Source organism: Atractosteus spatula, chromosome 1, assembly GCF_055471065.1.
Source record: "Atractosteus spatula isolate fAtrSpa1 chromosome 1, fAtrSpa1.hap1, whole genome shotgun sequence".
Classification (NCBI taxonomy): domain Eukaryota; kingdom Metazoa; phylum Chordata; class Actinopteri; order Semionotiformes; family Lepisosteidae; genus Atractosteus; species Atractosteus spatula.
Genome location: NC_142706.1, coordinates 5,487,034 through 5,605,350, shown reverse-complemented (window position 1 = coordinate 5,605,350; position 118,317 = coordinate 5,487,034). Strand labels below are relative to the sequence as shown.

Here is a 118,317-nt window from a genome sequence, read left to right as displayed (position 1 = left end):
ATTGAGCACTCAGTCTTGTCTGGGGTTGCAAAGTGTCGGGCGCGTCTGCCCTCTAGTGGACCGAATGTATAATAGCAAAATGTTTTCTTCGTTTACACTTTCACCCCTCACCCCCTAGTAAGATTACTGGTTTTTACCATCATCAGTGCAGCGAAAAGCCCTTCAGATTCTGATGCCTATGGAGGCTGGGAAGAGTTTACTGTGTCAAAGGTTACCGTTTTCTTCATTAAGCTACAAAGTGCGCTTTATCTGGCTTCTGGTGAAGACATGACCTTAATTTGGATTGTATTACTGATAGTAAAGCAGAGGGCCGCTGCTGATACAAGCTTTGTAAGGTGTCAGGTTGTGAAGCCCACAGTGTTTTCTAAATCATAGACATGGAACTGCGTTAATAAAGTGAACTTTAATAAATTGTGACCGATTCCCAAGCAAGTTGCACCTCGTATTTCATTTTGTATGCACCAAAGGTGGTGGCATCCTGTTGGACCTTTTCAATGTGAAGATGTCAATAAGCTGCTTATATTTCTAGCTTATCTACACAGTTCGTATATTTTGCTAGGAATCAAGTTTTTGCTAATCCTGTTCTGGTTTTTGTTCAGTTGTGCATGGCTTGTCCCCTATTTTAAATTCAGCTTTTTAGAGTATATGGTTTGGACTGAGAAATATGAGGAAAATCAAGAATATAGGTCGGTCTATTATTTGTACTTTCACAGTAGACTGATTAATGACGCATGCTAATTGACAAATGAATTTCTGTCACATCTGTGCAGATACGGTTGTTTTCCTGATAATAGCGTTGTGACTTTGATACTCATGTTTCACTATATTATTAGGCTTATAATGTAATGAAGTTCTGCCTTGACCGTTTTCTGAAGACATCATAAATCATACTTCAAATTGCCTGAACATGAGGAAGCATTTCTGAGGACTGACTCATGTTTATGTGCTCAGCTGAAGCAAACATTTTGATGAAAAATTAGTAATTATCCACTGCATACGTTCTGACCATTTGATAAACCGTAATATAACCGACAATTTCTTATTTAGCTCTTATTTAAAATGTAAGCTTGATAACATTTTAAAAGTCTAAGACTAAAGGATCTTTTTATTTTATTTTAATGCTTTGATATCAAGGCAGGACGTAGAACAGGACTGACCAACCCATGCCCTTCACATTTGTATGTTGTGAGTCTACTGCTCTGCTTAGTCTAATTCATTCATTCTTCATGGGATGAGTCAGTCATTCAGATATAAAGATTCATTTTTCTATATCTAAGTCAATTGGATATTATGTCTATTTTCAGTTCTTTCAGTGTTTAAAGTGTGCATTATAACGTTAATAACCATATTATGTTTTTATCCATATGATATTTGGTAATTCCAGTAACTATTAAATTAATGATCCATGAATCCTAATAACGCTTTTCTTAATGAATCCTACACAGCCAGCCTCAACAACATGATCAGAGAATTTGGTTTCAGTCACTCAGACTTTCTTCAGAAAGGCTTTATTTAAATGGATGTCTTTCTGCTCCTAGCATCTTTTACATCATTTCTAATCCCTTGTGTTTCCTTGTACTATTTTATCTTTGTTACTGTTTTTTTACTTTTCCGCTAAAACACTTTGAAAAGATACTTTTCAAGGCACTTTATAAAATAACGTCTTTGATTATTATAAACTTCTCTGTATGAAAAAGCATCTCCTGTTTTCGCTCCTAAGTGCTGGTAGATGTCCTCTGAATTTGTTTAGTCAATAAAGTTTAGCATTTTGAATGCACAATCAAATTCCCATATAATCTTTCTTGTTCCAGCGTTCACTGATTCACTTTCCATAATCTTTTAGAAAAGGAATTAAATCTTTTGTTTCCATTATCGCTACCTTTATGGACCAAACCCGGTAGAGATTAGTTTGATTAAATTGAAGTTGAGGTGTGTCTGGGCAGTAAAACCTGCTGCTTTCGTGTGTGCAAACTGCTCAACTCCACCCCATGTGTAAATATCACCATGACCATTAGCTTATCTCTGGTGTGGCTGATTTGTCCTGTCGTTATCATGCTTTTAACCTATGACAGAAGGCATGCTACATAGACTCAGATTGTATTTGAAAACCTGTGTACTGTATGTATATGGACGCATATTTCTAAAGAATTCTGTATTATTCTGCTTGGATTAATACACCTTTTACACAAAACCCCAATGCTCACAAACCACGGCATTCATTTTTAAAGTTGTATCAACAGATCTGTTGTTTTCTTCATTTTTAACTTTGATGTAGTAAAGGTTTGTGACATATTTCATCAGTGAGGTTTTAACTGGATATTAGGTCTATTTGACGTGTTAAATTAAAGCGCAGGATATAAAAACATGCTTGATTTGTTTGAGGTGCATTTCATTATGTGGGAGGAAAACATGAATGTAAAAATACTAAAATCCAAATTTAAACCTTATGCGAGGGCTTTGGGGCTATCTACATTGGATACGCATTGCCCCATCTGTAGCATAAATTATGTAATCCACTAGAGACTTCAAATTGTTTATGGGAGCAGTGCGATTGTGTTAAATCTTATCCAACACATGAGCCTGGTTGAGAAAACGTGAGAGCAACTTGACATTTTCTTTTATGTTCAGAAGTGTGGCAATGACATTTAATTGGGGAAATAATATGAAAAACAAGGTACACCAGACCTATTGCATTAAAGAGATGAATGCAAACATAATTCATTGTGTGCATTCACATTTTTCTTGCTCTCTCAACATAGTTATTGAAATGGAACAAGTAATAGGTTTAGTCCATGCTGGAAAAAAAGAAGAAAGAAGACACAACGTTGAGTCTGAAGAAGCCTCCACGGCTGAAACGTTGTGTTTTCTTTCTTCTTTTTTTCAGCATGGAATAAATCTATTACTTGTTCCTTTGCAGCCTACGCATGCTGACGCAGCTACCCACCTGAACTAGTTATTGAAATGATTTGAATGCTTGATCTTTCTTTTTTATTTTTGCACACACTGAATATACTATATCACAGATTATTACTATGCATATTATGTGAAGTATTTGCAGCTTTCTCTAAAGTTTTCTTTTTATTTAGAAGTTGTGGAACCTAAGAGTAAAATTTAGGAATTTGCTTTCAAGGCGTTACCTACTGTATACTCTGTTAGAGAATCTCAGGAAAGTGCTCTAAAATGAAATGATGCATGAGAATAGTAAAATGTATCTTTGTCTGAGAACCTACCACAAAGTGGTTAAGGCTACTCATTTAAATTGTCTGAACGTTTTAGGAGGCTTTAACAAATACTGAAACTCATACACTTATTGCCACATTACTAGATCAGTCTTGCCTTGAGACATAATCCTTATTGACATTGTTATCCAAGAACAAAATCAAATGGAAGTAAATAGATATATTTAGTGCCATATTTCCAAAAGAGGTGGCAATGTAACACATTTTTTGCCATCTGTTACCGAGAAACTTATGTAAATAAAGCTATTTGCCAGTCTCCAATCCAATCTTCATTAAATAATTGGCCAAATTATGATTTATGTTATACTTAGAATATATTGCAAAAGAGTGTTCTGGCTACAAGACATTAGCTGTGAAATTGTGTTACAAAGAGCGAGTATAATGTTCTGTAGTCAGGATTCAGTAAATGTGTCATTAGTTCCTCTTGATTTGGATTGAAATACACCGCGCTTACTATTCCTTTTCATCCGATCGAGATTTTTAGCAAAAATCTAAATATCCATTTAAAAGGCCTCATTAATCATGACTGCTTCAGGTCTCGCAGAAAAAATAGACAAAGGAAGAAAAGCTCTAAGCTTTGCAAGGATTGCCACTGCTCTCCCCATTCCCTACACTCAGCTCAATGCATACTCACTCAGCTATGTTCCAAAGGCATTAAAGATAATTTTCACCCTAATTAGCTGGACCTGAAGCATGTCATTGAACTCTTTACCTTCCTGGGATGCCGAGCTTCAGCATAGCAGGAATTTCTATTCCACTTGCTTGCCTGCTAATTGATGCAATCTGTCAAGATAATGAAAGGAGGGTTTTCAGCGGATAACAAAAATGCATGGAACCTCATACAGAGGATGGAAGCTTAGAAGAGGTGGGAACCTCATTTCATAGCACATTCCATTTGGAAGACTTTGATTTCCTCTCCCATATTTGTTGAAACAACTTCAGAATTAATGCTTGTTTTTAGACAGCTCTTAACTCCTTACCAAAATGAGAGGTTGCTGTAAAACTCTGGGAAGTCTTAAAAGACGAAACAGAAGATAAAATAGATAAAATAAATTATATAATCATTAACAGACGTGGCTTAGACTTCTTATTCCCTTTTTTAGTACCATATTCTTACATTTTTCTGAGGGGACAAAAGGTAAGGATTTTAAAATGCAAGTCTAGAGAGAGGATGTGTGAATTGGGATGGTACTGAATATATGTATTTAATTTTAAAACTACTTAAATGGTGGATGCTGCACATTGGTGGTGGTGGAGGGGAGTCCCCATTACCTGTAAAGCACTTTGAGTGGAGTGTCCAGAAAAGCGCTATATAAGTGTAAGCAATTATTAATTATAATTAATAATTATTATTATTAAATCAATTTTACAATTCCAAAGGAGCAAATTTGATATTGTAGTGGCAGTTAATGTCTTTTCTACACTTTCTTGACTAACTAAATACTAGTTTAAAGACGGATTTTCTTTGTACTATATGCAGTTCCCATATTAAGTAGGGGGGTGTTTGAATTCCATAATTGGGAATAAAACTGTATTTTCTTATCCTTCTGTAAAGCCACACTCAGTAGGAGATAAAGCCTCTGTGAGTCACAGAAAAGAAAGTGGGCTATAGAGAAAATTAGTGATACAACTTCATATTCTATAAATTACTTATTTTGCTGTATTTAAATTCATTAGTTTTTGTTTGAGCGTGCCAACGTATTTTCAGTCATATCCATTATACAAAGGCATTTTCCTCATACTGAATTCTTGCTCCAGTGTAACTTCATCTGTTAGACTTCCAGTAAAATGGTTCCATGATTTTGTTTAAAATCCATCAAAAACAAAGGACCCTATTCAAGTTTGAAAAATCAGGATGATGTTTTCTTTCTTCATTCACTGAAACCAACATGAAAGTAATTAGAAAAATTAATTACATAAAATTAAGTCCAAAACTTCAATAATATATGCAGTAAATTGTACATAAACATTGCTAAAACTGAATGTAAATGCATTTAATAAACAGATTTTTAGAGAGAGGTCTGCTGTCTGTCTACCTTATAAATTAAAGTCCAGTGGAAAAGTTCACCTTTAAAGATGGGAAACATTGTAGCTAACAGCATATTAGCTGTTTGCTATTTTTCTAAACACTGCCTTTGGAAAGAAAAAGAATTTCCGTGCCAGATTCGTGTTTTTGTTTAAAGGAAATGTTTGACTGCACATTTGTTATGACATTTTTTTCCTCATTTTCCAAGAGGAGCCAAGTTGTTAATTTTGGCCAGACCCCAAGAACGTAGCTCTTGCCAGTTACAACAGTTTTCGCAGGCCAATAGGAAGTCGTACAATAACATGTTATCAGTGGAAATAACTGCGCTCAGGAATATTGGACCATTTAAGAATGTTAAAAAAATGCACATTTTCACTTTCTTTCACCAGAAGAAGGCTGCTCTTTTGGCAGGAATTGAATTGGGCTGGGCAGTAGATACTGTGCCTTTTTTCCTGTCGTCATTATAATTATTGTTAAATTTGCTATCATTATGAAATTTGCAGTTATTTAATTAAATAATAATTCAGGCTTCCTCCAGAGCAGTTTTTGGTATTATGTTTTCCTTTTTAAACAAGAAAAACAAAATTTAAAATTACACTGAAAGCTAAAACTGTTGAAGACTATTTAAGTGAGTATGAATAAGCTTCCGTACCATTCTCTTGACCCCTAATCTAATTCAAGGTTGCGAAATGTTCTTGACATGTTCTTAATAAAATATACTAACAAAAATGGGTGACATGGTGGCGCAGTGTTCAGCATTGCTGCATCACAGCGCTGGGACCCCGGGTTCATTTCTGTGCGTAGAACACATTATCCCTGAGTTCATGTGGGTTTCCTCTGGATGCTCCGGTTTCCTCCCACAGTCTGAAAATGTACTCTAGGGTTAATTAATTGGGAAAATTCACCCTAGGTGTGTCTGGCTGGCTGTCTGGCTGTCTGGCTGTCTGGCTGTCTGGCTGGCTGGCTGGCTGTGCTCGGTGTTGGAGCGGTGCCCTGTCCAGGGTGTACCCTGCCTTGTGCAAGTTGCTTGCGGGGAAAGGCTCCAGTTCACCTGTGACCCTGAACTGGAGGAAGCCGTTCGGAAATGGATGGATGCAATCTTAATTAATGAATGACTGGCATGCGAAAAGTCTAGCCCTAGCTTATTGGCTTTAGTGGACTGCTGTCCTGTTAAACCTAGACGTGTCTCTTGGTATTTCAACTGTGAACCTGTGTGCAAAGAAGAATTGTTAGCACTTTAATAATAATTAATTAATTTAGTTTATATTTCAATTGCACCAGAGTGCTTTATACAGTACATACTGTGGGGGGGGGACCCCACTTCATTGTCGTCAGACTGCACCAGCAGATCAGGTGGAGAAGTTCCTTCACCAGCTGATGTAAAGGGGAAAATTTAGGAAGAGTAGATTATACAAGACTGGAGTGGAATTTAGGCAGTACACTATGATTATTTCATATCGGAGTGTAATTCCGTTTATAAATTCTATACAACTTAACACTATTGATAATTAACATACTAAGAAATTAGTAGTAATTGACTTTTATTAACGAGTGTTTAGAATGGAATTAAATGAGGAAAGTTTTCATGTGTAAATATTTTATTAATTAAAAATATTTGTGGTAATAGATGTAGAACATGTATTACAAATGTTATGCATTTACACAGTGTAAATCGCAGTCCCCAAATTAAAATTTTATTGAGGATTCTTTAACTTCTTTATTAAGAGAATCAAATCATCAAGCAAACAACAAAAAAAACACATTTCTCCCATGGTTGCACAATTTTACAATAGAATGTTAACATTTGGCTTGTTGTTCCAAAATTGTGTGAAAAACAATACCACAGTCCAAAGTTCATAGGCTGTTGAACTCAGTTCCCTTTCAGTCTTGGCCCTGCATTTTTATTTACATTGAAGATATCCCAAGCATGACAAAGTCCTTATTTCTACTAAATGGAACATTGTGTGCTTCTCCACCCTCATTAGTGAAAATATATGAACAAAACCTTCCTTATCTTTATTTTAACTGCCTTTTAAACAATGACTGACTGCTTGGGAACTTCCCCTGGATGCCTGACTGCTAAAAGAAAACAGCATTTAGAATGAAGTTGCGTAGGTCATTTTTTTGTAATATTACATCACAGAGATTAATTGGAGAGACTGGGTGAGGGGAAGACTCTATGGCTGTTTGTGTTAACTGCATGCTACATGTTAAAGGGAAACTACAGTCCCAGTTTCTCAGGCAGGTAATTAAATCGCTGTAACAAAATAAATTAATTGACGGTATAGAAAGAAATGACAAATTTCAAACTAAGCACAAAATCGTGAATTTTGTTGAAGTACTGTAAGTCGCCATGCTGTTGCAAACCCCTGGTTTCGCCAAGGGCCAGCGCGAGCGTTCCCACGAACTGCAACATCGTGTTGTCTTCCTGCTCACTAGTCACTGTAATGTCTAATGTAATGTGATGCATGAAGTACAGGTTGTGCAGCAGATAATTCACCACAGAAAGCTTCCAACGTGACCTGCATGCAGAGTTAACAAATAAATTCCATTTATCGGCAAAACTGTCTGGAATTTGAAAGTATTTCCGTTGGAATAAAATTGATGTATTTGCAAGCCTGCTTATTTACAGTATAATAGGGCCGCAACACATCATTGCGAGTTTTGTTGCCTCATTCTGAATCGCAGAACATGGCGCTGCTCATACTTGGAGTTTTGTCTATTCTGTGATGTAAATTTGAGGTTTTACAAGTTACTGTGTACATTTTACTGTTATTGTGGTTTGAAATGCACTCATCAGTGTTGACTCTTTCTAACCCCGAAATATAAAAATAGCATCGGAGTTCGGCTTTAATGTGCAACATGTTCAACTACAGTACACGATAGTACTGTAGTTCAGGTGACCCAGTCAAGAAAAAGAAAAAAAAGCTCATGAAAAAGGTTACAAGATGGCAGCTATGTGGAGTGAGGGCTTTTGGGACAAAAACAATTCCTGCTGCTTTGTGTGAATAATCCACTTCTACTTCAGGCAGGTATGACACTGTGCTGTAAAATGCCTCGGAATAAGTGTGGACACAATGTTTTACTGAACGTAGGCCAGTTTCATTAAAACCTTAATTAAACTTAATTTAAAATGATCTGCTTTGCCTTCCTTTTTTGTTCAGACCTTGGCAGTAGCTAAACCATACGTTTCAGGTTTAATAAGAGATAAAGGGGTAAATACCACTTTGGGTCAAGACAGTAACAGAAAGTTTCAAAAACATAATACATTTCCTTTTGTTTTATTGCTGTATTCCGCAAATGTATACCAAATTTATTACACAGCAGCCTTGACCATAAACAGAGTAACATGGAGTAAACATTTGGTTTAAAGTATTAAGTAGTCTCAGACATACAAAATTGCATGATTTGATTAACATAGATTCCCTCACAAATGTACTGAGGCTGTGTGCGTAGCCTGAAAAATGAAAGCTCAGCAATTTCAGTTTTAGTGAAAGTTTATTTAGTTTCATTTTGTGCTTCCAAAACCAACCAAGTTAGCTGTAAATAGAAAAGAGTTTCTTTAGAGGTGAGAGGATGAAACACTGAAATTCAGTAAAGACATGCAGTTAACCTTGCAAGTGAGCACAAAGTTGTTCTAACGGTTCATCTGAGGGTAGTTTGTGCATGCTTGAATAGTTTGGAGGTGATAGATGACCTGTTTAAGGTTTTTGCACTTGTCAAAAATGCATGAAACAAGTGTCATCTTGTCACCTCCAACACCTTTGAACTTGCATACTGTAGCTACGTATCAGTAATATCAGAGTCATATGGCCATTATTACTGTAAGACCGATGAATAGTTTCTGTCAGCAAAAAGTTCTGTGATTTTTTCACTTAAAAAAGATACGAGATGAGTCTTACCCTAATTGCTATCACAGATCACAGATAATGTTCTTCTGGAAAAAAGTAAAAGCTTTGCTTATTTACTGTTTCTACAACAAACCTGTTTTGCTTAGTCAAAGACAAGTGTACACGTATTGGTCCAAAGCTTAATTTTACAGTCTCGGGTTCAAACATATGCTATCACCCTGTCTGATACAGTATCGTTAAGACTATTTTCCCAAATTTGCATAGTTGCAACATAAATTCCCATGTGAAAACCGATTGAGATCATTCTAATTTTTTTTAGTTGTTATGCACGACTGACGTTATACGTACAGTAGGAGCTTGAACAATCTTCTGTCCAGTTTTTTCTTTCATTTGAGAAACAAATGTATTCCTATGTGCAAACATCATGAGATTTGGGATTAATTGTGAAAACAGTAAATACACCAGTTAATGCTCTAAAGTTCTTTGGGACATTTTATTAATCACTAGATGGCTCTGTCTTTCTGCTTTTCATCTGTAGATCTTGGCTAACTGCATTGAGAGCAGGTACGTTTTAATTTATTATTTTTTCAGGAGAGTTTAAATGCAGGCTCTTTAAGTAGGCAGCTACAGTAACTTCACAAATGCATATATATATATAGTATCTAAGAAGAGGGATATTTTACATAATCAAATATGAGCCAAATCATACCAGGGTGGGGTCTCCTGCTAATTGCTGACACATTGCATATTCGTGTGAAATAACATAAGGTAAACATCAGTAAATGATAAGTTCTGAAATCCATAGGATTTAGTTGGCAATTTCATAAAGTGTACACCAGTAATCAGAGGCAGTTATCTCATGAGTATGTTCCATGAAAATGAAAAACTCTCTATTTTTCTGGATGTGATAGGTAAGTACTAGATCACAGCAATAGAATAAAAAGCAAATCCAACTAAATTTAAATCTAAAAATCATGAATGTTTTTTGAAAGCAAGTAGTGTATGTCAAACTGCCAGTACAAATAAACGATTTCACATTTATTCTTTCATTTACTATTAATAAACTAATAGAACACATTACTATGTTCTATTGTCAAGTGCCAATGTGTTATACAGGGTGTTTTCTGACAATATTAATCATACTGTCCTACTGGCACTTGGATTGGAAATGTGGGTCTTCTCAGAAACCTAAACGCGCTTGTGACCTGAGGGAGATTTGTACATCGGGCACCAGACGCAAGATGTTACACATGACCTACTGTACAAGTCATCAGTAGATCTTGTGGGAGGATAACTGGATCTCAATTTTAGAAGACTGCTGTAGCTAATGTTTTTGAGGATTTGTCTCCACTTTTTGACCAAGTTTTATAGTGTTCTGCAGAGGACATTCCCCTCCAATGCCATAGGAAGCTGTTATCTCTGAAGCATGACAGCTGCCAGCTGCCCACAGTCATCTCAGAACACTGAGCCGGAGGGGAACTCAGCTGTAAGTAATACATTCTAGCAGAGAAAAGCATAACTTTCATTATGCACACAAGCAAATAACATTACGATTGCACCCGCAAAGCAGTAAGTATCAAAACTACCATTTCCTCTGACTTACAGTACAGCATATAGAGTACTCCGAGTGCTATGAAGAAGCATAAATACTAGAAAACGTGACTTGGCTGCAAACAATTTTGATGTCGAAACAGCATCTATACAGTAAAAGAAAATATTAATTAAGGTTATCATCTATTAGAGATGTAGAAAACGTGTTCTGAAAATAAGCACGCTTGCGATAACGCTCCTATTGAAAATAGTTTTCTTCAGAAACATCATCAATATATTGTAGAACACTAGCTGCATGGATTTGTTACAAAAAGAACTACGGTAAGTGATATCAATATTCCAATGAAGCCTAAGAAACTTGCTTCAGTCAAAAAGCATTTATAAATTAATCCATTATAATTTTCTGTCATCAATCCGTCTGAACTGGAAATGAACGCTTATGTTTGTACAGAACAGCTTCTTATAGAAATTGTTTAAATGTGGAAAATAACCCTTCCTGCTACTTAAATACAGAAAACATCTGCCATTTCCAGCACCTGTTAAGAGGAAGCATGTGTTTTTAAAGTACATAAAGCATAATGTAAACACCATGAGTTTAAAGGGTTTCAAGGGGTCAGGGTAGGACCAACACCCAGCACCAAGCCTCACTGGGAATACAGTTATTTACATGCATATACATTTCATTCCTAAACATGAGATTAAAAACAATAGTCCTCGGAGGATGTGACAAAATGAAAGCCTTGTTGAACCAGTTGCCACCAGGAACAAACAAATCACATGTGGCAATCGTTAGCTTTTCTGCCAGCATAATCTAAAATTCGTCTTGTAATTCACAACTTGAATAGGTCTTTAAAATAATTCATTTCCCTTCTAGCTTCAGGACAGAAAAAGAAATCAGTCTAAAACGTTAATTCAGAAAACAAATCTTTTTAATTTCCACAATCCTGTGCAAAGACAATGCTTTAAATATAAAATGTAAAACAAGCTCCACTATCATTTGCTTGAATGCAATTATTTTAATACAATATTACCATGTTAGTGTCTCCAGCTCAAAAGACAAACATCTCCAGTCCTCAATATCTAATAATCTGTGACACTGATTTACAATCAGTTTGTAAAAACGATCAGTTTCAAAATGGCCTCTCCAATACTGGAGAAAAAATGGAGCTTGTGGTGGAACTGGTACTGATGGTTGAAATGGTGATATGCTGTTCAGGGCTCAACATCACAGCCAACATAACAGTGACAACTTCCTCTTGTTGTTTCAAATTAAAATGGAACAGTAAATCATGGATTAACAATGAAATAAGTTTTTGTTTTACAGCAGCAACATGATCTTAACAGTCCACAGTTGCATTCTCCATTCGTACCATTAGACAAAATGTGACTCGAATGAGTGATTTACCTTTTCTTAACAGTATGCACTTGAAACCCGCCCATAGTCCTTGTGCACATCCAGCAATGGGACACCTTCACATACAGTTCTTTCCCCTCCACCCCTGACATCATTAGATCCTGTCCTTTACTTACATTATTTGTATGGAGATCGCTACCACAGTTTGTACACCCCATGTTATTTCATTTATTTTACAAAAGTATAGAACGTGACCCCAGTATTTCTGCTCATCTCTCATCTTCTCTGTTCAAGACTACCAAGATTCGGTCTCCCTGATTCCAAGCACAGGTCATTAAAGTGCCCCTTTCAGGAGTGCTTATTCTTAATTTTAAAATATAAAAATAAACAAAATAGTTCTGTTTTAGCTCCTAACTCAATATCATCCACAGTTACTTTTGACTAATAACCAGGCAACTAAGCTGGGTAATAGCTCTAAAACATAAAACTGACTCTGAGACCATTCCAAAACTCAGATGTCCAGCCTCAGCTTTTTATGGTGTTAAAACTGTCGCCTCAGTGGTTATAGCTCATCAATTGGTTCTGTGACTAAGGGTGGCAGGTCATCCGCTACAGCCTTCTGGGGAATGTAGTTCGGACAAAAGCTGTCATCTTGTCTGAATCCACCTCCTTCTTACGAGAGGTGTGGGTTTCTTTTAAAAAATCTGGGCATTGACTAAAATCCCGATGTGTCAGTTTCCTTTTACGGTTTATATCTACTGTGCATCTCAGTGGCAGTCTATTTATAAAACATCTCCTTTTAATAGATGGTACATTCACCACTGAACTCTGCTCTGACTCATCTACTGCACTCAACAACAGCCCTCAACTGTAATGAAGTCTCAACTGGCTAAAACTCAATCCTCCAGAGTGGGGCAGTATTTAGCATCACAGCCTGACCAAACTGCTGGTTGACTGTCTATGGTCAGGAGTTCCCCTTGACTAAGAGCCAAGGTGAATAAATACAGTATCACATAATCATACAGGATTTGTACAGGCGAAGATTTGTTGGGAGTTTATTTTGCCATTCATTGTTACTGAATTTGTGCCCTAGAGTTAAAAAAAAACAGTTGGTGATCCAATGGAAGCTCATTATTATAACTTGGCTTTTAAAGATTAAAGAAAGAACAGAAAAGCACTGCTGACTCTAATTGTACTGTCACTACGTTTTCAACGCACAAAGATATCCAGAAAACGATTCATGTCTCAACAGGCTGTGACTATTAATCAATCAAAATAAAAACGAGGGAGATTTTCTGGAGTACTTCGTGGATTTAAACGATGACAGAAAAAAATAATGAAAAGCTGACAGTTGCATTGATGAATCCCTTGTTTTAAGAGTTTTGTCTTTTTCACAGAAATGTAAGAATATAATTCTGCATAGCTGCCAAATTGGTTGGGATAAGAAGCCAAAAATCAATTCACCACTATTAAAAGAGCCCTGTACAGTACATGGCTAAGGCTCATTCTACAATGGAAAGAAATCATTGACAATATACTGTAGAATCATACAAATTGTCATTTAAAACGATGTAAACCGTGTTAAGAAAAAAATTGCAATTGGCAACAAGATACACATTTCCTGACATTTATTCTGAATATAAAAGTATTATTTTTTAGTTGGATGTCACAGAATTCTTTTAAAGGTGTACCTGCTTTAGAAATAAACATTTGAAAGATGAACTATGAACTATTTGCAAATGGCTTCTGCTTTAGAAGAATGCAGAGTATAGAAGCAGTTTTTAAAGTCTGTCCCGCTGTACAAGAAACTAGAAAAGGTATATCTCTGGTATTTTTTGTTCCTTTTATTATAGTACTGAGTGAAGAAAACCTGCACGAGGATTATATTTTACCTATACTGTATATAAATTGCATATATTAACCTCAAGCAGCAATCCTATCAGCTACTGTGTGTTTATCAAATCATCTTTGACTAAATCTTCTGAAACCAGTGAAATACAGAATGATTTAATATTTAAACCTTTTCACATGGTTATAATACTTTCATTTAGATACAAATGTGTGCAAATTTGTCTAAAAACAACACTATTAAAAATGTGATTTAAAACTACTTAATAATAGAGCATTTCAGTAGTTAACAATAGGCTGTCCAATAAGTTCTAACATGATCAAAGAGCATATGGAGATTAATTCTACAGTACACAATTAAATGTGTCAGATCGAATGGATTAAACTCCCTTTGATTTGGTGCTCACTAGTGCACAGGTTAGTCTGCAAAAAGTCATTCAGGAATCCCCACAAGTAAAATCACATGGATTTACATAAAAGCATAGTCAAGATAGTCTTTTGCCATTGGAATGCAAATTTTAAAGTTCCTTAGTACAGTATTAAAAGATTCTCACATGCTCTGGGCAAATTTCTTTGTACAATCACAACAGAATTCCCACTTTTTTATCACAGTGAGCTTCTTTATTCACAATTTATGAATGGTTTTCTTCCGTGTAAAATTGCTGACATCCATTCCCATCTCTCCTAACCTGATGCGGAAATGCTACTGCGAGGTTTTTACTTTTCCAGGCTGGATATTTGCAGTGCAGTGCTTGCCAGTTTCCTTGTCCGTACATGTTTCTTCACAAGCTGCAGCATGTTCAGCCTCCAGCTGCTCAGATCTTTTAATACTAAAATGCATTAGCATATCTACGGGACCTGTTTTAGCTTCCTTTGTGTCTCAAAGTGAGAATTTTAGAATGAAACTCAAAATACTACTTCTCACCTTTAAGGGCTCGAATAGGTTGGCTCCTGACAACATCACTGAACTGCTGAATTCCTTTCACACCTACACATCCTTTGCACTCATCAGACTCTAGTCTGGTTTAACAGATTTCCATGCAAGGATCAAAACACATGCTTTCTGTACTTTAATTCACTTTTATTCCACAATGTAGACATTATGCATTAGTCAAAGGTTATTTCTGTCATCTCACTGGATAAGCAATTGTATGCTGACATCTAGCATCCTCTAGGGTGAAATGTGACACTATTGTTTGTGGTAAATCACTCATCAGGCCACAGACTGTGAACTGATGAATTACAAAACTTGCTATACCCAGTATATTTCAGGTGTCTGCATGCACCGCATGTTAAAAAATATGAACACTTTGTTTGAAAACTGAATGTAATCACACAAATAACCTGTTTGACTGTATCTGCACACAAAGCTGCTTGAGAAAGATGTAGACATTTAAAAAAATACTGGTTTTCCCACTAACAGCATTGACATATAGTAGACATAAAAAGTCCTTGGATGGAATACAGTGTATTCTGGAAGTTATCATAAATAGAAGAGGTAAGAAATGTTTCTCAAAAAATGAAATAAAGAAATAAATATACACCTCATTGTTCACTTCAAGTTTATTTCTGAGTAAAAAAATAAGACAAACCAAAAGACTAAAAAACCCTTATACACCTTTAACCTGATGAACATCAGCAACATTTCAATCTACTGTTCTGATACAAAATAAAATAATTTATTAAAACCAAATGAAATGCTTTGAAAACCTCTTTTAGAAACTAAAGAAAATCTTAATTAGTTGAAGTTATCTATGTAAATGTACTTAAGGCTATAATATAAAATAATGTTTCTACATCTTTTTAAACAAGCAATTTTCAAACACTCGTAAAATCATTTTAAATACTGCAGTATCTTAGAACCTTTTACCTACTTGAATAGTTTTTTAAAATGTCTAACAAGTCCTTAGTCCGGTAAATTCTAAAAGTGAAACATGAAACGAGTTTCCTCTGAACAGATTTTAGATAAAGCAATTTAAGGGTATTTCTTTCCGTTTTCCTTTGACTAAATATTTTTCTACTTGTCTGCTCTAGCCATTTTGATGCTCTTTAAAGGCAAGGTAAATTTATTTCTGTAGCACATTTTTGTACACAGGGGTAATTCAAAGTACTCTACACAAATATAAAACATAAAAAACGGAAAATAAAATAAAAATTAATTAAAAGAATATCACAAGAGAAATAATTAAAAACACAATAAAACTAAGAAAAAGCAGAGGAAAATAAAACAGTTTTTAACTTAGCTTTACAAATGGCTAAGTTTGGGGCACATCTAAGATCCTCCGGGTGTTGGTTTCAGCTGTGAGCAGCGTTATGGCTAAATGCCATTTCACCATGTTCAGTTTCAACTCTAGGCACCACTAGCTGACCAGTCCCTAAAGATCTAAGAGACCTACCAGGTTTATATTCCTCAAACAGATCGGAAATATATTTTGGGCCTAAGCCACTGAGTGATTTATACACAAGGAGCAATATTTTGAAGTCAATTCTATAACTATTTCGAAGCCAGTGTAAGGATCTAAGAGTTAGAGTAATTTGTTCAGTTTGCTTGGTCCTTGTGTTTAGTTGCAACTGTCTAATGATCTTTTTGGGAAGGCCAATCAAAAGAGCATTACAATAGTTCACTCTACTGGAGATAAAAGCATGAATGAGTTTCTCAAAGTTTCTCATTTTAGCTATATTTTTAAGATGATAACAGGCCGATTTAGTTATTACTTTAATATGGCTACTGAAACTAAGTTCTTCATCCATTAATACACCAAGATTTCTGACCTGGGTCTTAGTCTTTAGAACCCTAGAGTCAAGGTAAGCACTAAGCCTTCCCTTTTTGTTCCCAAAGAGAATTATCTCAGACTTGTCTTTGTTCAAATGGAGATAATTTCATTGCATCCAGTTATTTATTTTCTCTAGGCATTGACAGAGTAAATCTATAGGACCGTAGTCATTAGGTGAAAGAGCTAAATAGATCCGAGTGTCATCTGCATACATATGATAAGCAACCTTATTATCTTGTAAAATTTGACCTAGTATAAGCATGTAAAGATTGAATATGAGAGGGCCAAGAATTGAACCTTGGGGAACTCCGCACGTCATGGTGGTCCGTTTAGATTTATAATTGCCAATAGTGACATAATAACCCCTACCTTCTAAATACGTCCTGAACCACCTAAGAACCGCTCCAAACAGTCCAACCCAACTTTTCAATCTATGCAGAAGTACTTTATGGTCGACAGTATTAAAAGCCGCGCTAGGATCCAGTAACGCCAGGACTGATATTTTACCTGAATGATATCAGGCAAATATCATTTAGTACCTTTATAAGAGCAGTCTCAGTGCTGTGATATAGTCGAAAGCCGAAAGCCAGATTGAAAGTTATCAAAATAGTCATTTATATTTAAAAAGTTGGTAAGTTGATTGAAAACAACTTTCTCAGTAATCTTGCCTATGAAGGGAAGATTTGAAATGGGTTTATAATTAAGAATAGAAGGATCCAGATTTCTCCTTTTCAGGAAGGGCTTAATAACTGCAGTTTTCAATGATGTTGGAAAAATGCCTGATAAAAGTGAACCATTCACTATTGGTAATAAGTCCATTGATAAACAACTAAAAACATTTTTTAAAAAGCTGGTGGGCAGAACATCAAGACAACAATTAGACAGTTTAAGGTGCTGCACTAATTCCTCAAGGATTTTAAATTCAGACACGATAACCACATTTTTTCTATGTGGTGATACATCCATCAGATTGTCATTGTTTGACAAGGTGGTACTAATGACTAATCTAATATTTTGGATTTTATTACAGAAAAAAGATTCAAACTCATTACTCTTAACTCAGGGTTAACTGAGTCGGGGAATTAGCGTATAAACAATGGTAAATAAAACATGCGGACTGTTGATGTTGCCATGAATGATATTCAGATTTTCTAGCCTTGCATAATTCAGCATTGTAAATGCAAAGCCTCTCTTTATAAATATCATAATGGATCTGAAGTCTAGATTTTCTCCATTTACGCCCAGCCTTCCTCCATTCTCTAATTCGCTTATAAACAATTTTAAGCTTTTTGAATCTTGGATCTTAAAAAACAACAAAAATATCGGACTGCATATTCAAATACTTTAATCACTTTGCATTCTATGGGGATTTAAGATCCTAAGGTCTTTCATTATAATTATTTTATATCTAAAGTAATCTAATAATACAACCCCTTTTGTTTAAAATATTTTGTTAATGGCATGTGGAATTAATTTGATATATCAGTAAAATTTAGCATAATATTCCTCTTTGTTTAGGATATTAAAGAAATGTAAGAGTAACACATATATGTTAATGCTTATAACAAAGAGGAAGCAATTACCAGAATTATATGTTAAATTATTTAAAAAAATACATATCATGTATATATAAAATCACCTGATGAAGAAAATAATTTAAAAACTTCACATTCATGCGTCACCAAGATTATACTTCAGACAAAAATGTTAACCATTTCATTTTGAACCAAGTTCTCTGTCATCACATTTTTGTGTTGTCATTCACATTTCTCTTATGCGGATAGTGGCTCATAATTCTGGAAGTGAATTCCCTTAGAAGAGGTAATTTTCATGACTGCTCCATTCAGGCTGTTATCTGTTATGATCTTCAACACCCCTTCAGCAATTAAAGATGGCCTACAAAGCAGAAAATACCATAAGAGAAATACTGTATTTTACAGGGAATACCTTTCACGGTTATGGTGTGTTTTAAGAGCTATCAGTTACTATGGCTTATGGGAATGTGAATATAAATTAGATCTGACCATTTCACAATGCTCGAAAGCAGAACTGCTTCAGCAGGATCAGACCTCTGATTAATATACACATAGTCTAAGTTGGACAAAGATATTGGCACGTGTGCATAGACACCAAATACATCACGCTGATGAGCCCTAATAACACCAAAACTGCTATCTCTTGTGATTAACTTGGACTTTAAAGAAGAATTAGGATTCTTTTGAGATGGTTATGCTTTCTAGCAATATGAAATGGTCTGAGTTAATTAATATTCATATAACCCACGACAGGTAGTAAATAAAGGAAACAACACCTTTGAATTCTAGAATTGAACAACTCCAGCAAACGAGTGGAATGAATACTCTTTACTCCCTGTCAGGCAGCCATGGACTTGCACAATGTTCAATAATAATTCAAAATGACAATCTCAGAGTATTTTATATATAGAAGGGCACCCATTTCACCCACAACTAAAGTGCAATATCCACCTGGGAACTGCCCCATCACTTGAACTGTGGAGGAACTTTAGGAAGGGCAGATTATTAATGTCAAAAAGTAGATTTTATTTCAGGACAGGAGGGTTAACAACACTACTCTCACTCTACTGTTTTCAAAAGTGCCAAGGAATTTTTAATGATCAAGCAGTCAGGTCCTGCATCATTTTTACTATAGTATGGTGTCCCCAGTCACTGTCCTAATTCACTGGTTTGGAAATTCTGGTCCAGAGGGAAGAGCATCTTTTACCTGCATATGAACCTTACCCCTAGATAACTGTAGCTGTAGAACAATTTCAGGACCATGGAACAGGAATTAAAGTAATGAAAACTGAAATTTAATGGAATATTGTCACCCTGTATTTTGTTCCTGTCAGTAAGGGAAAATTAAATGTACACATGGGTACAACATCCCAGTTTCCAAAGCAAATCATGACCCTACAATAACATAGTTCACATATGATGTAATGTACAATGCTGGATCCCACAAATAATTGAACCGGAACATGAACTGACTTTGTCGTGACTGTCATGTTTCCTCTACGGCTTTGACTAAGGCTGCTGACGTACAGCAGCTAAATCAAAACCCAAACTGTACTCAAAAGCTAAGCTGTACTAAAAAAAGTACAGTCACCAATATTGTGTGAGGGTCTTTGTTGTTGTGAGCTGCAAAAATATTCCCATAACAACGGCATAACATCATTCTGCACTTAAGCAAAGATGTACAGTAGCACTAGCTAAGAGGATCACTGTTTGGGACAAGTCAATATTTAGAGCGGCAGGGAAAAATGCTTTATCCCCTTCGTGGCTAGATAATATTAAAAATGAATTAGCACTGCATACCCGATTTTTTAGTGTAAAGAGGAAGACCAAAAAAGATTTTACAGAACTGATACATTTTTATGAACATATAAAGCCTTATATAGTCGGCTGTGCCTTGTTAAAGCATTGTTGACTAAGACTAATCTGTACATCAGCTGATATTTGTTTACTTACGGCAGTATTCCAAATGTATCCATCCTCTTCTTAAAATCGTCCTTATACTTGACAAATTTCCCCATTTTCTCTTCCTCTTGGACAGACTGGAGGAGTGCAGTATCAACAAATGCAGGACAGAGCACATTTATTCTCACACCGTAATTTCCTATTTCTGCAGCATCCTGGAAATACACACAGATCACTAGGAATTAGTCAGTGATCACCTGAATAAACCAAATGGTGAAAATAATTATATAGTTAAAAGAAAGTAACTCATTGTGGATTTTAGATCAACCTCTAACTTTGACAGAATCTTGCCAAAACATGACATTGTACAAAGAGCATTAATTTCCAAAGCTGTCAAGATGAATATAAATCTGTTGAATACAGCATGATTCCACAAATTATAACATTGTTTTTGCTCTAAAATTCAAAATAGACTCTATACCTTTATACCCTAATTTTTCTCTCAAAGTTTATTTTAATAAAGTATAAAGAAAGGGTATACTCTACATCATGGTGCCTTAAGTGTACTATAAAGCTACTAGACTTACTTGCAAATAGTATACTCTGTACTTTCAAGTACAGATATTTTTTAAATAGCCACACCACAGATTTTGATCAGGAGCAACATGTATAAAATAACAGGAATGGGAGCATATTTATTCCATTGCTAACAGGCACACACACTATATAGACCTTACACATCTTTTACATAGGCAGGAAGAATCTCTCACAAATGCACTGGCAAATAAATGTTCCATGTAATCATGACTGCTTCTTTATTTTTTTCTGAAACAAGAAACACAATTGATGCAAAAAGCAATGGAGCAAAAATAGCATCTTTGTACTGCTAAGTCTACTTTAGTAGTAAAAGAATGTATTTACTCATGTATATAATATACTTACTGCTATGGCTCTAGAAAATCCAAGAACCCCATACTTCGTTGCTGTGTACACAGGCTGATGTGGGGAATGAAGGAATGCTAAAAAATAGAAATAATAAAAACATAAAACAAATAAAAAAGTGTTTGCCACAGTTACTCATGTTTTTTTTTTAGAGTCTGATTTATTTATTATCATTTGGAAAGAACAGTTATGATAACCATTAGACCTGTGTAACAAGTTCTCTTTAAACTGAAAGAATTTAAGATTAACATTTGTCTTAAGTACCCATGTGTAGCACATTTAACTTTAATAAAACCCAAAACAATAGATTCATGTAAACTATGTATATTGTATATGAATCTATTCATATTCATATCGCAATTCATCTAAAATATTAGTATTCATCTAAAATATTCTTTTCTAGCTGATGAAAATGATCTCCTGTTAACTTTGGATAAACATGACACCTTACCAAATTCATACTGTTCTGTTAGTAAAGTACCATACCCAACAAGTAATTCCTGGCACAAATTAACAGCTGATCAGTATGATCTAGGAACATTACTACAGAACAATTTTGTCAAGACCAATAACCTAAATTAGATACCAGGTTACGGAAATCAGTCCAATAGGCTGCTAACTCTTAATTGAATTTATTACGCAGCAAATGATGCTTATTCATGTTACAACAACTGAGATGTTCAATTCAATTTCAATACTGGGGGTTGAGGCCCAGAAATCTGTAAAGCGCTATACAAATAAAACTGAATTGAAATGGAAAAAAGTTGGCATGTTCTCCCCAAGTTTGTGTGGGTGTCTGTGGTGATCTGGTTTCCTCCTATAGTTCAAAAACGTACTGTAAGAGGTTCCTTGACTCCGGGAAAATGGGCCCTGGTGTGAGTTTGTGTGCCTGTGTTTTGACTGGCCCCTGTCTTGTGACCTCTGACCATGGGTTGGAAGAAGAAGTTACAAAGTGGATAGATGGACGTCTTCACTGGGTGCTACTTTATGCAGGTAATAATTAATTCACAGCTACAATGAATTTATTATTTATTAAATATTCCACCAAAATATGATTTTATAGATAACACCCTCAATATTACTTAATGGATTTCCTTTTTTTCCATAAGCGGATCCAAGATTTTTTAAAATACGTTTCCTTTGAATCAATTAAAGCTACATTCTTCTCTACAAAATATTATACTACACATCTGCAAAACAAAAAGCTGTTAAATGTCGCATTCAAAGAAGAACTGTAACCCTTTCCAGATACATACAGTATGGTAAGTATAAAGGGAAGTTATTTTATAAAAATGAATTGCGAAATACACTGAAGATCAAAACGGTTAGCATGTATATTTCTCTACAAGTGGTATTCTTTATGTGAAAGGTCATTGTTGTGGAACCTGACTGTGCTCCAAATGTTAAGCAAAAATTTTCTGTGATTAATATTTATGTCTAGACTACATGTAATCTTCAAAAAGTACAAAGCTACCCTTTTTAACTTTTAAGAGAACAGTTAAGCAAAATAAAGCAACACAAAGCATAAATTCATTTAGATAAATTCTGTTTATGGATTACTATACTGAATTATATTTAAGAATATTATATAATCTACATGCTAAAGCTCTTAACAATACAGCTAGTTACTTAATTTTAGTTGCGTGTTAAGAATTCATCGGCGAACTATACTGAGACATTGAAGTACAACAAATGAGTACTGGAATGAATACCACTTCTTGTGTTTTTAATGCCTCTTGATATATAACGCTTAGTTTGGTAGTATCAATTTTATATCTAAAGTACTCAGGCAAGCAGTAAACTAATTCATAACTGCAGCAATTCACTCAAGGGCCTGGTATGTTGATACTTAATATCTGGAATTGCAAGGACTTTATACCCAAGCCACCTAGGGTCCATTGTCTGTTTTTAGCAGAACTGCAGAGAGCCTTCTGAAAGTAATAATTTGCTGGGGTTATTTAGTCTGCTTTAATTATTTAACCATTTTAGTCAGTACAAGATGAAAAGCAGATCTTATGGTTTCCATGGTTACAAAACCAATAGTTCTTTCAAGTTCTGTTTTCCATAGGCAACTCAATCATTACTTCATTCATTTCATTTTAACTGATTTTTTTATTCCCATGTGTGACTGAAGGAAAAATCTGGTTTTGTTTTGCATAATTTCACCAGAGCCAATCCTACTGTGTGCAGAGACAGCAAGAATGGATTATATCTAAGATTTTGAAGATAACTCTCTGACTCTGAAGCCATGCAGTCTGCAAGTTGGGTAACCTTGGTGTATTAGTACATTATATACCATTACTTTACAATAATCCATGAAAGAAGTGAAAAAAAAAAGTCAAAAATGAAAAAGCGAAAAAGGAAAAATTAAACCAGCAACAATCTGAACCACACTTTCAGCAGTGAATTCACACTAAAACTAAAAATTTATTTCAGTTCAGTTTCCTAGCTAAAGGAAGTTATGTGAAAGGCGCTAAAGTGCTACCATACGGGTACTGATGAAAGAAGGAAGTTCAAATTCAAAACTCAGAACACTGGGAAAATTAAAAAGCTTTAAGGCAAGGGAGATAGAATCCCCATTTATTGTCAGGCAGCCCAGATAGGCTCATTGAAATAAGCGTTAAACTAATCATAACAAAGGTCTTTCTAAGAGCTGCCCCCTAGTCACCTGCTGCAATCAGCACTGTGCAATTTTACAACGTCAAGCAGCTGGCCAGGTGAGTACTGGGGCATTCTGGCACTGCAGGCAGTGCATGGGTGTCCACTAACCCCATCAGTGAACACACTGGCCAAATGGAAGACCTACAGCATTCAATCTGAATGCGTTGTGAACAAGGGACTTCTTTGCTTCCTTACTGTTCTCTTTCAGGGTGTGGGTTTTCGACAAGTGCCCAGGCTTCCTTCCACCTTCCAAAGGCAAGCTGGATAGGTTAACAGAGGCCTCTAAAATGTCCCTGTGCATCTACAGTATGTGCCCTGCAATAGGCTGGCACCTAGGCCAGGGTGCACTCCCACCTTGAACCCTGTGCTTCTAAAATAGGCTCCAGGTTACTGCAGTTTACTGGGAACAAGCGGTTTTGATAAGCCTTTTAAGAAAAAGAACAAGTAGAAAGACTGAGTGCTTTCTAAGTATTTTTGGTAATACACAGCAGTATTTTTGTATTTGTAGAACTCTATACAGTATCTATATACTGTTCTTCAATGGGTTTTAATACTCTTAATTTTATTTTCAGCTAGTATGGTAGCAACAACCTGTGGAACCTCCCTCAGTTCACACTCGGATTGGTGGCAAGTATCAGCATTAGCATCCTTGCACTGACAACTGTTAATTCCAGAAAGAGGAAACTATTTTTCCCAAGAGGAAATTCAAGTGTCAGTTTTTCACATTGACAGAGAATTTGAAGGAGACACGTCGGTCTACCAGTTACTGTCCCCTTCTAAACACTTACAACACTGACTCTTCATCAATCCCTCAGCACAGCAAACCTTCTCGTCATGTACAAGGCATAGCATGCTCAGTCTGAAATACACCCACACGGAGACATCCTTCAAAAACGTCTAAATGTTTTTCACAAATCCACAAACAGAATCCTTCAAAAAAGGTCCAGGAACTACAGCTTTTGTGTATCAACACCACAACACATCTGCCAAACTGCAGTAGAGTTACCTATTATAAAGGCAAGATCTTGCCTTCCCACATCTATATAGCATTAACACTCATTTAGCCTACTGGTTGAATTCCCAGTGTCCATGCAGGTCAAAAGCATTACTGAATCAGGTGTTTTGCGGTTACAGTTACAAAGCTGACATACCATGGCCTCTAGTGACCATTCAGGATAAGTGCACCCAGGGTTTTGGCTATTTTCGGGAGCCAGTCTATTTTCAGTTTATGTTTGATACTGTATAGGTTGTCTTTGTTATGTTGGCAGTGGATTCCTACCACTGCACCATCTTTCATGCAATAATGCAAATTCTGCAGCATTCGCTTGTGTGTAATGTTTAGGAAGTTTAGAGTATGGGAAAGAAAAGCTGAGGTTTTACAAAAAGATGTTCTATGTCAATTATAGCTAATAATAATGTGAATAGTGCCCAATGCACTGTTCTCATCAAGCTAGGATAGAAAAGCTAAAGAGACGTTGTCATCCCAATCTTTCAAGCAACCATGAGAACACAATGCACTGTGCAATACATTTGTCTTCGCCTGGTAGGAAACAAGCAACTCAGCCACATTGTTGAAGTCAAACACTCGGAGAGCACAAGCTACTTCAAAGGCAATTCCCTCCCCCAATGACACAGACCACTTTAAATGAAGAACCCTCTTTAAAACTTGATGAGGCTCCTTTCGTTTTCCTTGATTTTTACTCTAGGACGTGTTTTCCATGCCTGTCATTGCTATAAGGGATGCGTCTTCCGTTAGTCAGAATCATACACTCATCAGAGGAACGCCTGAGGCTCTAATTTCACCATTTCCCCACAGTGTAAGTTGACAAATTAGATGGAATTAGACATAGTAAGACATAGAAAAAGTAAACAGCTACATCTCTAATGGGTACTGTAGCTGAGCAGACGAGTCGGGACTGTGGAAACGGGGTTGAAATGTCAGAGGGTGGCGTTGCGACGCGACACCCCCACATTCTCACGAGGAAATTATAGAGACCAGGCTGCACCTGGGGACGCCAGCACTCAGTTTGCAGCCAGAGCTTATCTGCCAAGACCCCCACAGTCACTCAGGACGGCGAGCGCGAGAGATCTCAGGCCGAGATCCTTGGGAGGCATTTATCTTAAAAGGCTACCAAATATTCAGGTGGAGCGAAGTCCGGTAAAGTCAGTTCCTGTCAAGCAGCAGCCTAGGCTGTTTCCATGTCGGCTCACCAGTAAGGGAGAAGGTGGGTGGGAGAGAGACCGGCCAAACAGAATCGACCGGGTGGGGAACCTCCGCTGCTACGGGGTCCGTGACTGGGAGTTAAACAGGCAGTAGAAGAACGACCACAGGGGAGGCCATGACAGTGACATCGGGGCGGGTCCCTGGGCTGGGCTAATGTATAAAGGTACATCAAGGCATTTCACAGGGGCTACAACCAATGACAAATTGTTAGTGTTTAGAAGAAAATTATTTCCCCTAAACACTTACTTCACCTAACCAGTGAATCATGCCTAAAAACAACTAGTGAACGAGCAGAGGTTGATTCCACACTGAAAGGTTTAACGTAACGACACAATGTTTTAGGCTTTAGGTCTGAGTGCGAGATCAAGGTGACAGAGGCAAAAGGCGGATCTAGGGAGGTCGAAGAAAAGAAAGACTGAGAAAGGGCAGGTGAAAGGGGGGCTAGGGGGTTGAAAATCTGGGTGATTTATTCCAGGGAAAGTCTTAAAAAGACCCCTCAGACTCAATGTGGAAGCATATACTTGAAGAATATAGGAAAAAGTTTAATCCAAAATTTAAGATTTTTCTTTTTCACAGGGAAGTAAGTATTTCCAGACCAAGCAATGTAATATTCATGGCTCACATATACTGTAGGTCAATGAAGGTCTGCCTTAGAGGTGTAACCACTCTTGTGACGGGCCACTGCTGCGATTTCAGGATACTATGAAGCATCAATACACTTTTTTTTGCTTGCCCTTAAACTTTTCTTTTCTCCTACTATTTGTCTTCTGATTTGAGATGTTTATGATCCTGTCTTTCAAAATAACTCCAGCTACATTGATTTCATAATACAAATGTGTGTGCTAATCTATCAACAATGACAAATGAGCCAAGATACAGTAAGACTGCTGGTAAACTGAATACATTGGTCAGATAATTACAAAGCATGAGTCACTGAAAGAATAGATAACAGCGAGCAAATTCCAAAAATCCGGATTGCACTGTGTGCGCACATATTTTGACAACTTGCATGTGCTATCAATTTGTTCATTTAAACAACACATGACTGCCCGAGTTTCTCCAGGTCAGACATTGTGCATCGATGCTGTTTGGTGGAAAATGAAGAACAACATCTCCTCCCCTGCTCAGTGTTATCCAACAATGGAAGAATGTAGCAGGTTTCCAATACATGCAGCTGCAACCGCAACACTCAACAATACTACTGGCAACTAAACTGAGCGACACTATTTAGATAAGGAGCTAGGGCATTATAAATAAAACCTTGTCCTTATACTCGTGAAGCACACGCCACAATTCTGTTTTAAAGCAGAACATTTTAACTACAATGTCAATATTAAAACCGAAATTAAAGATTTTGAAGCAAGACTAAAAATCACATTATTGTCAGGTGTGTGAAGATGAACACAGAGATGTAACTTTGGACATTACTTCAACTGCAAAAAATAATAATTAATTGCACGTAGTGTACATAGTGCATATCACGTGAAAGGATATCAGAGCACTTAACATACAGTACAAGAGGGGACCCAATTCACCCAGCCCTATTGTGCTGTACCCAGCTGGGTGAAACATGGCAAACATTATGCACCAGAATCCCCAATTCACAACAAATCCGGATTGAGGATCTACTCATTTTGTATAATTGAAAAATGCATTTTGGCCAGGGCACCAGGGTTAACGCACCTATCCCCCAGGGGAAATGGTTTGGAAACTCTGATCTAGAGGGAAAAGCCATAATGACCAGACCTTGGCTTCTGAGATCCGATACATCTGATCTACAAGGTGGTGATGCTGCTGACAGCATTCTTTATGAAAGTGTAAAGGCTCAGCAGCCTGTGCTTATTTCTTGCATGTCACCTTGTAACAAACTACAAGCATCCTACACTGCTTACGGGCTAATGTGTTCTTTATTGCTTTCATGCCTAACAAGCATTATTGGAGTATTTTGTTAATGACACACCTGCTACAAAACACAATGGTGATGCTTTCACAGAGACAGAAATTTAAAGTTAAAAAGCTTTCGAAGCCATTCCTCAAAAGATGCAGGGCTTTCACGATTCCCCAGGAGCCACATTAACACACGCAGGTGTCTGACAACTGATAAGGATATCCTCTTGAATTTCACTACACTTAATTTATAGCAGCAACATTCTTCGATGTAATTATAATAAATGTTGCAACATGACATGTGGGAAAAAAAGCTTTTTAAAGGCTTTTTCTTTTTCACAGTTTTTTCTATTTGAAGAATTTTATGAGTCAGTGAGGAGAATACTACATACTACTTCAAGCAAAAATGATCATTGAAGATTTTGATAAAGGGTATGCACAATTGCTTTAGGAATTAACATAAAAATACTACATTTTGTATGCCAGTTTAACATTCCTGAAATGAACTAAGTGTCCCGGAAATAAGAATCCAGGAAACTTTGAAGGAAACCTGCAGGCTTAAGGGGCAAATGATGAAGAGAAGAATGTCTGGCCATGGGAGAACCTAGTACAGCGACCGATGTTTTTAACTGTTGTGCACCTTTGTGACATGTCTGTGTATAACACAAGGGCACCTACTTGGCCTCACATGGCTCTGACTGAGGAAGCACTAGCACTAGTGGTTCAGAATTGATACATTAGTGAACAAAATGCGCTGTGATTAAATTAGGCAGTGAACACATACTCCCAATCACGCACTTTATACACCATCCTAATATTCCCAATGGATGCATGAGGGTGGTTGTCCTGATCTTTATTCCCACTACACAGTACATCCCTGGCAATGAATATCTGGATATGTTCCGAAATGCAGTCATTTTCTCATTCAGACCTACAGTACGGTATGTGAAATATTAAATGAACAAGCTGTTTTACTTTTGCAATAAAAGCCCAAACAGGTACAGTGTATAATATAGCGGTCACTGGTACTCATTTTCTTCTGCCTGGACACTCTATACTAATATTTACTTTCTGTTTAAGGGTTAATGCTAAGAATCGCTGCATACACAGATGCACAGGTCTTAATAACTTTTTTTCTGAAAACATGTTCATTGACTAATGTGCAATGGTGAGGCTACAGAACTGTCATAGACAAAACGCAAAAAAAAAGCTTAAAAACCGTACTGCAAAATAACATGTTGCATAAATATACCAAAAGCAGTGTTACTGTAACTGCATCTGCAGCAAGTCCTTGTCAGCTCTCCATTCCTCAATGGTGTCTTTCATCATTTCCACCCAATTCCCTTGACCTCTACAAGCTCTTAGCTTTCAACTGACACTATATCTCGTTATGGATCATCACAAATAATAGCTTGCCTGTAATGGCATTTGCACAAATAGTTGTAAACAATTAGTCATGTTGTTACATTGTGCTGTTTGGCGTTTATGAAGATTTTGAATGTCATTCAAATACAGCAATATCTTTGTAATTAATCTGAATGCGTGGTTTTGCAGCAATTTAATACATTTCTGAGAAGCTGGGGTATTTTTTTCTTGTGTGGTTAGAGAAGTTAAAATTCAAATTAAGTATGTACAGTACATGGAAACACACAGATTTAAAAAATCAACTATTTTAATAACTCAGTTTTCACAAAGGACCCTAAAAATGTAATGTCATTTTTTATTTTAATTTGGAATTGCACAGGGAGAATGTATTCTCCATTTGTATTTTGACATGCTGCAGGCTCCGCAGTTAGTGCCAACAGGAGCAACTTTTGTCAGTACTGATGTTGCAACAAATGTCTAGGGTTCCTTCAGGTTTCAGGTTCCTTATTCAGTCAAAAGCTGACAGGACCCTGTAGTATAACCTTCCCAGCCCTAGTGGAATTCAACCAATTGTGTGTGTCCATTTGAGGAATCCTGGTCACAGTCAGTGCGTGACATGCCCCAGGTTCAAACTGGTAACTTCTGGACCACAGAGCTCAGCCTGTGCTCTAGTTGTGTGCCTTCGCTAGTTCAGCACCCAGTGATCCCATTCCTAATCCACATAATGAATCCACTTAAGCCGTTATGGTCAGACATGGAATGAGAGCCCTCAAGGACTGGAGCTGCTCATCCCTAATGTAGACCTTCTGTACAGGTTATAAAACATTACCCATCTGAAGCCCTACTAAATCATCGCTTCAGCCAACCCAGCACCTGCAAAATACAAACCTAGTGCTTCTTGGGGGCTAATAGGATTTTTGCTCCCCACCATGAAGTACAGGGTTTCAATGTTGCCGTGTCAGGGCTGGAATTTAGAAAAGTGTGTCACGTGTAATGACTGTTTCATCACAGGCAGAAAAAAAAATCCTCTTCAGACAAAAAAAGCTCTTCCTTGTGAGACGCAGATATGACCAAGGAATTTACTTTTCTGCTCAGCATTTTAGCCTGTCCTGTATGTTGTTCAAAGGGAAGAGGCGATTCAATGTTTTAATAAATATTTCAAATTTGGGAAACACGGGTTAAAAGGAGGGGCTGAAAGCTCGCACTAGTTCTACTCCTGGATGCTACTCCAGACCATCACAGAGTAAAGAGAAAGGGACAAATCAGAATATGCTACCACACCTAGCAAACGTGTTTTTCCGAAGGTGAAAGAACCAGAGCACCTAAGTAGGGGCCTGCAGCTGAGAAGCAGTAGCAGCTGACATGTCAACCAGGAGAAAAGCCATTTTACATAAGCAAGTTACTTTCAACACTATGTAATCCACCCTGTGCATTTTCCCAGTGCTTGCAAGGGTTTTCCAAAGGCGATCTGTTTCTTCCCACCTTCCACACATGGTGGCTGGGTCAAGTGCTTCCTCTTATTCATCCCTGTGTTTGTCCTATGATGGACTGTTGTGCCTTATGTCCTGTTGCTGGGTTAGGTTTTCGGATATGTCAACCCTCCTTAAGACAGAGTGAGTGACTTACCTGCCATGGATGAAATATTTATGATCACACCTCCATCCTTCCCATACTCTTTGCTCATGTGATCTAGGGCCAAGTAAGTACCTTTGATGACTGATGTCTAAGGAGGAGACAAATATAAGCAGGACAGCTGAGTTATTCATCATGATCTGTCAGCTTTTAATACTGATCATTGCTATCAACTAAACTAAGAACAGAAAGTTACAGGGTCTGAAATAAAAATTCTGTGATACTTTAATACATATGATAAACATTAATCAAAGACAATCCAAATAACAGATCTAACTATAGTGAAGTACAATTTTCTAGATATAATTCACACAGGGGAATTATATTTCAGAACTATATTTAGAATATGTCAACTCGAGTTTTAGCCCAAAGATCAAGCAAGCGCATTTACAGTGCCTGTGAAGGTAAGAGGTATACAGTACATGTTGAACTCATCTGACTAATAAAGGTGGGGTGAACAACATCATATAAAAACCTTTTCGCTTGTTGTTACTAAATTCTACAAGACAACAAAACAAAAACAACCACACAGACACGACAGCTGGTCCAAACCATTGCCCAATTCATGATGCTTATTTCTTAACATTCAAATTAAAAAAATAACCTTCACTCCACACATCGATTTTGCAACTCCTTTACCTGATTTATGGTGGGAGCAGAGGGGGACCCGGCCGCTGTCACCCAAGGCAGGATACACCCTGGACAAGAAGCCTGTCCGCCGCAGGGCAGATGCAGACACAAACATGCACACACTCACACATGGGCCATTTTTCCAGAAGCCAATTAACCTACCAGTATGTAATTTTACAGGAACACAAAAAGCCTCCTAGCACGTTTAGGAATATATATTTACCAAATTAACTTCGATTGTCTTTTCCCAGTTTTTCTCATTATTGATCCCAGCGTTGTTGATAACGATGTCCAAACGTCCAAAGCGGTCCACTATTTTCTTGAAAGCTTCTGCACACACAGAAGAAAAAAAAAACCTTCACAGCACAAAAAAACGGGAATTTGCAAGTATGGTGTATAGTTTTGTCCTGACGTATTGAAACTCACTTCAAGATGAAGGACGAGGATGAAACACTTTTAACAACTTATAGAGCAACATTCCCAACCACATAGCTTTAGGCAGTTATGCAACTTCATACCAATAGTAACTAATTCATGTTAAACAATGGAATCCTGTTCTTGGCACTCTGTTCTTAAATGACAAATGTTAACAAAGCAGTGCAAAAGAAGGATCCCCAGGCATTCTTTAATCCCGAACTTCTCTGGGATTCTAATGTTCTTGTTATTAATATTGTTTTCACTCGCTGCAGAAGTGAAAGGTAGCGTTTTAGGAAAGAATGGTTAGATTAATCATTCTCAACAGAAAACATCTGATTACCTTGCAGTTTCCCTCTGTCAGTTACGTCACACTGTATGAAAGTTAGGTTTTCAGCTCCAAACTCTTGTGAAAGCTGTGCTCTGCACGCTTCCCCCAGTTCCTCGTTTAAATCGACAGCAGCGACCTAAGTGTGAGACAACAACAAACCAAACAAAAAACGCAATCATACCAGAGCTGCAGAAGTCGTATTTTGAGGAAAATCGCGTCACGATGCCGAAACGAGCAAGCTGAACAGTGAAGCAAGACATAACCCCCTCAAATGAAAACATTATAGGAACTGGGACGCAGATATTAGTTACAAGGTTTATAAAGACGCTCAGTACGCGATTTAATTTAAGAAGTGCAAACCCGCGCTTAATGTACCTTTGATTCGTTTTTGAGAAGGATCTCCACAATTGCTCTGCCGATTCCTTGCGCTCCTCCAGTCACCAAAGCTACTTTTCCACGCAGAGCCATACTTGTAATAGGAGTAACGCGGCTTGAGCTCTGAGAATCGCTTTGTTACTTCAGCTGAGCGAGAGGGCGGTCGTCGCTTCAGTAAAGCAAAGGTAACCTGCCTTGTTTTTCGCCCAAGGCACTGGTATTTAAATAGAGATAGTTGTCAGTCACTGCTGAGTCGTCACTTGGGGTGGTGGCGTTTCATTTGTTGGTAGAAGTGCAGTCACGGGCAACTCTCGCAGTTGTTTAAATTTAGATTTTGATTTTTCTAAGCTTGATATCTGTGCGAATTTTACTTTTGTAATAAACTTCGCGTTTATTTTTCTTTTGCCTTTTATGTGCTTGAAACACCTTCCACAAATAGTACACAAGGTACCAATTAAAAACTAAAATCTATACTAATTAATTTTATGGTGGGTGATTGAATTTATGTATGCTTTTGAGTACGGTTATTAAACAGTATCAACAACAATATAATATATATAAGTACCGACATTTTTTTGCCATTCGCTGTGTTGGTGTGGAAATACTGAAAATAAGTTTGAATTTGCGTGAACTGGTAAATATGATAGCTCTTTATGCCTTTCCCCCCCCCGCAACAGAGTAACACCTGGATTCGTTTTTCGTTGCTTTAAAAATACATAGTAAGGATTTGTAAGTTATGTTCTTTCCTAGTATTGCAGAATTTTCTATTATCTTTTTAAAACTCACGCTTAGTCTTTCAACGAGGAAGTTCTTTGATACCTCGTTCAAATTACGTAATTAAGTACGTAATGTAAAAAAGTCCGTTTTTACCTAGTCTAATTTGAGCTTTGAGTTTTCCGTGTTTAATTATCTGAGCTTTTTTAAATAACATTTAATACAATTTACATGTCTGTTCGTGTCGTTTTATTTGCATTCAGAAACACACTGCATTGATGTGACCTTAGGTCTGTAAATCCCTTATGTAGTGTAAATTACTACAACAAAGTCCATGTGACTTATAGACTGGATAATTGCCAGTCTGCTCGGATGAGCCTATATTAGGAATCAGCTCAATGAGATGTAAGTGCAGGTCCAGAGACGCACTTCTTGAGTTTAACAGGAAGATAAGCCTTCACTCCAAATGCAGGTCAAGTGTTTGAGTTCAGTAGTTTTATGGACAATAGAAAGCAGATGTTCAGCAAAGTTGTTACTGAGATGATTGGATACTACGGTTCAGTGAAGAGCAAGAGCCAATAGCATTAGGGCGGTGGAGTCAGAGAGGGACCCAGGTGGCTGGAGAGACTGCCACACCACTTTCAACACTAGCAATGCAAGAATTCTGACTTAAATTCTTGGTAAAAAACATGCAAAAAACCTTACCAACAGAAGATTCAAAGGAGGCATACAGTGTAGACTACCAGCCTGAGAAAGCTTTGGTATTTTTTTTAATGGAATAGCAGAATTAGCACATAACGATTGCAGACACCTGCAATTACCCAACAACTGCTTGCGAATAGGCAACCACTGCACAACTGTAACTTTGCACTCTCAGGACACATACAAACAGCGCTAAATACCTCCTATCCTTGTGTTACATTCGTACAATCTGTAACTGTATTGTAAATAGCAATGGTATAATTTATTGTATCATAATCCTAATCTAATCCCTATAAATTCCTTTCCTTCTACTCTTCTATCCCTCTTAACGAGTTCGCGGACAAAGCATTTCATTGCTGACAACACCACTGTATGCTGTACTGTTCTTGCATTGATAAATAAACTTTGATTGATTGATTGAGTTTTTAATTATGTTTGTAGCACATCTAACATGTTTACTGATAAGTAGGACCACACATATGTGCAGCAGTTGTGGGAATTTTATTTGAACTATTTTTCATCTACTGTACATAAGGTACTGTGTTAGGAGTCATATTGAATGATGAATTTATATGTACTGTACATACAGTACTGTGCAGTAAAAAAAACTTATAATTCTAATTATTAAGCATCTATGTTTTTAATAAGATATATTCATTTTGGATCAAATATTTTTGGTACAGTTGCATGATTTTGTCTGTTGCATACAGTAAACATAAAATGACCTCATTATTAAAACTGTTGACTTCTGAATATGAAGATAAATCAATACAGAAAAACAAAGAACGCAACCAATATGCCAACCAGTACTGAAGAAAACAACATCTTTGGAGATCAGCACAGTTTTGCTTGCTTCACAGCCAGCAGAGTCAAACCAGGCAAGACGTTACAGTCAAACAGTCTGTCAATGATAGGCCAAGATCGTGGAATCCACGTGCCATGGCACCTCACCAAGATCAATGGTGAGGTCAATGTTTTACGCTCTGAGCAAGAGTGAGCAGTACAGAATTCCACTTGCAGTGACAGCCTGACTGCACACACTAAATTGATGACGTCCAAGAACCTTTCCTGAAACTTTTTGTCATTGTGACAGATTTCCTGCAGGACAACATACATCTTCATACTCCTCGTGTAACCAGGGCTTTCTTGCAAGGTGTCAATATAACAACTAGGCTGTGGACGCACTTCCTGCAAGACCTGAGCCTCATTGGACATTTGTGAAATGAGTTAGGACGACCTGTGGGATCAAATTATCAGGGGGCAATGAACATGCTTGGAAACACGTGATATCAAAACACGTGTCAAGGATAACAACTTAAATCTTGAGATTGTTAGTGATGAATAATGAATTATACTCATCCCATAACCAGCTGGTTTATGGGTTCTTCACTCCCGCGCAAGAAGAGAGAGAAACCTCTGACTGGATATGTCGGAGCAGTGCCCAATCCTCTTCTGCTGGCCTGGCACTGCCAGTCAGGGGAAAAGTGAGTGACTTCTCCGAAAGCTTTGCAGCTTTGCGCTGGCAGACAGTTCTCCAGGAAGGACCTCCTTATTAACACTGAGCTGAACTAGGCTTGGTGAAATTCACGCACAAAGTCGAACTCTGGTCCAGGCAAGCGAAAGGGGGTGGGGAGAAACTTGGTCTGCTCCCGGGTATAGCTGATACTTCTGAATGAAAGTGTATATTTGGGTCAGTTGATGAAAACCCAAATGTAGTAACGCAGGCGATCACATGGAACAGTGGCTGGGTAGCTAGTCACAAGGACTCGCTGTGTAGAGAGCACCTTGGGCAGAATTCTTTCTATGGGCTTGCTCTTAACCTTCACCTGTTTGCCTTGGACAAACGTTTAAGTCCTGAGGCAGTCTCCTGGTTTTGTTGTCAGCCTGCCAAGCTGTGATTGAGAGCAGAACAAGCCGTGCTGTATCTTTTAAACCAGGAAATCGTGGTTAATTGGTGATTGGTTGTCATATCGTGGTGTGTAGGCTTTCTGTGCACCCTACAGGTTCCACCTTAGTTGGTCATTCTTCGTGGTATTGACTGTGTCCTCTGACCCGTGGTTTTACTAAAGAGAATCTCCCTTCATGGGTACCAGACTGAGAGGATCCATGTTGGATGTTCATCATTCAGGGAGATTAAGAATGGTCCAGTTGACAATATCCTGATTTGTATCACTTGGATATGCTGCTCATTAGAAAAGGTCCATCTCCTCTGAATTCTTGCAAACTTCAGTCCACGAGGCTGCTCTGTAGTCAAAGCCACAGAGAGGCCTTTTAAAAACAATATTTAATTTTTAGTTTATTGATAAGCATTGCTACTACAGTACTCTACAAAATAAAGAATATCATCACAATTGAATGTAAATTGTACATTAAAACAGGGGAAATATTTATGAATGAATGCATTTTTCTGTTGATCTGTTTGGGAAACAATAAAAACAAGTGAAAGAATGCCAGATACATCTCATGAAGCTATAGGAATGTCACATGCATTAGTGCACTTTTAAGTAGGTCACAAACTTTTCAGTGGAGTATAAGAAGATAGAAAAAGGTTAAAATCACGGTACACTTCTGGTTAGAATTGCAGCGTAGACTTTAACTGAAATGTGCTGACAAAACTCTTTCTTATCTCTACTTTTCCTTATCTTTCATTCTGTCCCATGTACGTTGCATTTAGCCATTTGTTTTATCTGTTGCTTTGGTTGACACATCTCGGTTATTTTTGTACATACTATATTTGCATGTTTAACTAGCACAAACATAATATCGGTGCAAATTACATGTGCAGTTATAGGAACAAGTAAAGGTTTGCTCCATGCTGAAAAGAGAAGAAAAGAAACATAATGTTTCGGCTGTGGAGCCTTCTTCAGGTGTCGGTGTCTTTTTCAGGTGACACCCGAAGAAGGCTCCACATCCGAAACATTGTCTTTCTTTTCTCTTTTCTGCATAGAATAAACCTTTACTTGTTCCTTTGCAGCCTATGCATGCTGACTCAGCTCCCTACTTGACCTGTGCAGTCATATTTGCATTTTGCAATCCACCTTGTGATTTCTTTAGTAGACAGCATATACTGTACAGTACATAGCTTGGCTTCTGGTTTGTTCAAACTAATTTTATTTTGACACATACATATACAAATATAAAATGTATGATTATCTAATTTTACTGCAGAAGCAGATAACTAGACAGTGAATATCCTGAAGAGAAAATCCTGAGAGGAGATGTTACAATTCTAAAGCTGCTTTTAGTTAAACAATTAGGTATACAGTAGCACTATTTTAGTCACCAGTTTTTACCAGTGAATTCAGTTCTGCTTCTTGGTTTCAGTTCTCAGCTTGAAGTAAACTCAGTCTTTCTATCATGATGCTTTATCTAGTGGTTCACATACATAGACAGTATTTAATTAATGCATGTCCAGGAGTTAAAAGAATTATTGTTTGCATGCAGGAAAGAGATTGTGGCAAAGAGGGTGTTAAGGGAAACAGGTAAAGCATGTTAAAAAAACAAAACAAAGAGAAACTAAACTGTAGTCCAGGAATGCCAATTCAAGTACTTAGTGCTTCAGTAAGGCACTGTAGAAGTATTTCCTCTCATTAAATACCATTACAAGTGTCTCTTTTTAAGAGCTACAGTAGAAAGCAGTCATGACTGACACACAGTATGCCATTTTCATTTTTTGACCTATATTTGAAGTTTTCAATTTATCATTTTTTTGTGTACAAATTTCTTTCAGTGTGTATGCCTTATACAACTACCCTTTTTCCCTCATGTGTCATTTTTGCAACAATTTGCAGCTACTTACACTATAGTCTTTAATTAAAACTAAGTAGATATTCTATTAATTTTTCTGTATAGTGCATTTTTATTTGACGTTAATAAACATTTGTAGATTTACAGTACAGTAGTAATGAATAAGATTATTCCTATATACAGTAACAGGTAAATGATGTAGGATTAAAGTGAGATTATGAACACAGATGTAATAAAGTATGTGTATTTATAAATGCTTTAGTAACATTCTTCTGTTTCTCAGTTTATAGTAAATTGATCAATAACAGAATATCTTATAAAACCTTATTATGCAACTAAATCGTACCTAGATTTCAGATTTTCATAATAAGAGAATAGAAATAAAATATTTTGTTTAGGGAAACCATGGCTACAATCTCCAGTCATATTCAGAATGTATCACTGATGTTGAAGTACCAGGTATTCAAGCAAGATTAATGATTCCTTTGACTTTAGCTCCTGAGCAAGCAGAACAGTGGAACACAGTGGAGCTTAGCTTGTTGACACTGTACTAATGTTTGAAACACAACTCCAGGTTTTAAAAAAATATATATTTGATGATGAAACAAATAATTAATACTAATAATATTGTGACATAATAATGGGTATGCATGGAATCATATTTTTGTACTGTTGGTCCAGTTTATAAGAATTTTAAAAAGAACAGGAACTTGTAAACCTAAAACAGCCTTCATAATACATCTGAAATGACTTTAAGTATGCTAGTGAAAAGGGTAATTTTTTATCTCATCTTTTTAATCTCCTCAGAGTAAGTTACTGGTACATAAGCTGTAACCACATTTATCTTGATGATCTTACTAGGGTTTTGTACACATTGCAAGAAGGTTACAAAGAAGTGTGTTTTAGTGCGTCAGTAGAAAGTTCTGTTTACCTCATATCTGTGTCTGAAAAGACAGAAAAGACAGAAAAATTTAAAATAGACATTGCTTCTCTTTTTTTATGGATCCAACTTAAATTTAAAGCTTCGAGGTTTAGTGATAGGAGTAATAGAAATTAAGTAATGCTTTATATTTATATTTATATTTATATCCAAACCATTTTACACATAGAGGGGGTCATGTCATCCACTGATGAAGTGCAGCAGCCATTTTGGGCCTGGAGCTGCACTAGATTGAAGACCAGAAGGGAAAGTAAAAAAAATGCCTCTAGTAATTGAATTAAGGGAGAACATCAGCAAGCTGCATTGTACAAACCTAGAAATTTATTTTAGCCAGAATACCAGGGATAACTGTTTCAAAACGTGCAACAGGCTTTTCAAAGACTAAGAAGTCTTCGGTTTAACATCTCATGTGAAGGATAGAACTACTGAATTCATTAATAACAATGCTTTGCTCTGCAGTACAGTAGGATCTTCTCATAACAAGGAAGATAATATATTATTTGAGGGATTTCAGTTTTCCTTACACACACTGGAATAGACCAATCGGGAGTGCAAGTCTGAGATTGAAATAGTTTATGTGGTGAGTGATACATTTTTGCCAAGCTTTTCAGAGTACTAACAAGGGAAACAGCCTCCTTGATCTTATCTTTTCAAGTAACCCAGTTTGCGTAAGACAAGTAGACGTACTGTAGGAGATGTACTGGTAAATTGTGGCAACGTTCTGAATTTTGACATACATTTAAAAAACAAGCAGGCAGAGTCTAAAGGGGTGGTTTATGGTTTTAGAAAGATAGATTATAATAGCTCATGAGAGTAGGGTAAATTAGATTAATCACACTGGAAACATGGTAGAAGAAACTCAGGAACAATTTGTATCAAAGGTGAACAAATCAGGAAATTACTGGCTTATGGGGTTTGGTATACCCGTAACACTAAGCAAATGCTTTATAGAGTCTCATAAAGTGACAAAGATAAGGCACAGCACAGAGTACACTGAGCTACAAACACAAGCCAAGAGCTACAGTATATCAGTTGTATCTATATCAGCCACAACTAATATTTTTTTTCAGTATTATAATAGCAAAGCTCAATTGAGGAAGAAGGAAGTGAAGTATCTAAAAGATGCAAACGGATCAGTTTTAGAAGATGTCTGGGAAAAGGTTATTTTTCAAAGAAATACATAAAGGAAGAAATTGATAATATGCTGGAGGTAAAAAGACAATCCCACTCAGTTCTAAACAGCACATAATGCTTTGCAAAAGCAAGCAAACCCTTCCAATGGTGTTGCACCTTGGGAAATTCTAAAATAATACCTGCACATTTTTTTTAAATGAGTATTTTGGTCAAAATTTGAATGCTCAGACTGAAGACTTCTAAAAATGAGATAAGCTACAGAAAAACCTAAGAAAACTTGATTATTATTTCATTGCATATGTATTCAGACTTATGAACACGGTATTTGGTGGAAGAACATTTGCCTGTAATCATAGCTACAGGTGCAGCCATTCAAAGTGTGCGGTACAGACACGTACCGGAGGTAATTGGCTACGGCGTCGCGCATTGTGACGCACGATGACGCGCGGTACCGCGGTACGTGATTGGTTGACCGACAGGGGCACTCGTGGTCCGTTGGTCTGTCGTAGAAAGATTTACAGTAAACGTCTTTACTGTGCCCGTTGTAGTATTGAATATTTATATGGAATTTTACCACTGAAGGGAAATCTTAGTAGCTGAGCATAAAAAGAATAGGAGCATACTGTAACGCGTGTGAAGGGTTTTTAGGGTAAATCTTTACCAGTTTTGCCAAATGGCTCGGTGCAATTTTATCCCGTTTAAGAAGTGGTGCCTTCCACTTCTTAATGATCAACTTCACCATGCTCAAAGTGTTAAGTGAAATTATTTTGTATCCTTTTTCTGATCTGTGTCTTTATACAAGTATAACCATGAGTTGTTTGGAATGTCCCTTGGCTTTGCTTACAATTCACTAAGATACATTTCAGAGATATAGTAGATGTTTTTTTTCTGAAATAATATGAACCATTATTATTGCACACCACTCAACTAATTGCTTGGCTTTCTAAATTAATTTGTACACCTAAATTAATTTAGCTTTGTCACAGCAAATGGTCTGAAAATGTTCACAGTCTTGATTTTTCCATTTTTATTTCATATAGTTTCTTTGATTTTTTATTTGAATGTGTAAGGAAAGTTAGGTATATAAGAAATATTATTTGCTACTTTAAATTGTTATGACCACAAGCCAAAAAAATCATTTTTCAAGGCTCTGTATCAGAAGAAGATGTGTTGGACCAAATATTATTTTCCTACTTGTTCTCATTATTAGACTGCTCACTAGAACATTTTATATGCCTATAATGGCAAATGATGTACCTATTAAATCTAAGAATGAACACCCAAGGATAGGGTAACTGTTATGAGGAGAAGTTACACTGAATTATTGTATGAATATTAATTAGTTCTTTGTCATATCACAGCACCACAGGAAACTGAACAGTGTGTTTTTCATTCCTTCTTAGTGGGATGTACCTATTGGTTGAAAATTGCAATTGCAATATCTATTCATGAAAAACCACAGGGACAAAACACAGGCAGGCGATTAGAGACCAATTAGTTTCACTCAATTGCATCTGAAGCATGGAAGAAGTATAAAATAAATTAGAATAAGAACTTTGAGAGAACTTTATGAAAAGCCTTCTGAAAATATAATTATAATTTATTATATGCTCTGTATCCGTTACTGTTGTGGTTTGTTCAAAGAATTCTTAATTGGTTAGTTATGCAAGACCTACAGTGCTTTTTTTTTTCTAAATTCATAGTGGTGAACCCCTGGAAACCTGCTGTCATACAGATTATTCCTATAGGTTAGTTCCAATGATCATTTCCATAACCAAAAATGTGATAGAAGTAAATACTTGGTTCAGTTTTGTACGTTTTTGACGGACAGGTACTACATCCGCACATTTCCAGTAAATGGGTGTAACACTGTCAGTTTCTTCCTTGGTAAACACCTTTCTGAAACATTAATCTTTCTATTAATATTAATATACTGTATTAGCAATTTCCCTCTCATAGACAAAAGTTTTCCATTTTCATTTCTGAGACACTTTCTATAATCCTTTTCTATTCTTGGTTGTTCTGAAAACAAAACGTATTTATTTTAGCCTCCTTAGCTTTACATGGAATGTGAAAATAAGCGACATTTTTAATTAAAAACAAAAATGCAAAATATAGCCTTTCTGGAAAAGTTACAATATCAATTGCAAAACATACTTTAAGGCTTGTGATTCATGACAAAAGTATTTTTTTCTCTCCATTTGTGTCCTTTTTTGCTTTTGTGGCTTCTTTCACATGTTGAATGAATGTGTTACTTCTTGTTGGAGAAATCTGGGACCATTCTTTCCTGAATATTTCCTTAATCATAGACAATCTGAACCCAAAATGGTCAGCTACACAGCTTCTTCTCAGGTTTCTCCAAAACATTTCTGATTGGATTGAGGTCACGTGAGGTCACTCAGAGAGAATAGCTTTAAATTTTTCATGAATTCCAGAGTTAACTTGGCTGTCATCTTTTTGGTCCCCGTCATGTTGGAAGATAAGCCTTCTGCCAAGAAGCCTTTAAGCAGATGGTATCATATATTGGAGGAAGGTTTGATAAGTTGTTGCAAGGTGGTTGCATGTTCAAAGGTTTTCTTAATTAAGGTTTTCTGTGTCTTTTTCCAAGTACACTACAACAAAGTTTTTGAAGATTTTTTTTATTTTAGTATGACCAGAACATTTTATGGTGAAATAATTTGAATAATAATTATAATAAAATAATTATCGCTCATATTTCTTTACAAATTATATATACCCTGCTTTGTGAATATTAATGTTATTTAAAACCTGTGTGAAAAAACATGTATTGTATGAGATCTGATCTTTGAGGCATCTCTGGACAGTTGATTGTTCATTATTTTATCTGACGTTTCTAAATATATAACTTGTATTCATAAAATTTTTATTGTTTAGTTGTTCAGTTAATTTTCTTACTCATACATGTAACCTATTAACTGCTGCTTTAACACCTACAGTAGCTTACTTTCTATTGCAAATCAAAATCAATTATCCACTGATCCACAGTTCTGGATAAGTTTTTTGTTTATAATCAGGAATGGTATTTAAGAGGATAAGCAATAATGAACAATACTCACCTTTTCTAAAACAAATTTTAAAGATAATAATAATGAGATTGATCTGCATAAAAGATCCTTTATTAAAATTATTTACAGTAGATGTACATGAAGATTTGACAGAACCACTGTACACACACAGAACGGCTTCATCTGTTGATGTTGTGCATTGTAAAGTCACAAATGACCTAGCACGTCCAATTTCATTAAGTAAAGTACATCGATATTTACTTGTATTCATGCATAATATTTAATAATCTTTATACAAATAAATACATAAATTAGTCTGAAGAATCTACATCAAAATATTTTATGTCTGCAGGTAATTCATGGAGTTGTTTAGGTAATTGTAGTGAAATGTTTTGAAAGTTGACATTATTAAAATCTATCAAAATCTGTTGTTTTAAGGAATGTTGTTAGAGCACTGATATGTTAATCAAATAATTTGTTTGGTTTGTACCATTGGCAGCACACTAGGTATTTCATTGGAATGTAAATGTGTTGCATTTTAAAAACTGTACTGTACTGTACATCGGCAGCTTTATTTAAACAGTGGTTTCCTGTTATCACATAGAATATGATATATAGAAGAGAATACCTCAGTTTGCATTGAAAAAAAAATGTTTTGGTTGCTGTGAAGTTATTTTTTACGCTGTAGATTTTCCTGGTAAGTCAGGTATTGTATCAAATAGTACTGAACAATCGCATGATAAAAATATAATTTCCTACCTGTTCCTCGTGTTTCTCATTTCCACATCAGATTAAATTTATTTACAATATTTAAATTTGGCACTATTAAAGTTACACTATTATCAGCATTGTTGCACATAGAAATGACTGTGAAGGAGAAGTGAATTAACCTGTCGCCTGTTGAAAAGTGATGCGTCTACAACAGCTCATCACGTAATTATATTTAAGTCTAACAGGTTGCAGTCTTTCAGTATAGTCAGAAATAAAATAAATAATTTTTTTGTATAATTTTGTGTAAATAGTCTACTAATAGTACAATTATGTACTATACATTGGAATATTTCTGTGATAAAAGTCATAAGATAATTTTCTTATATTCAAATGCAAAGATGTCTTGTAACAAAAATATATACTGTACCACATTCAGGCTAAAATGTCTGTGCAAAAAATAATAGAATATAATAAAATAGAATAAATGAACAAATTTGCGCGATTATAATATTTACCTACAGTATAAAACCATAGGTGGGTTTTCAATAATTTCAAGTCATTAATGACCCCTTTAATTGTCAATTTATCACAAATATTTTCCCCTAAAACAGGGATTTATGGGAACAATAAGCTATTAATTTCAAAATAGTGATGGCTAGAAACATAACAAGGTTTTGACAGTTACCGCAAGGATTCTGTCCAGCTGAAGAAGATCAGTTGTAACTAAATCACTACATTTTAAAGCAAGAACATATTGTTTTGATGTCCAAAAATTCAAGCCTGAGGCCCAAGGACACACAAAATGATTTGGCACATTCTGGAATAGCATCTCAGTATGAGATCAGTGCAGTATTTTCTGTGCAAAACAGGGCAGTAACCTACTGTAAGCCAAGTTTTTTTTTTCTCATGAGAATACTCCAAACTAATTGCATTCAAAATGCCAAAATATACGTGAACAGCCTTGGAAAATTCTTTCAGAACATCCTCATGGCCTTCAAAAACTGAAATTAAATTGTTTAGAAACAAGCATTGTGATATGTTCAAAGTTTGTGTATACATGTAAATGTACCAAAATATGGAGGTGACAGTATTTCTGCTTGTTATCAAAGGATTATATAAAGTCTTCATTTCAGGACAATGATAAGAATGCAATACACACAGCCTAGACAACAACTGAGGATCTCACAGGCATACAGTTCCAGTTGAAATGTTACCAGTATAGCAAAATCTGAAATGAGTCATAGCTGATAGGAAGCCCACCAATTGTAATGTCTTCTAAGTTGTTTGCCTTGGATAGTAACAAACTCACAAGACAGGTTTCGACATCTGACCAACACACCAAAAACAAAAAAACATTTCTATGCGGAGAAATACTATGTTCTATGTTCTGAGAATACACTTACCTATGTATGCAATGCTAATCTGATAATTTAATTTACATTGAAATTATAGAATTTGATTTTGTCCGATATGTTTATTATTTAGTAAAGTTTACATTTAAGAAACAATGTTTGCTGGTTGATTTTTAAAATATGTACTTTTAATTAATAGACAAGTTTTATTTAATCCAACCAAAATGGCATTTTGAAAAAGGGTATCTTCACGGCTTTATTCTTGCTTATTATGATAATCTATTGCTTGTTTTATTACATTCCATTACATTATCCAATCACTCAAATAATCTACAATCCTCAGATTATCCCTTAAATATCTGTTGGCTATCAGAGTGCAACGGCCAGATCTGGATTAAACTGTAACAACCTATTATGACACAACTAAAGTAGCTTCTCGTAAAACAATACACATCCTGCATGTTTGTTTTTTTAATCTGCTAATTCATGTCACGTCTGATTATGCTGAAGGTCAAATACTCATAAAAATGTAATATTTAGGATAACAAGTTTTTGAAGTACTAACTAATTATAACAAAAGGCAAACTTATATTGCTTTCTGTTATGTTAATGGAAGGAAAAAAGCATTGGGGTCCACATTAAAGTGATATCTTATTATTTACCTGTGGCATTTCCATCCAGGTACAGTATATAAAACCAATTGACTATTATTTGATTGTTAAATTACTGTATATTACTCAATCACGAGTACTGTCCAATCCAAAATGCAATCTAAAAGACTTTAGTATTAAAAGTTCTTTACATGCACTTAAAACAATTAAGTAATTTAACACGCATGTTGTTACCTCAATACTGATGCCATGGAACATAGTGCAAGTAGTTTTACAAGGATGTTCAGTATAGACTATTTCGTGTCCATTATAGAGTCCAAGAACATGGTAGTTCTCAGCTCTCACAAGGTGCCACAACAACTACACTTTTTCTTGGGTTTCCTCTAGGAATGTGGTAGACACTATGCTATTTTTGTTTGAAAGTACTGCTAAGCATTTTTATAAAGAAAATAAACTTTCATGACATAAAAAGGATTACATTTCCTGTTGTAAAGTTTTTAATCAACTTTCATCTGCAAGGAAACACTTAAAGACACTACTTACTTTCCTTCAAGATGCTTTGAGGAATTCTCTGCAACTTGAATGTACTAAGAAATAAAATTTGTTTTTGAGTTTTCTCTTGAGATTTCTGATTTTGGTCACACTGTATTATGTATTTTTTACCTCAGAGAAAAAACAACAATGACAAGAAGTGGTAATAGGCACTCTAAGAAAATGATTTTTTGTAAAAACAAAGCTGTTCAATATTGCAGCTACTTTATGAATAAATTAAATGGAATTAAATGCCTATTACCTATTGTTGTATGGTCCTATGGTCCAGATCTAATCTGTATGCTTCCATATCTTTTGTAAGCTATTTATTTTTCACCACTCTTCACTTAATATACAAATTGGCTATAAAATATGAATAATAAAATATGTCTTTGCCTGACAGTGTTTCATAATCTTTTACTTTTTTAAAACAGGTGGCGTGTGGCTGATAATATTTTGTTATGCTGTAGTCTTCCTTTACAACAGGAGTTGCCTAAGGTGGAAAGAACGATATAGAAGACAATCTTTTCAACTTATCAGTGAAGATTTCCTGAACGAATGATGGCCACCAAATGCGGTAACAAAAGTCCACAGATAAGACTGATGAAAGAAAAATAAAAACAAGATAAAACAAAAAGAAGTCATTTTTGCATAAGAGGGATGTGCTGATCTCACTGTGTTGAAAACATGCTGCTACTACTAGGAATTTTAAGAATACAATATTTAACAATTTGAAGTATTTAATATGAAGTGCAAATGTCAAATAGCTAAGCCTTCAGATTCTGAGAGTAAAACATACTGTAGTTCTCTCACACAGCTGAAGTAATAGAGTGTGATGGAAAACAGCTGATTTTAAGGTATGGTATCTTTCTTTTTACTTCACTGAGTTACAATGCCGATGTTATGTTCTTTTTACGCTTGCCAAACTAAGTGCAGCAGGTGAGCAGGTGATCAACAGCATAATTTATAACACAATTACATAGCCAAAGACATGATAAGATATCACTGAAGAGGTATTTTGAACCTCATTTTAAATTTTTTTATGTTTTTACAGTCGATGAGCTTATATGACATTATCCATAAACTGAAACATCTGCAGCAGATCTGGACATGTGGCTACATTTCAACATTAAGCAGACACGTCTGTCTTGGTTTTTTGGGTACCCAGACATCAGACAGGTATATCTGCTTGCTATTTTGAAAACTAATATTCCTATTCTATACTGAGACGCATAAATAAAAACAAAACAAATTAGTATTGTCTCTAACTTGCATTCTTAATGCCTTTCAGTATTTATATTTTCTTTTATATAGGTCCGGGGACATTTCAAATGAGTGATTCTTATTTCAAGGTGTTTTCTGTATGTGTTTAGTGTTATCATTAATAAAACTTTTAAAACAGCTAAAATATATTTTTCTTCTGTGGAGGTTTCATTCAAATAAGCAAAGATCTCAGTTAGTGCATGTGTACTTAATGTCTGAGTTGCTTTATATCCTATTATTCATTTGACTAGTAAGAGAAACTTTTCCCATTTCAGTTTCACTGTATTTGAAACATCTGAGATGTAGTAGAAATATGGCTTTTTGCAAGTGGACTCTTAAGCTTGTTTTTACATCATAGTTACAAATGTTGAATAATATTTCTTTTTTTGATTTCTAAAAGTGCTTTAAAATATATAAATGTCATCAAGAATATTCTTTACAGGTGGTATCACAAGTGGTGTATATAAACACTAAAGAGAACATTGGCAGTAAAGCTGTCAGATACACAACGTTGACTGAATAAGAATATAACAGTCCTGAAAATCTTTACGTATCTTTTGTTCTTTGTATTGAATGGAAAACTTGAAGTACATTAAGAACACTACTTCCGCTTACATTACAGAATTAGAAACCATTGATACCTGTCTAGTTTGGCTTTGCATAGTTCACTTAGTGTCTCAATGGTGTATGACATGGACAGGAGCTGTCTGTACAGTTTTTTTGTGGCTCATTTGCTTGTTCCGTTTCTTACATGGTATCATAATGGGATTCTGTACACGTTCTTACTGTTCCGCTGCTGAGGGCTCGGGATTCTGTTCCTACTTTATTGCTTGTGTACGTCCTCGTGTCGGAGGATTTTGTAGAGAACCCAGTAAAAGATGTTAAAAAACAGGAAGGCTAATGGGAAGCCAGCTCGGGATATGGTGTCGATTTTCTTTGCTCTGTCGATGAACAGCTTCCTCATCTCCTCCGGGGTTCTGGCAGCCGGCTGGGGGGAGTTGTTCGGGGTTTTTGGGATGACTCCATCCTTTCCCGCAGTACAAGGGCCCACGCCATAAGCCGCGAAACTGAGTCGGCTTTCTCTCACATCCTCCTCCTGCAGAGAAGGCAAACGGCTTGAGTCATCTTACATACAGTAAATGAGGGTGACAGAACCTATGCGGCTCAATTGGGAAGCTTGTCTTGTGAACCAGTACGGTACTGTATATGCAGAAATTATAATTCCTTAAATTCATATAGAGTTGTTCATCCCATAGGCTCTCAAAGTGCTTTACATTTAAAGTAGGTGGGGACCCACTTTATGTCTCACTGAAGTGCAGCCCCCACCCACTGGGGTGACATGCAGTGGCCATTATGCACCAACTGTACGAAAGTATCAGCCCCACTATACAACAGATCAGGTGGAGAAGAGAGAAACTGCCTAACTAACTGTGTGAAGGGGGAACTGTTAGAAGCCCAGTGTGGTTATAACACGTCTGTAAGTACTTTTTTCCTGTAAGTCGTTGAGCAGTAGCCCAGAATGCGGGTTGGCATCAATAACACCTCATTATTTGTCAGTAGCATTTAGTAAGTTTTTTTTTGCTTTTCTGTTCACATTTTTAAGGTTTTTATTGAGTACAGCATCTTAATTTTCTAAGAGTTGCCGTGGAAACTTCAGATGTGAAATGATGGCATGTAGATTACAACAGGTTAAATTCAAGGACATTAATCCAATAAACCGGGATTTGTTTATACAGTATGAAAACTTTAAAAAAAATAGTAAGGAGAATAATCTAATAATGTAACAAGTTAACCTTGTTATGATTTCTTTTAACTGTTTTCATTCTACAATAAGCCACTTTCCTTGATTAAAAATGCGATGCAGTCTAACGCACATTCTCTTGTCAGCTGAATTAATTTATTGAATAATGTAAAGCATTGACAAAACCAGGGAGACAAACAGATGTTCCACATCTCATGAATGCACTGTCTGCATTCAGAAATGAGGTGGAGACAGACAATATCAAACAGGATATGAATACATACAAAACAGAATTAATGTCCATACCAATGACAGGAACTATGGATGTGTGCCATTGAAAATGATAAAAAATGAAGACAGAAATCAGTGTGATGGATCAGAACCTTTTTAAGTCATTTAAAGTGTTGAATTCTACAGTATATATGAGAAGGAAATTCAGCTATAAACTCTTTATTTACTAGAACTTCTGCCATAGCCATTTCAGTCATATTAACATCTGAGAAAATATTGTGGATGGGTTTTAGAAGTATGCAGCAGGTGGTACAAATTTCTAACATATATTCTGTAACTGTTTTTGAATAGAGATTACCATTAAAACATCTGAAAAATGTTTCACATGTGCTTAGATTCTCATAATGAATCTATTTTCGAATAATCCTGTAGATAAATGAAATCATCTTTGAAGTCTGTTCACTGATAACATCAGAATCTCCTTCTGCAGTGTTGAAACGCATTTGAAACCGATGAAGTGAAGCAGCATCCTTAACACATCAGAAGAATAGATCTTGTATCTTTAATCATTATCAAGCTAAAAAAAAGTGTTCTGAATCAAGGTGAAGATGCTAAATGACTCATTAGGATTTGCTTAAAAATAAAAAACACTTTCCAGTACGGTTTGTAGTAATATTGTATACCTCACCAGTTTAATTATTGAGAAATCAACGCAAACCTCACATAATCTGCTCTATCTCCACTTTGTTATTTTTGCCAGTTATGTGCTTTCAGTTATAACAATGCAGCAACTGAAGTAACAGGATAACATAACATGAAAACAGGCTCATTTACAGGGTACTTTGCTGGCTGCATCATGCAAAGACCTCCCTTCTATATCAGGTCTCCTTTCAAAGGGTGACATGAGTCAAATCACAATTAACCAGTTAAACTGTTTGTGCAGTCTGTAGGCGTTGCTGAGCAAATAAGCAATGCTGCCAGTCATTTTACCGTTTTTCATTGGGGCTTATCTGCAAACTAAAAATACATTCCTCTCAGGCATGGTGAACTCTTCCTTCTGAAGAGACCTTGCAAACATCAGCAGGATACATATTAAATATTAAAAGAAGCTGATCGGACAAAAGTAATCTAATCAGTAGCACTAACCAGTTTAATTTTTCTCTAGAAACACAATGAAGAGGAGGAGGGCATTTTTTTGTGTTGGACAGAACAATTATTTCACTTTTTATATAAAGGAATAGTACACAGTATACAGTATAGAGGAAACTACCATAATATCATCCCACATCGGCAGCTACTGGGAAACCATTGAATGCCAACTGATTGATTAGAACATGTCATTAATTCTTCAATGTTCATATAATGTTGCCTCTGCCCTTGCGTCTGGGCAGAGGCAACATTGACAGTGACCTGTTTCTGGACTGAACGCATCTACACATCTACTGCTACATCTGTTCTCTTTCTTTTTCCCGTTTACAACTGTTTTTTGTGCAATATACGCCAGGGACCCGTGCAATACATTTATATTTATATCTATATCTATATTTACATCTATTTTTATATTCATATGTGTGATACGATTTTTCTGCGTACTGTTCTGTTCTAGTTTGTTCTTTGTGTGTCCGGATTGTGAGTAACTCTTTTAGTGCACCCCTCACTGTACTGATTGTATTGTATGTATTGTACTATTATTATTATTGTATCATTCGTTACACTGTGGCTGTGTTGTCTGTGTAAAGCTGCTGTTGCATTGCAATTTCCCTCACGGGATCAATAAAGTATCTATCTAACAAAAGTCTTCAATTTTTTCTGGACAATTTCTGATGATGCCAGCATGAGTCACCACGTAAACAGCAAGGAGGGGTTGGGACGACATGGAAGGGGAATGCCAAGAGCTGGAGCCTTCTACCGAAAAGCACATCGGGACAGAGAAGGGCGTCTGCTGGGGTTTTTACCCTGCAATCTGAACTGGAGATTTGCGCCAAAGGTCCGTATAGAGGCTCGGCGCTTCTCAAACCATTGCTAGGTCGTAACGAGTCAGCATTTTCATTTCCATCAAGCACCCCCTCAACATTCTTTCATCAAAGCAGAGGAAGGCCCCCAAAAAAAGAACAGAAAAGGGTTTTCACAAAGGTGATCAAATAGTCACTGTCATTTTGGTTCAAGGAATTGACTCTCGTTGTGATTGGGCTCTTTTCAAATCTGAGTTTGGTCATTAAAATATTTTTTTTTACATGCCGTATATTGCAGGTGCTTCTCTGAAATATAAAAATCCTACAGATTCTGGAAAGTTTAAAGTAGATAAACTGTTTTGGTTAATGCAAGTATGATGAATGAAAAGGGTTAAAAAATTTGTGCTAATCAATACTAAAAATACTAAAAAAATCAATTCTAATCTAACATTATTTGTTGTTTTTCCCATAGATTTTTTAAAAGTAGGAATTGGATCCAATTACGTATCTGCATGTGGCCTGTAAAATCAGTTAGGCTTGTTGAATGAAAGAATATGGTTTTAATTTTCTCATTGCTTTATGTTTGTTATAACTTGTGTTATATGTTTACCACTAATTAAATTCTGTTACCAGTCTACAATAAATATTTCTTCTTTTCTATTATCTAAACATCAAATAACATACTGTTATCGGCTGTAGCTGAAATGGGACTTTAGCACATGATAACATTCAGCAAACTGTGAAACTGTTCTCAGAATGGGCTTGGGGAATGAGTTTGTTTTGGAAAAACACACATTTGCTACATTTAAACAAACAAATCAAAATTATCAGATTGCATGTTAAAATAAACATGAGAATTCTATGAAGTCCATAAAAAACAAAGGGGAAAAGACACACACACACACAAAGCTTATTCAGATTAGCCAGCACTTTCTGAAGTTTGGGATTTAAGCAGCTGTTAGTAAAGATACAGTATTTAGAAATATTTAGTAAATTCAGAGGGAAATTACCAAGTATTCAAACTTGGCAGCTCTGTATACATTTCAAAAAGGTGCACATACAGTATAGTAATAAATTCGCCGATTTGACAAAATGAACATGAATTAATGCCAGGTTTAAAAATATGAACAAAATATAATAAGGTTTGCAGACTAAAAACTAAAATGAGGAATAACTGTACTGTCAATAATGTGACTATGGGGAGGATATTAATCCTTAAATCTAAGACTTATACAGTAATTCTTCTTTAATGTATTGGGTGAAATGTATCATACACTGCAATACCATGCTTTCTTCATTTACTGTTAATATTCAAAATTACTCATACAAAATTGATATGTGTTTGTTTCTTTGTTATATTAGATTTCAAAGAAATGTTTATGGGAAATAATTATTTTTTTGTTTTTAACTCATGTATGGATGATTATGCTATGTTTTGTACATTTATTTTGCCTTTTGTGTTTTTGTTATTCTCCAGGATGATCAACATATTCAAACAACTCAAAAAGCAATGCTTTCTTCTGAACACAGCTGAGGATTTCTCACATGTAGGTCAACATGCAATATTAATCATACAAGATATGCAAAAATGCATACTACTCCAATGTGCCTGGATTTGTTGTCTCTATATACAGTAGCTGTTGCTTCGAATACTCAAAAATATTGGAATAGAATCCAGACCTTTTCTGCAGGGAAGAAAGATGTCATGTTTATTTATATACACTAGGTGGCAGGTTTTTATTGTATTTTTAATATTAAATTGACAAGAAGTCATTCTGCTTATTTATACTGAGCATTGCGCAATAAATCACATAGAAGCAGCTGAGGATGTTTTCCAAGAACAATGTATAAGAATTGGAAAAAAGCTAAGAAATTGACACCCTCTTCTATGGAGCAGGATACATGATTGAAGGTGTATGAAAGCAGATAATTAAAAAAATATATAAAATATAAAAGTCAGAAGAAAAGCAACAGAGGTCACAAAAATGAGAATAGCTACCATTTTCTGGACAGATAAACGTAAAGTCAGAAACTGAGACCTTCAAAACCTATAGCATCTTAACAGATGTCCATGTCAAAAGATGTAGCTTTCAAAACAGCAGTAAAGCTGGGCTTTGGCAGACACGGACAGTTGGTTCCGTGTGACAGTGTGACTCTTTCAGTGCTTCTGGGGATTTTGAAGCCCTGGATCAGGTCTTGTCAGAGTGTTCTCTTCTCTAGACTAAAAAGGGTCAGTCCCTTGAGCCTGGCAGTGTAGAACATTCTCTAAAGCTCTAAAAGGTATCTGGTTGCTCTTCTCTGGACTGATTCGAGAGCAGCTAAAGCTTTCTATAACCTAGCGATAAAAATTGCAAATTATATCCTAAATGAGGTCTTAGTAACAATTAATCCTAATTTTTACATCCCCTGAAAAACTGGAAGACGAGGGTTCTCTTGGGCCTCGACTGAAGATGATTTTATTTAAAGTGAAACTGTGTGATGTCAGTTTGAGCCACGTCTTGAATTACACAGTATGTGTTTCTCCACAAAGGTTTTACCTTGTTCTTCTTCCTTTTGCGGCGGAACCTCAACAGTTCCTTATGTTGACGGGAGACAAAGTTGACTGCTGCATACTCCAGCAGTGCAGAGAATACGAAGAGTAAGCACACTGCCATCCAGATGTCAATAGCTTTGACATAAGACACCTAAATAAAAAAGACATTCATCAATCACTGTCAGATCCAGAATGCTTTGGATTTCTTGTCAATCTGATAAATCTTTTCCATCATAGTGTATTGAAAGTGTTTTGTTAATCCTAGCATTCTTTCACTTACTTAAATGATTAATGATATCTCCAAAGTAATTACTATCTAAAAAAATACAAATATATCTGTATTATATAATATAGATGTATTGTTTATGTGTTATTTATGTGTATTATTTTTGTCACGTGTGCATTCAAATGGAAGTTAGTACCACAAACATCTGCAAGTACTGCATGCATTTCTGCACATTTGCAATACAATTTACAATTACATACAGTGCCCTCCAAATGTCCAAACTGTTATTTTGTTATTTACAGTCAATCAGTTTGTATTTGTGATCATGAGATTAATTCCAAAAATGGCCTTGCATGCCCAGACCATCACATTAACTCCACCATGCTACAGAATTTAATCTGGAGTACAAACATGAGTCATGTTTTATGAACAGATGAGACCAGGAAAAACCTTCACCAAAGTAAGAAGCGAAAATGGGGAGGTAGAAAGACACTGTAGATGCTTCAAATAATACCACCCCATCTGCAAAGCCTGGACAGGCCTACAGTAGGTACAGTATGCTCTGCTGTCTTGGGTACTGGTTCATTCATCACTTTTGATGATATCCAGTAACTAAGCAGAATGAATTCTGAAGTATTCAGAAGTATGTTTTGCTGCTTAAGCAGAAGAAAATGCTTAAATTGATTGTTTCATACCTTTGGCAGGGATGTTCGTGATCCTGAGCTCTGTGTTGTCATGGTCAGCACAGTTGTGATACCTAAAGCTACTCGAGCTGGGGCTGCATCCATGTTGATCCAAAATGACACCCAGGACAGAATGACGATCAGAAGACTGGGTATGTACATCTGAATAAGGTAGTATCCCATCTGTCTCTCGAGATGAAAGCGCACTTCTATACAGGTGAACTTTCCTGGCATGAGCAAAAAGAATGATCCAAATGTAACATGCCTAAATATGTTAAATGCAGCAGCATCCTGTATAAAAAGAAAGTTTTAACAACCCACTGCCACCTTCTGCATCAGTGGTAAGGATGACTGTGAAATCAAAACTTAAAGATTAGTATTGTTAACACCAGGGGCGGTCATGTCCAGTCCTTGGGGGTGACATGGTCATTAATTTTCTTTACACTCTTGATTTTAACCACTAAATTTTACAATTTATTTATCTAAGACAACACATCACCTGTGTGTTTAGGTCTTAATCAGCTGTTTGCTGAATATTTCCTGAAAAACCTGCAGTACTTTTGCCATTGAGGGCTGCAGGTGCCTATGTCAAACTTACACACTCTGACGGTTTGTGTTGTTATTCAGAAATCTGTAAGTTTTTATGGAAACTCACAACTCTAGTCTGTAATGTTACTAAACTCCTGATAGAACACTAGCTGAATATCCAAAAGAAAGAAGTGACGCACTGTAAGCATCATGTTTTGGTTTGTGATTTAATAAACACAGCTGAAACAATTACTGTAGAAAGCAACAATGCTTGTGGACAAATTCCTCTTTAAACATGTTGCCAAGGGTATTTTTTTGTGATCAAAGTTCATTCCATCAGCCCCAGGTAAAAGTCCCACTCCTGTTCGAACACTTGGGTCAAGGACAAGCATGATTTCACGCATGAACAGCTTGAGCTACAGTATGCATACCCTCAACCTGAAATATAACTTGACAAGAGGCAATATGATCTGTCAATTGCTCTGAAGAATCTAATGTTTGCAACATACACTATGCAGTATGCAAAACAATGAAGCATAGTGAACTTAATTATACAACATGTATGTCTGTATATACATGTGATTACAGAAATTACAGGATTTTGTATGATGAAAGGTATGATCCTTCTTTTAGTTTGCACGCAACCTTTCAAAAAAGTGCTTCCAGTTCAAATCATCTTTTTTTTTTACAAAACCTAAGCAAACAGAAAATAGTTTTTTTTGCTGCTGCTATCAGTAACTCACAACAACAACATGCACAGAAAAGCATTAATCTGAAATCTAATTTCCTTCAACCTCTTAACACTGCAATTCAAAAGATGAGAAAGTTAATGCTTCAATATAAGTGCATGGCTTAGTGCACTTACCTCTGCTCTTAACTATAAATGATGTTTTGGAATACAAATAGCAAGATAAAAATCAGAGCAGGAATTCGAAGAGCAATACATAACTCTCTTTCATTTTACATCATTAGATGCTCTGAAATTTCAAGATTAATCACTGGTTGCATCAGAAGGCTCCACTTCAATAAGTGTGCATTATTTTAAACATGTAATATGAAATAATAATATGATAAGCATTTTTGTCCTCTTGGTTAAAAGCCTTAATCTTTTTGAGTCTAATTTTGAACTGGTGATTGAACACTTTGCGTCATTCAAGTGGGTGCAACAAACTGGTGGTGGTGGAGGGGAGCCCCCAGTATCTGTAAAGCCCTCAAGTAGAGTGTGTAAAAAAGTGCTAAGTGCAAGGAATTATTAATATGAAAGATTCTGTGTCTTTTTAATTCTTATTGTTTCTTTTTCTCCATATCCAGGAGAGGTGCTCTGAGCACGTACTAGCAATACTACAGAGCATCACCCAAAGTTAATAAAATCCTGAGAGAAATGCAGTTTTCTCCACAAACGCATGAAACGGACCAGCCTGGGGTCAGTACCCTGGGTTAATTAAAAACTGTGGAACATTCTAAAGGCTTCTATTGTACTGTTCTGTCATACTGCTGTGATACTGCCATACTGGGCTGCCATGCGTCCTTTGAAATAAAAATAAAAGTATACAAGAGATGTTACGAACAAGAGGAATCCGTTAAGACCATCTAGCCCATTTGGTAAATAATTGATCCAAGGATCTACTTTCCTATTTTCCACTGCCCTTTGAATGAAGACCTGTTCCTAGTTTTAAATGTACTTCCACATAGTTCCCACTCATGGCCTCTGATTCGTGTTTCGCGTAGTTTTGCAAAGGGCAGCAGGGACTACTGTGGACTGTCTAAATATTTTACATGGGTCACATATTTTGAGGACAAACATAGCTCTTGCTCTTTCCCTAGCTGTGAGAAGAGGCCATGCAAAGTATGGTCACTCTGGTTCGTTGGGGTGTCCAAATGCATAAAGGAACAAACCAACATACAGACTCTACTTTATATACATTTTCACCTCCAGGGAAAAACTAATTGTTAATGTGTCTGTTTTATAAAAGTTGCATTATGTATCAAGTGAATCCAATTAAGAATTCATACAGTTATTGTGCTCTGCATAGTTTGCATAATATCTGCATATTGCCTAAAAACTCAGGTTTATGTTATTTTTCCTTTGCTATAGAGATGTCCTCTTGTCTATTTAATAGTCTTAATTTACACATAATGTACTGTAGCTTGTCAGTTAAAGTTAGTTCTTTAATTTAAACATTAACAACAGTTTATTTAATATTTAGAATGCCATTTACAAGAGGAACACGGCCTATGACTTGGTGTATAATGACACCCTCTTCAGCCCCACCAGTGTTCAAGCCATCATGTATATTTGTGACAGTCACCATACTGTTAGAATGGATGATTATCACAGAAGGAGGTGTTGGTCTTTTAAATCTTGGTTCTTCTTGTGAGTTTTCTCTTTCTCTCATAACAAGACTGGGGTATGTTGAACTTCATCCAAATTTGTTGGACAGATCTGTTTCTTAATTTTTGTTTAGTTTTTCTCCTAATACAATGCCTTCATTTTCCAAGGCTTTTTCAATTAATTGATGTGTGTCTTCTTCAGTGCAAGTGTCTTTTTTCAGTTCTTATTTGGATATGTTTTCTCACCGTCTCTATGTGTCCACGTTTGAAATACTTCTTTACCTGAAGTGATGGAAATGTAGTTATTTCCATAGAGCTCTGATAATCACAGGTTCCCAGCAACCCTTTTAAATTTTTACAAGCCTCCTGTTTAATTTAAGGCGCTTACAACACAAGCAGGCGTGACATTAATTTACCAATTGAATCAAAGAGAACTAACTATAGTGCACAAAACAAATAAATACAATATATTAATAAAAAAAATATATATGATAATGGTATACATGAAGAGACATTCATGTCAGTTTCTTGCTTGCAGCTTTATCACATTTAGAAGGCAAGCTGAGGCATTGTGAGAGCGAGTGACAGTTCTGAGAAAAACCGAGCATTCAAAGAAAGGTCTTTCAGTATATCCATGCTCTGCATGCTTTTCTGCAAAGCTAAGGGGACAAAGATATATCAGTGTGATGAAGAGCCCCGATAATAACAGAGAAGCAGCAGCAATTACATTGACTGGAACATGACTCATTATCATGTAAAATTCGTGCTCGTGAGTCATCCGTACATTGCCTTTTCACGAATACCTGGAAGGGAGACCACTAGCCAAATTCTGTTTATTACATGAATGACAGCGTCGCAGAAGGCCCATGGCAGCTTGAGCAGCAAGCAGTGGAAATATATAACTAATGTGTCCCCACCCTTATTACTCAGACTTTGACATAAATTATAAACAGCATATGTCACAACTGAGTTGCATAATCACCTATGAGCTATTATTATGGATGTGCATATGAATAAATTGGAGGTATGAAACACATTACAAGTAAAATGTACAGCTAAATGAGTATTCTTTTGACACCTTCATATTACAGAGCACAGTAATACATTAATGGTAAAGTCTTGTTTTTATTCCCAGACAGAATAAAATACTGTACTGTAAAATACTGTACACATGAAAATTTAAAAAAAATATTTTAGTTTAGCAGCATTTCTTATAGTGACTGCAAGTTTTTTTTTCTTTTGCAGAAGATCTGAAATATTTTTGTATTTGGAAATACTCATGTTTAACAGAGTGCAACAAGATTCCACTGCCTTGCAAATTACTCTAATAAAACTTGTAACTGACCATCTAAGCTTTGTTTCTCAATGTTTTCACCCAGAATAACCCTCCCCTACTTCCAAACACCTTCTAAAAATAGAAATGACTTTCAAAATTAATTTATGCCATAGTTTCATTACATTTTGATATTCATAAGTAACATATTATAAAATATTCTGTGCTTTAATGATTTAGTATTTTGCCATAATTTCATTAAAATGACATGTCAATTTAAAAAGCATGGCAAGACCATAGGGCATTACGCGAGTCCTTTCTGGTTTAGTCATTCTGTTATCATTAGATGCTTATAAAATCAAGCCAATCTAGTGAGCAGCATCGGAACATACATACATAATTATATTTTCAGACTAAAAGAAATGCATGTGAAGCCATATTTGCAAGGAAAAAGTCTGTGTAAATTTAATCCTCTAGGGTATACCTAGCAGCAGTTTCTTTTATTTTTAAACCTCGTACTGCATATATTTATTTCTACAAAATAACCCCATGCTCTGTGGATTCTTTCCTCCAGATGCTGTCTTACACAAGGGTGTGACACAAGAGAAAGCTGTGTCTAGTATAGAACAAAAGATTAAAGCAAGGTGTTGCAGAGTAATTTGATGCTAGACACATTGATTGATCCATTTAAATCAACATCAGAAGTCTCATTATAATAAATCCCTCAAGATTCGTTCAAGCTGAGTTTGAAAAGACTGATGACAATCTTAGCAATTGTTTTTCTTTTTAATGCTAAGTATTTCCTCATTGGAATATTCTGGACGCCACACCAAGTGAGACAAGGCCTTCACAGCCTTTTGATCAAAATCTTTGGCTTCTGAAAATAAACAGTGCAGTATGATAACTGATTTTAGGCCGGAGTGATCTGACTGAATTTCTTTCAGGCACAGACAAAGAAACTGATAGAACACCAGTCAGGGACAGCTTGTTCACCAGCTTGCTGAACTTCCCCTTTTCCTTAAAGAACTTCCACTTGTTTCAGCTGACATATGTTTCTTCCCTCCTCACATTATACTGGGACTTCAACAGACCTGTCTGTTTAACTGACTGAATCCCAGTAGGGCTTGCAAAATGTTTCAAGCACCCAGGATTAACTGTGCACTAGCTGTAAGCCAGGACGTGTTGCAATTGATTGTGAAAGGCACAAGTGGAGTTTGACTGGGCTGCACATACGGCAATCAGCAGTCTGTGCAAATAAGAAGTGAATGAATATCTCATCTCCATTCAATCTTTAATATTGCGCGTCATTTAGTAATGTCTGGGAACCATCTATGTATGCTATGCAGTTGTGTCGATCATAAATTGACACTTATGGATCTTGCTATCTTTGTACATGGTCATGATTTAAGTTACCCTTCTGTTTTAATGGGTTTATTTATTTAACCTTTCTGTTTTTTTCCCCTGTACTGTATGCCGTGTCTTTTCCTCTTTCTCTCCAGGCTTTATACATGGAATATGATTAAAACAGAAAAAGACACAGCCCTCCTGTCCATCACAGGACCCACATTTCCTCAAATAACCATATGTACAGTAACTATAGGATATAAGGATATATCACTAGGTTTGTTTGAATTGTTGTTGTTTAAGGTTAAGTGAACTATGGTTACAAGAGATCGAACTTAATGATGAAATTATCAAGTGAACCACAAAAAAAGTAAAAAGGTCCATTCCAGATCCATTGTTTAATTTGATTAATTATTTTGTCCATATGTCTGGTCCACGTACTGTATGTTTAACTGAAAATATATGAAATAGAATTCCACAGTGAGTAAAGCTTAGATTATTAATTCTGGAGACCTGGTGCCAGAATATATACTATATTGTACATTTATACTAGGTTTCATTTTAAGATATCTCTGAAACTATCTGGTTTCCTTTAGTCTGTACACAGTAACACAGCCTCAGGAATCTATTCATACTTTGTTTAATACATATTACCAAGCACACTAATTAGTAAAACAAGAATATGTATTGAAAAAGCAAACATTTTCTTACCTGTATTGTAATGTTTAGTACAATATCGTAAATCGGACTCATCCTTCAGAATAAACTGTGGGAGAGTTAGTCCTTCAGCAACCTGCACAGGTCCATTAGCTTGCCATTCAAAAATGAGATCATTCATCGTGTATCCAACTATAGAATGATATTGAAAGATTAAACCATAGTCAGTACAATGCTCTGATGTTGAACAGAAACAAACAATACAATTTTTAATGTTAATTGGGTGATTTCTAGACAGGCTGCTAAGAGGATTTCAGTTTTTGTTGTGAAGTGTTGGTCAATGAGTGTTTTATACTTTAATAAACTTTTTTATCTAATTTCATATATGGCTATACAATCTTTTAGTATAGGTATAAAGAGGAACTAGATTCACAATATATTTATACTACAATATTATAAAGCCCAGACATAGTCTAATGAATAGAATCTCACAACATTAAATTAAAATATTTAAATGCAGTTCAAAGCTCTTTTGATGGTCTACTTAAGTACTGTCTTGTGAAGAAAACATTTAGACTGTAAATGTAATAAAATACTAATTAAACTAAGCCAAAATTATTCAGTAAAATGCATTCTTCACCTTCACCATAGATCCAATTCTCTTTCATGTTCTGCTGTACTCCTAGAGGAACTATTTTACTGTATACTGTATTTTCTAAAAAATGAAAATAACTAGGAACAAAATCACCTACTTGCAGCTAATCCATCTGTCAGATTTATATAATCTGAATTTGTCTTGAAAATACTTGAGACCAGCCCCAGATTTTTTGCTAGATTGTGTTGGGAGTGCGCACAAAATTGTTGTAATCATGGGCTTAGAGGAACATTATTTCCATTAAATCACATGTAATGTATCACATGTATTTTTACTTGAAATATTACAGTAAACTGTTAAACTCTGATTTGAATGATTCTTAAATATGGCATGGCTCTTATTTTAACACTCAAAATAGTATTACCTTACAAATACTGTAATGTATAAAAGGCTGACTTCACGTGCTGCATATTTTTAACAGTGAAACTGTGCTTCTATATCTTTCTGGGGCTTCATGTAAGTCTAACATTCAAGTTTAATTAAATGCAAGTCAGAAAGAAATCTTGGCTCTCTCAGTATGAGTCACAACTTACCTAAAATACACGAGAAAAGTGCAGATAAAGAAAGGAACAAGAATTCTCTCTATACTTCGGGGATAATATTTTCTCAAATCATAAATTCAGCAAGGGTTAATCCTTTTTTGCTAAATAAACTCACCTGGACCTGAGATAACACCTTCACTGTAACATTAATCTCCTCTCTCAGAAAAAAAATTAAGATATCTGTTCAGTCATGTTTGATATGTTGTTACAGAATGTCTTGTTTTGGAAATGCTGATAGCTGGTAGATATCTTTTTCACAGTAACACGCAAAAGTAAGGAAATGTATCCTGTAAAATGTATCAAATTTTACAGGAAAAAAATCTAAACTTAAGGCTTGTCAAGACAGTGCCCTGTCCACCCGACACTACTACTACTATTACTCTTGGGTCTTCTAAATATGCTCAAACTCAACTTCGTAACTTGACTAACTCTTTCACTCTGACACTCACTGACAAACAGAAACAAATCCATGTGCACATTCACATTCTGACACAATTCTGTCCATGAAAATGATAGTTTTACAAATAGTGCAGCAATCTTTAAGTCTGGCTTCAAAGCTGACTCTAGTCACATTACACAGTCTGTTGCACTGCTGCTTTTTTTGCTGTAAAAACCCTGTGGTTTAGTGTTATTCTCCTATTCCTTTTCAAACATTGTTTAGTCTCATTGTTCGGTGTATGCTTTACATACAGTATTATGCAATACTGTACATATAGTATTGTGTTTTTTTGTGACACTGCAAAGGAAAATGAAAAATTCAACCCACTTCCAAGTTGAGACAAGAAACAGAGTGCAAGAGGTTGTGATCCAATTTGCAAAGTTTCTAACTCCTTGGAGCTTTTAACAGGTTTTAGATTCCATGACATGTGATCTGTAGTCCAATAATCAGATTTCTCTGAATCATGTTTTTCAGTGTATCACAGGGAGAGCAGCTGTGTCAGAAAAAAACTTGGCTGTCTATTATGAACATCAAGGGCATCCAGCTGAAATAGGTTTTCGCCGCTTTTCCTTTATTTCTTAAAGAAATAATGATAATAATAAAATTTCCTTCAGTGAATTCAATTTCAATCCATTTGTGGTTTTCATTATATGAAAACTTTCATTATGCTTCAGGAATACAACGCTTTTATATCTCCAGCTTTAATTTGGACTGCATTTCATGATTGAAACACAAACAGGCATTGCCAATTGTAGTGTACAATAAAGTAATAAAAGTGTCTACAAGCAAAGACAAATTATCTTCTGAAGCATTAAACACTACAAGGCAAGTATCCCTAGGGCAGTTACTGTACTGGAAAGGAGGTGGTTTGTGAAAAGTACTTAAATAAATTATAGCAAATGTAATTGGAAGGAATTTATATTTCTTTATATAATTGAGCAATGTCCATATTATCTTTTTCAGCTTTAATCTTAAAAGGAGGAAGAGTTGGATCACCACTCATACCAGCATTTTCACTCAATAATTGTTAACTGTAAGCATCCTAACATGTTAATGTACAGCTGTAACGAAAGATTAGTTAACATTTTTATGATCATCTAGAATACCTCAGCATGACCTTAGCATGTCAGCTAAGGACACATGCCAGTGCATGCAGAAAAATACTGTTCAGTTATTGCAGGTTTAATTGCACAATTGTCAGTAATATATCAACAAGAAGTTGATTCTTAAAAGGTAGAAACTGATAATCTAAAACACTCTTAACAATGTGCTACTTACTGTACAATATCCTGCAGTGGAAAGCTTACAAACCATTATGAAATTCAACAGAACTGAAGACTGAAGTAATTTAGAAGCATTATGTAGCCTTACTGGTACTGATTACAAAAGTATGGAAAAAATATTAATATAATTAAAAGACAGCAGGGTGTTCTTAAAAGGAGGTTGATATTTTGTTTCAGTTTTATACAGTGCTCTCTAAACCGCTCACTGGTGAGAATTTTTAAATTCTGACTGAACTGTATTCTTGAAACCCAGTGGGATTCAATTTAATAAAGCTTTTGACAATAAATGGCAACAAGATGACTTGTTAATCCAAGAAGGCATATAAAATTCAATATATGAGTTTCCATTCTTTGTTTTTCAATTCCATTGCTATATTCTCATTTCCTGATTTCGCCCCAGAGATTAGGCTCATTCCCTCATTTTTATTCTTTTTTCAATTCCAACACATCTGCATCTACCCAAGTGTAACTTCAGATATCTTTCCCCTAAGAATAATTCAGTCTATGCAATACTGTTTTATTATTTGCGCTGAAGAACATGGTAGTACATTTCTAGACGATTTCTAGCAGCAGGATATGATTTCTCTTTTTAGGAGGTGGAGCAGGTACAGTATTTAAAAGGAGCAGTAAAACATTTATGCAGAAAAGAAGCTTAACTATTTCACAGTGTCAGGGTTGCTAAATGTTAGGCAATGGAAGTAATTTGAAATGTAAACTACTAAGAGATCCAATGTCTCATAAATGGTAAAATAATACTGTATATATATTATTTTCAGTTAAGTAGCTCAGAAGGGGATCTCAGCGGTTTTGATCCATTCCTTCTTTTGAGACATGAGCTGTGGTGGATGGGACAGTCTTTTCCATTTTTATATCATTATGTGTTGGTTGTGTAACTGACTCCATTTGATAGCTAAAATGTTTCATCTAGTGTATCCTCCAGGCATTTTTTGTGCACTCTTAAATAATGTGACTTCACTGTATTTAACAGTGTACCTAATTGAGAATTTCAGCACAACACTTGATTTTGGCTAAATTACCAAATATAACTAGTTTTCTGGGTCCTGATTAATTTGTTACATTATTTATTGTTATATATTCTCTTGTCAATTAATTGATTCATTCAAAGGTTTAAATGTGTCATAAATGGACCACAAAGGTAAGCTTGCCCCTGGCTTGTTCCTCATGTTTGACATTCATGAATTAATTAAGTCAGGGCTGGCCAAGACCTCATAATGCTCACCTGAGACATGCTAGGAATCAGGAAACCTGAGCCCATGGCAGCTCACATTTATCCAGTATTTACAGAAATTACTGGTGTAAGCAATTCGTCACTGACTCCATGTGGTCAATGAGTCTCCAGTTGTCGCAGTCAACCTGAGAACAGCTCTAGTTTAAAAATGCTGTGGGCATCTCATCTATGATAGAAAAATCTTGCAGTATAAAGAAACAAAACAAAGGTTTTTGTCCATCATGGTTGCCAATAGTTCCATGCTGCAGCCTGCAATGGAATAATGAACCTTTTGTAAAGAGATTTATTCTATTTTCTTCTCTGATGGTGCTCCTTAGTTTATATACTATAAAACTGAGAAAAATAGCAAATACTGACTATGTTATGATATGATTAAAATTATTATTTAAAAGATTTAAATTAATAATTAAATCCAACTCATTTTTTAGCTTCAATAGATGATTTGCCTTGAGGTATATAATGAAACTGTTCAATCCATGTGGATCACCTTCATCTACTGAAATGAACAAAGTAGGTAAGGAAGACAAAGTAAATTAGTCTACTATAGATATTCTAAATATTCTGATTTGATTAACAGTAACAGTAATTTTTATAGTGTGGCGGTTCCCTTTTATATAGCAGGAAATGTACTATAATCTTCCCAGGTCTAACTCAGTATTTGCTGTACCTGCACTAACACAGCCATATTTTCACACTTCCCTTAAGTTTGATATTTCCATGAACTATGCTATTTTTAATATTTAAAAAGATTTGAGACGGGTTTGAAGATGTTAAATAAAATATCTGCGGTTTCTCTGCCAATGAAAAAATTGCTTTGTATATTTTATTTTTATATAGACTGTATATACTGTATATTGTTACATGCTGGGCAGCCCTAAATTGTGCTTTGAGATGTCTTGGATATGTATGCTTGTTATGTTCATTCTCCCATATATTAAAAGGATGTGGTGTTGTGGCATTGATTGAAACAGAGGGGATTGTTTTTGATGTGCAGTTTGGGGTTGTCTGATGAGATGACAAACCCCCAGCATAGTGGAAACAGCTGAATATTTTGACACGTTTTACCCTGAAATTGGGTGCCAGCTCATCTAATCAACACTGCCTTTAGAAGACAGAACAGAGCAAGGGACACAGAACTGCAATAGTTTAGTGTTGCCAAAAAAAAATCTACACCAATATGAAATCAATCCAAAACGAATTACTGGAATTAATGGTAATGATTTACTACTTACAGCTTTCTAATTGCATTATGCAAGTTTGTACATCCATTGGAAAGTTTTTAAGATCCATAGGGCAAGAAAGTGTTAAGGTCAATCTGCAATAAACAAGAAATATAATTCTGATTAACATAATGAATAATGTGAATCTGACAATGGCATTGCATTCTCACATAACCAAGAACCATAGATTAATCTGAGACAGATTATGGACCATACATATTGCCACAAAGTCAAAAAGATTTTGGAAACAGGCATTTTTCGAAAGTACCATTTGTCTGATACAGTTTCTGTTACCCCCCAAAGACCGACCAAACAGAAAACAGTAACACACTGTATATTTTAGCTGCTTTGCATTGGGTCCCTTACATTGCTTACAACAATTTTAAATACTGCTGTCTACCTTTAAGCCTTGAACAGGTGGGCTCCTAATTACATTGGTGAACTCTCTCTCCATACATTTACATGACATTTTTGCTTTTTGGACACCTGCTTGCTTTTGGTTCCCAATGCTAGGCTCTAAACCTTAGCTTTGTGTTCTGCTGGTCCAAGGCTGTGGCTACCAGCTCATAACAGAGCTTGCTGTTTTAACTGTTTAAACTATAAATACTTCAGCTTTTAATTCTGTTGAGTTTGTTGTACCAAAAAGCATACTCATGGGTTTCTAATGTTCTTGCTTTTGCTTTACTTTATTGTATAGTGCCCACAGATAATAAAATGTTCTCTACAAAACTACCATACTAATCTATTGCACAAATGTACAGTATATTATGCACAAACTATGCATTAATTCTTATAACTGGAGAAAATAACTGTAAAAGAGTGGACAATTATTTCTGATGTGCTGTAGGGATCAAAAGCTTGACTTAGTGTGACAGGCCGTACATGAATCTTGATTGCAACTGAACATGTGATTGTTTGAATACTGAACAAATTCTTTACAAAGTGACCAGAGTCACTGTTTTGGGCTGTCACTTGTAAGTATTGACACTTCAGAATAAAAGTGTAAGTGACAAGCACCTACTTTAAAGTGAGAGCTGCAGGTGTCCATTTAGTATTATAATTGAAGCATTTTTGAAGAGATTCTACCCAGAGGCTAAGTGTTCTTACTGCATCATTGTTAATCTCAAGTCTCCTGTGCTGTCAGCTACAACACCACATTTCGACAATTTCCATTTCCGTGTCATAGACAACACATTAAACTAAGGCAGGTTGGAATTTAAAAAGACAACGTGTCTTTTGTTGGGATTTTACACTAGTTCTACATGAAACTATAGTGTTTTTCTATTTGATTTGCTGCAATATGATTTTAAAAATAAGTCTGCTTCTGTTTATTTCCATGAAACATAATTCCTAGACTTGCACTGTCTTAGTAAAAATTGTCAATATACTAAACAAGTAAATGTCTTTAATAAAAATGTCAAGATGTATTTTAGAGCACCAATTTAATTAATAAATTATTTAGGATTAATTTACTTGTACAACATCTTACATTATACACAATATAAAAGCAAGTGTGGGGCATTTGGTATACTCACCTGATTGAGTAAAGGACATTTCCGTTTTTAAATATTCTAAGGAGCTTGTTGTCTGTGGTAACTTCATGGAAGTGAGCCCCTTTCTCATTTGCAAAAAATAAATCAGGTTTCCAAATAGAGTCCAACATAGATGGGTCCAAATCCAGTGAGTCATCTGGGTATTCACTGTAAGCCAGCCTTGGGTCATTCCACTGCTGACGGAGAAATATATTCACTCTGTAATCCTGGGAGAGAAACAAGAAGGCATTATTTATATTTATACAGTCAGTGCTGTTATTGTTAAAATTGCATATACTGTACACATCGGACCTCTTGATGAACCTTGGTAAACATGCTTTGCTGTAATGGAGACCAGATTCAGATTACTTTAATGGTCTGTATCAGCAAAACATGAGCTTTACTATTCTTAGTAAAAATGATCTTCTTAATTCTCAGAGTTCATGTTCACAGAAAGCATACGGATTCCCAAGGAAAACAAAATGGAAATACAGTAATATCAAATTGTCATTAAATTCAAAAATCAAGTGTGCACTCTTTGCACATCTTTAAAGATGACTTGGCATGCAAATAGTCATTCATCTGTTATTACAAAGCGGCCTTTTCTTGGTTAGGTTTGCAGTTACTTGGAATTGATCCAAGACGTAAAGGGCAAGTTCATGGACCACAATTATATAATGCTAGTCTCTGCCTCTGAACAAGATTTTCAAATACTGATTAATCTCAGACATGTAGTGCAGACCTGACTACATGTAAATATAAAGTGAAAAAAATGTTTTTCTCATATCCCCCGAGCTTGTTCTATATTGATCAAAGACCTTTTTACAAAGGGTACAAAACGCAATGCTGCCACTTCATGGTGCAGTGTTATACTGTATAGCACTTGCTGTAATTGACACCGATGGGTGTGCTGGACAACTGACAACATTAGCACAATATAGTACAACTCAATTTAGACACATTTGTAACAGGTTTAGACAAATGTGTAACTGCAACACCCAAACAGAATATAATAACATGCAATAATAAAATTACAGCTAGGCTAAATGATGATTTGGGGCACTCTGGATTTCAAAAGAATTCCTATACTGTGTATCAAAGTATTGGCCAAGCAGCAGCCTGACAGGAAAACAGGGGTTCCACACCTGACAAAGAACATTTCTCCCAGAGAAATGTACCTTGTCAAATATTTTAGGAAAGTAATTTTGCTTGAAGGCAGTACTAAAAAATAAAGAACATGATGAAATACATTGTTTACTAAGCTGATGTTTTACTTCTTGGTTGTGACTAATGCAGTTGTTCAGTGGACAATGTTTAGCGATGATAAAGAATATGATTCTTTTTTTAACTTGTCAATCCCGCACATTATTTGCAGTAGTTTTGAAAAATACAGTGTCATGTACTCATCAAATAGATGAGCTAGTTATATGTGAATACATCAAACTAAATGAGGTTTGCTCTTTCAAGTCCTGAAGAGCTATAAACATGCCTTTGTCTCTCTGTCCCAGAAATGTCAGTTTCTTTGTTTTTAAGTGTGTTCTAAAGTACCTTCCTGAAAGTGTATGCTGTGTTAGAATACAGCTGTGACAAACTGTCAAGCGCACATTTTTTTAATGTGAAATATTGTTTAGAACAGAGGAAAGAAAAATACAGTACCATTTATAACTTACAGAAGTGTGAAATATAACAGTAAGTGACTGTAAGTGTTATCTTGATGCACAGTACTCAGTCACGTCCTGTGAGACAGTGAAGTGATCTCTAATGGGTTATGATTCTGACAGTCTATATACTGTACAGCATTTGCTGTATAGACTTAGCCCTGTTTCATTAATTATATTGTTTATTACAGGATCCATAAACACATCTTTATTACTATAGAAATATAGAGAGGCAATGCCACAGTGAGTATGCAGGCTGTCTATGAGCCTTGTCATAGAGATAATGTTACAGAACCCAAAACACAGCAGACACAAATATCATAATATCTGGTAGCTTGGCTTTTTGACTAAACTGAATGAGTACGTGCTCAAGCAGAAGCTTGATATTTGGTATTATACTCATGGAACAGGTAAGGGCAACCCAAATGTACTATTCCACAAATGTTTGTGGTGCTTATTTTAAAATTAAAGAGCTGTCTTTTTCTGCATGCATTAAGGTTCAGCAGGATGTCTGAATATATACAGTAGATTTCCCCAACCTAGAAGACTGTTTTACCTTTTGATTTGGAGAGTTATGTTTTTGAATTAGTCTCCATTATATCCATCTGTCATGATCAGAATCCATCCTGTTAAGGGCGCTCCGGCCCTTTCGTATTTTAGTTGATTATGTGCACCTGTCCTCTGTTTGTCCCTCCTTATTTAAGCCTGGCACTCTTGCTGCTCCTGGCTCTGCATTGGAAGACGGACGCCTGGAGGCCCGCCTTGCTTCAAGTCGCCCTACATCCGCGGCTTGAGGGAATAGGCCTTCTAACGGTGTCCTGACCAAGCTGGCCTCGTCACTCCATTTTTAATCTCCTTGTTCCATGTCCCTGTTTTTTATTTGTCTTTCCTTGGATGGATTTCCTGGTTTTTGACTTTGGACTGCACCCCGGATTCCCCCTTTTGGACTGTCTGGACCTGTTTACCATCGCCACGCCCCCCGAGCACCGGATCACCATCGTCACACCCCCCTGTCTGTCAATCCATCTTGATCCTCTTCATCTCCTCCCCTGATGTCCTTCTCCACTTATTTCCGGATTATACCGTCTGCATACTGTAGGGTCCTGAACTACGCTTCGCGGTAGCCTGGACCGGCTCCCATTACACCATCAAAAGCTAGGTTATAGATAGCAAGAGGTAGCTGTCCCAGCTAGCCTAGCTAGAGATAATTTGGTACATACTGTATACACGGTCACCCGTTGATGTACAAACTGCATGCAGAAAAGTGCTTCGACCCAGAGATGAATCCGCGACCCTAGAGCTGGGAGTCAGTGGAACTAACAAGTGCTACAGTGAGTCTTTTTTCCATATGAAACAGTACGTTAAGTGGAGAATCCCTCTGCTGGTGCCTTAATTCATCATCCCCCTTACAGTGTATTGCTTCTGTCAATGTCACATTCTGTGTAATATTTAACAGTTGCAGCTTAATATTCTTTTGTTGTTTTTTTTTCTCTTGAAAAGACAAACTGGATTTAGAATCTCTTAATAGGATAACATCAATGTTCCTTGCACTTGCAGAAAATATACACTTTCAAGCTTGTAGGTTGCTGTGCATAAGATTGACTGCTAAATAAATCATATTTATGGTTCAGCCTTTAAATGGTTTTTGAAAACATGTACGCAGAAAAGAATGCAAAAAAGTGACAGTCAAAAGTGATCACAAAATTGTGTCTGACTTTAAAATGCACTGAGAGGCATTAAAAGCACAACAAATGTATTGGATAAGTATAGGACGGGAGTGTATTGGATACATATTGTATATAGGGATAATATATACATATATTGGAACAATATCAGTTTCATTATATTATTATAATTTTATTATATGAAACTATTTTATATACAGTAAAACATTTTATTATATAAATTGAATTATTTCATAATAGCAATTTCCTGTTTTTAATGTATACCGTATCTGCATGGATGGACAGGCAGATACTGACACACATATGTTTATCAACTGGACATCTTATACAGAGTTCTAACAGGCACATTGCTCATAGAAAAATTGAACTGTGAATTAATCCCCAGACCCACAGGATTTTTTACCATCTGGCAAAGACAAAACTTCATACTTCAAGAAAGAGCACTATCGTATTGCCACAATAGAATTCCACAGCAAGAAAGAACAGTGATGTCCTTTAAAAAAGAAAAACGGTGCATGTTTTCTGTGATTGCACATCCAAATTATTGCTGAAAGCTCACTCAGTTTACAATACATCCATTCACCAGACTCACCGGTTCTTCAAATGTGTTTTGTATATCGGATAATTTTACACATTGCACAATACAAACATTCAGGCACACTCTGGGAGTCAGCACAGCTGGGGCATTGAACCACAGAGGAGTGTAAACAATACAAGCTTTCAGCCTTGTGTATGTCCCCTGTACTACAGTATGTAATCTGCCAGTTGTCCAACAGAAGCCTTTCTCTACATATACAATACCAGATAGAAGAAAGAACTTCATAAATTTAGATATTGTAAAAGGTTTGTGTTTTTTATTAAGCTGTGGAGTGTAACAGCAGGCAAGGAACACTGTAAATTCAGACACAGAGCTGTGTGCATCTGCACACATCTGTTGTAAAGAGCAGAAAGCCGTACATCTGTGCTAAAATGGTAGCCTCTGCTAATTAAGATTTAAAGCAAAATCACTGGGCATGATTTCAACGCCTAGGGGCATAGGTGAAATTTTTCTTTCTCTAGTTCCCCCTGTTGAAAACGACTCCTGAATCCAAGCACAGGGCAGAGATACACTAGGGCTGTTTCTCCTGATAGAGCAGATTAATTAGCAGAGGTGCCCTGTTACCATCCCCATGGAAGCTTAATTATTGCACATAATTAACCAACCTGTTTGCCTTCAGCGGTGAGAAAGAAAACTAGGGTACCTGGAAAAAACCTGCACAAAACACTATGTGGACATGCAAACTCCATACAGAACAGGGCACCAACTCAGTGATTGACCCAGGACCCTGTGGCACTAACCATTACATTACTGTGTCAACCTTAGATACATAGCAACAAATGTTTATTATAATCACTACTTCACTACCAAACATCCATTGGATATATAAATTCAGTATTAAATGTTAAGAATTGTCTTGAATATATGACTTCAGAGAGAACTACATTGAGACTTGTCGCAACAGCCAACAAATGTTATTTTTAACAGAATGGTTCCTCTCAGTCTTAGCATGAGGTTGACTTATTTTGAGCAGTGATGTTTAATTACAGAATTATTCATAAATGGTGGTGCAGGTGTTTAAGAGGAAAAAAGATACTACAGTTAACAGTAATACTTTGGACAAATACTGTATAAGTGAACAAATAATAAAAATATATTGTCATTGTTTCAGCAATTAAAAAGTTAGGTTTGCGCCAAAATGAAAATATATTTATAGGAATAATTATAAATTGATCAAATTTAATATTACATACCATTGTTGTTTCAGCAATTGAACCAAAGCTGTTAATAAATATGTTGCACGTTACATTCACAGGAGGTCCTGAAAACAAAACAAAACAACACAAATCAAATTGTCAGCAATACATAACATTAAAAACAATTGCCATTATGTTTCAAATGTTGTTGAGTGCTTGCACAACAATGCTTTGTATTTCCTGACAGCCTGTCTCCACTTTCTTTTCCATAAGTCAATGTATTGTAAAGGTCTGCGACAGTGAAGCAATTGTAGAGCACAGAAGCTGTCAAACTGCGTAGCATTATAAGTGCCACACAAATTAGAATGAACCTGAACAATTCCCACTAAACTCAGTCCATAACATAGCTTTTTCATAAACATGTCAAAGTCATCATCAATTGGATTGCTAGATGCATTGAGTCCCATCCTGGCTGGTGACCTATCCAGCTGATTTTCACAACAATGAAATATAGATCAAGAATAAATACATCGGCACAAACATCAATCCAGTCATGTTTCCATCCTAATAAGTTCAATACATTGACAAACCCTTTGTTGAGTTTCATGCTGAAACTGGATCTTTCCAGATCATATTCACTAATGCAAATACATGGACAGAGAATGGTGCACTGCAATAGCTATTATTGAGAACAACTGGTGGTTACATCAACATTTGTGATTTCAGTTCATGCATGTTGTTTTCTTCTTCCTGCATCTCCAACTTTCTTCTTCCCAGTTACTTTGGATGAGTCTTCATTCAAACAAATTGAACCTAAAGCAATTACCGGTCTATACGAAATGAATACAGAGGAAAGATTACAGAAGGTTACAATTCAACATATTCCATTTCATTTTACACTATGCAAATGTCAAAGCTCAGCAACTACAGCAAACAAAGGCAGACTTAGGCAAAGGACTGGCATGAAAAGGTACAGTCTTGATATGCCCAGGAATTCTGTACCACTACAGAGATGCAAAAGGGGAGAATAAGAAGGCATTACAGTAGATTGATTGAAGAGAAAGATCAGCAGAGCAGTCAACAGATCAGTAGTGATGATGAGATGGGATAAGAGGACAAGCAATGAATTATAGACAGGAGGGGGCAGATGATGAAGAAAGCGCCGGGTTGACAATTGAATATGAGCAGGGAAAGACAGCCCATGAAGAGGGTACGCTTCATGGGAGAAGTGAAGCAGAAAAATGTTATTGAGCTAAAGCAATTTGGAGAACTTGGGGAGGATGGGCGGCTGATGTAAGACGATTGGCAAGAGAGATCTACAGTAAGACAGTCTTGAGAGAAATAGAGTTTAGAACAAACACCAGCATATTGTCACTATAAGGATGCAATGAATGCAGGAACAACTATTCCTTCTGATCAGTCAAGGATAATCATAAATTGAGGATAATATGCAAAGTGGGCATCATTATCCTCAATTTATGATAGAGAACATTGCAGTTCCTGTCGATTCTGTAGAGTAGAAACCAAACAAAACCACATAAATACTGGAGAGAAATACATCCTATAAGGATGGATTTAATTTTTAGTTATTCTCCTCATTTTTAAATTAAATTACCTTTAAAGTTTGGTCTGATTCTGGCATCGTATCCTGAAGTCCTTCCCATAAGTTTGTCCAAAAAGTCTGAAGGTGACATTGGCATTGCTCTACTTCGGGCACTATCAGGTTCCTTTGAGGCCACCAAGCTGAAAGCAAACAACTTTCTGAGAAACCATCTATTGTACAACACAATAGATAACAACAACTAAATATCTTAAGAATAGGTAGAAAAGTTATAAGAATTTACTGTGTAGCACCCAGATTTATAGATAATTTAACTGTACTGTAGGTCATATTCTGTTGGTTTGGAAGGGAGATTTATCTCTCTTATTGGCCTACTGTATGTACTGTAGGTGTTATAGAGGATTTGAATACTTGGTACCAGCCTGGGATATCCTGGTTGATCAGGATGTAGGCCTCTGGAACGTCTTGTTTGTAAGTGTTTAAAAAGCGTAACTTGTATGTTTTTTGTTTATATTGTGGATTTATTAGTGTGTGTTGTCATGATTTATAAATAATTGTTTATCCCAGTGTGCCTGACATTACTATTTTCACCAGAGTTCTATGTGTCAGAGAACAAAGAACTCAGATGCCTTATTATATCAACCACTTGGATATATTCTTGGCAAAATCTACGTTTCGGGTTATGATTTTAATTATTGATTTACCTGCTCAGTCATTTTCTGGTATTCATCTATTTTTGTAACCCCTATTTGTAACACTATAAAAGTGATGCGTGTAAGGCATGATTTAGGAGTTAGTACTATGGACGAGCGTGATATACCTTATTCAAGTGGTCATTCAATATTTTTCCATGAACCCCGGTCTTTCAATTCTTGAAGTGATAAGATTTCATTGTAAAATTATTATTAAATATATGTGCCTTGCGGCAAATAATCACAATACACTTAAGCATTAGAATTAAATAATGTTAGTGGAATATTTCCAGTTATGAAAAAGTTCTAATTATTTCCAGTATTAACATTTTGTAACATTCTGTGCCAATCCTAGAGGACCAGACTGTAGAACCACGATTCCTCTCAGCCACCCACCCAATTTTAACCTTTTTTTGTTATCTTCCACAGTTGATTTTATTGTTTCATCTCTGAACTACCTGAGATGGGAGGGAAATAAAAAAAAACATTGGACCATTCTCTCATTTCTTTCCCAGCTTATAAGAAATTGAATGAATAAGTTTCTCCTAGACTGACTATGATGGTGGGTCTGATACAGCAGTCAGTGTATCAACAAACACAGCTGGCAAAATCTGAAATGGCTGTGTGAATATTCTGGTTTGCTGTATGGTCAGGGAACATAATTATTTTGGTGACAACTATTTAACATGTGTGAATAGTTGGTCATTAAACTGGTTTTTGAGTTAAGCAAGTGATGGGTATAAAACAAATACTGTTTAGACATGCAAGAAAGGTAGAACCGAAGATAACACATTGGAAGATTACTCAGGACAAAACAATAGGTATTGTGGGATTACCACAGAGACCTGAAAGTGATTATCTGTTTAGCTTCCTGAACAAAGTGATCTATACTGTAAGTGGTTTCCTAATCTGATCCAATGAAACTTAATTGTTATATGGACACAAAATAAATGGACAACACTCTTCTGGAGGCTGTGACAAGTTCATCGTGTTTATTTCAAAGCTTTCCCAGCACACAGATACTGTAGGCAGGTCCCTTTGAAAGAAAGCCATTTTCTCTGTGGTTGGATCTGCATTGCCTTTTACGTGGATTGCAGTCCCTTGAACACACACCTTTTCAGGAGGGAGGAGATCACTGACAATGGTGGGGATCTACTGTAGTCTGTCTTATGGTACCCTGCTGTACGGACCTATAATGTACCATTCTAATAACAACACAATCACAATAACACTACTGTCCTTTTCTTCTCCTGTCAATGCATGGTCTGTACTGTACTGTAACTGTAAACTATTACTGTTAAAATATGTTACTACCACATGGCTTTTAATATTTTATGATACTGTAGCTTGCTTGGAAACCTTCAAAACTGAACACAGTTGATATTTAAATCTGTAGGTCTGTATTAAATTCCTAACCAGTGATATGAAAAAGTATTTTGAAAATGTAATCCATTACACTTGCAAGTTGCCAGCATACTGGATTATATTTAACTAACAAGTATGTGGGGGAAATTGCTTTGAAGATATGTACATTACATTGTAATTATATAAACATTACATACTATAGATGACTTTAACCAATGATTTTAAAAATTATTTTCAGCCAGTTTATTGTTAATCTTAAAAACAAACAAACAAACAAACCCTGGATCATTCATCATTTCGTGATTAAAAGTTATATCAGCCAGGGGCTTTACCGTGACTGTAAAATACACTGTGATTCAAGTTATATTGATATAATTACATTTAAAAATCTTGACCCTACACTACCTACTATTTGTGAACTCAGTAACAGAAATTAGAAAAAAATGTGGGAGAGAATTACATGCTTTGTTTATATAAAGCATCTTGTTCTGTGCCAGCAGCTCATTACACAGGAAATCTTCATAATTTTAAACTGTTATGGGCATAGAATTAAAAAGTTTTTTTATTCCAAATTTCCTTAATTCAGTCTTTTTTCAGTCATTGGATAAACCACAAAATGCAAATTACAATATCCATTAAATAAATCATTCATAACTGAATCGTTGTAATTCTTGCCTGCAGCACTTAATCCAGACACCCCAAGAAAAGGTAAGCACATTTCTTTTAAAAGTTTAAATACATTTAAAAAAATAAGAATTTGTCCCCTGGGATAGTTTTAGATCATTAGTCTGGGTAGTTCTGGATAAAATATTACTATGGATAAAATTGCCCACTGGCTCTTTGTGATTCACTGCATGTAATTATGGCTACTGCAGTGGAAAAATGTGACCTGTCTCTTTCAAGACCATTGGTGGCATAATGCGAATATGTCACAGCTGGGTAGAAATAAATGCACACATACTGTACAAGCATTTAAGCATTTCACTAGAATGTTTAAGCAGGAACCACACTTAAACTCTCAATATACATACTGTATATCCCCATGAAATACATTTTACAAGATAGTAATTTAAATTGAGTACTCTCATACTATATGTTTAAATATAATTATAAATATAGTTTACAATATTGCCATAGTAAAAATATCGAGTCAGATCTTTTGCAGAGGAACATAGCACAGCAGCAAAGGAAAAAGAAAGGTCCCAGAGGACATGCCATGACCATTCGTATTTTCATCCTAATCTCATGGATGTTTTTTGCTAGCGGTGGTATTTGCTTATTCCAGGATTGTAGTCTAGGTTACTGGTTTCCTGGTTCTTCTTTCTTCTTTTTTTTTGCCAGTGTCTCCTTTCTCCAGCACCTGTGGCGGTCCCTAAGCATGAAGGTTTCTACACACCCAGTGTGTGATCTGTTGGATTTCTGTGGCAGAATGGTGAGAATGGTTGCTTCGTTTTCTCAGATGGAAGCTTTATTGATACCTAAGCTGTCACTTTTTGAAATGGGGATCTGAGTATTACAGATGAGGAGTTTTACTGGGACAACATTTGTGAGAGTGAAAGCATTCTTAGTTATCCTCTCGGATTTTCTTCATGGAGATTCATGGAGCTTGGTCCCATGTGGATGCTATAATGTAAGGCTTTTTCCTAGTTTCCTATATGCACTTTGTTTATAGGGTGCTGTTGGCACATTATTCCTGTTATGTGGCATAAACCTACCCTTTTAACTAAATACTGTTTTCATTCTTTTCTACATAGAAGATGCAAATGATGTACAGTACAATATCAACATAAACACCACAGTCTTTTTCATATGCAGCCTCTTTTAGTTTAGTGTCCCCCATCTTAGTTTTTACTGCTTTTGCACTTTATTTTCTGCTTCTACAGTGTTTGCTAATTCTCCTAATTTGTTATCATCTGCAAACTTGACTAGTTTACTAACTATTCTGGAATCTTGATTATTGATATAATTTAAAAACGAACAGTGGTCCTAGTACAGATCCTTGTGGTGCTCTACTACTTACATCACCAAAATTTGCTTATTCGCCCCTTACCCATACCTGTTTTCTATTTAATAACCAGTTCTCAATCAAACACTCATGTTTCCCAGACTACCTTCTCTCTTCTCTTTTCAGCATGGAATAAAAGCTATTACTCGTTCCAAATCAAATGCACTATGTTCAGTGAACTCTATCAAGCTGGTTAGGTAAGACCACCCTTTTCTAAGTCTTAGTCCAAATAGTCCACTATTTGCAATGATATTATTTCCATACAGGCATCCCCTAGTTTGGCTCTTGTATTCATTTCCATTACCTTACATGTCACTGTAGCCAAAACTACTTGGTTTTAATTTCTCATCATTTTTAAGTATGGGTACTACATTAGCAATTCTCTAGTCCCTAGGAATTAAGACCTCTGTCTTAAGTGACTGAAAGAGTTGAGTCAATAGCTTCTGAGTAACATCTCTCATTTCTTGAGTGCAAATGGTAAGATACCATTGGGCCCTGGGGACTAATAAATCTTGAGTGCTTCAAGTACCCAAAGCATTTTTCCCACTTCTATGCTGATGTTATCCAACACAGAACTTTCTCCTCCCTGAGGCATGTTGACTTCTCTCTTAGTGAATACCTGAGTGAAATTCTTCAATTAGTTTCATGATCAGGCAACATACTCAGACAGGGCAGCCATGTAACAATTATTTTCTATGTAATGGATGTTGAAAATGTTTCAACAATTGTTTCGAATACTGAGCTTTGTTTTATAAATCTAATTTTCCAATTGAAATATTGACTCAAGAGCAACAAAGGTAACATCATATGTTCATAATATTCAAAATTACATTCACATAAACAACAAAAATAATATATACTATACTGTATATAAAATAATGTTGTGTATTAATGTGCTACCATCCCACAAAGTAAAAGAAGCTAGCTTTGGAATTTGCCTTTTCAATGGAGGCTCTGTACAACATTGCAACCACTTTCTTAGTAATATGAGACTGTTACACTGATGCAAATCTGTAAGATTCCCAACAACATTGAGTTTTCTTATGGCAGATGGCTGGTTTTTGGTGTAGTGGAATTCATCACTGTTAAGGAGACAGCTTGAGAGATGATGATTGAACAGCAGCTTGTTGAAGGTTGATGAGCTACAATATAAGCAACAATTTGTGTTCCCATGGCAACCACAGGGAGACCTCCAGCACACTTTAAGGCAGTTACTGGAATGTTTCATGGACATTTATCACAGGTTTTATCTGAGTGATGTAGGAGGCTGCATGTACTGTATACTGTACATACTGTATATGTACAGATTATATTGTTGAACAAACAAGGCCATGATCAAACCCAGGAGTTGTGAGGCAGTAGCCTCCTAACCACAACCTAACCATGCTGTCCATGCTGTGTTTAATTTCTGTTTAATTGATCGTTTTACAATTTGTGCATCATTGTGTTTGCTTTAATGGATTCACTCTTGCTCAGTCTTACATATGCTTAACTTACTGGTATACAGTAGCATATGGATCCACAACATCAAGAGGTGCTTTACAAAATAAAGATTATATTTATTAATATACAACAAGATCTCTTTTCTTGCTTGCTACATACTGTAAACATTGTTGACACTTGAGTATGTTCTCTGCGTGCTGCATCTGTTCAACTGCTATATTTAGCATTTTAAGATTTAGACTGGTTCTTTAATAATTTGAAAGGGGTATAAAAAGGTTCTTTAACAAAAAGCATGCCACATGCATTATTAGCAAAAGGGCATGAAGTCTGCAGGGTATAGCCGAGAATGACAGAATGGACACTGTGGCGAGACGTGAGCCAGAGCTGTCGAAGCATTTACAGGAATACTCTCCAAATGGACAGCGAAGTGAGATTAATGCAAAGCAACGGTGCACAACCATGCAGGAACTGGCGGATGAAGTCTTATAGAGTGTGACATTCCAGAATCCCCAACCAGAAACCTTCATCATTAAACTACCCTTCAGCAGCTTTAATAAAACATCTTGCTAAATAAATGCATGAATTACAGCCATTTGTCTATATGCAGCAAAGCTACTCTATGAGGGGCAATATTTTTTACTTATTGCTAAAACATTTTTTTTTTATCTAACACCACAATTATTATTCTTTAATTTCAAATCATGAAAACTCCAAATTCATAGGTTAAGTTAATTCCAGGGAAAAGCTTCAAATGACTGAGTGTTTTAGTTTAGTTAAGTTGATTGTAATGAGAGCATGTTGAGCTCTTATTTTCAAATTCATATTTCATAAAGTCTTCATAAAGAGACAATTAATGACTGGTTAAAACTCACAATCAGATCACACCTGATTCCTGATAATTTTTCTGTGTAACTTAGATTTTTTTCCACATAGTCTGAAATTATGAAAGTGATTGTTCCACTCTGACCTCACTAGAGAAAAATACACATGGAACACACACAGTACACATGGCATGATTATGTATTTGAAAAGCCTGGCATATGGGGAAGTGCATTCACACAGAGGGTTTTATTAGTAAAAAAAACACTAGCATCCTTTGGTCACTTATTTACGTTGTCAGATCAGTGAGGACAGATTCACCTAAAGAAGAACTAGAGGGATGTACAGTAACCTGCTACACAGACTGGTGGCCACAGGCATGGACTTTGATCTGAAAAATGTAAGTCAACATATACTGTACATGGCATGCAGACAGAAACATGAAATACAAAAGTAAAAGAGGAGAAATCCAAGCTATTATCTTTATTCACAGCAGTAATTCACCTAATTAAAATAATAAAAAAACTAATACAAACTCAAGTCCTTGGCTGCAGAACTGTTCCTAACATAAGACTAGCAGGTCTTGACTGCCTACCCCTGGCCCTAGGACTGCAGCTATCTTAAATGGTGCCCTAGGCAGACATTAACATCTCCTAGTAGCAGTGGGTTTTAAACTGTCATGGTGACTATCTCAGCATTTTGCTGAAATATTACCATGTGCCTCAGTTTTTCTGTTTTCACATATACAGTGCAAACTTGTTCAAGATACACCTGTGCTGTGCCTCTAAACAACACCTATACAACGCTAGCCTGGCCCTGAATGACAAAATGTTAACAAACTAAGAGTTAGGGGTCGAACAAAAACTACAAGTTACAGGGTTTCATCAGGATAATGTTTCACAGCATCTTTCCAGGACGGATCAAGCTTCTTTGAGAACCCAGCCCATTTGGTTTGCAGATGTGACATGATCATCTTGATGAGGTCACAGCTTTATAGGAAGGTGAACCAACCCATATGACAGCTACTCTGACCACTGAAAACTCCTGAAGTTGTGAGAACAAGTACAGTAAATAGACAGATGTTTGATGTTGTATAGCTTTAATTCTCAGAAACACGCTTATATCAGACATATATGTAATGCACATAGTAAATCATTTCTTAATCAGGAAGGTGGTCATTTTAAACAGGTATATAATTGGTGATTAATCTTTTTTTACATTGCCATTCACAAGTCCAGTACTTGAATTCATATACTGTATGTAAATTGGACACAGCTACAGCTACAGTACATGCATAGCTCCATTTTTTCAGAGGTTACTGCAAGTCTTTGTAACGACCCTGTAAATTTTAATGGTCTGTCTCTTTACACACACGTGATTACGTGCATATTTTATGAGTGACTGTGACTGCGTTTTACAATGCATATGCCACTAATTTATAAATATTGCAGAAACAAGTCCAGGACTTTAGCAGAAAATTAAAAAAAACTAGATCATAAAAATACAAACAGGAAACCAGGATATTCAAGGACAGCATGCTACGTTTAACATAATGCTTTAATGGATTTAGCACAGGATCAATGTGTAAATATTTTTTGTACAAGTACACACTCTCTAAGACCCAAGTGAAATTATCGATTTCTTTCCAAAAAAGAAATGCTTTGGCTCAGATGCCTTCAACTAAGCCAACCTTTTGATCACCAACATGAAACTAATCTTTATCAATGCCAGCTAAGCTGTGAGCAGCCTTCACCTCATTGTGGCTCAGTGATATCAGTAAATCTTGCAGATTAACAGCTTAGGTTTCTGATGGTGATAACGAATACTGTAGGAATCAAATATATCTTCCTTTTCCTGGGATTTCAAATATGGGTGTGCTTTAAGGAAATAATGCTGAACCTAGACCTTTTAAAGTGCAATAACTTGTCATTTAAGAAATGGATACTTAATTACTCATTTACAATACATGTACATAAGTACATTATACTTTACATTTATCACCTCCTCCAAATAATTATTAATAATGGTCATTTTAAAGTACTCTCCTGTGGTAGTATCCTAATATGTATTCCATATACAGAATGATTTTAGAATTGAACTTAAGTGCTGACCTGACCCTTCACTAGAAGAGTATTTCAAGGAAAAGCTACTTTTTACATTAAAACTACTAGTTATCCAGATACCGAAAGCTGTAGTACAGTGTAATCAAAAATCAGAAAGAAAGTATATCTTCTTAACATACAACTTCAATGTCTTTTCTTTTCTACAAAAGCTCTTCAAGAGAAAAATGTGTAATAGCATCGTGTGTATAAGCTTCGTAAAAATACTATTACATTTTCACCTGAATTTTACTTTTCTTATAAGATATCAGTAATATATCTTAAAGGTCCTTTATGGGCTTCACATCCAGCATATAGCATGTTTCCAGCTTTGGGTGCATTTACTGTAGTACTGATTATTTTTTCTTTTTTCCTTTTTTTCCCTTTACCCTCCTGTACCTTTATATTATGCCTTGGCCTTGGTTTTCTTAGAAGATGTCTGATTTTTTCTACCCATTGGTTCCCATAGTGTCTTATTACATTTAAAAGAAAACAGCACAGGTGCTGCGCTACAAATTTGATTTTGTTGGAACTCAATGTCAAGCTTATGCTAAAGGATGGTTCGTTTATGAACAGAATTTATGTTAGATACTTATCTTCGCCTTTCATCATTTAAGGAAAAAAATCCTGGAACGTGTGATGAATGAGTCATCACCCTCTCACAATGTACACTGTATGTCTTTAATAATACAATATAGGATGCAAGGAATGTTATGTATTGATTTGTACCTTTATATTACATATACAGTATACAGTAACTCCGTATACTTTTATTAAGTGCATTTGTACCTTCTTTGTTTTGTACAAATGATATTATTGAATAAGAATTACATTATTCTCTATAAGTATTCAAATGTTTTGTGAGGCCTTTCAGCAAGACGCCTGATATTAATTAGGTCCCATAGACTGAAGACAGGTCCCGGGCTCCACTGCATGTTGGCTCAAGCTTCTGAACAGCAGAAGATCAGGCTGTTGGGTTGGTGAGATACTCAAAGAATTAGTTTTGTTCTGCTTTGGCATCCATAATCAGAACTGGCATGAAAATTGCATTTGCAATGGAGTTAAACTTTTTATTCTCAGTTAGAGTGACATAGGTAATCAAAGAATAAAAGTTTGTCAGCAATCTCATGGCAGCATTTATGATTTCTCAACATTTTGCCTGTTTTTTAAGCAAGTCTGCATAATCCACAGCTTTTTACAAGAGCCTTGTTGTAGCTTTCTGTATTGGTTGAGACAAGTGACAGATTTCCATCAGGCTTAAGGTCTTGCCTCAATTCCCTACTTCCCAGCAGGACTGGTAAGTCTTAAAAATGTGGTCTTAAGAACAATAATCTGATTTTTCTTTACTGTAGTATGTCTTTTTTTTACTGGATGGAAATTGTGAAAATGGCCTTCACATGGAGCTTCATATGCCTTACTGTCCGACTCAGTTAGAAGGTGGATTTGTCTCTGTTTCTACTGTATGTCCAGAAACACCAAGCTGTTTACAGAGCAGTCTTGGCTAAAATACTGTCTTCTTAGGGACCATTGGTTGAAAAACAAAAATAGTAATTTTACAGCACTGGCTACCTAGTGCTGTGTAGTATACCCATGTAGATCCAGGCTGCCAAGCTCTTGCATACATATTCATACCTTATTACTATTTATAATCAAATTCTCGTTTGAAAGACCAAGCCTATTTTTCAATGAATGAAATGAGATGTAAAAAAGGGAATGAGACCTACCATACAGTATGAGCTCTAGATTCCATTCCAACACATGGAGCATAGAGAAAGAGAACAACACTGGGTGAGGTGTGGGGCTATTCCAAAGAAAATTGAAAAATCAAAATATCATAATTAAGCAACTGTTTTACTCAAACAGCTCACAGAGAGAACTGTGTAACCATAGCGCATTACAAATATAATAATCTCCATACAGTACTCATATACGCTATTTGTAAAAATCATTGTACACATATACATGTACTGTATATATGCATAGTCTCAATGGTGCTAAATTGTGAAGTATCAGCTATTCAATACATAAAAACACAAGTATCCACGAATCAATTTCCTAACCACTTCATCCAGTTCAGGGTTGTGGGGGAGCCAGAGCCAGAGCCAGAGCCAGAGCAATCAACAGGCACAAGGCAGGGTACACCCTGGATGAGATTTCAGTCACACACTCACATCAGGGCAAATTCTTCCGGAAACCCACAAGAACACATGGAGAACATAAAACGTCCCGCAAATGGCACCACCACAACTGAACCATTGAGCCACCGTGCCTCCCACTATAAATATAAATATATATATCAGAGGATATATAAATATCCCCTGATGCCCAGCAATATTTTAGCACTGTGTTGTTATAACTGCATTTGTGAAGTATTATCTGCATTGCACTGCTGTGGAAGTAAATGAGTTGTATAACTTATGCACTGAGTACCGTAGCTACCTAGTGACATCTGTGATGATTACGCAGATGATACTACATGCTTTTTATAGTGTAATAATTCATTGTATAATAACTAAAGTCAAAATGCCAATAACCATCATAATCATAAGCTTCATCGTAACCTTTAGGCCTGCCTTTTGAGACCTGACACATAGTGACATGGACTGACTCAGGCATGTACATGCTAGACATTCCCTGTGGAAGCACCTAATAGGTTTTGCAACGACATGTTATGCCAGCACTGTTGTGGGAGGGGAAAAACAAAGAGTGGAGATGTTTTCATTTCTGAAATCGAATTAAAGTTTTAGACAAAGGTACCGAGAGTTTTAGAGACAACACAAAGAGGTAAGCATTGGGTATTTTTATTGGGTATCTTCAAAATTATGAGATAATATGACCATACAAATAATACTAAATAAAAAGGAATATACTGTATTATATCCAGAATTGGAACTGCTTTTACTTTAGCATAATTAGTAAGTTATTATTTAACTCAATGCATACATACTCTTCAGTACATGGCCACATGGATTACATGGGAGACACCTTAGATCGTTTCCAGTCAGCTTTGAGGGAAAATGTTTCTTTTACATACAGTATTGTTGAAAATTAGGCATTCCTAAAAAGGAATAGTACTGTACACAATCACACACGGTCAAAATCAAAACGTACAGGCAGCAGAATTTCATGATGCATTTTATCCTTTGGCTCTTTTAACTATATTCAGTGAAAAAATATTTTGCTGTCATAGAGTGCAGAGAGCAAATGTTATTGTAAGTTAGGAGTGCTGGTTGCTACACTGTCCTAGAAGAATATATTCTTTCCTGAATTATTTTGCATGCTTCTGAAAGTTTACACACTTAGCAACAATTTGGGATGGAAGTCAATGAAGATATACAGTAACATATCTACTTTATTACATGAAATAAATCACAGCAAAAAAGTGGAGTAAGTTACTTTCTCTTCAGCACAAAAGATAGACTCTCATGCACAGTAACAGTACAGTAAATCATAATTCAACAACAAATAAAAAAATAATTAAACGTATAGCGATTTGTGGCATTTTCATGTTTAGCCTATAAGAATTGGATACTATTTCACGAGCTTATGCCTTTTATTAGTTAGATCAACAAACCACATGAAAACCCAGTGGTTACTTGGTAGGTTTATTGGCAATATAGTAATGCATTAAATTCCCAGTGCTGTTGACTTTATCAGGCATGAACTCTAAGCCTCTTTCAGAAAGCCTTCACCTGCACATAATGTTTCTGTAAGCCTCTTTCAGAAAGCCTTCACCTGCACATAATGTTTCTGTAAGGGCTTTGAGCTATAGCGAAAGATAATACTTCTATGGTTCACCCACCCTAAAGTAACTACTGATGATATCCTCTAGGGTAAACTCTTTTCTAAAATCCAACTAGCTTTAATTTGATGGAGAGATATTTTTTAACAAATGCTCCCTGTCACATAAGGAATCTACAATATGTACAATTGATTACAATTGTAATCATCTTACAGTAGTCATAATATATACAGTATATCACAATATTTGCACATTTAAATGTTCCAAAGCCCCAAACCTGTAAACAAAAACTACACTGTGGCACAGCTTGTGCAAATAGATATAAAAACTAATGTTTTTGAATTCTGTAAAACTCAATTTTACAATTTAAAATGCAGCAGGACACACAAAAAACCTTGAACTAGAGTCTGTTGATGCTGCTATTAATCTTGTAATTTATTACCAGTATAGAACAGTAAGAGATTACAAGTCAAATCACTGCATTAGAGTGATCTTAATACAATTCAATTACTCATGCTTAATCCAACAATCTGAATAGAATTACTGTCAATAATGTGAAGATTACTTTTCAAACGTTTTGGAATACTTTCACCCTTAGATTCACTTCGATTACTTGTACATCAGTGCTGAAAATCCTAACCATGCTTATATAATGGGAGAGTTAAAAAATCTTCTTTGGTGAAGAAAATATAGTTTTCATTATTTACATTATTAAAGGTTAAGAAACATGGGAGACACCTTAGATTGTTTCAACTCAATTTTGAGGGAAAATATTCCTTTAAATATTGTTGAAAACATATCTCTTATATACTGTACCTTCTAAAACACTAGGTGCATTCTATGATTTTCATGTCAGCCATGTGGTGGAAGAAAATGTCGTTGGACTACCCCATGGCATGTTAAATTTTAAATGAAAGAATCTTAAATGTTATACTGCAAAAGAGAAATGAAAAAATTACATACAAGTAACTATTCCATGAAGGAACTATACACTTGGTGAAGTAGAATTTAAAATGACATGTCCACTCTACCAATACTGTACCTACAGCCCTGAATCCTTCCATTGTGCATAAAAAAACTTTACAGAAATACTCAGTGCATTCACAGTATTCACATTAGTCACATTGTTTACTTTTTCCTGCAATGTTAGTTAGGATATTTGTCTATTGGTACATATACTCTTGGTTTTCGTGTAAGATGAAACTAATGTAATATTAAAAACATAAAAAGTGTATACCAGTGTATTTTACTTGTAATAGCCAAAACTGGGCATTGTTCTCCAAATTAAATATATGTTATCCACATTGTGTAGTATTTAATGTGCACACTTTCTAATTTCCATCAGTTTATGTCAACCTCATCCATTTACATGGAGTTAAACTGATGCCCACCTACACTAACAACAGGCTTTGAAACCAACGGGTCATTTTAATTTTACTCAAATTTTTGTACTGTACATACTCCTGAATCTGATTGTACATTTTGAGCTTTGTTTTACTGTGAATCGTTTTAATTAGACAGCATGGTGGTTTGTTTGTTAGTTAGTTCTGCCTCATAGCTTCTGGGTTTGATTCTGGCTTGAGGCATTTCTCGGTGGAGTTTGCATGCTCTCCCCATGTTTGCATGCGTGTTCGCCAGGTGCTGACATGTTAGCCGGTTATTTCAGATTTTCCCCTTCTCCGGTTTAATGGTCTCTCATCCAAGCAGAGAGCGGCCATGTGCTCTTTTTCCTGCTTTGTGCTTTGTGCTTCTGGAATAGGCTTTGTCGAGATCCTCATCAGCACAGCGGGCTTTCTGATAAAGGCTGGATGAATGTTTCAATTAGTACTAAAACTACCCTATCAGTCTCATACATCTGTGCAGGATAAGTAGCAGAAGAGATCTAAGATGATGCCCTCCTCCCCTTACTGCATTGTCACATTACTTTTAAATATGGTCATTTAGAAGTAATAAAACTATTAGCTTTTATTACTGCTCATTTGGCAGATGACACACCAGGATGGTAGGAAGATAATGCGGATCTACAGTGTGCATAAACTAGGCTGAGATGTGGGGTTTTTCTTTTCACAAGCAATGTGCATGCGCATATTATTTTAAAAACACCTTCAGGAAAAGGCATTGCCTGTTCAGGGCTCATGTTGCAATTATCAAAACTGTCCTGAAGACCCAGGTTTTATGATGAAGTGGAACCTGGACAGAAAACATTGTGCAATATTGTTGCTTTAAAGATGAGATGAGACCATTTCATTTAGAAATCAAAGTCTCTTATACGGGTGGGAGGAGGAGTGACAGGCAGTAATAACCCATGAATGCAGGCTTCATGTATGTACAGTAATATGGAGGTGTCACCAAATCCTAATATCAACTATCATTTTTTATACTGTATTTGATTCTTGCATTTTAAATTAAATATATCTACATATGTATATATACTGTACATGATATTCAATATTTCTGTTTAATATCTAATATTTACATGCTTTATATCGTGACTTTAAAAGTAATCATCTCAAAGCATTTTACAATACCTTAAAAGCTCATTACACAAAAAGAACCAAAGTTACAAAGCTAGCAAAACACAGCAGATAAGGAAAATAAAAAATACACTTTTAATGTGTAATGCTTGAACTTCACTTATATGTACTGTATTATCTGCTGTCTTGGGATTGCATGGTAGCTTAGTCAAACTGTCACAAAAACAATTAATTAATGTTCTTAGCATATGTCGATCCAATACTGAAATCTATATGCACACTGCACCTATTATTGATGGATTCACAAACCTTTCTTTGAACTCCACTCTGCCCTAAGGAAAACCAACCTTCTGAACTGCACCTCCCCAGAGATTTATCTTTCAAAGCAATTAATTTCTTCTCCTTGCATGAGGTCCTTTAGCAGAGAGGTAAAGACTGGCTGACAATGAAGCAGAGAGTATGAGACTTTCACATAGTGAAAAATGAGTTATTTTGATTTTAATTCTACGGCTTCAATTCAATCATATATCACCAAGGTAAACATGCTGGATATATAAGAGAAAGCGAGTGGGAAATCCTACCTAACCTTATCTAACATTTATTTAACTTTTATTTAAATGTACTTTTCAAGATATTTTCACTCCTGTGACTAAAATTTAAGCTCTGGTAAAAACGTGACCTACTGTATTTGCCTTAATTGTTGTCTTCTGACACTGAATAAAAAAAAAAAAGAAAATGAAACATGACCATGGTATCACAAAACCAGTACCTCCACTGGAATGGCAGCAATTGTAACAATAGTAAGAATTAGTTATTATAATTTATTTCTGTTAAGTTAAATGCATGGAATTAAAATTTCAGTGTATAAAAGAACATTATTCATATTTTCAGAAAATTAAAAAATGTTTTGTGTCGTTTTGTTGTTTTAAATACTTTAACTATTTGAGGAACCTCAAATATTTTTTAAAGAAAGCACACCTAAGTCACATTCTCAATCAAGTTTACATACACTCCTCATTCGATTCACACATAATTCTTAATTAGAAAAAGTGTCATTCAAAAGATGAGAGTGGAGGAGTTATCATGGTCTATTCTGCCTAGTTCTCAGCTTAACCCATGGACATTCCTATACAGCATCTCATAATCTGCCTGTACTGTATGTGCCCTGTGCCGGCAAAGACAATAGCAGACACGGCTTTCACTTCTCCAAATACTTCTTTGACATATCTAGTATAGCTTAGAAAGTAGTAGAGGTTTCAAATTAAAGCACTGTGAAGTATATTTGGCTACACTAATGTAAGAAAAAATTGATAGGAAAATAATAATAATACCGGAGCTGTAGGAAAGCATACAGTTTTTTTTTAATTTCACTTTACTAGTTACTTTCTAAATCAAATAATTCCCGTATACTCTAATGGGAAGCTCATTCTGAGATATTTTGTGCTTGCATTTCCTTTGCTCTGCCTACCAACTTTACAGATTTCACAAAAAGCTTTGGCCTTAGGACATTTCAGATGTGCCACAAGCAGAGAAACAGCACAGGCATGGGTGGATTAATGGAATTGCCACTGTGTAAATATGCTGAAGAAAACCATAAAAATCTAATATTGTAGTGTTCAAAGCACCTGGCAGTGCATATTCTCACTAACGTGCCATTGTAAAAGACTGAAAAATTAGAAGTAGACATCAGCAACAGAGACTGCCACCCCAGTTGTTGGACCAAGCCTAAAGATAATATTTACATTTTTAGACAGCTCTGACATTCAGAATACAAAACATTTTCACATAATAATTTCATTAAAATGAATTCAGAGGAATTGGAGACAGATTTTTTTTTTTCTGAAATGTGAATAATGTTTACCGTAACCATCCCTTTTAAATGACAACACAACTAAGAGCTTACTGTGGTTATCTGTAATTCAGTGTGACTGTGAACATTTAAGGCTGAATCAAAAATCAACTGAATGATTTTCAGAGCAGCTTTCACTGTGTCCCCGAGCACTCCACAGAGGACTGTCCACAGCTCATCCATCACAGTGGAGTTTGATCAATGCAGCACAGTTACTCAGCAAGGAAAGCCAATATTTACAGAGGTAAAGGTTATTTTCAATATCAACTTGCCAATTCTAAAACCTTTGTTAGAGAGCAAAATTTATTCTCTCTCCAAAATGGTAAATATTTAAAGACTAAAATCGTTACTGTACATAGGGTAAAATGTAGGAAGGCAAAATGTTTTTTCATTTAAACATACAGTAGCAGTTTTGCTACTAGATGGGCAATGTAGAGGGGTTTTACCTGCGGACAGAAAAATGGGAACAAGTTCTGCATTGGTGAAGTCTGCATTTGAAGTCAACACCATCTCTTCCATTCTTTAAAGAAAAAGCTTATAGGTCAGACTTGCGTATAATCAATGATGCATAAAAATAGTAAACTGACAACAATATTAGACTTTGTAACGAATATTACTATTCAAATGATTTCTCATTATTCTAAGTATACATGCATTTTAATTTTTATTGGTAAATTACTGGAGGGTTTTATTTTCATATAGGGATGTATATGGTAATACTGAATAGACATACAGTAAATATTGCTTCAGTAATTTGAATGTTTGAAAGAATGAATATGTAAACATATTGTTTTAACTATTAAGAGAAACATGTACTTTAACTCACTACGTCTGTCAAGCAGAAGAAACACAGTTGAGAGAAAGACTGTGCAATAACATTTTTATGTTGATTTTGAGATTTCAGAAATGTTGGGTATTATTTCTTTGTCAGGCATACACAAATCTGAAACGTTAATAAAAGGAGATACATCGGTGTGCCTGTTCTAATTTATGGTGTTCATCAGTAACTCTTTTGCATGCTTTTTTCTTTACTGTATGATCACTAAACTGCAGAAAGCAAATAGTTAAAATAGTTTATTTCCACAGAGCTCACAAGTCATAAATCTGTCATGCACTTCATCTGATGTATGATTAAACCTATGGGATTTATCACTTTTGAATATTCCTATTTTAACGTGTTTAAAGAAAGTCTTGTTTCTTGCCTCTGCCTGGAAGGGTATCCTTCAGTACATTTCCATGTGCTTAGTCCTTTTCTTAGAAGTTGCCAATATGTATACAAGTAAAGAACAAAATCACATTTAATATGACAGCAAAATGCCTGTTCAATATGAATATGACAGCCTAAATGGCGAGAATCTGTGTGACGTAATTTATTGTTATATTTCTTTTCACATCTCCTTATTGTTATTAATGTACCTTAATTTTATACAGTATATAAACTATATATGCAGTATCATGCCTTCAGTGTTTTATTCCCCTCCTGTTCAAATAATACACTGTGATGGTTATTGCTTGCAGGTTTCTTGAATTTATACCAGCATGTTTGCTTCATGTGCTCATGTGTTTGGATACGGTTTGCTACACCATCAGGATCAGACTTGAATTTATCAACTACTCTGATATAGTGTATTACAGTGAAAAACAGCCTAGTTATCTCATTTTACTACAGCTTCGATTTACATACTAGATATTTACCACAAATTATTATATGCATAGAATATTAAGAAGCCTTTGATTTATAAATAAACCATACATGCATCAAAACATACTGTAAGAAAGGTTACAAACACCAGGCCATGTGCCTCATCTACCAGTTTCGTTGCTCCCATCCATTGCAAATCAAAGCTACAACAGACAAAACTACGTAAAACCCAAAACAGAGAAAAGATTGCACCAGAGCCCTTGTCCACTTTATTCATTGAATTCCAGATCTTACTCTCACGTGATACACATTTCTATTATAACTGTCAATCCCAAAAGTAGCATATTTACATACTGTATAACTTAAACTCAATATCTGTTATTTATGTTTGGTAAGATCATATTTTATATAATTTCTATCTTGGTGTTTGTCAAAATACAAAAACTATTATTAGAATATTTTCAATAAGTTCTTTGTGTACTGAGTTTAATTATAGTTGCAGTGCTTTGCACGATTTTCTCCACCTGATCTGTTTTGTTGAGGGGTTGCTGGCACAAACTGCCTGCTGTGCATCACCCAGGTGGGAGCTGCACTTCAGTGATTGATGAAGTGGGTCCCCTCCTAGGTGAGAAGCTCTTTAGAATCTTAGGAAAGAATTATAACAAATCAAAGCAATTATTTTTCTCTCTTTTTCGTGCAGCTGTAGAGTAACCAGTCGAGAAAGAAATGCCATCTTTATCGCAGTAGGTCTATTTATGTGTGAAGCATGTTGCACTCTTGTCAATTGTTTTCTTAATCCATCCATCCATCTTCACTCCGCTTTTCCTGGTGAGGGTCACAGTTGCAGCAGGCCAAGTAGATCAGCCCAAACTTCCCTGTCCCCAGCAACAGATTCCAGCTCCTCCTGGGGGATCCCCAGGTGCTCCCAAGCCAGCCAAAAGATATAATCCCTCCAGAGTTTCTTGAGACTGCCATGGGGTCTCCACCTAGTGGGACGTGCCCAGAATAGCTCCAGTGGAAGCCGACCGGGGGGAATCCTAATGAGACGCCCAGACCACCTCAGCTGGCTCCTCTCGATCTGGAGGAGCAGCGACTCTACTCTGAGGCTCTCCCAGATTGCCAAGCTCCTCACCCTGTCACGGAGAGTCAGCCCAGTGGCCCTGCGGAGAGACCTTATTCCTGACGCTTGTATCCACGATCTCGTTCTTTTGGTCATTACCCACAGCTCATGACCATACAGTAGGTGAGGACAGGGACGCAGATCGACAGGTAAACTGAGAGCTGCCCTGATCCGCTTGTCGATCTCACGCTCCCCTCTTCCATCACTCGTGAACAAGATTCCGAGATACCTAGACTCCTCCACTAAGGGCAGCTGTCTCCCACACCCCCCCCCCCCCCACCTGGAGAGAGCAATCCACTCTTTTCTGGGAGAGAACCATGACCTCAGTCTTGGAGGTTCTCATCCCAGCTGCTTCACACTTGGCAGCGAATCGCTCAAGTGCGCGCCGAAGGTCACAGTCAGACGATGCCAAAAGGAAAACTTCATCTGCAAATAGCAGAGATGCCACCCTTAGTACCCTGTCCATGAACACCACAAACAGGAGCGGTGGTGAGACGCAGCCCTGACGGAATCCGAAGCCCTCAGTAAACGAATTCGACTGAATGCCAAGAATTCGGACACAGCTCTCACAGACAAAGAACAGTCCACAAAAAGACCCTCATGACAGTACAAACTAAGATCCTGTCCCGGGCAGGGTACATTCGGTTACCGGGACCTGCCCCTGGAACCAGACGTGGGGGTTACGTTCGCCGGTGAGCACCTTGTGGCCCGACAGCCCACATAACCCCGCCAGGCTCAGCCCAAAAAGGCAATGTGGGGCCGTCTTGTGGGCTCAACACCTGCAAAACGAAGGGTGGGGGTTGCGTGTGATGTCAGTCTAGTGGCAAGCAAAAGTGAAAAGGATCTATATGGACTAGACCCTGGCAATGGAGATGGGTGTTATTTTCTTTATTAAATATATAATGATATTATATTATATATTCTATGTAAAGTATATATTTTATTTCTGTGTGGCTTTGGATCAGAAAATCACAATGAAATAAGATATAAAGTACATCTTCTAACATTATAAAAACTAAAGGATTTTTCACATTCATGTACAGTAGTAGGTCTCTTACTGCCATCCCCTCACATACCACAGACTTCACAATTCCAGCACATACGGTATATTTAACCTTAGTAGTTGTTGTTGTCTTACAAAGTTAAGTCAGTTTTACATATAAAGTATCTATTAATCTTGAGAACATGGTAAGTTGGTCACTGTGTCTAACAGCCAATTCACACAAGACTTAAAAATCACAAAAAATGTATTTGATCAACAATGTTGAATGTAAGGGCAGCATGTTGGTGCAATGGTTAACATTGCTGCCTTGCAGCTCTGGGGTCCTGGGTTTAATTCTGGACATAGGGGTTTATCTGCATGTACTGTAGTTTGTACAGTATGTGCTCCCTGTGTTCTCGTGGGTTTAATACAGGGGCTCCAGTTTCTCCTACATGTCCAAAGACATGCTATTAAGTTAATTAGCATCTGGGTAACTAGCTCTAATGTGAGTGTATGTGTCTGTGGCTGTCTGTATCCTGTAATGGACTGGCGTCCTTGTCCAGGATGTATCCTGCCTTGCGCCTGTTACTTGTTGGGATAGGCTTCGGCTCTCCAGCAACCCTGAATTGGAAGAAGCAGTTAGAAAATGGATGGATGCTGAATGTACAGTAAAAACAATTGATATTAGCTATTAAAGTAAATGTTTATAATATTTCTGCTGTTAATCTAATAAAACTACATAGCAGATTAAGTGAGTAAATTGCTTTACCAAATGAATTATGTAGAGTACGTTAATTGGGCGGAGCGGTGGCACTGTGGCTAAGGATCAGTGCCTGTGGCTAGAAGGTTGCCAGTTCAAATCCCAAGGCTGGCAGAGGAATCCTACTCTGTTGGGCCCTGAGCAAGGCCTTAACCCCAGCTGCTCCAGGCGTGCTGTACAATGGCTGACCCTTTGCTCTGACCCCAAGCTTCTCTCCCCGTCTGTGTCTGTGTCTCATGGAGAGCAAGCTGGGGCATGTGAAAAGACAAATTCCTAATACAAGAAATTGTATATGACTAATAAAGTGATCTGATCTTATCTTAGAAAGATTAGAGGAACCAGATTGTGCAAGTCTGGAGTGGGATTTACAGGTACCTAGCCCACTGGAATAACACCTTTACTCTTATGAACAGCACCATGGGATCTTTGATGACAAGGTAGTCAGGAATTCAGTTTAATTTCTCACCAAGGCAGAGCACCACCTACATAACTACAGTGTGTACTCAGTCACCATAGGGGTGCATTGTGTTTTCAAATTCTGGCCCAAAGGGAAGAGTACCAACTACTGGTTTACCAACACCACTTGTGTAGCAGTAACGTGGTTTTCCTTAAAGATTTCCCATCCCATTAATGAGCAGACACAACCTTGCTTAGCTTCAGAGATCAGACAAAATCAAGCTACAGGGTAGTGATATTGCTGGGTTTTTTTTTCTTAGCTTAAAGCTTGATATTTCATCAATATACTGTAGGGGGGTTATACGACATGTTTATTAATGTACAGAACTTTCAGTTTTTTTTAAAGCACTTACAGTAATCATATTATTACTACCACTGCTAGGACTATTCAAACATTTCTCGCTAATGTTGAGTAGCTATAGCAACTTAAGAAATAAAATGCTGCAAGAATCACTGACTGAAACTTAAAACAATACTGAAAATTGTCTTTTTTATTTAACTGTCCATCTTTAATTCTAAAAAATCTAAAAAAGAAAGGTAATCATCATGTAGAAAACTGAAACTGGAACAATCACCAGCTGTACCATATTGAATCCAGCCATTCAGTTCCTATACATTGGGATGTGTCAAAGAAAGACACATGGCAGGTACAGTACATGAAGAATCTAGAAAACTATGCTATAATACAGCAATTACTCACAAATAATGCTCTACATTTTGGAAAATTCCTATGCCAAATAAATTCAGCTTGCAAGTTCAGTTGAAAAGCAAGCAGACAAATCACAGTTTGAGGGTCTCTTTTATTTTATATAAATAATGAACTGTCTTGTGTTACAATCCATGTGTTCCAATTGTGTGGGTGTATGACCATTTAATTTTGTTAAAATATTGCTTTATTGATCCTGTATGCTATACCCCCACCACCACACACACAAAGTCATCGTACTAAGAGAAAATGATTATAAAATGAAAATCATTATAACCACAGCATTTGACCTACAAAAATAAACTAAATTACTAAATTGGCATAATTATACATTTACATGTTACAAGAGCCATTATTTTTTATATACAGTACTGTAGTATTCTATGAATCTCTTAACAAAGATAATATGAATATATAGTATCTCTCAAGCAAGATGTAAAACCAAAATTTGGGGGTTGTTTTTGACACACGTACCACATCTGTACACTTGATATATTTGATTGTGAAATATTCGCATTACTCAGATAACTCAGTTGTTTCTGCTAAAACACATTGTGATGATTGAGCCAGTAATGATCTAATCTGCAAACTATAAGAAAATGGAACTCCACTTCACCCTGTATAGGACTAAGGTACAGTAAGCAGTTATTGAAAATTCATGGATCGAACGTTAGAAAATTAATTTAAATATTTTTACAAGCAGAGTTTGAATATGTATGCCTTAATTATGGTCAAAGGCCTTGACATGATGTTATAGAACATCTTGAACCCATTAACTGGGAAAACATTAAGTTTGCTTACTTTGGATTAATATCAGGTACTAACAGAATAGTGTATAACTCAGTAATGCAATACATTTCTATCATGTTTACTTGTCTAGTTGTCAAATGCAAGAAACCCTGTTTTCAAGTATATAGTGAGTGTATTCATTATGATGATTTATCATGTCGTAATAGTTTGTGGCATTTTCACTTCAAATTTGAAGGAGAGTTAGCTAATTGACAGTTTTAACTATGTTTATAAAAAAAAAGAAAAAAAAACATTTTACTTAAAAACAAATGTCCACTCATGTTAACTTCAATATTTCCTCTCATGTACAGCATGAATAATTTTATTTGACTGCACTCGACTGCACTTGCAAGATATAGATATACACATAGAAGACATATACTATATGCAAGGGCAATCCACTAATGAAATATTTCACTAGGAGTCATGTACAGTACTTGGACAAGTGGCAGAGAGAGAGAGCATTATATTTTTGAGAGCTCAACAAGATTCTCAGAAGCCAAAATAATCCAATCCATTCCTGAACTGAAATTCTATGAACAACAATTGATATTTCTGCTTAGGGAAAAGTAGAAACAGCAGAGGCTGCTGTTCAGCATTTAAAGATAAGAAACATGCTGTCAAAGCATCAAGATTCACAGCAGATGATTTCCTCAAACCAGACTACTTTAATTCTCAAGTGTATCTTTTTTTCTTCTGCAAAATGCTTTAAGACTTCCCAGGGCTCTGTCTTAAAAAAGTATGAAAGATTAAATTGTGGGCTATAGTTCCTTTAGAATTCTTAAGGTTAGTAACAGATCTTAACAGATATATCTCAGGAGCAGAAAAATGAACAAAATCACACATACAAAAATTATGTATGCTAATTAATATTCAAATGTCTATTTTACAAATAATGTACACACAAAAGTGCTGTCATTTTGAATTATTATTGTCCACTACATTGTTCTTTTTCCATCTCCTTAATTCAAGTATTTGAATCATCAAAGGCATTAACTAAATCAACCCAATGAATCAGGAGTGAAACATGAAACAAAGGGCACAGGTGGAAACGATAGGGAAGTGACTTTACAACTGAGAGCAGGAAGCAGTTTTTCTTTTACACCAAGGGTTGTAGGTGTCTGAAACAAGCTGCCCAGCCATGTTGCTAAAACAGACACCCCATGTTCTTTTGAGAAATGACTGCATAAGATCCATCAAGTTATCACCTTATAGCAAACAAAAAATGAATAAAATCGTGACCTTTCTTATTCTTATATTCTCATCTAAGCAGTTTGGCTGTGGATGTGTGGGTTATACTCCTGTCATACAAATGAAGTGAGTGACTGGTGAATTTGGTAATGGAGCGTGAGCGGGGAAGAGGATGTAAGAGCATAAGTTTAAACTTAATTTATGCTTTTAAAAAAAATCAGTGCTACATCTACAGTATGTTGTTCCCTTCTTTTTAAAGCTTTTAATGCCGCAAAATTAGAATATTCTCCGTCAATCAGATATTCTGTTCCTAACATATTCCTGGAAAATATTTGGATACTAAATGAGCAGTGAATATTTAATTTTGTTAAACACATTAAGAACACCTCATTGTCATCCTGTAACTGTTTAGTTAGAAGAACTGTAGTAGAAAGGAATACTTAAGTAAAACGGTGTTGTTATTATTATAAAGTGCAACAGATATCAGGCAAAATGTTTCTCTAAATAGATGCCTTAGTGTCCTTGGATGTTGCTGCAAAAGAAATCTTTATACAAAGGCATGCGTTAATTGACATATTGCGGTGAGCTGCACTGATATGTTAATTATACAGTGTGTCACCTGTTACATGCACCATTGTGCATTTGAAAATAGATTCAAAGACTTAATAATGCATCGGTGTCTTCAAAACACTATTTTCGGATTCCCTTTTAACAAGTACTACAGTCAAAGTGATAGTATTACTGTATGAATGTACTAAGGTTACATAAAAAAGGAAACACTAAGATGTAACTGCCAAAGGTGACATTTATTATGACAAACAGAAATCTAAATATACTGTGTTTACAAGAAAATTTATTTTAGACAGGTTAGACCCCACAGTCAGTAACCCTAAACACAAGGAAATGGCAAATATCTCACTGTTAACCGTTTTCCATATTAAGCTTTTGATTTTTCAAAATAATTCCAGCACAACCCTTTTGATTGTTTTGCTCAGACTAATACTTTTTCACCTGTCAAGCCCTGTTTTCGTGTACAGGCAGTTGTGCTGTCTGCAAACACAGATGATGCTTTCCACGTTTTCACTTTGGGTATTGTAGACCTTTAAAATGCGTCTGAAATGTACTGTAGCTGTTTTGCAAGGAACATGTAGTATGGTTTAGCAGCAATGAAAACAACCAATTAAAAAAAAGCAAATTTTGACGCGTATACCTAACGGAAAGGGAAAAATATATCAGGATAATCAGAAGTATGAACTAAAACTGAATGGTAAAATACCTTTTTGAATGAAAGCATTTTAGAAATTCCTGAACTGATTCTCATTGTGCCGTTGAGATCTTCCTTACCTCAGTAGAAAAGCTATTTCCCATGCGAGGAATCCCCAAACAGCCACAGACTGCAGGCTTTTTCGAGTCATCTCTGGACTTAATTTGTGTAGACATATAACCAGAACGGGAAAAAAAAAAAACTTGACTTCAGTACCCCGGACAGCGCCTACGCGTCTTTCGCCACAATCCAACAAGATGAACACGCTTTGATAATGGAAAACAAAAAAGGAAAACAAGTTGCTGGATCCCACATGACCTCAAGAGTTACATTTTTTAAACCTATCTGTTAAGTAAGTGAATAACCTTAATAAAAAAAATATATACCCGAAATGCAAGCAACAACGTACAAGCACGTTGCAGCGTGAGTGTTTCTTGACACTTAATTCAACATTCCGCGGAGTTGCCGAGGATGTGGTACGCCCGCCCCTTTAAAGAGACTGAGTGACATAAAATTCCTCCACTCAGTAAGAAAACTCGGTACGTGAGCGACACACACACACACGAGCACATAAAATATCTAATTTACACATTTCAGACGAATGCAATGCAAACACGCGCGATCAGAAACACTGTTGGTATCTTTTGATTCTGTTTGTTGTACCTTGTGGACGGCGAATTAAAATGATCGTTTAGGCCACCCTCTGTGAACAATGCATGCCTCAAAAAGTTAAAGCCCCAGTGTAGGACTATGCGATTGACCATGGTTTCTTCTTTCAATTTACAGTCCGTTTTGATTACTCTCAACGGTTACGCGATGCTCTAAACTGAGCTTCACTTCTTTGAATCTGACCGATCCTGTATTATGGATACCAGAAGAAATCTAAAACCAAACGAAAATAATTGTACTTTTACAACGTTGGTAATCACCTCAAAACAGGTCCCTGACGATGTTTATTTTTTCAGCAAACGTGTTCTGGAAAAAATCCATTGCATTCAGCATAAAATTGGTAAGTATATGTACAGTATGTACCCATATACACATCTATAATGTGCATTTACATTTATAAGTTACTTTATTTTTATACTTGAAATACAGCCATTAAATATGTACCCAATATTGTTATTTTCATGAGATGCTACACATATCCATGATATTTATGGTTTCATAAGTTCATATAATCGTAAATAATTGCCAGATTCTTTATGCCTGCGCCTTAAGGCTGGCAAAACAGACCTATCCTGTTATTACAACACTTGTTGACAGCGTGCATGTAGCAAGGACAGCACAAGGACAAAACCATGGTGTCATCACCCAGTGTGTTTTTATGAAGGTACTGTATGAGTAGCAAGAACCACACAAATCATGCCTGGGCATCCAAACCTTCCTGGGTCTGTTTTCAATTACATTCAGGTCAGATAGCCTAGTAGCCAATTTCCTCTCTGAAACAGAAAAGGGGCTGTCCTTTCTTGCATTTTTTTATTCCGTCCAGGCAATGGTCCCATGATGTTATTTTCTAATGCAATCAAAACACTGCCTCAGATCTTAAATATACTGTAGATGCTGAAGAACTGACGCATGCAGTATGGGAACCATGTAAATCTTCTTGTCTTTGGTCCAAAACTGCAGAAGTATTTCATTAGACCAAATTTGATCTTGTATTATGTATTATGTATTCATAGAGGTCCGTTTAGGGTAAAAGAAGTGGAACAAATCTTGATAACTAGATTCGTATTTGTAACGCCTCTTAGAAGAAAGTGAAATTTAGCCAATTTATTTACTAGGGCTCCTAAAGAGATTGGCTTGAGATTAATTGATTCAAAATTATGCTTCATGTAATTGACACAACAGATACTGTATTTCTGACTTTTTTTCAAAATACATATGTTTTGGAACATTTAGTATACAGGCTTATTAATTATATTTGCTAGTTTACACTTTATATGAGAAGCACATTATTTTGATGCTTAGATTGTACTGTACATAAAATACTGCAAAATGTTTAAAATAGTATGCTTTTAATAGGTATTTCTTGTTTTATTTCTTTTGGTAAGTATCTTGTGTTCATGATAGTGTGAGTGTGTGGATATATGTATACTGTAAATTATGCAGAGGGCATCGCATTTTTTTTTGTACTGCTACTTGGAGACTACCGGGGAAAAAAAGAATTTATGAGCTCAAAGCAATTCCCCCACAATATCCCCTTGCCTGGTTGATAAGAGAAACCCATTTAATTTTTCCATTTAATAGATCTGTCCAATTGATCTTACTGTTTTATGGTTGATGCACTTCAGAGCAATTACTGTAGAATACTCAAAAGCTTTGATATTCCAGTCCATTTAATGATAATAAGGCATTGTCCCAAACAACAAAAGCAAAAAAAGTATTTTAAAACATCATTCTCTTCTTATGATAATTTCTCATTGTATCTTACCTAACAGTTTTTACTCTACAGTAGATACATTTTTGTTAAAGAAATAAAGGCTATACTGTATTTCTTTAGTAGGCTGAAGTTGTCCCTTCAACAATTTTAACTAACTAAAGGGAATCTAGGAAAAAATGTAAACCTCTTTTTCATACATTATTCTGATTATCGATATCCGATTTTCTGACATTTTGAAATATCTGACATGCATACTCCAAAGTAAACATATTGACCATGAAAGGTGATAATGTGATTAATTATTATTGAACAATTATAAACCAACATCTGTACATTTGCAAAATATGTTATATTACTGTATATTATGTTGTTCAACCTTTACATGTTTAAATATAATCTTAAAAACTCTTTAAGATACTGAGCAAATGTATTTGGCATAATTTTGATTAGCAAATCAATGTCTGATTGTAATACTCTTGTGTGACCTTGACTGTTGCATAAGTAATAAACTACCTCCTTGCTGAAAAGTGTTTTGGGCGCAGGAAATGAGTTGATCTGACTTGTTGAATGTCAAGCCTAGTGAAAATCAAGAAAGAAAAACAAAGAAAATAAAAAAAACTCTCTCTCTTATCAAGTTAATCACCGATTTGTAGCATTTTTATATGAACGCAACATGTCAGGTAGACTCATCATAAGTAGTGCCAAGATCTATTTACTGTTGTAAGGACTTAAAAATAAGGTTCTGTGTACAGCAGATCATCCCAATAGATATTCATGAGTGTGGCATTCAGTAGGTTAGCAGAACAATACCCTGATGTTGTTTACAACATACCCCACAAGAGAATGACCATTAAAGCTGGTCTTGGCAGGAGTGTATACTTGGTTCAGAGCTCCATGTATAGTACAGTGATCAATGTCAACACGACTGCAAGGAGTTACAGTACATTTGCCTCATTTTGGGTACTCATTTTCTGGACTTCATGTGGGCTCATCCTGACATGAGAACATGCTGCCCATGTACTTTTTGGCACCATTTTCTTTCTTGTGCTTTCTTGTGAGATGTGAAGCTGAGAGTTATCCCATGGATACCCTGAGCACCTCATTAAACATGCCCTTTTTTGACTTTGCTCTTTGAGAGACGTGGGACAAAATCCCACAACTCAATGCTTACAACCTACTGCAAAAGCACGAGTCACAGATTTATAGCTTATATTTGTTTCCAGACAGTGACTACGCATGCAACTACCCTGTGACCTCCACCACAGACCCTGATTAACCCCTTTTATAACCAATGTTACTGTTAATGTCATTGCACCTACACACTACTACAAAATAGGCTTTCTTATATTTCTGATTATAACTTTCTGAATTTGTTACAGTTACAGTTTAAGCAACATGTTTGTTTTGATGTGCAGTATATGAACTACATTATATATCTACTAAGGATTTAGTGTATTGATTGCATATCACATAATGCCAAAAGATGAATTAGTCAATTACCTTTCCGTAGAGCATCCATAAATCTTCATGTGTGCTGCATACTAAAGCACAGCTTATTAAGGACATGTCAGTCCTGTGGTTAACCCTGGTTTAGAGGTTCTGCTAGGCTAAGCCATGATAATGTGCGAAGGAACTCTTTTGAATTTCAATTCCACACTTCTGAAATCACGTGTCACTAAAGCAAATGTAGCAAGATATGAAATTAATAACAATCAAAAATGGATAGTACTGTTTAACGGTCCTAAAATACCAATTATTTGCTTCAGCACCTTCCATTCAGCACATGCTATACGTCCATTAAAGCTAAAACCTGGGCTTTGGTCAGGCTAGGATTTATATAAATTGTTTATAAGACTATATGTGCAATCTTATGCTGTATAGTATGTGTACGGTAAAATGACAAATGAGAGTATAAGGATACTATTGAACCAAATATGTATTTGCAGCATCAGGCTAAGTTCCTTCTGTATTGGATATCAATGGCAAATTTAACTATTCAATTTTTCATTCTGTAGTTAAAGATGACATCTGTTAATATCCGTTTGTGGAATATGTGAAAACCAGTTTCAGTGCTAATGTTCGTAGCGCACAGTGCTACCTCTCAATTTTAAGTGCTAAAGGATAACAACAGCAGTAAATCATTTATGGAGTCTATTCCTTCTTTTAACCTTGAACCTTTCCTCAGGACAGATGATCTCTCACATGACTGCTTGCTTAGTGCATGGGATTTGCTGTGATAGCCTTTAAGGACTTTCTGCACATGTGTGGTGTGATGTTGAATTCCTAATCCTTACTGTAGAAAATATGCACTACAGTATGTGCCTCATTCATAGTATTCAGAAAACTAATCTAGCAGGATAGATTTAAAGGTATGGCACATTCTTGCATTTTTTTTATAAAACTCTTTTATTTTTACTAATTTTCATGCCTGAAATTGAACTTTAAGGCTCTTATTACTTTTTGACAATGTCCTATTCATGTGAAGTAAACATTTTTCATATTCACATACATCCTAGACTCTAAAAACTCCAGCTGACCACATACTTTAAAGTAGAGGTCTTCTATAAGACAATACTACTGTAAGTGACTCTACTGCAGCATCAGATTGGATTTTTAAGGACCCCAGGGTATAAGATGCCACAGTGTAGCTTACCCCAAACAATTAATAATAAAAAAGTTCTGAAGTTTTTAAATAAAATCAGAGATCAACTTCATCTATTCTCCAGCACTTAAAAGTACACTGACTTCTTCCCCTAGCCATCACTCACTAAATTAGAAAGTTTTAAGCTCCTTCAATCTGTCCTCATACCTCACACTCGCATCCTGAACCCTTTTCTCTGGACTTCCCCTGTAAAATAACGAAAGACGCACAGGCACATCCTCCGAGACTCGCTGTCAAGCAGATTACGCCCGTCTGTCACTGGAGCTCTGAAACCCAGACAACGGAGTTTAAGTGTCAACCAGAAGATGAACACAGTTCCCAGTGATACTTCACAGTCCCATGGGCTTCCAGGCTGCCAGTCAAAGACGCTGCAACCATCTCTATCCTCTCCTGCCCTATTGCTGCTTTGCCAGTTTTGCACTGCTAACGGAGAATACCAATCTCCAGATAGCAGGACTTGTGTAGGTGAAAGCTTTTAACAGATGAGCCCCCCAAATATCCCTTTAGGATTCTCTATTTTTAACTGCCGATCTCACCCACAGTTTTGGCTTGCTATGCTTATTTTTTTCACTATGGAAACTTTTATGAAGTAAACAACCACTTTCTGTATGCATGTAATAAATACACAGATTTACCAAAAACAGAAGCCCTCGACATATTTAAATTCTTGTAAAAAAAGATTTTCAAATATTATTATTTTAGGAAGACTATTTTATTGTTCAAATTTAAAATAGACAGGTAAATAACAGGACCCCCAAACATCATGAATTTTAAATGTGTGCATTGCCCAGGCAGTACTGTAACACGCCAATTCTGTTAACGTTTCATCATTTTTAAGGAAACAATGTAGTAGCAGAGAAAATAGAAGGGTTAGGAAAACTACTTTGGAAACGATGTTGGTGGTCAAGTGTTTTCCAGTCATTCTCTTTAAAAAAAAATTAAAAACATGTTTTAACACTCCTGTTTGAAACTCCTGTTTTAACACTTTTTTAAAGTTTTTTTAATTTATTTTTTTGTAACCAGATGTATGAATACTCTAATTAATTGTATACTAAATGGTTATTCTCTTAACTGTGTTCATAAGTGAACTATAAGAATGTTTTTATGTGCCTTGAATATTTAATTATTGGTCTATCTACTGTATAGTTTTCTATAACATTACAGCCAGCATTTCAAAGATAAACCTATGTTAATCAGTTTATGAGCATAAAATGTTCAATTTTTTACTGGAAGTCTGTAAGTTTACATTTACTTAGAGTCCTGCCATTTTGATATCTACAGTAACATCAGAGTATCCAGGGATAGGACAGCTATACAGTATATCTTTTAATATGATGGTGCAGCACCAACATAACTGAAAGCAAAATAAATCATGAGAGCAATATAATCATATTTGTTTGAACCACATGTAAAAATAAGTCTGAATATTTAAGAGAGATACCAATTTAATGAGTAAATTTAGATTACCAGTGAACAGAGCAGCATAATGCAGAGTAAATGGAACTGTTTCAATTCCATGGCAAACAAACTGGAGTCCTAGGATGTTGCAGTTAATCTTCTCATAGAACCCGACCAGATAATGCTGGAGTCTTCTCTGTATTATTAGTGTACATTGATTTCTGACCTGCATGATAATGCATCAAATATTGTAAAACCAACCTGTCTATGTGAAACAGAAACCAGAATTCAAGCAGTTCATATCCTCACCTCTTCCTTAAGTACTAAGATAGAATCTATTTTTGTGTTATATATGATTTTGTGAAGTAGCAGTCTCTTCCTTGTGTTTGAAACAGAGAAGGAGTGTCTCTCATTTCTATTTTTCAAGGATAGTGCTATGTTTTTGACAAAAATTGGTGATATCTGTTCTCCTTAATTCTGTCTGAGTAAAACCTGCCAGCTAATGTTTAACTACAGGCTAGATTATTGTAACTATTGCCCTGATGTGGGGTAGCATTGGATCTCAAAACAGGACTGAGACTGAGTATCTGTACTTTTACTTCATGGACAGTGGAGTTAAGACATACAGTACAAAATAATAGTGTACCATACATTAAGCCAAAGTTATTCCCTGTAACAGCAGCCATGATTAATTGCCTGAGCGACTCCAGCAGAAGAGCCTTTCATTTGGCTTGCATGTTTAGACCTACAGTCTAGACATCGTGTGGTCAAGTCTGATCTACGTCCTTGAGTATTTTACTTAGTGTCCCATACAATAGTGACATCAGTGACTTCCTAGGCACTGCTGTTGGTGCCAGTGTTCCTAAAGGCATTGCAGGACTCACAGACTGAAAAACACTTCTTTTGCACTTTTTATATTAAGAATACAAGGTACTGAAAACCCCAAAGCCCCTGGCAGTATGAAGCTCGATGTGTCAAAAAAAATACGATTTCAATTTGACACAGCTACAAAAAATACCCAATATATTTCTTACTACCTCAAATAAGCTCACCGTCTCAGGAATACTTTGTAGAGTATCTACAGTTTGTCCAATGAGTTATTTAAAAAAAGGTAACAAGTTTTCTTAAAATATAATTAAACAACAAAGCATTCATTTTTTTTTACTGAAATATGTGTACAATATGTGTACTGCGATGTGTGCAACAGACAAATTAAGAAGGCTTTCTGTTACAGTATGTGCTCAAAATAGCACCATTACTGGAGCAGCAGATCAAGAAAGCTTCATTAAGCATCACTGTCTTAATTGGAGGGCACTTACATAAAATGGACCCTGCAATTCTTAAGATGTGGTTGTTATAATTTGCAGTCCATAACTATAAAGATGCATCGTATCCATTGAGAATGAAGAAAAGTTGATTTTCTCATGACAGACTAATGCCCCTAATAAAATATCAAAGAAATGCAGCGACTGAATTGTTACAAATCTCATTAAGAAATTTTAGTTAACATATCAGTTCATTACTTTTCCCATTATGTTTTAAAGGATTTTCTCCCGTTTTAAATCTGAATTTTTTACAATGCTCTTCACTGAACAATCTACAGGATATCTACAGTACATTGTGTCTAACATGTGGGCTGTCAGCTCTGCATGTCAGCAACTAGTTACTAAACATACCAGACAGAAACATAAACAGACACGCTGAAAGGAATTAAAATCTTGTAAAACGTTAATGCATTAGTAATGGATATCTCTATGCCGCTCGTATTGAAGGAGCAACTTCAGTGGGCACAGAATTTTCCAAACCTGTACGAGTTGCATCTCAGAACACTTTGATCAACTGACAGCTAAGTTGAACACATAATACAGAGTACACAAACAGTGGTACTAGACAGAAAATAGGAGATGAACACATTTAACAAGGCATTGTCATCAGCATATTGTGATTTTTTTTTTGCCTTGCTATAAGTGATGTTAGCTGAAGTTTGCTTGTATACTGATTGCTGTTAACCCCTGAAGATGGCTACAGTATATGCATATATACTGTAGCAACAAATGATTAAAGCTGCATATGCTAGTTAGATCATTGTGAAGATAATTCCATGGCAGGCTAGTGTTACTGTCACACACTAACACACATACAGTATACTCACAGGACTCACTGATGAATGTTCTCTTGCACAACGTGACAGATGTGCCCTCACACGCAGTTAGAATCACCGGCTTACATACTTTTTCAGGAGGATGGGTTAAAAAGTTTATGATTTTCTCATTGGGATTTCATGACAATTGTACAGGAAGTACTGTAGGTTGAAAACAATTTAAATGACAATGTCTCAGCTCCATGCCGAATTGTCCCTGATATAAACACAGTAATAATCAGAGTGCTATGCACATGATCCTACATAAGCATTTTACGGTCAGGAAGATGAGCTTTAGTTATTCAGTCATCAACAGGCTTTCCATCAGGCATTACCATCTGGAACAGACCAAGGTTCAGTGGATTTTAGTGATTTTTTATTATTAAAAAGAACATTTTAGTTTGATCTTTCTTCATCGGTTTTGAGGCTGAATGGTTTTACAGGCTGTGTAATTTGGATCAGCTGCTGAGTGTCTGTGGGAGAGACCAGGGGCCTCAGCAGGGCAGTACACAGAGGATGAACAAGCTGAATGAAGCTTTTTGGAAAAGATAAAAAAAGCTAAGCACAGAACTCAAAAGTGCACATGGCTGAATTAACACGTATTACTGACAAGGTCATGACTCAATACATAGGGTTGTGACCTTAGCTTTTAAAATATATTCTGATGCATTCACTGAAGGATGTAAAGTACTTAATTGATTTCTATCACATCAAATTAATTAAAGCTATTAAGGACTTAGAAAAATAAGAAAATATTAAAAATATTTTATATATACACTATTTGATATTAAAAAATATTAGAACATATACAGTACAAGAACACAGAATTGTTAACTTTGTTTCAAATAAATACATCCAGTTTACACCAAAATGTGGTTCTTTATTTTTATCCCTGGTACAGAAAAGAAAACTGACGTGCAACTTTTTTACTCACAATTCTAACAACACTCCCCTTTGTCTCACTTGCACCTAACGTCTAGATACAGCATGAAAACACGACAATTGTCAAATTTCACTTTTTGAATAAATGTAATAAAATTAAAAAGCAATAAAACATGCATTACTCCAATTTAAAATTCTGAGCAATATAGATGCCCTACTGTATAGATTGGTTTAATGAATTTAAGTCATGTGCTGATGCACGGACGCTTTTATAGGTTTGCCCACCTTTTAAAGCTTGACTTGAGTATTTATACAGTTCGACTCCCTGCATAATTTCAAAATGTGATTTTTAGCATCCCATGCATGCATAGTACAACTCCTGAACTTCCATCAAGCCGTGTTGCATATTTTAAGATGCTTTACTGCAGCTCAGTTCACCCTTTGGTTGGACCTCTCCAGCTTTATAATTGCAAAGCTGACAATTTGAAATATGAAATGCTCGGTTTTTCTTGTGTTGCCACGCAAAATAGGAAATGTGTGCTTTACCCAGAAAAAGCCCTGATCAGACAGCATGATATCTTTAACCTTATCTAAGACATCTTCTGTGTTTCCTCTCCCAGCAACAACAACGATCTTGCACCTGTCTACTCTACACATCCTGTTACAAATACTAAGTGAAACCACCAAAAGTAAAGTCTTCACATCTGATTGTTTCATAGGAAGATTTAGACTTTGGAGCATTTCGAGTTATTCTATCCTTGACTTTAAGTACCACTGAGCTTACACTGATTTGCTGTGGTCATTGATGTTGCAGATTCTGTAACAGTGTGGAATTGTAACCCTCATCCTAGTTTGCAACCTGGAAAACTTGGGACAACCCTTTCACCTGACCTCTCTCTCTTGTTGAGCCTGCTGGGCCTCTTTCAGGATCTACAAAACACTGTGAACACTCCTCCGCCAAGTCAAGGTGGCAGTTCTTTGGAGGCAGAATGTCTGGACAACGAACGTGTGACCTATAGTACTGTAGGTGGTAAGAGCTGATTTAAGCCTTGAGAGGAGAGGGAGTTAAAGGTACAGTATAAGGTACAGTTACTGTATATACATGGACTGAATTAATGCTATCTTAATGTTATTTAATGTAACAGTCATTATATGTTGTGTTAAATGGGAGACAAGACCTGCATCTGTATTTTTTACCTGTATCTATGTAAATGAAATACAATTATATCTGTATTATTGATATCATTGTCTGTTTCTCTTGCTCTCTGCTGCTCGTGTTTTTATAATCTAATGCACCTTACTGTACATTTATTTCCACTCTTCAAATGCCATGGACTTTTCTTTCATTAATTTCTTCATATAGTACAATTAAAATATATAAAACATTAAATGCTCTAAAGAACCATACAGTAAATACACCGTAGAATGCAAATACCAAAATAAACAACAACTGAATAACTCCAAGCACTCTGCCTCTGCTTTGAGTCAATACAAAAGATTTCATTGCTTTAGCCTGAAAGCCTAAATTTGACAAGCTAAAAGAATTAAATCTTTTTAGCCTTGAAAGGCTCACAAGGTCACCTCAATGCACTTATTCAGACTCAGTAGTGAAACACAAACCATTACAAAACATTATTTATTCTCTGTAAATTCATTTTTAATTTTGATTCGTTTTTCTCATTTCAGAACCCAAATGTAATCATTTCAAAATATGGTTGCAACTCTGCCCTCTCTTGAGCCATAATTTAGGCAGGTATGACAAACATCATAAACATCATCTTCTCTAATTTTTGTGCTGGCTAGCTGAAAACACAGTTATCCTCACATGCCCTGCAACCCTTTAGAAGGAAATTATTTTAAGTCATTCCATTTAAATTTGTCCAGAAAGCTTATTTAATTTATCCATTAACGCAACATTTTTAAAAAGAATCTTAAAAAGTGAAAATCATAAGTAGAAGAAATGATTAGATTAAGAATAAATAGGAAGCTATTAAGACAAATTTTAAATCATTGAAACACGTTTGAAGAGAAATGCTGTTTTCACCTTGTCAGAGTTTGCTGATGGCTAACCTATGATATGTTTCATGCATTAGCAGGAATGCTATTTTAGTCCTATGACTGGGGGGGGGGGACAAAAAAATATCTTCAAGTCCTTCTTTAGTGAAAGATAAAAGCAATGTGAAATATGTGTATTTATTTCTTAGCATTTGTACTGTTAGGTAAGACATCACAATGTTATTAGGAGAAATAGTACACAAAAATATCTGAAAACTACAGGGAAAGAAAACTTCACTGAGTTCATAAGCACAATTCAAATTGTATCTCATATTAATATACTTGCCCCATTACTAAGAAAATTATATCTGTATGGATCTAAAGCAGGACTATCTGAGGAAAAGCTACAGTAATTGTGTTTCTACTAATCTGAATTTGCCAAGTACTAATCAAGTTAGCCTGCCACTTCCATGCAGGAAATAAGGACTTTTGCATGCACTCCTTTGCACAACTATATGTTAGAGCTATTCATCATTTAACCCACTTTGAGCTCAATACATCAATGAGCTTAACATCCATCAGAGGAGCAGTGACACTCTCACTGACATGCCCAACTCAGTATAGCCTGCAAAGTCCCAGTAGTCTCTGGGGCTGTCCTTGGTAAAACAAATACACCCAAAACTGCCGTCTACAGACCCCTGCTAAAGCACTTTTGAGAAAGTTTCATGTTTACCTGGCTCTATCATCACATTTCATTCATGATTAAACTCTCTGTGCTACTTAGTTAGGATTTCCATGGTGTACTAAGTGATACATTCTGCTAAAGCATAAATATATAACGGGCTAGGGACAACTGGGAGATAATCATGAGCCTGTTCCTCCTCTAACCTCAGTTCAACCCCACATGGTGGATATACTGCACCAGTCTTATTGACATATTTCTGTCTAATACATGTAGTTCCCTAATGTATTCACCAGAGGATGCAATGGAAAATAATCACATATAATCCTACGAAAAATAGCATAATAACACTTAATGCTAAGGAAAATTTGCATTTGCAGATTGGAAGAAAACAATTTTCTCCTCTACTAATCCAGATAAGTTATGGAAATGTATTCGCAGTTGAACTGCTGTTTTCCTCCAAGTCTGATTGCCAGACTCATTTACTATCATTACAGCCAAAATCTTTCTACCTTATCTTAGGTGCCAATGGAAATGACTTATTTTTAAATAGTAAGACCATTTTAATGAAAACGTATGTATGCTGGCTGCTGCTTTTGTAAAGAAACCTCATGATGAAGGATACTTAACTTTCCTGGAACCTTGCTCTGTTTCCTTTTCACCAGCTCTGACATACAGTAGGAACAGGAATCATTTCTGCACACCACCCTTTTCCTGACACTCCCTAGATCCACACTGCCATTATCCAGCCCGGTGACAGTGACTGATGAACTTACAATTGTAAGGGGTCACAAGATACCAGAGAAGCAATTGCACACAGTCTGATTCATTTGGAGAGATGTTACTTTATTGCTACACAACTAAAGCAAGACCTTCAGAGTTTCAATAAAGATGTCTTAGTCAGGGCTGAGTCACAGCCTTGACAAAGTTTCATATTGCTCTTGAAAGGTGGTGAAGAGGTAAGGGGTCTTACTCCAGTTGTGTTAGGAGCTGTGCTCACTACTATTCACCCCTCTGGGTGCTCCTTCCAAAATGATTCCTTCTTTTTTTAAAACAGTTACACATGGGATTCAATGTGTTGAGTTGATCAGTAGTGATTCCTCTTTGTTGGAACCAATCTCAGACAGAGAAATAATAGTGATTTAAGGTTGCGATATTTTTACCAACATTTCCAGAGCATTTATCCCTTCTTTCACCCATGATACAAATACAAAATGACATCAAAAAGTGCACTCCCAGAAGGCTTAAATGTTAGATCATAAAACAACAAAAAGAAAATCAACACTCCCAATGACACCAAACACCACTATCTTTAGAAGTTGTGGAATAAGTTTGCCTGTGAATCATAATCACTGTTTCTAAATGCTTTAGCTTCAAACATATTATTCTCACTTATCTTCCAGAATCACATTTTTGATCCTGCATTATTTCATATTATCTTGTTCAAAACACAAATATATTTAAAAGAACACACACTGTGTTCATTATATATAATGAATAATGCAAATGATCAACGCAGCAATATATTTAATATCATTAATAAAAGGTATTGCACATCAACAATAAAGAAATTAATATAAAGCATGCAGAATGATTGTTATTTGTATCTCTTTTCAGAGATGACTAATTCATTCCAGCACAGTAAACTTGAAAAAGTACAGCTTCGCTGAAAAAAAGCTATTGTTAAAGGTGGTTAGCTCAAAGATAAACTACATTAGGGACAAATTATAAAGATAAATGGAAAAAGAAAAGAGTAATTCATTTGATTCTAAGGCATAAACCATTTCATGTGAAGTACACCAAACACCAAAATTAGGAATTATTTACATTACTCTCTACTCCAATACCTGAAGAAACCAAAGTTACAACATTAATCACCTGTTTATGAGATATATTGAACCATGACTGAGTTTATTTATGAAAATTCAGCACAAATCTTTTTAATATGCATGCATTCATGGATAACCATATCTTATTTCCATTGGTGTCCCATACCATTCAGCTCACATTAACGTTCTGTTGAAATGAAAAACTGTGTCATAAAAGTCAACGTTATTGCCATCCCTAGAAAACTGCTTAGCATTTTAAAGCCATTCTTATATTGCTGCCACTTTTTGAAAAACAAACAAGCTCCCACATGAGAAACGTGTCTCTGCCGCAGACATAATGAACATTTGGTGATGCAGGTGAGAGAAATCAGCTGACGAATTCTGATAATTGTTAATTTGTTCTGGATTCGCACTTGCAAGAATTCTCAAAATGACCCTGCAAGGTTGGATGTACTGTAATCTGTTGAGGTTCTAAGATCCATTATGATTCAGAGCTGTATAGAAGAGCATACAGTGAGGGTGGGCGAGGGTGCAGTTAAAATTCCTATGGAATTGTTTTCTTCTTCTTTTATTCCAAGTTGTATGTGATCACCAGCAAACGTTATTTCCAGGCAGTCTTCTGACAAATTATGTTTTTGCATCTTGATGGCCTAGCGCTGCCAAAAGAAATGGTAAAGCTTTATTTGGTCATCATGCACTACTCCTCTTTCAAAAGAACAGGTTACATTATGTGCAGGTACAAATGCAAATGCAGAATCTTAATTTTTAATGTTATTTTGCTTGGGAGAACTCATGCAAATGGGTGATCATCAAACAGTGGGATAGTTACATTAACTGCATCACTGGGTTTAAGGCTTCTTCCTTTAGGCTGTCTCTGCCCTCTAAGCAACACTGACCAAAACCGTGGTACTGTATGCCTGACAAACATGGGAAGATGGGGGATCAGTCAGTTGCCATTCCTCCTTGTTGGCACTCCCCCAGATCATGAAAGCAGAACTGATCACTAGAATTTTAGAAAATTCTTCCTTGCCACTCTTTGCATATGTTTATTTATTAATAAATAAAGTTAGTTAAAGTACAGTTATTCATCTGCTGAAATGATGACATTTGAGGTAGGGCATTAAAAAGGCAACACATGCCATTGTTTCCAATATACATTTGCTGCGTTTTTTTAAAATTACCTCTGTGTATATTATTGGGTTCAGCAGCTAAATAATTTATAAACTACCTCGATTTCTATATTTTTAAAATGTATCAAAATCGTAAGATGTTTTGCTGAGTGCTTACTTATATTAGTGGCCACAAGCAATAAGACTAGAGTATCTTTCATTTGGTCTTGAATTTCTTTTTTTTCCCATTTTGCAAGTCAAATCAAAGAAAGAGATCTACTGTATGGAGGAATAAAAGCATTGGCTGCTTTTTTATGTCTATATTTAATTTTTTAGTATAATAATATCAGGAAATGACATTTCTACTTATTGCACTTGTATATTGAACTTTAAAAAATTTGCATTCAGTAAAGAAATTCAATGTATCAAATATGTAATTATCATTCTATAATGTATTTGCACAAATTCCAAAATTAAGAGTTTTAGTAAAAGATATTTCGAATGCAAAAATGGAGAAATTTATAATAATAATAATAATAATAATAATAATAATAATAATAATAATTGCTTACACTTATATAGCGCTATTCTGGACACTCCGCTCAAAGCGCTTTACAGGTAATGGGGACTCCCCTCCACCACCACCAGTGTGCAGCCCCACCTGGATGATGCAACGGCAGCCATAGTGCGCCAGAACGCTCACCACACATCAGCAATCAGTGGGGAGGAGAGCAGAGTAATTTGGTCAATTCATAGATGGGGATTATTAGGAGACCATGATTGGTAAGGGCCAATGGGAAATTTGGCCAGGAAATCTGTGCTTTTGGTCATTTATGCACAATATTAGGGAAAGCTGTGAAGTCTGAAGACACTTTTCAAAATGTGTTCTTTGTAGAATTGCGAAATTTTAGATATAACAGATGCTAAATATATTTAAGGTGATTATGAGGATATACAATACATTCTTTCAATGCTTTTTAATGAACAGCCTGAAAGAGATGTGTCACTGCTGTTTTAGAATGTAATTTCCACATAGAAAGATAATGGCATGCCTTCACTTCACCTATCTGTCTTTGGAAACATCTTCCAATAAAATATCCTGAAATCCGAATGCTGACTTGCACAAAATCTGCTAATTACATTCTTTGCAGGATAAGGGTCATCACACTAGCTCCCCTTTAATCAAAGCATTGATTTAAACATGCTGCTGATGCCTTTCTAAGGCATTGCTTACCCATCACACAAATTGAAAGTCTGATGGTCTCTGATCACACTTGTCATGCATGGCCATCATGAAACACCCTGTCTAGTGACATCAGAAACAACTTGCACTAAAGGATTTTCAATTTAATCAAGCTTTTGACCGGTACATATGGCAACTGTGACATTTAGTTTACTAATGTTGATTTTCACCCTCAGCTTCTAGTTTTACTGTATATGATATCACACTTATATATTATACTGTACATATTTTATTTTCTTATTTGGTATCCTGAATTACCTTAGAGTAATTAACATGAAAGCAACATATGAGCTAAGTGATTTGCATTTTACTCAATGAGATTAATAATAAACCAGAGACATTAAAAAGACAGCAGATGGGTATTAGAACCAGAAACATTTATTGTGTTTTTAATGCCTCTCAGTATATAATAGAATAATACATTTCAATTATGCAGAAGGCAACAAATCAATATAAAATTGCATTCAATATTACATTTCTGACACAGACATAATTAAAAGACTATGGCTACTTTTAGAGAGTCTAAAAATAAATGCCTAGTTTCATGTGAATACTATTATTCTTCAAACCTTTAATTTCCAGCACATTTTTCATTAAATTCCAGAATTCCCCAGCAAAATTTCTTGATATTTAATCTTCAAAAATGCATCAAGAATCGTGAATGATAGAAAAGTATTGTTAAAGCACTTTAAATGCCATGTAAAGCAGAGAAAATATTCTATACTAAAGTAACATACAGTAACAAAAATTGGTGATTGCCTGAAGCTCTGATAATTCTTGAATATTGCTCTCCTCTTTCAATCCTCTGACCATTAATGATTAAGTAATTAACTGTATGGTTTTGCTGTCCTAAAATTGGTTACCAATCTATTGGTCTTCTGCACATTTATGTTAAAAATAATATCCTTTATTACGCAGCAAGATATTAACTGTCCTTTGAAATATTCCCTCTGTATTCGATGTGCCCACAATAGGCATCATCACAATATTTCTTAATAAGACTGTTATCTGTACATCATAAGATCAGCACAGGAGAAATTACTGACCCTTGAGGGGCTCCAGACCCTAGCAGCATACAAATAGATGATTTCAGTAACCTTCACATGAGAATGAAATAGCTGGACTGCAAGAGCTTGGAGGTATATACAGTAGTTATTTTGAATGACATATTAGGCTTACAGAGGAATATATTCCAATAATAAACTTCACTGTAGCTGCCCTTCATTTATTAAAATAAGAAAAAGCTGATTTCAAAAATCAAACATAAAGCTTCAAGCACGTACGTACAACATATCATACACTAGCAAGCTAGTAATAGTGAGATATGTATAGAAAAGTGTTTGAAATAAGTATTTTAGTTCTATTAGTCTAATTGTATTTGGATATGCTTGCTGGCCTTCTAATAATCTTTAAACCAATGCTGCTGTCCTTTACAGTGCCAGAGTAATGTTAATTTCAATTTGATTGATTCAACTTGAGTTATGTCTCTCTCGACAATAGACCTCAGCTTGTTAAGACATAAAGACACATACTCTAAGTTCAGTATGACCATCACAGAAACACCTCAAGGATCAGCAATTTCCTCTTTTCTGATTCCTCTAGGTACAAATGTCAGTCTTATTATAAAATGTATATTAATGTATCCATTATGGGCAGATTTTTCTTTGAAAGCCTACTATACATACTGTACTTAAATTATTCTAGCGTAACAGTTTCATGGCATCAGGGTTGTGGATTAAAATAAGATAATAAAATGGTGACTCAATGTAGTAAGGTTGTGGGAGTTACTGTACAGAAGGTTCACTTTCTAAATGGATGTGCAAGGAAGAGCTGAATGACTCTGACATAACTCTTTTCATAACAATAATAACTACAGTTTGCTTCCCTCAGGACAGAGATTTCAAACAGTGCTTCTGAATATGAAGGGGGTTCTCTCTAGTTTTGTGCCTACGTCTATAAGGCTGTTAAATGTTTAAAGTGTATAAATGGTGAAATGCTGTATATTTTATGTATGGATGTACAGTATGCATTACATGCAGAATGCTACTAATGGCGCAGTCCTGTAAAGGGGAAATAAGCGACTAAAGGTGAACAAAAGAGTTAAGCAATTAGAAAGTGCAGAAACAAACACTTCAGTGCCAATGATCTATTACAGTGAAAATGTTAAATTAGCATACTGTCATACTGTAGGTCAAAATGTTTTGGGAAAAAAATATTCTTGTAAAATAAGAACATACAATCGACATTGAATGCAATATTCTCTGTAT

At 35.9% G+C, this 118,317-nt stretch overlaps 2 protein-coding genes across 5 annotated transcripts; both read right to left on the bottom strand.

Annotated features, from left to right (window-relative positions):
• Positions 1–15,417: 15,417 nt before the first annotated feature.
• hpgd (15-hydroxyprostaglandin dehydrogenase) lies at positions 15,418–32,720 on the bottom strand. Its single transcript, XM_088923207.1, has 7 exons — positions 32,542–32,720; positions 32,179–32,302; positions 31,645–31,751; positions 30,786–30,882; positions 21,023–21,099; positions 20,132–20,295; positions 15,418–18,539 (listed from the first exon to the last, which is right to left on the bottom strand). Exons 1-7 carry the CDS (start codon positions 32,632–32,634, stop codon positions 18,416–18,418), a joined length of 786 nt encoding a protein of 261 aa, XP_088779333.1. The 5' UTR covers positions 32,635–32,720; the 3' UTR covers positions 15,418–18,415.
• A 15,375-nt stretch (positions 32,721–48,095) lies between these two features.
• Positions 48,096–99,878, bottom strand: glra3 (glycine receptor, alpha 3). Of its 4 annotated transcripts, none has more exons than XM_088912405.1 (9): positions 99,808–99,878; positions 74,384–74,511; positions 72,826–72,893; positions 67,695–67,918; positions 66,172–66,254; positions 60,826–60,963; positions 54,651–54,865; positions 53,734–53,880; positions 48,096–48,368 (listed from the first exon to the last, which is right to left on the bottom strand). In XM_088912405.1, the coding sequence occupies exons 1-9, from the start codon at positions 99,876–99,878 to the stop codon at positions 48,096–48,098; spliced, it is 1,347 nt and encodes a 448-aa protein (XP_088768531.1). The 4 variants fall into 4 exon arrangements, with proteins under 4 accessions (XP_088768531.1, XP_088768539.1, XP_088768540.1 ...); XM_088912413.1 differs by lacking the exon at positions 99,808–99,878 and adding an exon at positions 51,200–51,319 and having other exon boundaries at positions 74,384–74,516; XM_088912414.1 differs by lacking the exon at positions 99,808–99,878 and adding an exon at positions 51,200–51,319 and having other exon boundaries at positions 48,096–48,365; positions 74,384–74,516.
• Positions 99,879–118,317: the final 18,439 nt, after the last annotated feature.

Coding starts and splice junctions, on each gene's coding strand:
- hpgd (XM_088923207.1), bottom strand. CDS start 32,634: ATGGCTCTGCGTGGAAAAGTAGCTTTGGTGACTGGAGGAGCGCAAGGA. Junction 21,100..30,785: donor AAATATTTCATCCATGGCAG/GTAAGTCACTCA, acceptor TCTATTTTTTAG/CATTCCTTCATTCCCCACAT. Junction 20,296..21,022: donor GATTTTCTAGAGCCATAGCA/GTAAGTATATTA, acceptor GTGTATTTCCAG/GATGCTGCAGAAATAGGAAA.
- glra3 (XM_088912413.1), bottom strand. CDS start 74,468: ATGCCAATGTCACCTTCAGACTTTTTGGACAAACTTATGGGAAGGACT. Junction 67,919..72,825: donor CAATTGCTGAAACAACAATG/GTATGTAATATT, acceptor TTTCTCTCCCAG/GATTACAGAGTGAATATATT. Junction 53,881..54,650: donor CACGAACATCCCTGCCAAAG/GTATGAAACAAT, acceptor TTTTTTATTTAG/GTGTCTTATGTCAAAGCTAT.